The 109,209-nt window shown below is 40.1% G+C and overlaps 3 protein-coding genes across 5 annotated transcripts in view; 2 read left to right on the top strand and 1 right to left on the bottom strand.

The window, feature by feature from the left end:
- The first annotated feature begins 6,629 nt into the window (after positions 1–6,629).
- On the top strand, positions 6,630–23,405 carry ctcf (CCCTC-binding factor (zinc finger protein)). 3 transcript variants are annotated; one of them, XM_040132455.1, is made up of 18 exons: positions 6,630–6,865; positions 9,906–9,937; positions 10,080–10,235; positions 11,444–11,624; positions 11,769–11,914; positions 12,144–12,263; positions 13,510–13,689; positions 15,445–15,660; positions 16,472–16,634; positions 17,553–17,723; positions 17,854–17,987; positions 18,333–18,453; positions 18,901–19,050; positions 19,140–19,300; positions 19,793–19,975; positions 20,093–20,225; positions 20,325–20,579; positions 21,429–23,405. In XM_040132455.1, the coding sequence occupies exons 3-18, from the start codon at positions 10,173–10,175 to the stop codon at positions 21,674–21,676; spliced, it is 2,625 nt and encodes an 874-aa protein (XP_039988389.1). In that variant the 5' UTR covers positions 6,630–6,865; positions 9,906–9,937; positions 10,080–10,172; the 3' UTR covers positions 21,677–23,405. The 3 variants fall into 3 exon arrangements, with proteins under 3 accessions (XP_039988389.1, XP_039988390.1, XP_039988391.1); XM_040132456.1 differs by lacking the exon at positions 10,080–10,235; XM_040132457.1 differs by lacking the exons at positions 9,906–9,937; positions 10,080–10,235.
- Positions 23,406–26,652: 3,247 nt separating this feature from the next.
- Positions 26,653–89,947, top strand: carmil2 (capping protein regulator and myosin 1 linker 2). Its single transcript, XM_040132137.1, has 42 exons — positions 26,653–26,851; positions 29,618–29,721; positions 30,561–30,611; positions 31,917–31,976; positions 32,066–32,187; positions 33,175–33,272; positions 33,765–33,835; positions 34,042–34,115; positions 34,216–34,291; positions 36,321–36,409; positions 36,999–37,093; positions 39,226–39,312; positions 39,595–39,704; positions 40,179–40,256; positions 41,206–41,282; positions 42,254–42,358; positions 42,827–42,896; positions 43,120–43,201; positions 43,909–44,005; positions 44,927–44,981; positions 45,163–45,335; positions 45,914–45,982; positions 47,045–47,138; positions 47,921–48,007; positions 48,767–48,895; positions 49,463–49,579; positions 51,575–51,750; positions 54,321–54,408; positions 55,490–55,579; positions 55,685–55,751; positions 56,193–56,202; positions 57,992–58,178; positions 68,695–68,798; positions 75,003–75,900; positions 78,040–78,144; positions 79,273–79,309; positions 80,200–80,268; positions 81,674–81,936; positions 83,107–83,242; positions 83,844–83,933; positions 85,854–85,970; positions 86,095–89,947. The coding sequence occupies exons 1-42, from the start codon at positions 26,824–26,826 to the stop codon at positions 86,673–86,675; spliced, it is 5,316 nt and encodes a 1,771-aa protein (XP_039988071.1). The 5' UTR covers positions 26,653–26,823; the 3' UTR covers positions 86,676–89,947.
- An 8,392-nt stretch (positions 89,948–98,339) lies between these two features.
- Positions 98,340–109,209, bottom strand: part of ric8a (RIC8 guanine nucleotide exchange factor A) — a 21,350-nt gene continuing 10,480 nt past the window's right edge. The window contains exons 8-14 of the mRNA XM_040131897.1: positions 108,700–108,794; positions 108,429–108,579; positions 106,839–106,934; positions 106,609–106,753; positions 105,802–105,946; positions 103,606–103,725; positions 98,340–101,231 (exon numbers count right to left, since the gene is read on the bottom strand). Coding sequence (XP_039987831.1) covers positions 101,090–101,231; positions 103,606–103,725; positions 105,802–105,946; positions 106,609–106,753; positions 106,839–106,934; positions 108,429–108,579; positions 108,700–108,794 — 894 coding nt within the window. The 3' untranslated portion in view covers positions 98,340–101,089. The remainder of the gene's footprint in view (positions 101,232–103,605; positions 103,726–105,801; positions 105,947–106,608; positions 106,754–106,838; positions 106,935–108,428; positions 108,580–108,699; positions 108,795–109,209) is intronic.

Raw genomic sequence — 109,209 nt, 5'->3', positions numbered from 1 at the left:
ACAATGGTGAAAAAAAAGGAGGTAACAAAGGAAGACAGACTGGTTGGTCAGGGGTTCATCCTAAAGCAAGATAATGACCCAGAACATTAGAAGAGAAGAACTAAACGGTGGCTTCACATGATGGAAGACCAGCACAGTCTCCAGACCTAAACCCCATGGAGCTGGTTTGGGATGAACTGGACAGAGGGTGAAAGCAAAAGCAACCTCCAGGTGCAACACATTAGTGGGAACTTCAGCAACAGTGTAGGGAAGAACCCTCTGAGCAATATTTCATTTCCCTCATAGAAGGAACGCCATGATTGTGTTCAGCTGCTGGATGAGTCAAGAATTTTGATTAAATTTAGTTCAAGAAGAAAATTCCATGATTCCTTGTTTTTAAACCTCCAATTGTTAATTTGTTCTATGCTTTAATTTCAGAAACACTGAGACACTGAATTATGTAAATTTTAATAACAACAGGGGAAAAAAGGAGGTGTTCTCAAACGTTTGACCGGTAGTATATATGCATAAACCCAGATGTCAAAAGTGAGCATGCTTGGCTGTTACATGGGAAAGACACACCATGGGAAATAAGCACCTGTTACTGACATTGCAGAGCAGTTAAGGTTAAAAAAGCGTACTGTCTCAAAGGAGAAGTGAAAACAGAACTACAGTCTGCTATGAGGCAAGAACAGCCAAACGCACAAGTACAAGTCAAAACCCCCACAAGATTGAGAGATAACTGAAAGCACGTTTCAAGACCAGGCTAAAGATTGAGACCAGACTCAGCTCTATAGCCCTGACTTGCAACACTGTGCAATGCACTTCAGAATGGATAAGTTGAAACTGTAGAGGAATTCATCATGCCCACAGTTGATCAGTGCATAGAAACAGTGATTGGCTGACTGAAATGGGGAAAAAGTACAAGCTTGTTCTGAAAATTATTGATCTTATTCCAATGAATTCCTTTTTCACTGCAGGAACAACTAGCTGATTGTTGAGACTGTGAACTCATTAAGATCCGTAGGGACAGAAACATCACTCTGAAGTATTGGATTAAAGGAGAGGTTCAGATTCTTTCAAATCTCTGTTATTAGACTTAAGATTCATTGGTTCCTGTAACTGTTGTTCCTATCTGTTATGGCTGTGACCTTCATAGCATTACTGCACTCAAACGTCAAACACACTAATTTGTACAACGTGTCGTTTGACTACGTCTAAAGGCATAAGTGTTACTACTTGCTCTGAATGGCCTCACTCGAAGAAGGAGTAAAAAGCCTGCTGTCATAGCCTCCTCCTACCTCCTGAATTGCCCCAAGAACTCTGCATGTTTTGTGTATCTCTGTAGTCTCGACACAATGAATTGTACAAAAAGGGATAATGGTGCTCACTTTCAGACAGTCATTCCTTGAAGACATTCATGACTTTATACCTGTTTGTTAATACAGAAAGTGAAAGAGGAAGTTCTGTGACGAATGAAAAAGGAGGACACTGGTCAGAAAAGTTCAAACCCTATCTAAGTTCACATCTCCCAATACTTGGCCAGTCACTGCATGAGGTGGGTGTGGCGGGTGGTCAGTTTCAGAAACTTTCAGAAATTTTCGGGTGCAGAGGGGGTTTCAGATGCTGTAAGAGCAACAAGCACTTCGTTTGAAGCATACTGAGGCCTCAAGCGGCACAAAATCCACAGTCCTCGTGCAAAAATGCATGTTTGAGTGGGTATGAGGCACAGCAAAGACTCCTTTTGTTCCTGCATCGCAAAAGAAATTAAAAAAAAAATGCAACACAAATATGGAATACATCTTGAAGATCTTTATTTTTAGTGCAAACCGGTACTTGTTTACACTGAGCTGAACTTCATGCATGTTGCATCAAAGGCATGAGCATAAAATTTTGGATTTAGAGGTTGACTTTTGAGTGTCCTGTAGGTCATAGGACTGTGTTTGAGGAGAGCCACACCCAGGGAAGCAAAGAAATGAATGAGATTCTTATCAAATTGTATTGGTTGATATTGTGAGAAAGGATAGGTTGTATGTTCTTCTACATTCTTCCTGGATCTGTTAGTGGAGCTGGAGTCCTTTTGCCTATTGTATTATAAAGCTGCTTGAAATAGTTGAGCAGATAGGGCTTCACTGTGTTGCTCAGGATGACACACTGTGGCCGATGCAGGGAACCCTGGACAGAGTACATACAGCAGCTCGAGCAGCTGTGGTCAACAGCCAGCAGCATGTTTCAACTGACAGATTTGCACAAAGAACTGAAAGCAAAAACATTTGCTTTCCATCCGATGTCTGGCAACAATGCTACCGCTGGCTCATAAACTATGAATTGTCTTCCAATTCAAAAAAATGAAAGCTTTTCATTCTCTGTCTGGCAGGCCTTTGTGTTTAATGTTGTCAACAAACTGGCATCAGATTAAAAAGAAAGAAAAGAATAACTCGCTCTGTAGTTCTGTATAAAGGTTTGAGACTTTAGAAAACTTGTTAAGTTGCTTCTGCACAGAGAATGGTTCAAGAAATTCAGTGCCATTACTCTTTACAATTTTATTCTTAATGGAAATGCATACTGTATAATATGACTATATGCCACAGGAATTGACTATTCTGTGATTGTAAATTGTTTTTATTTAGCAGAGTCTTCATTTGTAAATGTATACTTTGTTTTATGAGATGCATTTTTACTGTTAAAATTATTTTCAGTCATTCAACCAATCCGTTTGATGAATTGAACCATTGAATGACACTACTTTCTGTGGCACTTTACTGTACCACTGACATATCTGCTGTAAATGGGGTGACATTCTGTTTGGAGTCGCTACAGACTGCTGTGGGCCACTTTGTCTTTTGTGAAGGCAGGGACAGGTCTGGGATCAGTTAATTTTAAATTCAGATCAGTAACAGTCGAACATCAAACAGTGAATCATTGAAGGTTTCTGGCTTTTAGAAAGAATAGGAATTTCAATTTGTCTATGTTGTTTAACTACTGGTATCCTTAAACATTTGAATAGGAATAAGTAGAATAAAACTGGATTGAAGTTCAGGTAAACTGGTCCCAGACATGGGATCCTAAATTATTAAAGGGCCATACCAGTGTTTTTGCATGTTTATGCCATTTACTACAAACAACATACTAAAATCTTTCCAATGTTGTTGACATTTTTCCAAAGTAAGCACACTGCAGAAAAAACACTGAAGACCTTATTTTGTAATTATTGACTCAATAGTTACCAGATGTGTAATTTATTATTATCACTCAGTGCTTCATAATTACATGATGTGTATCTTATCATTATGACTTAATAACTCATAATTAAAAAATCTTTAATTATGGGATGACAGTTTCGTAATTACAAGATAGTTTCCTCATAATTATAAAATATGAGCTCATTGTTTTGTGGTATTTTCTCAAATGTTGCGATACAGATCTCATAATTATGATTTGGTAAGTAATGTTTTGGGATAATGTCTCTTTTTTAAATGAGTGTGGTGGCTGCAGTTCATTGCCATTCCAAAGCATACTGTAGCTTATTTTTTTAGATTTCTGAATTGTCTTTATTGCCACTAGTTTCCTTTATTTAAGCACAGTATCATCACAATACACATCATGTCTACGACAATAACATAACAAAATTTAAACACAGAGCTGATGTTATCTGTGCAGTGAGGGATTACCAAACTCAAGCAAGCTTCAGCTATTTGTAACTCGATGCTGATACTGTACACGTTCAAAAATGTACAACAGTACAAGCTTGGGAAAATTGAGTCAAGAATGAAGACAGGAATGTTGTTTTTAGAAAATGGGTTAACCAAAAAAAAGAACAAAAACACTGGTATCATTTCTGAAGAGATGACTAGAATCACCCAAAGTATTGAAGCATCATACACTGTTTTCCTCATAGTCCAGCAAGTTCCCCACAGAGTTTGACCAATGCCAGTGAAAATGCCAAAGTGTCCAGCCCCAGTGACTTCAGTTGTTCCTGTTTGTTGTAATCTCATTTCATTGGTTCCACAGTGACATTGCTGACTGTGATGCTGCCACTCTGCCTTTTTAATTTCCTGAGCACCGTTACTGGGAGGTCATCTCAGTCCAATGACTGATGATAGTATCATCATTAGTAAATTGATAGTATATAGATGTGTCCTGGTTGCGTACTCTATACTAGTTCTACTGATGTAAAGACGATGTATTAATGATGACTGTGCACTGCTCTGGCATTAAAAAAAGGAAAAAGAAAAATTTGTGCCAACAGGAAACGATATGTAATTCCAAGCAATGTTAGCACCAGGGTTTAGTGCTGGTATTGCGACTCAATCCACCATTTTGATCCAGATTAAATGAGATCAAGAAATAAATTGATGTATCCATCAAATTTGGTGCAAACATTCATGTCCCCATCAGGATGAATTGTAGTAACTAAGGTGACTCTGAAATGTTGGCATGCTACCACGCAACATTATACTAACTAAACGTCAACATGTGCGCATGCTGATGTTAGCCGGTAGCTCAAAGCCCTGCTGTGCCTAAGTACAGCCTCAACGAGCCACTAGCATGGCTGTAGACTCCCTGTTTTTTCTGTCGTCTGAGTTTTCATACCATTGCCCACAATTGTTTTTTGTGTAACAACAATGTCCATCAACATCACACAAAAATGTTGCAATTTCAGTATCACTGCTAACAAGTTTTAAATGTACCTCACTTCCTGATTTTTATCCAGCGTTTGAACATGCTACACACTGAAAACAGTAGTTAGAATTAGTGTAGAGTATGCAAAGGTGACACAGCTTTTGTCTTCAAGTAGAAGGGTTCAGATTGCTAATGTACAATGTGCCAACCCTGTTTTCTTCCCTTAGATTGAGTTAGATGTTCTCAGCAACACTAAAGTGTATAGAGAATCTACTTCATTAAGACTGACATGACAAACAAATCAGCAGTAGCTGTGCTTATAAGGATGAAATAATCTTGATTGGGGATTAGGGCCATGGTTTAAAAATACATATGAGTCGTGACTTCTAAGATTAAAGTCAGGATCCTCATATTAATGTTAGAAATAGGATTTAAATCATCAGAAATCTGCCATTTAAGAATTCAACCTTTTCTTTCGCAATGAACTCTGAGCTTAATCTCAGAACAGAAATCTTTTTTCACATAGCCCTAATCCTCTTTTATGCATCATAGATGCATATTTATTGAAAGCAATAATGAATTGTTGATGTACTGTTGTGTCCCTGAAAAGAACTGACATTGAGATATTATTTTCAGCTGTTAAAGGGAGGAGTGGTCAAACAACTGGCTGGTTGTATTTTGTGTTCAGTTTGGATGTTTACTTCTTTAATACAGCATATTATAAGCGACAGGCTGCAGTGTCACTGGAATCAAAATATAGGAATGATGTCGTGGGGGGACTCGCTGTTTGTTAATGTGATGGCTACCACTGTATGCAATATATTTACCACTATTAGTTTCTATAGGACAGCAGCAATCTGCAGCTATACCTCTGCATCCATAAAGCATCTCACAGTGTTTAAGTGCCTCAAGGTTTGATAGTAACAGAGATGCAACAAGACATAGATGAGATACTTTATTTAAGAATGAAGAGTGTGAAGCAGTGGAAAACCACTGTAGCACATTTTGGGTTTTTTTTTTTGTTTTTCCATAAGCTTGAGAAATTGTGCAGTATTGGACACAAAATGTCTATTTTTTGTTTTTCTTTTCTAAAATATATTTCCAGGTATTCTGGTGTCAAATATATACAAACTATTAAAAATGTGTTTAAAAATTGTCTCGTGTACCATTGTGTTTTGTCAATTATATTGTAACCTGCTCACACACATACAGATAACAGACAAACATTCTGTCTGAGACCTGTTCTGTTCTTGAGATAGTCAGACAGTTTGGTGAGGTTGTGAGACGGCTTCAGCAGACTTTACGTCTCCTTAAACACTGATGCTACAACAGAAGCTTACCATCCTCACTGTTGGGTTAATATCACAATAGGTCATATTTTTCTGTGACATTCACTTCACGATCATTTGTACCAGTGTACCATAGGACTTTGTCCAGACACCACAGGATATAATTCATGCTGCATTCATTGCATTTATGAAAGTTTGGATGCTCTGTAGAAAGCAGAAAACCTCTTAGCTTAAATCGGATATGCAGGTAAATCACAACGATGATGACGGAAATCATGTCATTCATTCACTGATTCATAATGGTCGGACATACGTGATTGTACATTCAAATCGATTCAAACTTTCAAAGGGTACTAAGTAAAGATTTCTGTGAACTTTAGTTTATCCTTGTCACCTTTTTGCACTCTCACTATGAACACACATGCACTATGACTGACAGATGTGACGTTATAGTATACAGCAAATAAAATACTAGAGTAACAGCTACAAACCAGTTATACTAATTTGCCATGGCATTAAACAGATGCATTCACGTCATTTGAAATAAATAATTGTATTTGTTTGTTTTGAAATAAACATAATTTCTTGCAAAGTTTTTACTCGTTATCCTTACTTTCAATGTACACTTTGACCCCTCGAAATTATTTTCTGATAGTGTAAGTAAAATCTCCGATGGTCGTGAAAGCAGCCCTGTTCTTAACGTTGTGATAAATGGCCTTCGATGTATTCCAACGGGGCGCCCCTCCTGGCCAATCAGGGTCTCTGCAGTAGCTTCGACACCACCCCCCAGCGGTCGCACAGGCGCACTGAGCTCCCAACTGCCATTTTGTGGCAGAGGCTACTCTGCTAAAGCGGGAGAGGGATTAAAACTAACTGCGAAGAAGGCTGCATTTCTTACCAGCCCATCAAACTTTGTAGCAGACACTCTGTGCTTTCGTTCGAGTTAAACGGGAGGAGAAACACACTAAAAAGAGGTAAAGTATCACTACTTTTCTGATAAGGGGGGAGTTTGCAGGATCTTTAATCGGCCTCTAGGTGTCACGATGGGGCTCTGGGTCCGGGCAGCTCGTCGAAGAGTGTTTGTCTCCCTCTATCGTTATTGAAAAACCCGTCAAAATACGTTTAAATAACCGAAGTACTAATAAATGTATACACAGCCCACTGTATTTCAGACGTATCTGTGAAAATTTCGTCGAGGATAAGTTACAAATACTTCGTCGATTTGGTTGGAGAGTTTAGGCCAAGGCGTCCATTTTCTCCCTTCTTTGTTTCCCGTCTTTACAGCCTTGACGACATGGAAACTGGCGGGTTTAAGTTATCGCCCATAGCTAATGTTAGCTTGTTTGCATCAACATACGCAAATTACACAAGCAGTCGTTCCTGCGTGCACTATAATACGGCTACATGATTTCAAACGAATAACATATTAGCATTTTAGCAAGCAGATGTTATTTTGAGTCTGTTCGTGTTACATAACGTTAAGCGAGACCTTTATTTGAAGAAATCTATGTAGCAACTGACGTTAGCTAACAGTTAACTAGGTTAGCTCAGCTTTAAGGCCTTTCCCCACCCAATGCCCTTAGTAACGTAATGTTTAAAAGTGTCGAAAGCGCCCGAACCCCCCAAAGTAAACAGAGCAGACGTTCGTTTTATTGTTTCATGTAGCAGAATCGGTAGTTATCGCATCAACTACTGTTGACATTAAATTCAGTTAAGGTGGCTTTCCTGGTAGCGAAGTATACACACGGAAATTGTAACGTCAAGGCCAGCGCGGAAAAGAGAATGACGAGGCATTCACAGCAAAACGCTCCTCGGTGATCACAGCGGTGACTGATTCACAAGGACCACACGCACGAATTATTTTCTCCCAAACTCTGCCATCTTCCATAATATAATATTGCATCTCTTCTTTTTTTCTGTCATTGCGGCCGTGGTCGGAATTGGCAGTTGTTGTTGCACCCGTCGCCCGCTTCTCTCTGATTCTAAGCCCACCTAGAGCCTCATAGCCACAGATATATATTACAGCAGAGAGCTCCCTCTACGACTCGGCTTGGAGAGCTACAAAAATACCGCTATATAAATGCTGTGCAAGGAGGTGACAGTTGCCCGGCTGGGCGCTAATGATCTTTGCCATGTTGTGGTAAATTTGTTCAACCATAAGTCAAAGGATCTATGAAGGCCTGTACCAGAGCCTCTCAGCTTCACCTATTTAGCAATATAAATAAGTTGCTACTAATGTTGCTGTACATGGAAACCTGCAGACAAGCAGATGTTAGGCAGTGTCACAAACATGTCTGTACAGCTGTTACTCTCCTTGTCAGTAATGTTATATACAGTTTACATTTGCCAAGTTGTTTGTATTGAATCTGTTATGGTCAGAATGCAACTCTGAGGTTTGTAAATGATTTGAGCAGAAACAGTCACCACTTGACATCATGTCAAGTACACACACTAAGAGTCCATCTTGTTAGTTACTTTGGTTGTTAATATAAATAGCCATCTCCTCAATAACATGAGCCATGCTGCTGTACCTGGTATATACAGGTAAATGACATGGGCATGATCAAAGGGTTCAATCACGGTATAGGAAAGGAATTTTTATTTATTTATTTATTTATTTACCCAATCACCTGCACAGCCTTGAAATCTAGACATAGATCGGTTCTTGGACCAGAGTACATGTGTTGCAATTCAACATGGACCAAAATCATCAATGAATTGCTCTGTGGACTCAAAAAAGGGTCACAAAGATTTTGATATTTTGAAGTGTTGAAAAATCATTTCATGGCCTGTGGTATTCTATATCAGCCTTTGTAATCCAATGGGAAATAAACTCTGCATTAGAAATTCAAGTTTATAACTATTGAGAATGTCTGAATAAAATCTGAGGACAAATAGTATTGGCAGTGAGGTTATACATATACATACAAAATGGGGCTTTGCTCGATATAAAGCAGTTATACCATGTAAGGATGGCACTGTCTGAAGGCAGAGTTTTTTGAAAGATTGGGAAGAATTCCTTAAACTGCCTGTTTAATCAAAGTTGGACAGACACCCAAAGCCAACACTGAATGCTCCAATGTGTGTGTGTGAGAGCATTGGTATGTTGAGTGACCCCATTCACCACTTCACGTCACTTGCTATCTCTTGGTCATGAAAGTATACTCAAGAAAACTGAGACATTCTCAGCTCCTGAGCTGGAAAAATAAAACAAGACTAGGCCAAAACCTAGTATCTGGCTGGAATGCCCTTTACCTGTTTGCTTCTCTCCTACTGTCTGTGCTCACATGTACAGTAATATAATACAGCCAAATTCCCAATAAAGCTGTTCTCATTTGCATGCTTGAAAAAGTAACTGACACGCGGCCCATTAAGACTACATGTTAACCAGCAGTCACTTCCAAGCCATTTATAAGCTGCTGCTCTGCACTGCTAAAATCCTGATTTTATAACTGTGACGGCCGTATCTGACAAAATCACCACACATACAAGATAAAGACAATGGCTGTGCTGTGATTTTGGCTATATTACTTGTAAAATGATCACTCAGAGAGAAAATGAGAAGCTCATTCACATCTGTGTCAGCTGCTGTGCGGTTAATTGAATGAGACGCATAGAGAGGTGTACCTGTGGAGGGAAAGCCCGACCTCACATTCGTGGGGCAATATTGATGACTCTTCTACGGAATGTAGCTAAGGTTTGTCCAACAAGTCACTAGATTTGTCGCTGAGTGCTTTTGTGAAGAAAAGTCTGTAAATCTAGTGACAAAGCCGCTAAGTTGGCAACACTGCCTGTAAAGAACACTTGATAAGGCGATGGAAACTGTTTGCACCAATTCATTTTGAAAGAGCAACAGCTAATGGGAAACTCCAACACTTGGCCAGCTGACCAATGTGCACTCAGTCAGTCAGCTGTTGTGGTCCAGTCAAAAAGATGAGAGGATCTGTCATGGAAGCACTTAAAAGTAGAGTGAATGTATCTGTGTGATGAAATATTCCCCCTACCTTCTTGCAGGTTTACAGGCAGGCAACAGCCTGAAGCCTAAGGTGAGTGCAAGTATCTTGAACAGAACAGTTGACATTGCCATACACAGGTGTATAGGGTGTTAAAATCAATGTTTCAATCTGTGAAAGAAATATCGCAATCTGTAAGTGCAGCTGTGTAACGTGTCCCTCTTCCTTTCCTCAGGTTTGCAGGGACAGTCAGGTAACAGGCAGTTGTTTCAGCAAAGCTCAGGGCTGTCAGCAGCAAAGCGAAAGGGAGATTGCCAGTACAACAACCATGCAGACTGCAGCCCAGTGTACAGAAATCGTGAAAACAGTTGATTTATCCTGGCTATTCCAGGTAACACTAGCAGTGTTAAGAGCCAACAATTTTACAACAGTGGGTTGTTTGAAAAGTATGCCCCACTTGCCACAGACATTCCCTCAAATACACCTTTTCAACAAACTCGTGGGTCAGACACCTGTAGTGAATGGTTACTTTAGGTGCAGCAAGCCATGTAAACAACCAATCAGAGACTGAGATTCAGAGCAGTGGAACATTAAGTTGAATTAATTTTGCTCAACAAGATAGGGGCAAACTTGGAATCAGACACCGTCTGGGTCAGTGGTCAGCTCCATCGGAGTTAAAGGGGACCTACTATGCTAATTTCCAGCTGTGTAAATTTTATCCTGCACCTCCGCTATAGTAGCTTTGCATGGTTTACAGTTTAAAAGAAGTCTTTATTTATTTCAAACTGCCTGTTGCGCCGCACCTCAGTTGAGCCTCAGAATGAAGCAGCCGATATTGGCCTAACCCTCTTTTCCTTCTGATTGGCCGAGCATTTGGGCAGTGCAACCAGCGCTCGTGATCACCGATTAATCCTCTTACCACTGTGGAAGTTCTCAAAGCAAACTGTAAAACTAAGTAACTAAAACTAAATAACAAAACATAATGGATTGGAAATGGCAGCTTCTCAAACCCATCCGTACATGTTTGAACCTAAATTCGATCCGGATCCGATGGTGCAGGTTGGAGTACATGAAATGCCTATAATACTACTCAAGTAGACTGTTTTGGGAGTACAAGCTGTGCTTGGAGTGGATGGCCATATAAAGAAATCCATTGCCAGCTAACGTCACCTCGTCACGGAAGTAGAAAGAACCATTGGAAACCTAGCATTCCGAGCGGCTGATTACTTTTATATACTTTTACGTCATTATTTGAAACTTTGACCATGTTTAACATGGACATCCGACATTGTAACATAATCTATAAATGACAGAAAATAAGGAAAAGCATAATAGGTCTCCTTTAAGAGTTTAACATGTTGGTGTATGCTCATGTGTGATGAAAGTCTGCAGGTTTATATTGCAAAAGTAACCACTGTTTGAAGGTTTTAACCAGTTAGCTGTTTTGTGTTTAGTTTCAGTGGAAATCTGCGTATTCTCCCAAGGTGTAAAAATGAACACCACTGTCATAAAGCAAACATGGATCCAATGTAATGCTTAAAAAGCCTGGGGGTAATGTAACACACTGCTAAATAATGTTTCCACAATTTCATATTTCAGTTACTACCCAGCATGGACGGCGGGCAAACAGAGCGTGTAGGGGTAGTGGAGGTCCCCGCCAAAGACTTCCCCTCCATCCAGGCCGTTCACAGCCAGGATGCCATGGTTGCTGACCTCCTCCAGCAAGCTGCAGAGGCCGGGGGTGTAGTAGAGGGACAAGCTGGAGTCGTCCTCGAACAAGGTTCCTACTAATTGGAAATGATATTATCCTACAGTCTAATAGTGAAAAGAAGTATATTATAATATTGTAGATTTCTGTTGCCTTTAGACACATTTTTATGGTAAATGCGGTCAAATGTTTTATCCCCCAGCAATGTTGTTTCAGGTCATGGGGAAGGAATGGTAACAGCCACCCAGGCCCAGCAGCAGCTACTGGAAGCTGGGGTCGGGGTTGGTGTAGAAGGCGGAGCAGGGGTTGAAATGATGGTTATGGACTCACTCGATCCCACCCTGTTGCAGATGAAGACTGAGGTAAGGTCACTGTTAAGAACCTTGCACTTAATGTGACATAATAGTTGCACAGTCTTGGCTCAAGCAAGATGCAGGCTTGGTCTCAGAAGAATGTTTCATTTGTGCTGATGTCGTTCTAGTTTTAGAAATTAAATCAGCTGGAACAGAGGACACCAAACACACCTGACAGTGTGTGTTGCTTTGCCCAAAACTTAATGTAACAGCCCATTAACATGAAGTTTATTTGCAGGTGATAGATGCTGCAGTAGGGGGATCATCAGCAGCAGTGGGTGTTGTTGGAGGGGTAGCTGGAGCCGCTCACCAAGCAACTGTAACAACAGTGGACCAGACTCAAATAATTACACTACAGGTATGTGCTCTTTTGAAGCCACTTCACATCATACCATCCTCTAGTTATTTCACCTTTTTATCTCTTTTGTAGTGTCAGGATAAAGCTGAATTCAAATGCTCTCTGTAGGCATTAGGGATGGGAATCGAGAACCGGTTCCAAATTGGGCAAACCATCGTGATAATATTCCCTAGAGCTAATCAGTTCCTTTTATCAATGCCGGTATGTTTATCTGACAGTTGCGCATTGCAAAACAATAACATAAAAACGAGATCGAGTTAGAAACTTGTCACAAGATGGAATCCTGGCAGAGGAAGAAATGTCCAAACGTGGCTGCATTTCATGAAGAAAGATGATGACGGTGCTAGTTGTAATGTAGCGTTTCCCATCAATAGGCTCTACTTGGGTGGCACCCCCAGGTAGATAAAAGCACCCAGTTTCAACCTAACGCCTCATTAACTAATTTTTGGCCACATACCTGTCTGATTTGTGTGCGCTGCAGTAACTGAGTGGGCACCAGAGGCCTCTCTGTGCGCAGCCACCAAGATAGCATCTACCGCTGCATTTGAGTTATTTAGGGGACATTGTAAGTCTTAGCTGCAAAAAATAACCTGGGGTACACTCTCCCCCTCTAAACTGCATGAGTGCATGCACATTGGTCACATGCCGTGCCACTCACCGCCACAAGTAAATTCTCAACCTGTGGGAAAACTGTAATGTCTGTTAAATGGTCATTTCAAGTAAGGGTGGAAAAACCAGCAATATGTTGAAATGTATTTCTACTTAACGTGGCTTAAATTCCAGGAAAGCCATGTATTTGACACTCTACGCACGAGTGCCACTGCTTCCCAACTGACCACCACGTTTGTTACTGAGGGTAAATGCGAGTATACTATGGTATGATAACATTAGCGCCACACAGGCAGGCTTTGCAAATTCTTTCCAGTTTAGATCATGACAGACAGACTGTTGCTACCGCTAGCTCTCAGGCTACAGCCTGTGTTCAAACTCAAAGATAAGAAAACAATTGCAATAACGCTGAAAAAACCTGTGTAGGCCTAATTTTTTCCGCACAGAAAACTGATCAGAAATTTTTAAGGAAATCAATAAACAATCTGACCAATAAGCAGAATCAATAATGGCATTGGTATCAAAAAAATCAATTACTATTCCTAGTAGGCATTCAAGAAGTTAAATTATCAGATGTTTCATATTCACTCTCAAGTCTTGAATTTGTCTTAAATTAATAGATTCTTTCTGTCCTCAGGTGGTGAACATGGAGGAGCAGGCAGCCTTGGGCTTGGGGGAGCTCCAGCTGGTTCAGGTGCCTGTTTCTGCCACAACTGTGGAGGCCTTGCAGCAAGGCACCTTTGTAGACACCACTGCAATGCCAAAGGACGGAGACCCGGTCATCTGCCACACCCTGCCACTTCCCGAGGGCTTTCAAGTACACAAACAGATATACTCATTGGTCAAGCTTTAATTAGCACTTTAACACTAATGCATGACTGCATTTAAAAATTAGCATCTGAATCACTTGTAAATTTTGGGCCCCTGGCAAAATTTTCTCTTTTTAGATCAAACCTAGAAACATTTCTATTAGACTTCCAACACAGTTCACAGATTCTGCTCATACCAAATCAATCTGTAAAATGATTTTAAACCTGCAGGGCAAAAGAGGTGGAGAAAACCCCCTCATACAGCCACAATAATTGTAACACCGACAGTGTCCATTAATATGTTAAACTCCACTTTAGAAGGTAATTGGCTTACTCTGACTTGTCAAATCAGGAAAATAAAATACACCAAAAACACTTATCTTGCTCAGCCGCTGTGTTTTCTAAAATACTAATGCTAGCCCCAAAATATTGTTAGAATTAATATAATGTAATTTAAGGTTTAGAAGATGTAGCTGTATTGATTAAATATGTATAATATCTCCAATATATTTTTGGAGTATCACCACTGCGCATGTGAAAATCTTATCCTGGATTCAGAAACGTGGATATGGTCTTATCCTGGTTTTGAGAAACCTGGGTAAGTACTCAAATAAAAACCAGAAGACTGGGGTGTATAAACACCTTACCGGGGTTTCTGAGCTTTCTCTGTTGGTACAGACCACAGTGGCTGAGATGGTGAGAAACCAAGACACAACTGCACACATAATCAGAAACCTGGATACAGTCTGAATCATGTCAGCAGGGGTATGAATAACCAGGTTTCCCATGTTCCGTGTAAATTTCATATCCTGAATAAGATCAAAACTGGGATATTAGAGCACAAGCCTGCTGACTTTGGTATGCCTTATTTTTCATTAACTACTTGATCCACATACTGAAGTCCTATTTGAAAAATATTAAGTTGATCAGCGCAAATTATTGATAGGATGTGAATTCGATGAGAGGCGGTCTCCTAGAGAGAAGTCATATCACTCCGTTGGTGTTGTTGGGCCTACAGAAACACCTAATCCAAACCTGACAGCAGCCAAGTTTAACTTTGGCCTGTCACACAGTTACACACAAACTTAAAATTAATTAGTGACAGGTGATATGACTTTCTGCCAGCAATGTTTGTCATTTTAATCGGTGAAATTGAAAGTCGGTACTGGCTAAAAATTGAGAGACTGCTGTCTGTATGTTCAGTACACTGTACTGTTTTAATGAGAAAGAGAGTGTTAGAGTCAGAGCTTAGTGACTGTGTATTTTGCAAACCTGGACATCAAAATTCAGAGTCACTAACACCGGTACACCCAGTTCACATTCACACACTTTAATTTTTACTTGCATGTAAGAGTGAAATGCAACATAAGATGTCATAAAGGAGGGGCAGCGCTGCAACACTAGCAGGCTCAGGTGGACAAACACAGTAAAGTACATTTTTAAAAAAGTTTAATTTTTTAATTTAGCTGATAACAATCCATTAAAATACAGCCCTAATACCAAACCTTAGGCTCAACTAAGGATATCTCATATGCAGTGGCCTCAGAAAGTAATCAGACTAGGGCTGTCAGTTTTTCCAAAAATCAAATTTGAACAAATTGAAATTAAATGCAATTTGGCAATGGGACGCATATTCTTGAATATAAAGCTTGCTGTCTTATCATTGATGGTAATTTCTCTTTTAAACTTCAGCGACTACAGAAGAAACAAACAATTGTCAGTAGTGATTAAATGACAAAACAAGAACTGCATTTGATGTGTAGGTAGTTAAGGTTGGTGCTAATGGGGAGGTGGAGACAGTGGAGCAGGAGGAGGAGGGAGGAGAAGCCCACCCTGAAGAGGAGGAAGATGATGAAGTGGGGAACCAGCTGCTGGAAGAAGGGGAGGATGAGCCCATTCAGCCTCCAAATGACGACCCAAACTGGGCTAAAGACCCAGACTATCAGCCGCCATCTGGAGCAGTCAAAAAGACCAAAAAGGTAAGATAGCTGTGTGGCAGGGCTGTTCAACTTCTGTAGCAAGTGGGTCAAATAGGAAAATCACTGGGGTCTCGTGGGCCACACAGACTACTTTGGCAATTAATGGTTACGATTAACTCTTACAGTATAATGTCAATAGACATATTACCACATGGAATAAAGTAGTCATGCACATCTCCTTTCTTTCACTTTAATTATACCATTATAATCAAAGTAAGAAAGCTATGGTTACAAGGCTTGATACAAAAGTGCAAAAAGTTACATCTAAAAAACCTAGGAGATATGAGGTGTTTTTCTGAAAGGTTCATATGCACAAATGTAGAAAACAAGGTGAATATAGTAAAACAGTATCTATTAGACTAACAGTAAGTATGCCTGTTTGAATCGTCATACAACAGATCTGTAGTCTTTGCATTTTCACTAAGATAGCATTACATTATTAAATCAGATGAGTTGTTGTTATAGAAATAAGATAGAGAGAAATGAGAAATTACACTGCCTTGCTATTAATTTTGCTATTTCAACATAGTTTGTCTATAAGAGCAAGGGCAATCCTGAGACACTCACACAACGTCTCATTGGTCATGGAACGGTGTGCCCTTGTTTTGCTGGCATTCATATGAAAAAGGCTAGACTTACAAGTATAAGTGATCTAAAAATTGTCGGTATTGGCAAGGCCACTTTCCTTTAATGTGCGTTACTGATACTGGCTAAGATTGTTAGACCAAATGTCCACTGCATCCTCTGCAAGTGCTGTAAAGCAAAGGCAGACTGCACATAAACCAGGTCTAATGACTAGCTGTTTTTCCAGGGTAAAAAGAGTCGCCTGCGTTATGCGGAAGGAGATAAGGACATGGATGTCAGTGTGTATGACTTTGAAGAAGAACAACAGGAGGGCCTTCTGTCTGAGGTCAACGCTGAGAAAGTGGTGGGCAACATGAAACCACCCAAACCCACAAAGATCAAGAAAAAAGGTGAGACGCTGCTGTCTCCTGGACTGAAGTTATGATGGCAGTGACACTACCCTATTACTATAAATATATCCACAGTATATGTGATACAGCATTGTTCCACACCATACCATACTATAATGTATTGCAACATTGCATCATAATCTTACTACGTTATTATCAATAATGGAATTATTATAATCGTAACAATAATACAGTCAGCATTATCACTTCTACATTATGGTCCTTACCTTATTATTGCTGTAGTCAGTGCTATCATAATAACAAAGGCTATTAAGCAAACATTTGTTTACCTTGATCTAAAGTCTCTCCTCTGAAAATGCTTGTTTTTTGTTGTTGTTTTTTTTAATATTTAAAAATAGATACAACATTTCCTTGAGTTTTCTGTCTAGGGAGTAAATTCCATTCCTACATTGCAGAGTATATGAGAGTTAGATATATGTGGTCAGGGTCTAAATAGAAGAGGACAGATTGTTCTGACTAGGTTCTGTCCAAAGCCCACTGTGCTTATTAGCTGTTGGCTGCTGCACACAAAAAGGCAATGTATGTGAATGTACTTTTTTGCACTGCACTGAGCTGAGTTGGCAGAAAGTAATGATTACAGAAAAACTTCAGGTTTATATTTGGCAATGCAACGTGATAATTCAATGTTATTGCTTCTTAACTTTAAGTGGAATTGTGTTGCGATTAAAGATTATATCATTTTATTGTTTTTACGCAGTTCTGTTTTCAAAATTAATGATTCAACACACACTGAAACTGAAGACCAGCATAATCAGTTACCGAAGTTTTTGTTTTACATCCGTGAAGAGTTTAGTTTTCAGTCATGCTTCAGATGAAATGTTTAGCATGTCATTATTTTCCACGGGCAGTGGCTATGGGATTTTGATTCCAACACTGTTATTGAATGTTGTGTGCTAGGAGTGAAGAAGACATTTCAGTGTGAACTGTGTAGCTACACCTGCCCTCGACGCTCCAACCTGGACAGACACATGAAGAGCCACACCGACGAGAGACCTCACAAATGTCACTTGTGTGGAAGAGCCTTCAGGACGGTCACCTTGCTAAGAAACCATCTCAACACACACACCGGTAAACACTAAAACACATCTTCATAAAAACATTACCAAAAAGGTTTTTAAGAGGAGACAGTAGAATTGTTTTTTGACACCATACAAGGATAGCTTAAACATGTCGGAATTTATTTTGTTTAATTATGCAGGAACTCGTCCCCACAAGTGCACAGACTGTGATATGGCTTTTGTGACTAGCGGAGAGCTGGTTCGTCATCGTCGTTACAAACACACACATGAGAAACCCTTCAAATGTTCCATGTGCGACTATGCCAGTGTGGAGGTAAGACGAGCTCCGGTCTGCTTTATGTTCTTGGTTTACTAAGTTTAAAGTTTAGTTTAATGTATAGCAGTTGCTACACTTATCTCTATTCACATCTATTTATCGAGGAGTGAAGACGAGTAAAAGATAAATTTACAGTTTTGTAGCCAACAGCACTGGAGGGAGGAAGTTGCAATGTGTTTCTCGACAAGTTAATCCATACAGTTTCAGACAGTAGATATACAACTGCTCTGCTCCAAGAGACCAAAACAGTTACTAACTGCAGGGCCTGTATAATGGCAGATGCATTGTTTTGTTTTAATGTTCTGCTAGGTGACTGAGTTTGTATGTAAATGTTGTGTGTAGGTGAGCAAACTAAAGCGTCACATTCGTTCCCACACCGGCGAGCGTCCATTCCAGTGCAGTCTCTGTAGCTACGCCAGCAGAGACACATACAAGCTGAAGAGACACATGAGGACACACTCAGGTAAAACTGACACTTTAACTGCTTTTCTACATGCATAAAGCAGTGAAGGAGGACAAGGTGTCATATGTCAGTTTTCAGAGATAAAAGACCAGTATTGTTTTTACTTCATGTCAGTTGCCCATTTTTCAAATGAAATAGGTTATTTCCAACTCCCTTATTTATTCAACTCAAAGGGTTAGGTCATTTGACCTTCTGCTAAACACCTCCTCCTTTAATTGCTAACTACAACACAAGAACAAAACTATAATTTTCACTTGTAATAAGTGTAATACGGCTATACTGGTGGATTGTTAAAATCTATATTTTAGGGGTGGTTCATACATTGTGTTTCGTATCTCCTATCTTATTGTTACATCTTAGGAGACTTTTGTATTTTTATATTCTCTTAGATTAGAAACATTAATTGAACAGTGATAAACCTATGTACATGTCAAATCCTCTTCTCAGGAGAGAAACCTTATGAGTGCTACATCTGCCACGCTCGATTTACCCAGAGTGGAACCATGAAGATGCACATTCTGCAGAAACACACAGAGAATGTTGCCAAATTCCACTGTCCACACTGTGACACTGTCATCGCACGCAAGAGTGACTTGGGTAAAATAAACACACACACACACACACACAGTTTACTGTACAATGTGTTCATTCCTATAATCTGTTTTGTTAACCTTTTGCATCTCCAGGGGTCCACCTTCGTAAACAGCACTCATTTATTGAGACTGGAAAGAAGTGTCGTTACTGCGACGCTGTTTTCCATGAGCGCTACGCTCTGATCCAGCATCAGAAATCCCATAAGAATGAGAAAAGGTTCAAATGCGACATGTGTGACTACTGCTGCCGCCAGGTCTGTACACTATTATCTTTGTGTTGTGATATGTAGGGCTACCTTACTTATAGAAAATTAGTAATTTCCTTTGAATATCAGGTGTGGGTGACCCACACAACCAGTTACTGAAAAATAATAAAAATTTTAAACTTTTTAAATTGGTTATTGGTTAACATTTACCATGTTAGCTGGTAGATGTTAAGTAATTTTTACTGTATGAGTAAAACATCTGACCTGCTCCTGCCACTAAAGGAAAAGCTGGGATCACCAAAGTCATAGTGTGTTAGGATTCATCCTCTTGGGATTGTGAGTGTTTGTACAAGGTTATATGACCATCCATCCAGTAGTTGTTGCGATATTTCAGTCAGGACCAAAGTACTGGACAGACAGGCCAACAGATCAACATTTCCATCCATAAGGCTTTGCTGCTACCATAATAAAATGTATAATTTGAATGGATGTATAGTACTGGCTGGTTAACTGTGGTGTATCCCATGCTGCTTGGGTCAGGAGCGCCACATGGTGATGCATCGTCGAACCCACACCGGAGAGAAACCATATGCCTGCAGCCAGTGTGAGAAGACCTTCAGACAGAAGCAGCTGCTGGACATGCACTTCAAACGTTACCACGACCCCACCTTTATCCCCACTGTTTTCATCTGCCCCAAGTGTAGCAAGACCTTCACTCGCAGGGTAAGGATACTTCTCTTTTAGCTGTCATACATCCGAATTGAATTCTTAGGGCTTTCAATACAGACTAAGACCAATGTTATCAAAGTCAACAGACTTTCTAAAAGTGTGCTCTTTTAGAACACCATGGCACGCCATGCTGACAACTGTAGCGGTGAGGTGGAGGATGCCGAGAATGGAGCTCCAACCCCAAAGAAAGGGAGAAGAGGAAGAAAGAGGAAAATGAGGAGCAGAAGAGATGAGGATGACAGTGGTGAGATTTTGACATTGTATGCATGGACAAACATACTGTGTTCGGTCAGCTCTGATTAGTTTGTCTGATGTCTCTTTGCTGTATCCCTCTGTCATTCAGAGGAGGATCACGCTGAACCTGAAGAGGAGGAGGAGGAGGAGGAGGAGGAGGGTGAGGGTGAGGAGGAATCATCACTGCTACAGGAAGAGGAGGAGCCAGAAACCATGGAACTGGACCAGGCCCCTGCCGCCATCCCTGTGCCGGCCCCCGACGAACCACCAGTCAAGAGGAAACGAGGCCGACCCCCGAAGAATGCCCCTAAGCCTCCTACATCCAGCAAGTCAGTCAGGGTGGCTTCCAAGACAACTGCTTCTGGTGAGAACACTGACAGGATTTGTTAGATACTAGTAGATGTTAGATGTATTTGGTCCTGAGATTCAGTGGTCACGTGTAATATTTAAGTACTGTAAAAGCACGTACTGTAGCTAACAGGTCAATTATAATTCTATATTTAGTGTGGTCACAGTCAGCCATAGTCAAACTGCAGAATGGAACTATTGGAGCTGATGATAGTCTCTGATTTATTCGAAGATACAAGATCCGACTGGATGTTATTTTACTGAATCTTTCATATCATACTATAACTTCAATGAAACACTGAATAATTGAATAAACATCCAGAAAGGTCGTCTAAAGTGACTTAGGCAAAAACTTTCAGAACGGTTAGTATATACCAGAGTTGTTATTACATGTGTCAGAGAACTGTAAAACTAGAAATCCTGGGTGGCTTCTTGGGCCTTTCCATCTATCCAATAACAGACTGCATTTTGAATAAATGTAATCAAAATGCAGTATATATTGTGTATTGTGTATTGTAAAAAGTATGCACATTGTCTGTATAATGTATTGATTGAGAGTCACCAACTGCCAGAGGTCCTTGTATGTGCTAACATACTTGGCCAATAAATCTGAATCTGATTCTGATTCTGGTATGTAGTGCACTACATTAAAGTTTTGCCCTGTGCTTTGGCAGAAGTCAGGGCATGAACCTTTTTTATTTTTTTTTATTTTTAGCAGGTATTGTCACTGTCAGAAGAGAGCCTAAGTCATGTGTCAGTCTTAGTGGAGACATTTGAGGACTCATCAAATCACAAAACAAAATTAACGGGACAAAACTCACAACTGAGTTGTAAACAAACTTGTCTTCGTTGTTGTGTTTTGTAGCTGCTGCCATCATTCAGGTGGAGGATGAGAGCACCGGAGCAGTGGAGAACATCATAGTGAAGAAGGAGGAGGGCGACGCCTCTGCTGCGACGCCTCTGGAGCAGGGAGTGGCCCTGACCGTGGAGGGCGTGGGGCTAGATGGGGAAGGGGTGGAGACTGTTGAGCTGGCTGTGAATGAGGAAACAGCAGCTGCTGCTGCCAACGGAGATCTGACACCAGAGATGATCCTCAGCATGATGGACCGGTGAAAACAACACTCAGCCACACACATGTAGCTGGACTATGTCTAAAATTGGCAAATACAAATTAACATTTCCACATCTTTGGCCTTCACCTTGTGTTCTATCTGTGTGTGCTTTTAATGGCAGCCATTTTGAATCCATTGGAGTGTCTGCAAAAAATGGCGACAGCAAAAACAATCATGCACAAAGAAAGGAAGCTACATGTAAATACTTAAGCAGTAACTTCACATCCATGTATGTCAACCTGCATTCTGATGTTTAGGGGTCTCGTACACAAACACACACACACAAATACCAGATTTCCCTACAGACACCTGTGTCAATACAAATATCGTCCAAGCTAATAACTGACTGCTATATGCTCTTAAATGCTTTTTTCGGTTTGAATGTCTTCTGAATGAATCACTGTGTATTTTTGCTACTTGCCTCTACCCAAAGCCACATCCTGTGTCAGTTCCTACCCACATATTCTGCAGTTAATGTTAAGGCGGAAACTAACCCCTCTCCATGTTGCTCTACCACAAGGAGTCATTATTTGATCTACCCTCCCTTTACACTTTGTTTTTCTGCTGTCCTGCTTGAGGTTCTTGCAACCATGCTGATTTTGCAAAATTCCAAGCCTTTGTTTGTGTAAATAATAGGTATAAATGTAGTTTTTCCTAATGAAGACGTAGTATATGGTACTTTTGTTTGCCTCTGAGATATCACTTGCTCTCAGTCATATTATCTGTATTTTTTTTTCCCTCCCAAAGTATGATTTTCCTCCGCGGCCTGTGTAAGCATATGGTCCATGTTGTGGTGTTATTAGTTGGCTGTTTGTACATTAAGGCAAGGATGTTGATGGAAGAATTCTTCTTTATAAATGAGCAAATGGGCAGAGGCAGGTACATTGAAATGAACAGAGGTCTATCTAGTTCATCCGTTTGACCTTCACACTGCCAGCACCCAACCTTGTTCGAATGGAAACTTGCCCTCAGTCAGCTCATGTACATTAAATACTCGAAACAGCTGCTAAGTTAGTTTCCCAGAGCCAACATTGTTAGAGATGAAGTTATTTTTCAACTGTTTATCTATTTTCTCCTACCTATTACTGATGGAAGATATTTATCATTCATAGTTAATATTCCTCCTCCTCCTGTTGAAAGAGAATGTTGATAGTTTGCCATCACATAAAATGAATCATCCCTGCTGGTTGGAGAAAATACAGATCATCCTAATTGGCAAAATATTTTACTATAGTAGTGATTTTGAACATTCCAAATATTTCACTTAATATGGAATTACGCATTTAAATCATCTCACTTGAAGTAATCAGCAGTAACAACTCAAACATTGTTTTGCAAGGTAATATCAGCTGCTCTTTGTTCTTCCTTAAAATGTATTCACATCCCAGTTCATATTGTGTTTGCAACACCCGCCCAACAACCACCCCCTCCTACAATAATCACTAACTGTGGCAGGTGATTTGCATGTAAATATATATTTTAAACCCTTTTTCTTTTTGATTTCTTGTGATCCCTTTTTAATGTTTTTAAATAGCTGATTTGGAGATATGTTGGTTTAAAAGGACATCAAGGTTTTCAATTATGTGGTAAACACATTAGTACAATACCTGGTACTTTATGCCCTGAAAACTCTCCATCATGCTTTCCTTCCACAGATGAACCCATCTTAACCAACCCAACTGAATTGAATGAATCTGAATCACTATCATTTTTCTTTCTCTCTCTCTCTTTTTTTTTTTTTTTTTATATATATATATATATATATATATATATATATATATATATATATATATATAAAAAAAATCTCACACACACACATAGCCATTTTGTATCTGCTTTGATCCAGTTTTACAGTTTTCATTTCTGGCCATCTTGTAGTGGTCACTGGGTTTTTCTACATGTTGTTTGGTTCAGTTCCACAGTTTGACAGAAGCTTTGTATTCTGTTCTCCTTTAACCTCTGGCCCAAAGGTATGAGGCTTTTGTCTATGAAAGAACAAGAGGTTGTTTATCTGCTGAAAGACAAAAGTGTTTGTTTCCAAAAAGTATACTGAATTAAGTTCAGTGCATAAATTGTATATAATAACAACAAAATGGCCTTCTTGTTATCTTTTTTGACAGGTTTTAATACTGTTTTTGGTAGGATGGCAGTTTTTTGAAGGCTATTTTACACTATTGTCAGCCTTGGATTAAGGCCCTGATAAGGACCTCAGGTCTTGCATCTAATGCTAAGGTATATCTTAACCTTAGCCCAGTCCAAGTCAGTTCTAAATAAAAACACAGGGTAAGGTCACTTGTGTGAAATAAGGTTAGAAGGAAAAGGAATCTTCATGGTTCGAATCTCAACAAATCCTATGCTTCGAGTCTGCTGAATATGTTCATCCTTAGACTAGCCCTGGAAGCTCTGAGGTGGCTTGATTTACCAGTGACAGTTTGACCACAGGTTAGGAACGATGTTATGCGGCCTTCCTTTTATTTCAGCTAGACCTGTTTTTGTTAGATGGAACCATCTCCTCTGTAACATAACATTGGTTAGATGCCCAGTATTGTAAAAATGAGGGTGTAAAGAACCGTGGACGTAGAAATGGTTACAGAAAGAAGTTAGTACCAAGATACTGATAGGAGATATCTGAGGGAATCAATGTTCACACATCCTGACAGTTACTTTTGTAAGAATCACTCAGAAACATCAGTTCTGTGACTGTACTGCTGTGGTCAGAGATCTCAACAAAATGTTCTGCTGTCAATCTATCATGTTATTGTTCTGCAGGCGGACAGATGGAAGATGGATGTTTGACTGTTCCCATAGAAACAGCATTGTTTTTCTTTGCTCATTGTTGTTTATTTTTAGCAGAATTGCAAGAACAGTTTTAAGATTTAAACACGTCCCTGTTTTAAGAACCAGAAGACAGAAAAAAACCTTTGTCATGTCATTTTGTAGCTGAGACACTGTACAGCTATTGAAAAATAAAATCATCCTAATGGGCCTACGACTGCTGCATGCTTCTGTTCTTTCATTTATTTAGTACAGTTGGGGTGGGGCCGTTCAAGATCCACAGGATATATGTCAATTTAAGAGCATGGCAATGATTCACAGTTTGAAAGATCCCCTTCAAACATGTCGTAAAACAAAAATAATCTGCTTGAAGTACATTGTGTCCGATAAAGGTAATGCAAAAGTTGGACTACCTAGTTAAAATCAAATCTCCTCCTTCTCCCTCATTGGGGAAAAAACATGAAAATGCATGTATGTATTCGTCATGTCAGAAGTCTGCTGACAGCTGCTAGACACCAGCTGTCTACTATTTCACTGAAAAGTTCCCTCTCAGTAAAGTGTCAAGTTTCCACATCACATTTGAGTAAATTGCCTGCTGGACCATGATTGGCTTACGAGTTGCGATGTCACTAAATCCTACTGGTACATGTTAAACAGAGATTCAAGGTGAACACAAACTTTTGCCCTTGCAGATAAATGTGAGAAGCCTTCTAGTGACAAACTGCGCACACAGTATTCTGCTCAGTGAAGCTCAAACATCCAAGTCGAGGAACAATAGGAAAAACACATTTTTGAGAAGAGGAAGACTTTAAAATAAACTGAAATCTCAAAATACAGTTTGCAAAACACCTAAAATCAATTAGATATGTTCTTTTTAAAAAGAACAGATTTCAAAAGCAAGATAACAAAATACTAACAGTGGTTCAACAAACACAAATCTGAATGATCTGGAAAAAATGTCTACAAAACCAGTGTTGAAAAATAATTTAAGTACACTTACTCAAGTACTGTACCTAATTACAATAAATGCAACTGATCGTTTCCTCATGAATCAGCTTTTCTATAATTTAACTTACTTCATCTCAGGGGAAAATATTGCACGTTTCACGACCACACTTTTGTAATCGGTTAAACCACCCAACAGTTAGAGCCACCTCAACCAGCAACGTTAAAATGCCTCCAACTCAGACTATCTGTAGTAATAATCCATTATGTGTTATATATGTATAATACAACAGTCTGTTACATGGCCACTTGGATAGTGAATATTTTTTCTTTTCACACTTCAGTACATCTTAATGCTAATGCTTTTGTACTTTTATTGAAGTATAGTTTTGAATGCCGGACTTTGACTTGTAATGGAGGATTTTTAGATTGTGGTACCAGTACCTGTACTTGATCGGAACTTTTGGTCCATGAGTGGTGCCAACAAAATGTATGGAATGTCTGCACGAATCATTTTTTTGTGCAGGTTTTGGTGCCCCCTGCTGGTGAGAGGTCAACTAAGCAGCCTTGCACTGGCTGTGCAGGTACGACAGTGTTGATGTATGCAAAGTAAACGCCAGCTGTTAGTACAAAAGATCAGACTTTCTGATATGAAGTTCGGCACCCACTTTCAGCTAGCCAGCATTTTTCTTCTCCAGTGTAATCCCATTAAGCACTCAATGTTTTAGCACGTCTCTTATGTTCTAAACAGTTCGAACCTCGACTTTGTGAAACTTCAGATTTCCTGCCTGTGGTGAGTTTCTCAGTGTGGGAGGTTAGACGAGGTTCCTGCCGGTTCAGTCTTCTCTACGTTCACTACAATAGTGACTCACACCGTGGAACAGGATGTGTGTGTTGAAGTTCAAGAGACAAAATGTGTGCGCAATAAGCAACAGAAGGTGAAGTGTGTGCACGCATGCACAAGTGGAAAAGAGAAAGTTGGTTATATGCAGACGTGCATCTATAAGAAAGAAATTGGGTGGTAGTTTGTGTGTGTGTGTGTGTGTGTGTGTGTCACCTTTTAGTATCAACACCCGGCATTCTGATTTATGCTGCCATGTACCAACATCTTCCTCCACCTGGTCTCTAATCTTCAGCCAGCACTGGATGATTTGGGCTGATTTGTCTTACTCCAATAGTATTTCTCTTTTTTTTTTTTTTTTTTTTTTTTTTTTTTTTGTTGTTAATGACATACTAAGTCCATGTGTCTTTCCATTATTATCCATTATTTCTTCCTTTTGTATTGACAGCGCGGTGTAAAACACTCAGCCTGAACAGTTTTCGGTCGGTATAGTTCACGTTTGTTAGGCGGTGGGAAGCCGGAGGAGCAGTAGATGGTCACCGCTTGACTCTTTCCATCAATACCAACGTTTTGCTGAAGTCTACAGAATGGGTTCCGTCTCTCAGAACCTGCAAGGTAAGATGAGCCGACTTCAACGTCAATGCTCTGTTATCTTAGTGACAGTTTGGCGAAACGAGAATGGAGCAATAACAAAAAGCTCATCTTCAGTGCTAAAAACTAATAGCTTTTAAAGGACCGTAGCAGTGAGTGTTTTACCCCATGTACCACAAATCCCAAATATTTACACAAATGGATGCAGTCGGATACAACAGTCCTGCGATATATATCCTCCTTCATGACAGTTATAATCTTCACTTTGTGCCTAAACCGTCAGCGAGGTGTTGTTTCAAACTGCTCATTTTGGGGGCTGCTTGTCTGTCGAGTAGTTTTGCCAACAGGTGTTTCTAATATATCAGCCACCCTATTTATATCAGTGAGGGTAGGCTAAATATGAGAAGAATATTTGCTTTGTAGTTTTTGGTCTAAAACGTGCAAAAATGCTAGTATGATCTTAAATTTAACAACTTCAATGGGAAACCAAAAAAAATGGAAGCATGTGACATTTTCATGTAACTGTGTAAAAGTTTTTGAAACAACAGCTTTTTAAAGCATGTGGAGGGATTTCTGTTAACCAGTTGTGGAATAAAAATTCATGCTGCGTCATATGTGTGGTATCAGAGAGAGACCACACTTCCCTACAGAGGTGTGTGACTTCACAAACGTCAGTTGGACTGGTCTACAGAGTTAAGTCAAGCTTATGTTTGATGTTACAAAGGTCAAATCTGACTGAATCAGTTACACCAAAGTAATTTTAGGCCTTAAGCAAGGGCAGAGTGGCTGCCGTTAACAGCTGTGTTTCCACTGTAGCAGTCAGTGACATTAACTGACAAGAAGAAGAAAACATGACTCAATCTGTGGTTTGTTAATAGTGTTATGAAAGAGAGGGTAAAGAGCTCAGACACCACAGGATTCTCTGAAACGAAGTTATTGTTGTTATTGCTTCAATCAGGACGGACACTTCTTGCTAAAATGTCCAGAGGAAGAAAAGTGTTAAAGAAATTGGACCTTTCTGCCAAAATACAGCCAAGGGACGGGACAGGCTGCAGATGTAATGTTTCCACGAGACCAGCTCTCTCTGAGCACAACTATCACTCGCTTTCTGGCCTTAGAATGTATCTTGGGATTTTGCTCTTACGCTTTGGCCATCACCATTTCTACACCAGGGACCTTTTTCAGAGCCAAAATTTCACAGTAAGACTTCACTTTGAGTTCAGCATGTATAAGCAGTATACACACATTTAATAAATGGTTTATGACACACTGTAGCGTCGTTACAAGCAGATAGACACAAAGTGCTTATTAATGTACAGCATTTGTCAGTAATTATAACTTTTCCCATGAAGATATATTTTATCTTATCACAACTGTGTTCAACTACAACGTCGTTTATTACCTTTTTATACGGCAGCCTCCACTCATGGGTGTCCACAGGAGGAGTAATAGTTCTTAGCAAATACTTTAAAAAACACTTGCTACATAATAGCCTAGTTATCAAATGTTTATATACTGCTTATAAATGCTAAATAGGGAGACGTATTAAGTAAATTGTTGCCCAATTTCTCATTTCAAGTTATAGATTTAATTCAATTTGAAGCATTAAAGGGAAAACACAACTGAATGAATTTAAATTCAGTGCAGAAATTCCGAAATAAACAGCACATGAAGAAACAGCCTCATTGGACTGAAAATGTAAAAATAAAACAAAAGAGATAAACTTAAGCATCAGACTGAAAGTGTTCGATCTATGTGGCCAAGTCAAGACTCTGTGTTTTCTAAACTACTCGTTTTATTTTTAAAAAAGGTGAAATTTGGCGGAATGCATAACTGACAGTCTTGGCTGTGTTTACTTTCACTTTTCACTTACAGTAAATGTGGCTACATTGGCTTCCTTGTTACCCGATGGCCAGAGCTACAGAAACCAGATCCAGGATTGAAATTCATGTTCACCAGCTCTGTGCTCCACATAAATTTTATTTGCCTTCATTAGTCTTCACTGATTGAGGTGATGCCATTTAAATCCATTGATTTTGGCCCCAAATTATTTTCAGAAATTTTGGTTTGTCTGGGCCTTTGATAGGACCGAGTGACTCGCCTCGCTATAAATACCAAACTGCTTGTGCCTGGTGTGGTTCCCACTCAGCAATCAAAACACACTTTTTTTCCTTCTATAATTGATCCCTACAGAGCTTCTCTTACATACACAAAGTACACATCTTAATCAATCAAAAATTTCATAATAAAACCTCCAAAAATAGAACTTCAGTTCAAAGTATTAAGTATTAAAGTATTAAAAGAATAAAATGGTTAAATCGACAGAAAGACTTGAATTAGTCCAATTTTCTGCTAGAGGCATCAAACCCAGGCAACCGCTGACCCTCCTGCAGCGGCTTCTGACCACTGCTAAGATTTAAAAAAAATCTAGTTTTGTCACTGCATGTGTACCTATGGGGCAACTCGTAGAATGAACATTCTACAATACACCAAGAAATGTCTTGCAAAGTTTGAGCATGTGGAATACTCCATTACACCTAACACTTAACCCTCCCTGACCCAGCTTGCCTGCCAAAGACCTAAATCTCATGAAAATACGGCAACGTTAAACCTAAAATGAACTCAGAAAACTGAATGAGGTACTGTGTCTCGTATGGATGCAACAAGGTCAATGGCACGATGATGATGATGATGATGAAGGTTCGAGCAGCAGTCATTTTGACAGATACTTGAGTTGAGTCAGCCTCTAGTTGACAGTGCTCCTGTTTGTGTCTGTGATCCTGGAAGCAGATCAGATCTCAGAGCTGCTGAAGCCTCACAGAATCTGCCTGGTGATACCTGTTGTTCTGAACCACTCCGGTCAGCCATATGGGAGATCGGCCAACAGGTTTGTGGTGAGTGACGGACAGAGTCCCTTGTGGAACAATAAAGACTTTTTAACTAATATTACGTTTGTTATACCTAATGTATAGAGAAACCAGGTATAATCATTACAGGTTCAGAGTTTTTTTGGAAAAATGGATAGAAACTCTTTGTCTCAAATGAGCTTAAATCACTAAAGGTTACAGTGACTCTCTCATTATGTGAAACGGCTAAAATATTCTTATTCTTCTTGTCATGGCAAAAGACACTCCGGCTTAATTGCAGTATTGTCCCTGTCTGCTTTTTACAGTTAAGGGAGTTCTACTCTTATGTTAACCATGTGGTGTGTTTCTTTTTGATATCAGATAAATACATTACTAAAGGTAGTTGTGCATGTGAAGCACCAGTGGGAACAGTTCTGTATTATGATCCTGTCCTGTTTAATCAGTGTTGTACCTCCTTGTGTATATGTTTTAACTGGGACCTGCTGAGGCCAGGCCGGTTTACCAAAACAAAGTGGGCGGTCCCCAAAAGCCACAAGTTTACTGTGTGTCACTTGGTCTGTGGTATTTTGTTTAACTTTGTCCAGGAACCTGCAGATATAAAGCACAATATAAGCTGCAATGATAAAGGCCTTCAGGTGGCGCCTGTACGATTACCTAACCCAAATTGGTGACTAGCACTGTGTCAAATCTAAATTTAAAACCTCAAATTACCACAAACTGAAAAAGACATAATAACTCTGGTAAAATACTGTGCAACAATTGCTACATGCAATGACCATGTTGTTCCTGTTGGGGGAGCTATGGGTCTTTCAGTCCCATAACTATTGTCTTGTCTCTCTCATTCTAATCATGTCTCTCTGTCATAGGTACTGAGTCTGTGGAGAGGTTACCTGGTTATAAACAAGCAACCTGTCAGGGTAAATCACAACTCAAATGTTAAAAAATCTGTTATAAACTAGACTAACTTGACACCGATTAGTACATTTTAAAGCTTGAAAGGTATTTTCCTCCCTGGTTTTGACCTATTGAACTGCTCATTCTGACCTTTACAAGATAAATCCGAGGGATTGCCAGACTGGGATTGTGGGGGTGTTGCAAAGGGGTTGAAAAGTTAACCTACACAAATTTCTTTTCGTTTTCTGGACTTAACTCATAGATACAGTGAATGCAGAAAGTATACAGACCATTTCTCTTTTTTTCACATTTTATGTTGCGTTGCAGCTTTATGCTAGAATCATTTCAATTCATTTTTTCCCTCATCTATCTACACTCAATACCCCATCCTAGCTGTGAGACCTTTACATACACAGGTGTGTGCCTTTCCAAATCATGTCAAATCAATTTAATTCGCCACAGGTGGACTCCAGTCAAGGTGTAGAATCACCTCAGAGATTATCAAGAGAGATGGGAGATGATTTATGATGATGATGATTTATGAGATGATTTAGAATGTCATAGTAAATGGTTCGAATAACTTTGTCAATGTGGTATTTCAGTTTTTCCTTTTTAATAAATTTGCAAAAACTTCTAAAATTCTGTTTTCACTTTATCATGGTGGGGTACTGAGTGTAGATTGATGAGGGAAAAAAATGAGTTGAAATGATTTTATCATAAGGCTGCAACACAGCAAAATGTGGAAAAAGAGAAATGGTCTGAATACTTTCTGAATGCACTCTGCTCTACTTTAAATGCTACTCAGCCAGACAGATAGTTATGGTTTTCTGTGCTGAGTTTTTGAGATATCTGCCTCTTGTAATTTTACCTCCGCCAACAAGGTTATGTTTTCAACTGCGTCTGTTTGTTGGTTTGTTTGTTGTTTATTTGTCACCAGGGTTACACAAAATGTACTAAAGCTATTTACTCCAAACTTGGCGGAAGGATGGGGCATCTGCCAGGGAAGAACCCATTAAATGTTTGTGTGGACCCCGTTAACGGGGTGTATCCAGGGATCACTTTCCTTAACATTGCGAGATAGGGCATTTTTCCGACATTTGCCACAATATTATGCCTCGGCTGAGGTATGTGCTCTATTGAGTGCCATCCTAGTTCCATCCTATCCTAGTGAGGACTCTATGACAAGAGTTGGGTTTTAGGGATTTAGTTGTGATGGTAAAGTTAGGGTTAGGGGAATACGTTATATCAATGAGAGTCCCCACGAGTATAGGAAGAGAGAGAAGTGCGTTTGTCTGTTTTCTCATACATGTCTATGTCAATGTGTACAGGTGGAGAGCACATTCAGCTACCTGGAGATTTGCTCCATCAATATTCACAGCCTCACAGAGGTACAGGTAAAACTCAAAATAAGCTATGGCTTATGTGTTTTTGCAGAGAGCTGGCATCTTGCATGTATGATGTAATGTGTGTGTTGCAGATTGTGTTGGAGACAGACAGGCAGACTTTGTCTTTCAGTGTATTGCACGTTGAGGATCTTGAAGCCATGGTCAGTCACATGACCAGCTCATTGAAGAGGATCTTCCCTGATTCTTCTCCAGGGTGGGTCTCATTCCACAGCCTCCTAGATGTTTAAATGCACACCACTTCATATTTGCACAGTGCACAGTGTGAATTGCAGTCTTAAAATACAGTATCCCCGTTTTGGGATCATATGCAGACGCTGAAAAATACCTAACTGACTATCAGCTCAAAATGTTAACTTTACACACAGAAAAGATGAGCGACAAATAAAAGTAAAACCCAACATGCAGGGTGTGAGTAAAGAGTTCTTCCTCCACAAGCCTCCAGAACAGCTTCAAGACTCCTTGTCATAGATTCTCCACGTGTGAAACTCCACTGGAGGGATGGACACCGTTCTTCCAAAAGATGTTCCCTCATTTGGTGTTTTAATGATGGTGGTGGAGAGCGCTGTATAACACGTCGGCCCAAAATCTTCTATAGGTGTTTAGTTGGGTTGAGATGTGGTGACTGTGAAGGCCACAGCATAGGATTCACATTATTTTCATCAAAATAAAACAGTGAGCCCTGTGACGTGTATGGAAGCATTTGCATTCACTATAAACTCCTTTCTTCAGGTTTTTCCTTTGAGCTGTCCGTATCTCAAAACAGGAAGACCGCCATGAAATTTATTCAGTACATTCAGGCTCACATGGACAAAACCAATTGTGTATAATGACCCCATGACATTTTTCTTTAGCTCCACTCTCAGGGTAAATCTCAGCTACTTGGGAATTTCCATGACATTTGGTAAACACATTCATGTTTTCTACTCTATACTCTGGTTCTAACCAAATTCCTACAAAACTAATGACTGTGTTTTAGTGTCAAGAGCTAATAAGCAAATGCTAACGTGCTAAACTAAGACGGTTAACATTGGAAACATTATACGTGCTAAACATCAGCACGTTAGCATTATCATGTACGCTAACATGGTGCGCCTAGGTGCAGCCACACAGAATTGCCGGCATGGTTTTAGACTCATGGTCTCGGTCCTATACAATGTATGTCTTGCCCTTCAATCCTCAGAAAGCTGTTAAAGACAATCCCTCCAGATCTCCAGCAGAGACTCCTCACACTGACTGGTGTGATAGAAGAGCAGATGAAGAGTCACCCTGGCCCCTGTGGTATGTGTATTTCATTTTACAGTATAGGTGACTGGATATCTGATCAGTGTCTGTGTTGACATGTACAGAACCATTGGTTAGCTTGTCCCACTCTGATAAAGCTGGAGATGACCCTTCGCCTTGTGAATGAAGGTTAGCTGTGTATCTTGTAGGGCTGTCATTTTTTTTTTTTTTTCAAAAAGTCAAGCCTGAGCTAATTTGAACGCAATCCATAAACCGTATATCCAATCCACACATCAAGCGGGTAGTGAATTTTAAGAATGCCTTCTACTGGACCACAAGGCAAACTACTTCAGTCTGATGCGCTTAGAGACTGTCAATTTTTGAATTTAAACAGGTCATTACAGTTGAAATATTTATTTTTTCCCACTTTAGAACAATTTTTTAAATTTCGACTAAAAAAGTACCCAGATGATCACTGATACATTTGCCTCTCAAGGAAGCTCATGTATTTGCAGATAGATTGAGTGTGTTTGAATGTGTCTTCCCCAGGAGGATTCTCTGATACGTATGCTGCTCTTTGTGATTTCAATGAGATGCCATTTAGAGAGGAGATTCAGTGGGTAAGTCACCACTGTAGTAGTAGTAATAATAAATAATAATAATAATAATAATGCAACATGAACCACTTTAATATACCCCGTGTTCCAAACTTTACAAGGACCTTTTTTGCCATAAAATATTTAAGTGACACTTTATGGCCACTTAACAATAACCAAATGTTAGCGTTGGTGTAACCAAATAAAAACATGTCTAACTACTTTGACAGGATGTTGACAACATCTATTACATCCACAACTGGAGACATTTCAACCTGCTGGACTTCAGCCACTTAGACAGCAGGTAAGCTACAGTGCAGAGTTGTTCCATCCAATCTTACCTCTCATCAGTCACATACTCTGTTTAAATTCCTCTCCTGGTTTCTCTTCTCCTCTGCTCTCAGAGACTTGGCATTAGCAGTAGCAGCTCTGTCCTTCAACCAGTGGTTTACCAAGATCTACTGCAAAGAACTCAAACTGGTAAACTGTCTTGCGTTGTTAAAGAATTGTGAAAATGTTTGTGTTCTTGAATCCAGGCTTTTCAAAAGTTTGTGTCAGGGGCTTGTCGACAAAGTCTACAATCCTATTTCATTAAAAAAAAAAAAATTCTGCACACTGACAAAAAAAGTAGAAGAGGCACCTCAGAGGCAAAAAGAATCTATATATTCCATGTGTAAAAGACACAATGTGAAAGAATGTGACAAATAGTGAATGTTTGGGTCAAAGGACGTTCATCAGCACAGCCTGAAGATCATGCAGTTCAAGAGATAGACATAAGTTATCAGACTAACAGCAATGACCAATCAGGAGGAGGAGGGAAGAGGCAAAAGGTGTTTGACATGAACTCATCAGCTATCTGGGTGTGGCCACATGACATACAAGGAAACCAGAATAAATACACAGAGTGCTTTCTGTTCTGCTAATTAATGCTGCCTCCCGTCCTCACTCTTCCGTCCTCTGGCCTTGACCCGGAACCAATCTCCCTCCCCAGAGAAGAGGAACAAAACAAAAGCCTTTTGGCTGAACAATAAACAAAGCTTGCAATAGTGTTTTCATTAATTCATGACTCAGATTCTACACACATCATTTTTTATTTTATGAATAAACATGAATAATAGAGCCACTGTTAGTGGTGTCATTTCTGTTTCCACAGGCAGTTTTCATAATCTATAGTATCAAAAATCATGCTATACTATTAATATTATTGTTAAGCTTGTTTTTGTTTCGACAACAACATAACCGCTCTCTTTACACACCCATCAGATCAGTTGGCCAATCATAAACAGAATGAGACCAAACGGGCGTTGCTGTCTGGTTAAAATCTTCCACATAGGATACACCTTGGCTTCCTGGCTCTTAGCTCCTCCAGGACTCTCCTCTCTGTTCACTCTTCATCTGCTCTAAAGTGCATTTAATGGACTCGAACATCCCCCATGATGGTGGACCTCAATCAGTTTGCAGGTCACGAGCCAGAGCATGGAGGAGCGAGGAGGGTGGGAGGCATAAATTAGCAGAATGGAAAGCACCCAGTGATGCTACATGTGTGTTGTGACCAAAAACCACTGGAGCCTACATTTCCCATAATGCAACTTGATAGTGTCTTTCTGTAGACCCTCCCTGCTTGATAAATACCTTGGTCTCTGCCTGTCTTCCTGTTTGTTTTGGCTCCTCATCTGTTTACTGTGGTTTGGATAAATGCAGTCAACCACCACAGTGAAATGACTCGTTCTCATAATACTCAGCAGCATAATTCGCCATTGCAATTAGCTTAGAGTAGCTAGCTTACGGTATAATAGCAGTGAAAGTCGGCCTCACACATGTAAACAAACTGGCGTGTGCAGATGAATATGCAGGGTGATTAGGTCAGCCCACACGTTGCCCCAGATGTAGATCCCTATAAGTCAGCAATAATGGCTGTTCCTAGCAGCTACATTCTGGGTTTACTTTGGGTCTGACTCAGACTCACACGATTGAATCGTTTATTTGGAAAAGCTGTAAGACGCTCGCTCTGGTTGCCCCAGTGTACACTGTTTTGTGCAGGTGCTTGTTTGCACGAATCTCAACATTGGAGTGAGTGCAAAGTTAGTGTGACCCATGGATCCCTAATAGCCACATTTATGGGAAATACATCAAGTTGCGTTAAACCGGAATTATCCTTTAAATTAGGACATGCCCATATACTGTATGTGTAAGACTGCATGGAGTTTGGGAGCACAGCATCAGTGCAAATTAGTGCCATTAAGCTTTGCTCTGCTGACCTTTGAAGTATTTTAAATTGAATGAGACTGAGCCATTCTCAGGAGGATGAGGAGCTCACTGCTTCCACCACCAGGAGCCTGCAAAATATCTCCTAGGTCCTGGATTCCTGGAGAAGTTATTGTGAATCTTTGGGAGATGCATCGCCACATTTCTCTGCACCCACATTTGAATCATAAAATAAAGAAATTGGCAATATCAGACTGGACATTTGTTTGTGACTTTGTCTGTCTCTCTGTCTTTGTCCTTTCAGTCAGTAGATGTCCAGCAGCAGCTGACTTTCCTGCTGTCCAGATCTCCCAGTCTGGAGGAGCTCTCACTGGAGGCCAGTGGACTCAAACTGTGAGTTTGTGTGTGATTGTGCGATACATAGGTAGGCAATGTAAACAAACACTTCCGTCAACAAGACTTACACAAAGGTGCATTTGAGCAAACAGTAGACTTTCCACTTCTTTAGTGATGCTGCTCAGTGACCCAAAGTTTAAGTTTAAGGCTGCTTGTACAGGATGTTTGAATCTGTGTATCAATTTTAAGAAGATTTTCCTTGAATAGAGATTTAAAATTGTGTAGATGATCCTTAAGTTCTGTAAATGTTAAAGGGGGCTTTGCATAGGCTGACCCAGGCCTCAGGAAATGGGCTCTCTATTGGCCAGATTTTTAAAAGCAAATCTATGCCATCAGTCTACCATCTGTAACTTCCTTGATGTAAGACAATGTTCAGTTGTGATAAAGGTTGAAGACTAACAATACAAGGTGTGTCACCATTGATCCTGGGACAGTCAGGAATGTGCACATTGACAGACAGATCAAGAGATATTTTATATATTATATTTTTTCACATGTAAATCTAAACAGGCAGTCTCTAAGTCTAATTTAATGTCTACTTTATAGGTATTGATTGAGACTGAAAAATAACCTTATTCTGCTGCAGGGACTTTGCAATCAAAATGGCAGCTGCCCTGCGGGAGCACACCTCTTCTACCCTGCATTCCATCAACCTCTCAGGCAATCCAATCGAAGACAAAGGTGGGCTTTTTATATATCACATCTGAGTGGTATAAGCATGGTATTAGAAAATAACAGTAGTTCTGAGCCATCTTCCATCTTGACCCTAGTTGCCAGTTTTACTGTTTATGTCTTCCTCTGTGAAGTTTTGTCAGTTAGTTAAATGGGCTCATGTAGTGCTTAGCTGGAATCAAATTTGCCATACAGTCCATTCGGGAAGTTTTCAGATCCCTTCACGTTTTTTCACATTTTGTTATGTTGCAGCCTTATGATATAATTGGTTAAATCCATTTCTTCCCTGATCATTCTACGCTCATAATGACATAGTGAAAACAGAATTTTAGACATTTTTGCAAATTTATTAAAACGGAAAAACTGAAATATCACATTGACAGAACTATTCAGACCCTTTGCTATGATTCTTAAAATTTAGCTCAGGTGCCTCCAATTTCTCTTGATCATCTTTGAAATGTTTCTACACCTTGACTGGAGTCCACTTGTGGTAAATTCAATTGATTGGACATGATTTGGAAAGGCACACACCTGTCTATATAAAGGTCTCGCAGCTGACAATGCATATGAGAGCAAAAACCAAGCCATGAGGTTGAAGGAACTGCCTGCAGAGCTCAGATATAGGATTGTGTTAATGCATAGATCTGGGGAAGGCTACAAAAAAATTTCTGCTGCATTGAAGGTTCCCAAGAGCACAGTCGCCTCCATAATTCTTCAGCGGAAGAAGTTTGGAACAACCAGGACTTTGGAACAACCAGAAGCTGGCCGTCTGGCCAAGCTGAGCAATTGGGAGTGAAAGACCTTGGTCATAGAGGGGACCAAGACCCCCGATGGTCACTCCGGCTGAACTCCATACATCCTGTGTAGAGATGGGAGAAACTTTCAGAAGGATAACATCACTGCAGCACTCTACCGATCTCTGCTTTATGGCAGAGTGGCCAGATGGAAGCCTCTCCTCAGTGAAAGACACATAAAAGCCTCTTGGAGTTTGCAAAAAAAGCACCTAAAGGGCTCTCAGACTGTGAAAAAAGATTCTCTGATCTGATGAAACCAAGATCGAACTGTTTGGCCTCAACTCTAAGCGTCATGTCTGGAGGAAACCAGGCAGTGCTCCTCACCTGCCCAATACCATTCTAACGGTGAAGCATGGTGGTGGCGGCAGCAAACAACTCTGGAGAGACCTGAAAATTGCAGTCCACCAATGGTCCCCATCCAACCTGACAGAGGATCTGCAAAGAAGAACTGCAGCAAATCCCCAAATCCAGGTTTGCAAAGCTTGTTGCATTATACCCAAGAAGACTTTAGGCTGTAATCGCTGCCAAAGGTGCTTCAACTGAGTACTGAATAAAGGGTCTGAATATTTTGTCAATGTGATATTTCAGTTTTTCCTTTAATAAATTTGCGAAAATTTCTAATTTTGTTTTTGCTTTGTCATTATGGGGTATTGAGTGTAGATTGGGGGGGGGGGGGTCAATTTAAATGATATTTAGCATAAGGCTGCAACATAAGATGGGGGGGTGAAGGTCTGAATACTTTCTGGATGCACTGTTTTCTTGAGCAGCTTGGGGTCAGTTCACCAAAATGACCAAAAAAGAGGAAAAAACTACCCCTAATAGGATCTAGCCATGCAGATAGTTAGACGTTTGATCTATCCCTTTTAATATACCGGAATAAGCAGTAGAAAGGATGTAGCATCTGCAGCTAAAGATAGAGGGCAGATAGACTGATAATACAAAAAGTACAGACAGGCAAGATAAACATGACTGCCAGATAATGTGAGGCACAGCTGTAGTGATAGGACACTTTTTTTTTTTTTTTTTCCCCAAGCATGGTCCACACATGAAACTGTTTGTTTTTCTTCAATAATACTAATAAAATCAACATAGTTAGTTTTACAACAGAATCAACAACATTGACTCACTTAAATGGAATGCAACCATCATTGATATCATTGATTTCACATGTGCTTTCCTGCTGTGAAAAGGGTCTATAGGCACATGTGATATAACGAGAGATGGCGACTGTATTCATATCAGCTATTCATTTTAAATGAACATCAGTGATGTAATATTTCAATGTTTGTTTAAATCAGTACACACACTGGATTTAAGACATATTGTGTGTGTTGTTTTCACTCCTAGGTATAATAGCTCTCAGTCAGGAGTTGGGATATCTAGCTCAAGGACTCAAGCACCTTTCTCTGTCCCGGGTATCAATGACTGCTAGAGGTAGACACACACACACACTCATATGATGTCATATGAGTATATGACATCATACTCCTCCATGTAACTCCTCCTCCGCTGACTTTTCAGTCCTGCAGCTCTCAGTCCTCTTCCTCCTTCTCAGAATGAATAAGAGAGGCAGTGATGTTTGGAATCTGTAGCCTGCAACAATTAATGTCATTTCAAACTAAATGCACTCTTTTCACATAATTGCCTTTACATCCAGTTGTCCTCCTCCAGCAACTTGATCACTATCTGTGCATGGTCTCATGCATCTGTTTCCAGGTCTTGGCTGTCTGAGTCAGCTTCTATCCTCCAGTCCGCTCTTTTCAGCTTCTCTGACCCACCTCGATCTGTCTGGTAACCCCAGCAGCCTGGTTACTGAAGAGGCCACGGTACAATGCAGTCTGTGTGTGTGCTTGCGTGTGTGTGTGTGTGTGTGTGTGTGTGTGTGTGTGTGTGTTTGTTTCATGTCAGATGATGTGGATTGAAGTCACATGATTCATACAGTACCTACACATACAATACACATGCTATACATACGTGTCCAGAAGTGGAGCTGTAACTGGGAGGTCTGGGAGAAATCCCAAGGGGGCCAGTACAGTTCCGACTCAGTGACAGGGTTAACTCAGCTGCAGCTATACCGACAGAGCCGAGTGTTTGCAGGAGTAATCAACACACTGTGTTAAAGATGGAGAGAAAGAAATGAAGGAAAAATAGGAGTGCAGATAAGATACTGATTAAAAACAAAAAACTCACCTTAGCAGGTTTAAGCTACATGCACTGGAATACTGGATATATTCTGCACATGTGATCAGTGTAAACTATTCAGTGTTGTCTCTCTGTGTGTGTGTGTGTGTGTCTTGCAGTTTCTCTTCAAGTTCTTGTCCAGTACTAACTCTCTGTCTCATCTGGACCTCAGTGATACCAACTGCCCTCTGGACACGGTCAGTGAGAGACACTTTCTATAAACCTATCCACTCCACTCCTCTAAGGCTGGTTGGTTGATTTCACCTAAAGGAATAGTCAAACATTTGGTACAATCGGCTTGCTGTCAAGGCGACATGATGTTCATCCTTGTGTGTCCAGTACAGAGACACATCCAGGACATGGCTAGCCTAGCTTAGCAGAAAGACTGAATGTGGGGGTAAACTGCTAGCCCATCATATAATAAAAAAAACAGACTGTTTCTTCTATCTAAAACAATATTAGAGCCTCTTAGGCAAAAATCCTTTGAACACTCGCTAGCAGCGTGGTTTAAGTCAGTCAGCAAGAGAGTGAAAGCAGGTTCAAATCCTGTGTTTCCATTTTTAATACTGGGGCTACTTTTTTGTATGCATTTGGACTGTGCCTTTACCTTTATAAAGTTCTATTATGCTTCTTCTACACTGCAATATTGGCTAGAACTTGTTGCAAATAAAACACCTTCATTTTGGAAACAAAACCTAATTCCAGTGAAGTCCTATTTGCATTCCCTCTATTATGTAATGCAGAAGTAAAGTAGTCCTTTTCTCACTGTAGGGGCCAGACTAAGTAGGCTTTTTACCCAGGGTATAACAAGGACATAAATACTATGCTGAAAATAATGTTTTATAATGTAAAACCTTCTCATGAAAGCTTCACACAGTAATAACAGTATGTTGAGAAAAGTTTGTGCAGACTTTCTTAAACACATTATAATCATCATTACCTTAATAATCTCTACAGATGCATGTATTTACTTGTTGATTCAGTTATTTGTAAAAGCGTGGCAGTGGACATATTAAAAGGAGAACGGGGCCCACTGAGGCTGTCTATGCAGGGGGCTCAGATTCTTGTGCTACTGGTACTGTCTTTTGAACCTCTGTGCTAGTCAGTCTGTACATAACACTCACTCATTCATACTTTCTCTTGCAGTTATTTGTGTCCCTGTCTGCTGGATGTTGTTACAAACTGATGCACCTGAACCTGGCCAGGAACCCCTTCAGCCACAGGTCAGCTCCACAGTTCCAGTTCTCTAGTGTCAGTGGCCGTCAGTTTGTTAGTTTTTGAGATTTAAGACCTATGAACTTGACATCCTCCGTGCATGACCCATGGAAGTCATTATTAGTGCACTAATAGACTCAGTACAGTATATTTGCACATCTATCATGGATCCTTCATCATTGCAATACTTAGGCCACCCTAAGTATTGTACTACAGTACATGTATATGTACATACTGTATATGTACTCCTTGCGTGTGATTGCGCGATAAATTTACACCATTGGTCAGCTGGCCGAGTAACTGGAGTTCCCCATTGGTCATTGCTCTTTCAAATTGAATGGACGTTAACAGTTTCTATTGCGTCATAAGGGGGTTGTTTGCAGGCAGTGTTGACATTTAGCACATTTGTTGCTAGATTTATAGACCTTTCAGGCCCTTTTAGTGACTTTACTTTACAAAAGCACCAGATCTCGCAACTGTCTGGACATGCACAGGTGGAACTAATAGCTGTAACGATGTCTCCATGAGCCCATGAGTCTGCATGCATCAATACCAGAGCCCAGAGACTGTCACATGTAAATTAAATTAAGCCTATAATAAATCTTATTGTTGACAGCAGTTCTTTTCTTGCTGTGATAGGTCAAAAGGTATGCAGTGAAAGAGGCAGGCACAACAGCAACAGGCTGGAATGTTAGGGCAACATAGACCATCTGGTAAAGAGTGGCTGATGTGCTGCGACTAATGGTGGTAATGCAGGGCAGGTGTGCAGACAGGTGATGAGTCAAGTGACATATTGAACATACTGAGGACGACTAGTGGGAAGACTTGAAATAGTACTCTCAGATGACTAGAAATTTGAATGAATCGGTTGGTGGAATCAGGTTATATAGTCAACTCCAGCACAGTTTCATGGAGTGGGTAAAAACATTGTGTTAAAATAAATGTAACTATTTGTGTGTGTGTGTGTGTTTGTGTGTAGAAAGGTGCGGGGGGTAACCAGGAGCATTCGAGAGTTCTTCAGTCAGAGCTGTGAGCTAAAATATGTGGGCCTATCGGCAACCAAACTACCTCCACAAGCCCTCAGGTGTGTTTGTGCCCATTAAATGCAACAATTTAATATTCACTTTTATCCATTTATTCATTTTTCTAACGTTTCTAACGTGAAAGTTCAAGCACCTTTTATGTGTGCTATCTTAGCTGCCAAAGCAGCAAGCAGCCTGTGCTACTGGTAGCTAACGTTAGCCTGCACTGTGGTTTATACAAGCAGCTTCCATAGTCTGACACTTGTCAGTCATACAAACATACAGTGACTAGCTTACTAAACGTACCTCCCTTTAAGCCAGCAAGTGACTATTGTAATTATTTCACGCATTCACAATACTATTCTCTCTCCACATACACAACACACATTGTATAAACATTTCAACAAAACGTGCTCAACTGGGGGTCTGTGGTTTATGAGTCTGTTTAAGTGGTGAAAGGTTCCAAGACAGCTTTGTTATAAGATGTGTAGACTTGTATATTTCATAAATATGTCTTGTTTTGCAACTAGGTTATTACTACAGGGTCTGGCGACCAACACTCGTCTCTTTGGGCTGGAATTGGACCTCAGTAGCTGTGAGGTACATAACATACTCACACACATACATGCAAAAACATCGTTTTCATTTGTAATGATGAGTAGCAGAAGCCACAGTAAGAGTGTGTGTGTGTGTGTGTGTGTGTGTGTGTGTGTGTGTGTGTGTGTGTGTGTGTGTGTGTGTGTGTGTGTGTGTGTGTGTGTGTGTGTGTGTGTGTGTGTGTGTGTGTGTGTGTGTGTGTGTGTGTGTGTGTGTGTGTGTGTAGCTACGTTCAGCAGGGGCCCAGGTGATACAGGAACACATCTCTGAAGCTAGAGCTATCAAAAGTCTGGATATCTCTGACAACGGTATGCAAAACCACACACACATCCCATCATACCAAATGACAAAATAAACCTCCAATCCCACCACCTGTCTCAGGACATTATCCTGCAATTCAGAACTCTGAACTCTTCAGAACCCCTGTTAAATCCTACACCTCTTTGTTGGGCAAACCTGGTATAGGTGTTAATGAGTGATATTTTGCTGTGCAAGACTAATGTATCACCACTTGTTGTATCTAATTACCATATACAGTTAAAAAAGCTTAAGTTACATTAAGAAATAGACATAGCCAGAAATAGCCATCATCATTTATTAGTATTGAAAGGCCTTTAACACACAAACTGAAGCAGGCAGTACATTTACATTTCACATGAATTCTTGCTGTAGTATTGAACATCCTGCCTCGCTCATTACACATAACACTAAGATGTTTTCTTAGCAGATTTGATTGAACACATGTCACTGAAATACTTGTCACTACACTTGTCATTTACACCACAAAGTGGAGGGAATTTATGAAATATTTAATGAATGATCGTTAATGACTAGTCCAAACACTTGTGATATGATTTTCATGGCACGGGACTTTTATTATGGAATAACAATCTGCTGTGCAGCTGCCCAGCTCTCTTACTTCCTCCCTCCATTTTTGTCTTGATGTTTACATAGTAATTTCAGTCCTCTGTGTTGCTCCCTCTCTCCCCCTTTTCCGCCCCCTGTCGGGCTATAGGTTTTGAGAATGACATGGTGACTCTGGTTCTGTCTGTCGGTCGATGTCACTCTCTTCGACGCCTCGCACTGGGGAGAAACTTTGCCATGAAGTCCAGGTCTGGGGAACATAATACAAAGTCATGCTGTACATGCTCCATTGTACATGATCCTTTCACTCCACTTTGTCTTCCCATTACATCAGCTCACTACTTAGATGTATATGAACAAACCTTTGGACACAGACAGCCGGAGACACCTGAATTCATCATGGCCATGTAGCCACAATCGAAAACTTAAAACTTATAAGTGATAAAAGTGCCCCAGTGATACAAAGCTTCTGTAAACTAAAAACCTAATTAAGTAATGGTTCTTTTTGTCTGTGGGAGAGAAAAATCGACGGTATTTCAAAAATAGTCAGTATCTGCAAACCAGACTGAGGTCCCCATATAAAATACCTTCAGGTAAAATACTTGGGTGTTTCAACTGGGGATTTGGGGGACATACCTCCCTCACTTTTCAAAATCTTATCTTTGTCCCACGTCTTTTACAGTTTTGACTGAAAACGGACTAAAATCGCTCTAAAGAGTGTCCCCTTACTGCCCAGCTGCCAGCTCTAATGTGGTAAAAATGTTGATACTGTCATCTAGGTCTCAGTATGCTTCAGGCAAATTGCTTCTTAGACTGTTTGAAAGCGTGCACTATTGTCCCCATTTGTATGATCCGTCACATCAAGACGCTGCAAAGACACACAAAAGGCGCAGATTGCTTGTAGAGAGATCAGGGACACAGTGGGATGCAGCCAGGACGAGGCTATGACAGCAGGCTTTTCACCCTGCCTTTGGGTGTGGCCATTTGTCGGCATGCCTAACTGGCCTGCTGAGTCTAACATTGTAGGTTTACCTAAATGTTTCAAAACCTAATATGAGACAAAATGTTGCTAAAATGTTTCTCCCTTTCTTCCGTCCTTCTATCTTTCATTCCATGAGTTCGTGCTTTCTTGCCCATGTCATGTTTCTTGTTCTCTCTCTGTCTACCAGAGCTCTCACTGACGTTCTTCATCGTATAGCTCAGCTCATTCAGGATGAAGAGTGTGTGAGTGACACCTCCTCTCACTTCATTCAGTATTACTCTCAGTAATATTAGCCCCTTATTTCAGGTGCAATACATCAGTGGATTGTGGAAAATGTCTATACTTAGTTATGTTTTTCCCAGCATTGGACAGAAAAAACCCTCCATTTCTTAGATACTTGTGTGTATGTGTGTGTGCGTGCAGCCCTTGCAGTCTCTGTCAGTGTGTGACTCCAAACTGAAGACAGGGATGCACATTCTGCTGAGCGCTCTGGGCGGCCACACTTCTTTGGCTGAACTGGACATCAGTGGAAACAACATCGGAGACACTGGAGCCAAAATGCTGGCTAAAGCCCTGATGAATAACATCAGACTGAGGTACACATACACTAGCCAAAGTGTTGGACACAGAACAATTAGAGGCACAGAAACCAATTTTCCTTCAGATTTTCTAATATTTTATGAATTACAGAACAATGCCAGCCTTGTCCTTAAATAAACAGAGACAGTATCATGGTTGCATATGTTTCTGTAACACATCATCACGCAAAATGTTCTACTTCATGTTGGAACAGCATTACTCTAGAAAATCTTTTGTCCCACAACCCAACCATTATTTATCACCTCTTACTGAATTTTTACTGTAAGCTCTTGGTCTACTGTTTGCCACTAGATGTCATCCTTTCATCATTTGAAACTAACATTCAGGCTGCAAGAGTGTTTCGTATCTGGTGTGTCCACACTGTCATTTGATGTTGCATGGTGCACCTGTCAGTCAAGCACTACACCTTCACCTTGACTATAGTGATCAATGTAGGTCATCTCCAACCAGACTTTGGTGGAGTTGTACCAGGTACAGGATACGTAGCTGTATTTTGTTGACCTGAGCTCTCTCTCTCTCTCTCTCTCTCTCTCTCTCTCTCTCTCTCTCTCTCTCTCTCTCTCTCTCTTTCAAGGACTCTAACATGGGACAGAAACAATGTAACTGCCAGGGGTTTCCAGGATTTGGCTGATGCCTTGGAAAGGTCACTGAAACACACACACTCAAGCACACACAAAAGTCTGTCCTCACTTTACAAAGTCTGTAACTGGTCCTCACAACAGTAAAATGTTACTTGATCCTGAAAAAAACTAGCTTGGTACAAATTGCAGGTGTTGACTAACTTGCTGTTTACATTAGTGTCATGCCATGACCGGCTTTACTGGTTGCAGTTACCACCTAATATCACATTTGGATAGTTAGCTTTCATTGGTGATTTGAACTGTGTTAACATCGTGCTAACACATAATTTTCAAGGACTGCAGTGCTAATTGCATCCTGCACAATGGATCAGACCCACAACATAGTAACCACTAGGCAATCAGTAAACTACAGAACCCCCCCAGTCCTGAAAGGTTTTTTGTTTTTTTTTTAAATCTTGTGCACTCAACATAAAAAATAATTTTTCAGGACTTCAGGGGCTTCGTTGTAAACGGCTTACTGTAAATTACAATCTAAAGTTGAACAATACCAAGAATCTACAGCTGTGCTAGCAGCTCTCTGAGGCTCAACTGCGTGCAATGGTGCTTTGAGCTAAATACTAACGTCAGCATGCTAACATGCCCACAGTGTCAATACTGAGAAGCTGGCTTTTAGCAGGGCTAATATTTACTGTGTTAACCATCTTAGTTTAGTGTGTTAGCATACTAACATATGCTAAACAGCACTAAACACAAAGTACAGCTGATGTTGCTCATAAATCAACTGGAAAATCTGAAATTTTGACCTGATGATGGCGCTAGATGAAAAGTCAGAGGACCAGCACAGGGATTACAGTTTATCCTGAGCGGGACATGAATGTGTGTAAATCCAGTAGTGTTGAGACATTTCACTAAAAACCACAAACTTCAAACTCATGGTGGCACTTTTGGGAAAGTTAGGGGATCACCAAAGACAGTAGGATCTATCCTGTGGGGACCATGAATGCATGTACAAAATTTCAAAGCAATCTATCCAGTAGTTGTTGAGGTATTTCTGTCTGGACCAGAACGATGGACCGTCTAGTGTATGTATCTGAATTTTGATAGTAGGGTTCTGTGTTGTGCAGGAACTTTACTCTGCAGCAGGTGTCCCTCCCCCTGGCTGATATCACACAGAGTTACCGTAGCAACCCTGACAGAACAAAAGAGGCCCTGCACAAGGTCAGTGTGTTTAATATGGAAAATATTTAAAAAGGTGAATGTACAAACAATACATTTGTCATTTCTCACATCTTGTTTTCGTTCACATGCCGTCTTTCTGTGTGAATGTGAACTTAAAATATAAGCAGTTTTTGCATGGTGAGGGTGATGTTTTTGCAAAATCATATGGGACATTACAGTTGGTGTTTGTGTGGTGCCTCTGGGTTTCTTTCTTTCCTTCTACTATCAGTGTGGTCTGGTTAGTCACCGTGCTATGCTTTGAAATGGGTTTTTTGTTACTATTTGTGTATTGTTGTCGCTGATAGCAACAGGGTATGTTTAGGAGGTCAGGGAGAACTGGGGGCAGAGCGGAGAGAGAGAGAGAGAACAGATGTGATGGTGTATTTAGCCACTGTGGTGGTGAGGGATGTGGGTTAAAATGTTATGGTATTAGCTTACGTGTGTAACAAAACAATCAACCAGTATACACTCTGTGTCTGTCTGTCTGTCTGTCTGTCATAGGCTACTTTTGGGAACAAATTTCAGACTAAAGACAAGTTAACTGGGGACAGTTTGTCTAATTGGGGACAAAAGCCGTGTCCCCAAATGGGAAAAGCTGATTTTTGGTTCAGTGGTTAAGGAAATGAAAGCAAGTCTATTGCATGTCCCCAAAAGTGACTTTGATCTGTGTGTGTGTGTGTGTGTGTGTGTGTGTGTGTGTGTGTGTGTGTGTGTGCGTGTGTGCGTGTGTGCGTGTGTGCGTGTGTGCGTGTGTGCGTGCACGTGCGTGTGTGCGTGAGCAGATTCAGCAGTGTTTAGACAGAAACAACCAGAGACAGTCTGACGGAGTGGAACTTCAGAAAGTCTTAAGAACTCAACAATCTGTAAAGGTAAGAAGTACAATAGATATATAACATATGTAATTACAGGTCAATTAACAATAATACAAATACTGCTGATTAACTCTAACATAATATAATAAATGATTAGGGTGTACATTTTTTTCAGATGTTGAATATTAAAGCAAGTAGACTTGACATAAATTTCAGTCAAAATTTGAGTTTGCGCAAACTTTCCAAAATTGTATTCAGTGTTTCCACAGAATTGTATTTTTGCCAGAGTAAAAGAAAACTTTAGGTAAGGTAACCACTGAAACTGAGAATACTAATAACAGCTTATACGTTGTTGAAAATATGTTAGTTGGAAATCAAATGAATTTGAAAATGACTTTTGCAGTACAGTTCGGCTTGGCAGTAGCCTACATCCTAACAGTCTGGAGTATAGTGGGACACTATGGATACCATGCAGGGAACACTGCACACAAGCCCCCACTGGGAATGATTAAAAGCTGCACACAAACATAGCAGAACCAACTCTGAGTTCAACTCTGACTCTGCACAAGCGGCAACAATAACGATGACTGACACTACTCTGGTGAATCATGTAATGTTCATGTTATTCATTCAACAAATAATATGGGATGAATTAAAGTGAATTCTATCACGTGAGGTTCACTGACTGAAGTTAGTTTTAATTAGTTAGTTTAATTAAAAAATTAACTAATTGAAAAACTATGTTGGCTCCACATACCAGTTTCTGTCCCGGTCTGTATGCTAAGCTCTGCATGTCTCTGTTGTACTCAATTTTAGCTGGTCCAAGGTATGTGTCGGCAGTTGGAGGACAGCCTTAAACGTTTAAACCACTGCAGCATTCAGGAGGTCCAGGCTGACATCCTGACAGCACACGAGGTGCTGCACAACGCCAGGGAGTCCTTCAAGGTACAGGCTGCTCAGATGGGTTAAGAAAACCTCTATAAATTATAGAATTGTGGGCTTAAATAATTACAGCCAAACTCTGTCGGATTCTTGTGGGACTGAATTGCATGTCAACTATCTGTTAAATAAGAGTCCATTTGTAAAATGAAATGTATACGCTCAGTGGCCCCTTTATTAGGTACACATTTAGAATCTAATGCAATTCAGTACAACAGCTGAGCTGTAAACTCTCCCTTTACAAAGATAATAATGGTCAGTCTTGATTGACACTGTCTGATAATTATTTAGGTTGTGGTTTGCAGAGATGTTGAACTGGACTGCATTATACTGAGAGGTATTTTGCCCACTGCTTTTACAAACATGAGGGGGAAGAATATTGGAAACACATTTCAATATAATTCAGTCCAGCAACAACACAAGTTTAAAGAAAAAAAAAAACTAAGCTTCATAAAGAAAGTATGTGGCAGAGCCGTTTTACTGGCTTGCATTAGATTGTATAGGCTTGCCTAATAAAGGGACCAGGGAGTGTAAATGATGCCACTAATGTTTTTTTTGGCTTTCCCTGTGCAGCTGCTCCCCTCTCTGTATGAGGCAGGCAGGAAGTGTGGCTCTTACGGGGACTTGGTGAACTGCATCCTCACTGACACTGCTGCCGCACTGACTACTGAGTTCACTCGAAGCATACAGGTACACATGTAAATACGCCCACTGTGCAGCTTATCACACAGGCCAGATCACAGAGTGGAAATTGTACCGGGTTGGATTACAAAACGGGGTTGAGGCCATGGCTGTAGTTCTCATCTCCCTAGACAACCTCCAATCATTTATCTTAAGGACAACAGGAGCTAACAGGAAGTTAACGCAACAGTAACGTTTTGATATCTCTACCGCTGTTTTGGGATACAAGCTACTCAGTCTTTTTCAGAGAACCATCTATGGTTAAGCATCCTCCTTTTGGTCAAGCCAATTTACACAAGAAGTGTGGATAGATATTAATACTTTAGTAACATTTAACATGAATACTCTCTTTGCTTTAAAATATAATAATCTGTTATGATCCCACTTTGTCTGAATAAAAAAATCAACAGAAACTCAAGCACACACACACACACACAGTTGTACTAGAATACAGAGGTTACAAACTCTTTGTGTTGTACCTCTGCTTAAAATCCTTTTTAGTTTCCTTTATAGATACCTGATACTTTCTGATAAATAATGTATCTTTACTACAAAAACCACTGCACTTTACTCTCTTTAGTATCTTTTTGACTGATGTTCAGTTCTAGTGCCTTCTTAAAAATATACATTAAATTATTTCCTCACCTGAAAAACGTAGTTGTCAGTAATGGGGGGAATCGTGTGTGTACCCTGAGAGACAAAACCCAGGGCAAAAAAGTAAACACTCTCCCTGAAGCACTTGCGGCACCACTGGCTGCTGCTGCTCATTGAAGCTCATGCTTTTGGCGCATGGTAATAACTGGAGGCGACTCAGATTAGTGTAACACCATTTTTATTAAGTCAGATCTTCTCTCATCTGGACTACGGACAGTAAGAGTGCAATGTTCAGACAGACCCGAGTAAGAGAATCAACCTGAAACAATATAAGTAAGGGGAAATGAGTCAAGTGGAAATTATGCCCTCATGCAGTAATTATTTAAAAATGTCTATTCTCATTCCCTGGCCAGTTAAAAGACATACTGTAGGTTGCAACAAATTAAGTCTGCATGTGCAGCATGTGTATCAGGCCCACCCGGGGCCTCATTTATCAAAGCATACACAGAAAACATTTTAAATGAATGTGTAAGGCTGTCTGAGCACTCAATAAAGTGTGTATTAATCAAACAAGCATACACACTTCTGTACACAATGAGCAATATCAGTCTTACGTTTTTTTTACATCAATCTGCTCATGCATGAATAGGCTCATTTACATTTACAATACCCCCATATCTCCATATTTGACCAATAACATCCCTTTAGACAAATATTGCAGACAGTAGGTTGAAGAATTGCTAAATGAGGCGTGACTAAAGCAAAATGATTTATTTGGCACAAGTAATGGAAAAAAGAGAACAAAAATGGTTTTAACCAATGAGAACCAATGTAGAAACAGGGTCCAGTGCCATGTAAGTGTCCTCCAGGGATGCTGAATAGTGGAAGGTTGTTGGAAAGGAGTTCCTAATAGACAAGATCCCTGACAGTGGCATTGAAGAAGTGACTCCTTCAACTGCAAAGAGGATGTATAAGCACTAGGTAGTGAGCAACCTGCTTTTTAATTTTAATACAGTATACCTGAAAATATACCTGGCTACTGAAATGTATCAGCACATCAATAATGAAGAATGATTATAATTGAACATCATTAACATATCCCCGGTTCCCAGAGGAAAGTCGGTGGTTTGAAATAAATTCATTAAAAAAACACTGAATTATCCCATGCTTATGTTCCACTGCAGCAACATTGGGTTGTGATCTCATGTTTCAGTTGCATCTTAATATCCAATGAATAGTCCTGAGTGAATCTCTAAAATGACAGAATAAGACAATGTTAATGGATCCTGGTTAGATCCCAGCTCGATCTTGGTCTTGGGAGAGGACTCCTTCTTGTCTTGACTCAGTCTCGACTCAGACTTAATAATGTCCGGTCTTGGCCATACTCACGTGTCACTCTGTGTGTTCCAGGAGATGGCTCAAAGCCTGATGAGGTGTGCAGAGGCAGTGTGTCCACGGGTGGTCCAGCGGTCAAGTGTGTGCGAGTGTCTGTCGGAGTGTGTGTCTAAAAGAAGCAGACAGACACACGCATTCCTGAGAAGCACTCTTGTGGAGAGCACGGGGCAGATCATCATCAATAGACTGCGGTAATAACACTTATGTAAGACAGTAATTTCAGTCTGTTTAATGAACCTCATTTACATTGTATAATCGCCTTAGATACTGTAGGAAATGACTGACTGTTGTGACTGGTAAAAAGATTGTAAATGATAAGGACAGTTTGCAGGACATCTTGGGTAGAAAGCTGTGCATTTTATGCAAACGTTTCTATGCTAGAACCGGGAACGATGAAATAATGATCAGCATATTATATCAGTAGATTCACTTAAAAGTAAAATTATTTTTATTTACTGCACATTTAATCAGGATGAGAGATGTTGTCTATAGCAGGACCTTAACTGTTCAATTAAATGAACTGATTATTGACCGCGATTGAGCTTCATTGCTCATTATAAACCTAAAACACGTAAAACTGAAAAAGCTTCAAAATAACTTTGTCTGCTTTTCCCTGTCCCAACTCAAAGGCAGTGTTACTAGAAATGTGTTGCTAATATTTAGTCCACCTCATTTACATAGAAGGAGCAAGAAATATCATAAACAGCAACCAACATAATGCAGTCGAATACAACAACCGATAAATCGTCAAGAACTGGAACTCATTTTTACAAAGGAAGTATTAATAACAGGACTCTTGAATTTCATTAAAGTGAACAAGGATAATTGTTCTTAGTTTCTTTGTTCAATAACCAGGTATAAACAATAGAAATGTAAAAACAAGATATTTTCGCTGGAAGAAATTCCTGATCAAATTTAAGGGAAAACAGTTTAGATATGAGCTTTGTTTTACTTGAAACAAGCTAATTTGGCTGCAAGTGTGGTAAGCCATTTGGTCTTCATAAGATTTCTTAAAATAAGTCGGAATGTCCAGGTACCAGAAGCCTCAAAGCAAGATCAAATTATTCAAAATTATATTAATGCTATTTTTGTTTCTAGATAACAAAACTTTGCACAAGGCTCAATGCAGAGCCTTGGCTTTAACGTACAAACTTAAAACTGAAGCATGCTAACCATTGGGCCACCACCCCAACTGGCTACCAGTAATGTAGCTATTGCCATCACAGTGGCCTTCAGTGGGTCCACCATTTTGAGCCAGACTGAAATATCTCAACAACTATTGGTTTGCCATGAAATTTTGTAGAGACAGTCATGTTCCCCAGAGGATGTCTCTGAATGGCTTTGGTGATCCTTTGACCTTTCCTCTAGCACCACCAGCAGGTCAAAGTTCTCACTTATCTTGAGAATACCTGACATTTAATGGATGGACCAGGAAAACATTTGGTAGAGACATTCATTATCCCCAATGAATTTGATGATTCTCTGGCTTCTCATGTACTGCAGCACCATTATCGGGTCAGAATTTCAAAATGTCCAATTCTTTGGTTTATGGCAAAATATCTGCAGAATAAATGACATTCCCATCAACATTCACTGTACTTAGTGCTAATTCACAAATGTTAGCTTGTTAAGCATGTTAAAATGCTGACACCAGCATTTAGCTCAAAGCACTGTATCCACAGCCTCACAGGTCCGCTAGCATGCCTGCAGACTCTTGATATTGTTAATTAATATTGGACAATGTGAAACTGACACTTTTGACCAACAAGTTACTGCAAAGTTAGTCGAAGTTAGTAATCATTGCTGTAGATGTATGATATGTGCTGTCCTGATTGTGTTATTTTCATCATCAGAGAGGAATGTTAGGTCTCATGATTATTCTGAGACTATAGATTTGTATTGCATTTAATGGGACATAAAACATCTGAAGCGCTATTGTTGTCAGTGGAATGAAATGTAACGGGTTAAAAAAACAAACTCACGTGAACAAAAGTCTAATTCTTGAAATGAGATATTTTGTCCCAAGGTAAATTTGAGAATATAACTTCTTGCAGCCAAAAGATCAAAACAAGAAATAAGATGTTTTTTGTCCTTAAACTTTAGAGCATAAAATGTGTCAAAGCAAACTGCAAGTCCTGTAACGTACACATCCCTTGTTTCTAGCAAAACATATAAGATAAGATAAAATTGTGAATTAAGACAAGGCAAGGGAAATAAGTCTTACATAGTCACTACTACAATCCAATCCATGTTCAAAACAAGTCAGACTAGATTTTAAATCTAGATATAAGATTACCTCACTTACGTAGATAGAGTTTTTGCAGTGTTGGTTTAACAGCATTTAGCCTTTGAGCTATTTCTTAGCCAACAAGGCCTGGAACAGTCATTGCATCTCTAAAGCCTGTCCCCATACACTGAGTTGATTCTTGGAAATTTCATTGACTAGTTTGCTATCTAACCAAATGCAATTAGGCTGAGCAAGGCTAAACACATCATGGATGTGATAGACAGACGGATAAATGTGGGTCTTACATACTGGACTGCTTTAATTTATGTTTGCACTACAATAAATGTGTTCAAATCCAGATAAATACTGTACATGCCGTACTGAAACATAACTATTTGGTTATTGATTATCCAATATTATCGTTTTATTACTGTAAATAACCGATTGATTCATTCTAACTTTTGTCTTTAATCTTTTAACTACTGCAATCAAACTTAATTTCCTCTTTTTCCCTCTTTTCATCCATCCATCCAGTGACCTAAGACAAACATTGAGTGTCTCTTTGGCTGAAAGCATCATAGAACAAGTACTACAGGATCTGACAATGGCACAGGGCAAAATGGTAAACGTGTGTATTGTGTGTGTGTATGTGTTGTAAAATGTTCTGATTACTGAACTCCATACAGTGTTAAATGACACATGAATTTATCTATAACTTCTAATGACCTCATTTGCAACAGTTCCAGTGGGCAACGCCGTCTCCTAGAAATTACGTTTCTATATAACTAAAGTGCAACAGCAAATATGCTTTGTAGGAAACATAATTGTGGCCAGATTTCTTTTTCTGATTACATAATGAGGATGTGTCGTTAATTTTACAGAACTGGCAAGTTGCAAATACGTTGATAGTTAATGTATCAGTAAAAATGTTCACAGGCAACATGTTTGTCTTCCACCAGAATATCTGATCTCGCAGGACAACATCCACACCTGGTGGCTCCAGACTCAGACTCTCACAGCACTTGGTTCAGGTTCGGGAAAGATCCTGGTCTGGTTTAATACACAAAAAAAATGTGAACTCTGGTGTGACAGTCATGGGGATTTGTACACCTGCCGACTCCCAAGGCGTTTTTAAATGTAGCACTTCAATCATTCAAAAAGTGTGTTGCCTGTGTTGAACATAATCCACCCAGTGATTACATATCCTACAAAATGCATTTGCTGTTGCAGTTTGGTCGTATCAAAATATAATTTCTATGAGACAGGATTGCAGCGGGACGGAACACTTCAACATTTTGGGAAATGTCTTTGTTTGTTCTTTTATGCACATGCAGATGGAAAAATCAAGTTAATCAGTTTCATCTCTGGGTGTCTAGTCCAGAGATGAGTCCGGGACGTGTTTAGCCTAGCTTAGCACAAACACCGGAAACGGGGGGCAACTACTAGCTCCATCAGTAGCACAACTTCCAATAAATCCAACTCTTCTTCTTAGTGTCACTCTGTATAGGATGGTGCACAAGCATATTCCCACTGTTAAACTTCCCTTAAAAATACCACTACAGTTCCACAACATTATTATTGATATTATCTTGTATATTATTAGAAAACATTATTAGATATTATTTTTGTTCATACACTGTGTGTAAATATGTTAATTATGCTCTACTCATAACTAGTGATGTTTTTCTCTGTTTATTGTTTAGGATTGCCTTATAAAAGAAAATTCATGCAGTGCTCTGAAAACCAGCATCCCAGACCTCCGTCTGGTTGACAGTGACTTCCCAACTGATGATGTAAGGGACACAGCCCCCTTTATTCCTCTATTCATTCTGCATTCCTTTATGTGTTGGATTGTCCATTACTGTTCAACCTCTGTCTTTTACTCTGTCATTCACCAGTACAGTCCAGCATTTTGGAGAAATAGTTTCCACTCCAAGAGCCTGAGGCCCGCCCCTTCAATTAAGAGTAAGACACAGTCACTATTACTGTGTGATCCAATAATATCTCTCTGCGTCTCTCCCTCTCTCTGAATCTGAATTCAGTTCAAGTCGTTTTATGTGCGTGTGTGGGTGGTTGCTCAACTTGCAATATACATTAAATGGTAAACTTTAATAACAATGACGACATAATAAAAATATACACGGTGATTGAACAGGACTAAAAATGATTTGGTTCATAAATTTAATTTCGATTACTGTACACGTCACCAGACAAAAGAATGGGTACCATAAATGTGTGTTGATATGGCAAATGTTAGCAAAGACTTGCTTATTTACACATCCAGCAGACACAGAGCGACGTTAGCGTTCATTTGGAGTCATGTTTGCATCCACCTAATGAATGAACGTCCAATATTCACTCTCCTTTTAGTGTGTGACTGTCTGTCTGCTGTTTGCTGTTGAGCAGGTAATGGAAAGTGGGTTTATCAGAGCTTTCCCTGAAAACAGCTGGAAAGAGGCTGATGAGAGAGATGAGAATAACAGGAAAGCTGCGTGTCGTAAGAGCAAAAGAATGAACTGAAATACATTAAAATGCTCTGTAGAGCTGGAGGGAACCACAAAGTTTGGTGATAATTCTCTGTGGGGTTTATCACTACGATTAACACTTTTCACATTAATTCAATAGCATAAATTAAGAAATTCAAGGGGAAAATGAGTCATTTCAGAGAATGAATTAGGTCTGTTTGTTTTTTCTCCATGACACCTCCATACAGCGACATACTGACAAAATTGCTTCTCATTTTGCTTTACTAGTAAAGGGGCTCAAAATGTTAAGCGTCTTCAGATTGTGGCTCTAAAAGAAAAGTCAGTGGAGTCATAAAATCAAAATGTGTTCTACCACCTAGGAGTAGGAACTCATTGAGACTGAACAAAATTGCCCCCTTTCACTTAAAATCTTTTCCATCGGTTTCTATTTAAAACACCCAACACATTTGATAAATAATGAAATAATTTAATAAGTGGTATGTTATCGTGTGAAAGATCATCAGTTAGAATCCACTACCTATGGAATAATAATCAGTATTTACTTCATTAATGTGATTGTATTTCATAGTGAACAACGTACTGTATTCAATTCTGTTCTGCTACTTCAGAAATCCAGTATGGCATTAGAATGAGTATGAGCAGAGGCAAAAATTTCAACTGACCATCATGCTATTTCGTCTTTTCCCATTGTAGTCTTCATGGGTGCTGTGCCATGCTGAACCAATCTGTGGCAGACACAGAGCGCTGTTTGGCTAATTGGAGCATGGCCTGTTTATTTTCACACCAGTGACTTTGACCATGGGAGAGATGAGATGGGGAGAAGATGGAGGAAGCAATTATTAGGGAATAGGAGGAAACCCTCGCTCCTTTTGTTTGATAGGGCAATAGCATTAAAAGATTTAATAATAAAACAAAATGATACATAAAAAAATAATTTGTTCATCATAATTTTGTAATTCCTGTAATTGTGTTTGACAGATTAGGTCAATATTTTATTAAGTATCTTTACAAAATATCTAAAATTGAGTATTTTATTTCTAAAAATGTATTAATTAATTTGCATTTCAAAGGCCTCTGAAATATTTTGAACAGGAAGAGATTGTGAAACTGAAATATTAATAACAATAATGGTTTAACCTCACCATATTCTACCTTGTGTTGTGTGTATGACCGGGTTAGCTCTGTGTTATAGGTTGATAACTGTGTCCCTGTGTACAGTACAGTGTCACTGCAACATCCGTCTGCTGCTCTGCATCCTCCCTGTTTCCTTTCTGCATATCTATGCTTAATTGATCATTTCTCTCTTGTATACTCTGCTCTGCCCCCCTTTGTTCCCCCTCTTTCCTTGCTTAGTCTCTCCTCCCCCACAATCTTACCTTCTTGACACCCCCATCTTCTCCTTTTGAGTAGTTTCTTGTCTCTCCACTCTCCCCATGTCTTCCCTATACAGCTCTGCATGCCCTATACACCACAGCCAGCCATCAGCCACAATGTTAAAAAGACTTCACAGTTTTAATGTTGTGGCTGAATAATGTGTGTATGTGTGCACGCGCGTGTGGTTGTGTGTATACACACACACACACACACACACACACACACACACACACACACACACACACACACACACATACACATTATCATTATTATATCATTCTTTGTATATACAGTACATTCCAGCAAAAACCATGCATACATACTGCCTGCATTCCCCCATAACAGAGCCCACTCCAGACAAGAGGCTCCCTTCCCCGGCTGCGGCCCCAGCCCAGGCGCCCTCCCCAGCTCTGGATCCCCCTCTTCCCCCATGGAGTCTCTACCAACCAAGGGACAGACTTTAAGGCACTACACCGCCTCCCGACCAAGGCCGCGACGCACACATACACAGCCCCCCTCCTTCAGGCCTCAGGTAAGAACACACACACATATTCATAAATATTTACCAAAGACCAAACACATACACACAATTTGAGAGAGCATGCAGAAATTACAGTGCAATTGTATCCACATACATGTATATACATATATAGTCATGCAGAAGTTACACAGCATTTGCATTTAAACATACACATCATGTATGTATGTACATATAAAATGTGCTTTATACAGGTATATATGCTGAGTAAAATATACCTACAGTAAAAGGTAGGAGGCAAAATGCAGGGAGGGAAAGATGAGAGATAGGAGGAAAGGAGAGACGAATGAAGTATAGAGGGAAGGGTAGAAAAAGTGGGAAGGTAATTGCAGGACTACAGAGGGATCCCCAAGGAGAAAATGATGGAAATGGAGAAAATGAAAACACAATAGGAAAAAAGGGAAAGTAAAGAGAGGAGTAGAGGGGAGGAATGAAAGGAATAGAGGGTACACTGCGCATATGACTGGGATTTTTACGTTAATGCACAAAATACCCACATCACATCTATCTATCTATCTATCTATCTATCTATCTATCTATCTATCTATCCATTGCTCTCTTGCTTATCATTTCTGTGATGCTGTAGTAATAATGGTAGCCATCTTTTTATTTGCATTCGCTTGCTCCATGATGTAGTCGTGCTCAGTGTGTGTGTTTGTGTGTGTGAGAGAATAGGCACATGCATTTTGGGAGTGGTGTTCCCTGGGTTGTTCCCAGTGCTGCTTTCTCTCTCTCTCTCTCATCCTCCTGGGAATGTTTTCGCTAACTCAATTATTCATGTTTTCACATTAATGGGGGTCTCTTTCTCTATGCTGTCACCGTGCACATGGAAAAAGGTTTCTCCTCATCTATGGTGACTTTGTGTGTGTAAAATATGTCTTTCTTGTGATTTCTCCTTTTGAAAGATTCACATTTGCTGTTCTCTAGGTGTTAGTGTAAGGTGATGTTATTTTTCACAAACAATCAAATACCCGTTTTTTTTTTTTTATATGAGGCATTACTACGCTGGATGATGTACACTCTGGGTTCTGATCAGTGACGAACAAATGTGGGTCCTTTGTGGCTAGATTTTATTCATGCATTAAGCAATTTATTACCCAACAACCAGCGGCGTTTTAATACACAGACTTACCTGGGCTCAAACCCCAAGGCCCAATGACGTAAAGGGCCCACAAGGCTCTGGGGAAAAAAATAAAAGAAGAAAAAAAAAATCATGCTTGACTTCATGTGGTACGTACTCCTGCGAAAAATAAGCCACTGTGGCTTCAGCCACATTGGGAGGCTAAATGTCACTCAATGTCAATCACACATAAGATGTGCATGTCTTTTTTTTCCAATTCATGAGTTGCTGTTTTTCAATTCCTGGCTTGAGTGGAGATTTACTTCACATTTGAAGAAATTCCTGGAAAGAAATGTGAAAGTGGAGTTCCAAAACGCAAACATCAAAGAGAGAGAGTGTAGTGGGAGTCACAGCTATTAAGAAAATTCCCCGAGCTGAAAAGATATTTCAAAGCTGCAAGCACAGAGGTTCAGACAACCAAAAACCCTCCAGCAGCAGTAGTAGAGCCGGCAAGTAAAACAATGACGTCAATGAGGATACCTGCTTCCAGAGGTTTACAGGCTAGGTCTTAGGTAGTTAGCTAACTAGCTTGACAACATTAGTGAATTCAGTGAACAAATAATGACAGCCCAAACCAATTAACATTATCATGCGCAATTCTAAATAGTTATGAATTTGAGCTTTAGCATTAGATGATGTGGTAACACTTTATAATGGTGGTACAAATCATATACTTAAGTAATGCTATGACTCATGATGATTTAACTCAATGCATGAATTACTGGGGGATCTGTTTTGAATTCCTGTTGCTCACATTAACAAATGATCAAGTCACTATAACTTTATGCGATTAGTTCACACAAATTTTCTCAGCCTCTCTGAAAAATCCCCCCCGCATATTTCTATGAGAGTATACCCAATGGTATTTTTTATTCACTGACAAAATGGTGGGTGGAACATGATTTGATGAAAGCATCAGAGTATAGCACGGTAGAGAAAGATAATCTGTAACCAAAATCATCTAGCATGAAGTGACAGAAGTGACTTAATGATGAATCAGGATTTACAATGTGATGAATCTAAAATAGTAAATACTTAATACTGAATGTTTGTTAATTAACCATTTACAAAGGGGGGACATAAGTCAGGTAAGTAATGGTGACCTCAAGTGCAAAGCAATGACTAAGTAACAATGAACACTTCATGTGTCTTTTACACTCCAGTTTATTGAGTAGGCGTATTGCACTTCTGTTCAACTTAAACATGTCTGATCATTCTCCACTAATTTGTCAGTTGGTAGCTGCTAGATGATTTTAGTGTTAGTGCATCAGACAGAAATGTTACCCCAGTCCTTCAAATGAGACTTGATTTTCCTCATTATGCTTTATTTATACATTGCAGGACGAATATATTTATAGCCCTGTCAATTTTAAATATAATTATAGGTAGGCTATATTCGCCTACTCTCTAATAGTGATATAAATAAAAGTTTATGAAGTAATAATTGACATTGCAGATCCATTTTCCTCTTGTGTTGACAATCATTGCATCATCAGAAAACAATGACGACATTTAGTTGTTCTCTAATGTGGGCTCTTTTCAATTCAGAAGTGGTAAGTGTGTGTGTGTGTGCGTGTGTGTGTGTGTGTGTGTGTGTGTGTGTGTGTTTAAGCGTGCATATGCATGCATTATGCGTGAGAGATGTTTATTGGTCCAGAGCGAGCCAGCCTGCACCCTTGCACTTTATGTAATGTCTGTGTCGTATCTATATGGCTCACTATGGTCTAATGATTATATGACTTGTGCTTTGTTCCAGCAACAAGCATAAATTAAATTGCAGTCATAAGTGATTGTTGATGCATTATTGTATGCAAATTTAGTATGGCCAGCTAGCATATATATATATATATATATATATATATATATATATATATATATAGAAGGCAGTAGTGATAGACGTAGCGATCCCAAGCGACAGCAACATCAAGAAGAAGGAACACGAGAAGATTGAAAAAAATACCAAGGGCTGAAAGAGGAGCTAAAAAAGGTGTGGGGAGTAAAGGCAACAGTGGTGCCAGTGGTAACTGGAGCACTGGGGGCTGTAACCGACAAACTGGGAGAATGGCTCCAGCAGATTCCGGGTACAACATCTGAGGTCTCTGTCCAGAAGATCGCACTCCTAGGAACAGCTAAGATAATGCGCAGAACCCTCAAACTCGAGGCCTGGGAGTCTCACCCCCCTCCCGATGGAGATTTAAAAAAAAAAAAAAAAAAAATATATATATATATATATATATATATATATATACACATTTACATACACACCATTCAGCCACAACATTAAAACCAGCAACTGGTTTTAATATCGTGGCTGATCGGTGTACCTTGGTGCTAAATAGGTGTAACTATGGTGCTAATTAAGTGTCTGACAAAAATAGGGACTGTATTTTCAGCACAGTTGAGCACAGGTAGCAGGCACAAAGGAAACAAACAGGAACACAGGCAGACAATCTGACAAGGAACTAAGAACTGGTAGATGTAGAGCTAAGCTGATTAGGGAATGAGGTGCAGGTGGGAATGAGAAGTGGGAACAGGTGTGTGTGGATGGGTGGGACAGTCAGGTTACGAGAGAAGGAGGGAAAGTCCAAGGACATCTGATGGACAGCTGGAGAGAGGCAGGTCTGGGGAGATGAAGGGAAGAACATGGCCTGGGAGAAGTGAGCAGGGGCTGGAGACAGGGGCAGGAATGGGGAAGTAGACTGTGACATCTAGAAATGGGATCATTGTTATCTATTAACTCTATGAACTCCAGTGACTCTAATAAGAGCCAGAGAAGGAGCTGCATCCAAAGAAAGCTGATCAATGGGCACTATTACCAAATTCAAGGGGAATGCAAAAATGCGCTTTCCATCATCATAATTTTCGGTAGACTTGAAGGGGATGAAATGTCCTGTCCCCTGATGAGCAGGACACATACAATTTACACACCAAAAACACAGGTCCTACACCCAAAGACTAAGGCTACAAATGTGTATATGCTAGGGTAGTGGTTTTGACATACTGTACACATAGAACAGAAAGAAAATATTGTAAATAAGGCAACCCAGCCTCATGAACTGATGCTGTTAGCAAAAAGGAATTTCTGTAGATTTCTTAAGACTTGTACCATAGTAGAACCTTTTGTGCTGCTGAAAGCAACCGTTTTACAAAGGTTCTCTATAGAATCATGCTTAAATGGTTCTACATAAAACATTTATAGTGCCATTAAGAACACTGATCCAGAATGACACAATTTCAAGACCTTTTTAAGAACAACAGTGAAGTCATACGTTTTTTTTAGTTTTACAAAAAACAGGCTGAATCGAGTCATTGCTGTTTTTTTTAATGTAGTAGCCAATCTTAAAGAATAATCCAAGTGCATCCAATATTGTCAGCACTATTTCTGACTGCAATTAATATCCCTAGATTTTTCCTTTCTACCCATGTTCTTCTGGGTTTCCTGTCATGGTTAGTTGAATTGGAAACAAATAAAAAATGAACGTATATAATGAATGTATAAATTAACTAAATAAAAAAACTGTCTCCAGTATCACTGTGATGGACTTGAAATCAGCCACGGTTGTCTCCCTGCATTCTATCCATGAATGCTTGGAGGGACTCCAGTCGTCTGTCACCCTAAAAAAATGAATTTAGGAATTTTATCCAATTTTAATACTTTATGACAATAGAATGATATTCGTTCAAGCAAGATATGGAAATCATTAACTAACCTAATCAGTAATCGCTATGCACATCAGTTACAAAACTAGGGGGTCAAGTGATTGTAATGACAATAACAACGTTTTTTTTTCATTAGTATTTCAGAAGAATGGGCGGGCAGGCTAACAGTATTCAGAACAAGGAAAGAGGTGGGTAAAGTAACAGATGGCTAGACCACATGGCATCATTGGAAGGTCTGGCAAATGCACGAGGAAACCTTCCCACAGCACTGTCTACTAAGGAACTATAAGCAAATGAGCAGCAGCCATGAGGGAGGTCCTTGATCACAAGGGCAGTCAGGTGATTCACAGAGGCGGGAAACTCTGTGAGGGCATTTAGCAGAAAGGTGTGGTAAAAGCAGGTGTCCAAAAATTACGTAAACAACACAAAAGAGAACAGAGGAACAGAGAGGGTCTGAGGATGAAGAGTGGGTGACAGGAAATGCTGCTGATGTTGCCATCATTAAACTCAATATCACTGCATCTGGACTTACAGTATTTGGAGCAAGTAGATCATGAAAAATAAGATGCAGGGGTCAGTAGGTTGCAATCAATCAATTTTGTTAACAAAATAATCTATTGTAATGACCTCCTCTTACACAGTTTCCTGCTTCACCAACTTCTCCAGCCCATCTGCTTCCTGGTAAAACGTTACTTCCACCTGCTCTAGTTTGCCCAGTAAGGCCAGTGGTGTGTGCGTTGTGCTGCTGCTCTGGCTCATCTGTCTGTGAAGCCATGGGAAGAGTTAGTGTTTGCTCCCCTGCTGTTCATTCTGGATGCTTGCTGGGTAAGCAGAGAGCAGTGTAATGCAGAGCCATAGAAGCCAACATAACTGCATCAATATGTGTTGCTGTCAGCACTAAAAACTGTAAAATCATCTGACAGAATGTCAAAGTTTGATGGACACAGATTAAATTGAAAAGACCAAGTTCTGAGTTACTATATACTTGGGCTACTGTGTAGATGTTGCTTCATTTATCAGCCTATTTTTGTATGACTATCCACATCCACAACATGGATGTGAGGTTGTGCAGATTGGTGTTTGGAGACAGCTTTGTTGCCCCTTGGTAACAAGTTTATGTTAGTGCATGTGTTTGTGTGTGTGTGTGTGTGTGTGTGTGTGTGTGTGTGTGTGTGTGTGTTTGAGAGAGAGAGAGAGAGAGAGAGAGAGTCTCTATGCCAACAATTGTGTGACAAAGTGCCATGTTGGCATATAGCACGTAGAGACAGGTGGCTGTAAAGGAGGTGGCAGAGAATGAAAGAGGGACACGTTATTTTCATTGGATGATAGTAAGAGATGAAAGAGCTGAAAGATGTAGACAAATACTGTATTCCTGAATAGGAAACTGTCCCGTTGTAATAACTTTGGAGCTTTCATATGTTATTCCAAGCATTAATTTTGGCATCTGATTTTGATCTAGTTTTAGTCTTTTAATGAAAATATAAATTTGTTTTTGTTAGATTTTAGTAGTAGTTATTGTTACAAAACTAGACATACTGTATGAGTCTATTTTTCATCTGTTAGATATTAGTCTCTTTGTGCATTTTCCATTGTTATGTTGGAAGAATTCCTGGCACCCCATTGATGTGTGCAGATACCATGGTTACAAGTGTTGTTCTTGTCTGGGGTGAGGACAGCGCAAAAGGCACCGTTAACCTGTTTCTACTATAAAGGTTGACACAGGTTGACTCATTCTGCTCTGTGGTGACACATTCCACTTGTGTTACTGCAAATATGTAATATCAAAGCAAAGCAGCAAGATCATTCAGGAACGGGTTCACTCACCTGTCGACCAGAATACTGCTTAACTTGAGATGAGCGGCTAAAACATTAGCAGCTAACATCTCTACCAACAGCCTATAAACACAAAAGTAGCGTTAACGTTACATCCACTGCCATAGGTTTGTCTAAGTAGTTTTGTTGCTGTTTCTTGTCTAATTTTCAGTGGGATTATGGACTGATTTCCTTCCAAGACCCAGTAACATTACCATTATCTAACTTACTGGCAGAGACATAACTTTACTGTGAACCAAGATGCAAGAACAGGTCAAGCAGCTAAATCATCTTCTGAAAAAGAGATATTATTATTTTTTGGCAGAGAAGCAGAAACAAGCAAATATTTGGCATTTTTCCCAAACTAAAATGATTATTTGATTATAAAAAGAGTTGCTTGTGCCAAGGTACCCACTTTATCTCAGTCAGAACATTTAAATAAAAACCTACTGAGTGTTTTTCATTGCTGCGAAGTGGAAGAATGCCTTCGTGATATTAAAGCGACCCTTTACAGCGTGCTGCTACATGTAGAAACAGACTGCAGACTAAAAAATGACAGTTTTTACATATAAAGGGTTAGCAGAAGGCTTGTATCCCCACAACTGCAGTTCAAGTAAGCAAATAAAAATGAGTTCTGCAGACTGGGCTTGACCCAGTTAGAATAATGCTTACACATCACAACTGTCCTGAACTGGGGCTACGTATTGCTTAGTCCACAGCAGCTTGAACAGGTCCATTTCAAAACTTAATGCTTTTAATCCACATTTCCACTGAAGCTGAAATGTATGGGGTGATGAGTTCCGTTAGAATAAATTCTAAATATAGTGTTAAAGGTTTCATTTTTGTCAAATCAAAACATTGCACTAAATTAAATACCCCTAATGTTAGTAAATGGGGGTGTGCGCACGGGCACACACTCACACACACACACACACACACACACACACACACACACACACACACACACACACACACACACACAAATTAGCTTTTTCCCCAATTGGGACCCTGCTTTTGTCCACATTTGGTCTTTAGTCTGAAATTTTTCCCTAAAAGTAGCCTATGACAGAGACACATACACACACACAGGATTGCCTAAATTTCACGGTATTCTTTCAATGGGAATGAGCAGGTAGAGAAAATCGGTGCATAGACTGTCAAATGGATGGATGGAAGAACAAGAAAGGTTTTGGAGCATGAGGAGCATTACTGTAGCCTGATCACATTGTTCATGGCATTCCAGCATCTGGCTGCACTTATAATAAAGATCCAATCACTTCTGAAGGACAAGAGTGTGTGCCTCATCTGCAGTACCAGCCGTTCAGGTGGTAAAAGATGCAACGTTACACGGCAACTTTGCAAGGTACTTTACTGCAGGGAGTAGACTATGAACGGACACTAAAAAGACAGCAACCTATTTTCACTAAATCGACAAAGAAGGTCAACGCTGCAACAGAGGCATAGTTTACAGTGGCGCACATCCTAACAAAGGACAAGAAGCCATTCACTGATGGCGGGATGGGGAAAGAAATGTGAAACGTTGTTCAGTGACCATAAAAGTAAGAAACTACTGTATTGTTACTATTGCTGATGTACAGCTTGGTGCTAACAGAATTGCAAAGAGAGTCTCTGCATTTTTTGCAAATGCAATGGGGCAATCGTGACAATGTGCAAATGGTTTTCAATCCAAAGTGATGAGTTGGTGGACTCAAGTGATACTGCCCAGTTGGCTGTGTTCATTCGGAATATGTTTGACCTTTCCACAAAAGAGTTCTTGCATTGCTTCATCTGAAAACCACAACCAGAGGAGTTGATATCTACTAGGTTTTGCAGAACTACTTTGTGGGAAAAAAATGTGTCCATTGAAAAGCTGGTGTCTATAACAACAGACGGAACCCCAGCTGTGTCAAGACGCCACACAGGATTTATTGCAAATTGCAAGGCAGACCCAGACTTCCCTAAATGTCTGTACTATCACTTCATCATTCATCAGCAGGCTATTTGCGCAAAGGTTATGAGATTTGGTCATGTTGTGACACCTGTTGTTAAGATTATCAACTCAATTCGTTCAAAGGCCAAACATCAAAGAAGCTATCAACTGTTTCTTCAGGAATTGTCTGCTGAGTACGATGATCTCCTCCTCCACACAGAACTCATTTGGCCGAGCAGGGGCAAGAAACTACAGCGCTTTATTTCCTTGCGGAAGGAAATCAAGGGAGAAAAACACTACCCTATTCTCTGACGCTGGGCCGCTGCTTGATCTCGCGTTCCTGACAGATGTGACAGAGAAACTGAATCACCTGGATGTTGGATGTTGGAAAGCCATGCAGGGGCCGCTGATGTTTTGGATGTACATAAGTATTGTGACCTCCTTTCCAAGCTTGGGCAGGAGTTTGACGACAGGTTCAATGATTAAGATAAACTTGACCCCTGTGTGGCATTCATTGCCAACTCCTTCATGGAGGTAGACATAGGTGAGATTTCAGAGCAGATGGCTGAACTTTTCAGTGTCAGTACTGTGGAGCTGGAGCTGGAGATTTATAATCTCCAAATTCATGTCCAGCTAAAGTCTCAGCAACGTTCACAAGATATCTGGAGCCTGCTGCACCCAGAAAACTGTAAGAACAATCAATCAGCCCTAAAGGTATCCGCTTTATTTGGCTTTACATACCTTTGTGAAGCAGCTTTTTCTGATTTGAATTGAACAAAATCTAAATTTAGATCAAGACTGACAAATGAACATTTAAATTACTCTTTAAGAGTGAACCTAAGTGGATAAACTCTAGCATACACCTCTCTTGTGGACTCCATGCAGTGCCAGTCATCTCACTAACTAGGAAAGAGTGAATCCACTTATTACACACATGTGGACCACAAAATGATGATCAGCTTTTGATATGTGAATGGAGGCGATGTGTGATACATTGATATGTGGAGACAGAAAATAAGTTTAAGAAAAAAAAGTAACAAGTAAAAAATTGGAATGCTTTCTATGACTTTGATTTTAAACTTTTAAAATCTTTCGATATGTTACGTGAGCTTAACACATTGAAATTTGAAACATGGATACAGAACATACATTTGATTTCCTACTGATCTGAATTTAAGATGGTTTTTTTTTATCCAAAATGTGAGGTTTGGATATCGACATTCGATACATGTATATATAAAAAGTAGCTTGATTGAGCTGGTTAATGTGAGTGTTTTGATACGTTATGTGAATAAATGTATGTAATATAAGACAGGAGTAGCTCACAGGCACTTTCATTTTTTCAAAGTAGCTCTCAGATGGAAAAAGGTTGGAGACCCCTGGTATAGAGGATAAGCCCCAGGAGATGCTGCATTTCTTTTTTAAGTGGGTCCTGCCGTATCATTGAATTTAAACAAACTACTCTGCAGGTGGTGCATGCAAAAAACATGTACAAGACCACTGAGAAAAGGAAGGGAAAAAACAAGATAGTCATTATTTGACACTAATTCATAATTATCAAAATAGACGTAAAGCAAGAGCTACATCATTTCAAATGCAGAGAAGGCTAGTTTAAATAATACCAAAGTTGTTATGAATTTAATGTATGACAGTAAGTGGTGCCGATCAAAGGGAGCCTTAAAACTGAATAGCAGCATCTACTGCACGTGGACGTTGAAAGAGAGCTTGGGCTCAATAAGAATACCAAGGTGTTTTATATCATCAGCTATAAATGAGAGGATAATTACATGCCACTATATGTGTTGATTCATTGTGTAGTTCCAGGAAACATACTACGTACATACATACAAAGATGCAGACAAAAGAGACATTTTTGTGTGTATTTTTTGTCCTTGAGAAGGTACACACACCTACACACACAATGCCAAGTGGACAAGCTGTATGTTATATTGTGTTTTTTTTTTTTGTTGTGTTTTTTTTTGTTTCAGGAGCCAGTATCAAAAGTAGAGAATGAGGCCAGTGAGGGGATGGGCAGAGTGGATGAAGGAGTAGAGGAGTTCTTCACCAAGAAAATCCTCCCTGACTATGCACTGTGAGTTGATTTAACACACACACACATGCAGACTTGTTCTCTTATTCCCAAGTATCCACTGAAGGCAGCATTATACTGGAAATTAAATCTTTAATATCTACTGAGATCAGGCCTTGAAATCAAATCAACATATTTACATCAGTTTGAATTTTCATCTGACTGAAAGCCAGTACTAACAGTACTGACCAACCCCCATCCTCTACTCACCCGTGTCAAATATGATTGACAGTGGCAACCAATCAGTGAGCAGACCTGATACTGTTGCTAATTTTTCAGAGTGGATCATGCCAGCTTGAACATAAAGAAGGAGTTTATGTTCCTTCTCATTTAAAGAAGGAACATAAACTATTTTCCTTCTTTAAATGAGCAATGGGACCTACAGTTGCTGAATCTTTTATTAGAATTTTTAATACTTTGGATTTAATTATTGGTCTGCTCTAACGGAATATTGATTTGGTCTACGCCATTGATAGAGGAGTAGAGGTCAAACCAAGGCAGGCGGGCACTAGCAGCCAACCTGGGGCCGGATGTATAACTGACGAAGACTGTGCAGTGAGAATAGGTACCTGACACGGGCTTCAGGCCAGCTGTACATGCAACTTTCTAGAGAAAGCTGTGAATGGTATGATAAAGAGGAGGTTAAATATAAAGGCGGCAGTCTAGACAGCAGTAGACAAACTTGATTTTTAAATAATTATTTGTGAGTGATAAATTTTGAATCTTTTTCTTTACACTTAAGCCATTATTTTTCCTATTAATGATCTCTTCATTTCATACCCTATTGTACCCATATTGTGAATTGTGAAATTTTGTGAAGTGGTGTTTCAATATGAGCCTTATAAATTACCAATGATCATCCCTCTGGCATTTAACGCTGGCTGTGATATCACTGCCGATGATTTACAGGTACCTGTGATGAATTTGTGGTACGGGCACTCAAAATAGCCACAGCTGTGCATAATGATGGCTGCTCTTTTGCAAGTGAGCAAGTGATTTATGTCTACGTTCATTCATGGCTAACTGTGGGAGTAGAAATGTGGCTCTTTTACACAGTTCCACAACGGTTGAGATTTATAAAGTAGAACCATGTTTATGTGCAGCTGATGACAATAAGGCATGTGCATATTTCTGTCTTTGTGTGTAGACACAATTGAAATTTTGAATTTTATGCATATGGCCCCTGGAGTCATGTGTAAATGTGTAAACAAAACCCGGGTCTCTCAGGGAGAGCCCTGCTTTACAGGTCTTGATCAGTAGAGGTGGATGGATTGATTATTGTATTGTATTGTATTCAGTATCGATTTTTGTATGGTTGTTGCCTGGTACTGTATAAACAAAACAGTCTCCAATTACCTGCGTAACCTGGTTTCTCTGAGTAACCTGGTTACTTAAGCTCAGGTGCTTTGTTGATGTTTTTGTTGCGTTTTTTCACATAATGAACAACAGTATAAGTAGAATCATCCACACAGCATCACGGTTTCAGTCAGATGACAGTGAAAAGCCGAGTCGCATAACAGATCTAGAAGACCATACTGGAGGTCAACTACACATAAAAGAAACATAATGTGATATTATTTTGATGATGTATGTTTGATGGAATTTTTAGGGAACGAATGTATTTCTCAAAATCATGGGTAAACTCATATGATGTATATTATATATGCTGACCAGTCTCATCGAGAAGAATAGATTTTGAATATTACTTGATAACCACCTGCAGAGGTTCTGCCATAACTTTGTAACGTTTAGACATGACTAATAACATTAGGCTCAAACAAACATGTCATAAACCCTAAACATCTCCAAGTGAGCTCCTAAAACAGGCTTGTAGGTGCACTACCCCCACAAGTGGATTCCAAATAACTGTGGGATACACTTACAGTAGCTCTGAATACCACTAGCAGTGGTAGTGTGCATTACAATACTCACCCGCTAACTGTTTGCATGTGAATGGGCATTTAAGTACTAAAGACCAAAAGTGTGGGTGTTGGGACAAATGTAGCACACACACCCAAACAAACACGTACACATGCACAGACTCCCACACACAAACACACAGCTGCTAGAACAGAGAAAGGAGGAGATAAAATCCCCTGTGAGAACCAAACAAATCTCACTGACTAATACATTTCAGAAAGGCCGGGAGTATCCAGGTAGGATACACATTCTGTGTGAGGAGGAACTTTAAAAGTGCCCATCAGTTGCATTTGTGACAGTAGTTGTAGTTGTAACAGAAAATAAATAATGATCAATCATCATTAACACTTACTAGTTTATGCTCATGTATGTAACTTTTTGATATCTCACTATACAGTAGCTGACACAAAAATGTTGATAAATTAAGAGTTTTAGTTTTCATTATTTTTTAACCCTTGAAAAATATTGCAAATGAAGTGCTCAGTAATGTATTGTAAATAGCAAACTCTGAGGTTTTACTGTTTTGTCATCCTACCTATATTTAGGCTACTCTCCAAAGCAGAGTCCAACAAGAGGGCAGGTGGTTCCATTACCTTCATCTCCGGTCGCAGGTCCTGAAGGGTGATGGAACCACTTGCCCTCTCATTGGACTCTGCTTTGTGATTGGGCTGTCATTTTCCAATCAGATTCTGGTGTAAACACACGATAAAAATTTGTACTTGTAACTTCAGCATCACACACAGTGTGGGATCTGTCTTTGTGTAACCTCACCATTGATATCATCTGTTCAAAGATTTTATTCACACAGTCTCTGTGTTTTTTTCTTTTGTTTTTTTAACAAATACAAATCTTTTTCATACATGTACAGACTTGACTTTCACATGCAGATTTATTTTACAGGTTTACAAAGGTTGATTTACAACTACAAACTTTGAAATTGTTTGGGAACATCACTTTACAAGCTCAAAATCTTATTGACCTTAATTTGAGCCCATATCATTTGAGCCCATAAGGGGGGTCTAATGAAAGAAGTTAAGGGGTTGCATTATGGGAAAGTTTAAGCCACACTAGGAACTTAAAGTCAGGATATCTCGGCATTTGCTGCATCAGTGCCCCGATAAAGTAATTCCCGGGAAACAGGGGTGGTCACAAAGGTTTTTATATACACATTCTGCCTCCATAATAACAGTTCAAACTAGTTTTTACTTTTTGTTATGGAGGCTTCATATATATTAAGTGTGGCATATACTGTAACCAAAGTTTCTTCTTGTCACGGACCCCCAAGTTTTGCCAATCCTGGTCTACTTTTCAGTTAGAAAAGCTTTGAGAACATGTGGACTAGTCTGGACGCTGAGCCTTTGCACACTGTGAAGATCAAAGCCAAAGTGACATGTTGATTTGTATGCAAACTGGCCAGTCTTCCTGTGTGAACGGACCAGCTTTGATTTCATTTCTATTATACAGCTATATTTATAGTTACATTCATTACATGTATTAACACAAACACTGACACTTCCAAGAGTTATGTGACAGGCGGCTCTCCCTGGGACCATTTTCATCCCTGTATATGAACATTTCAATGATAAGTTGCTTTTTGTCTTGTTCTTGATACTTTAAACTAAAGATTATTAACTGTAGCTGGTGAGTGAACAGAGAGCTTCTCCTGTTAATCGTGTATTTTTTTGCATTTTCAAGAAAGCAAATTCTAAACTTCTCCTAATAACTGCTGATAACTGCTTATATAAGAGTGTGCTGTTATGTACTAAACATGTTTGTGATTTCAGCCTTTTAGCTGTATGTGTAGACTGCATGGTGAATGTTTTAGTAGTGTTTAACAAACCCTGTGTCCCTTCAGTGTAACACCACATCAACACACATTCCCTGTCTGAATTCTTTTGGTGACCTGCCTCAATTTGCTGTTTCAGTTAAATGAACACAAAATGACTGAGATGGTCATATTTGCTTAGCCAGATATTTAGACTGAATTGCCATTTAGTAGTTTCACAGACATTGGCTTTGCTTTAACTGGTTTCCTTCTTAGGGGAGTGCATTATTTTGCCCTTATCACTGTGACCGATATATCAATCCACATGATGTCATTTTCAGTCAGTACCAAACCTGCATTAGCAATGGTTATGAGCAATTAGCTTGATATGTGACAAAATAACCTTAATTCCAATGGTCCATCATTGCTTTTTCCGGACCTTTCAACCACATCTCAGGTTCTTCATCAGTGAACGTAACTGGTTAAAGCATAATCAAATAACTGAGGTGTGACAGTGATCACATGTGTAGAAGCTGTTGTCTATTGGGAGAGATGTTAACCCCGGTCTCTCTTCAAAGATAGTCTGAGTCAGATGTGAATGTCGTCCTTGGCTGTTCCTCCGCTGACCACTGACCCCTTGTTGATGACCTTTGACCTCGTCCCAGTAAATGCTCTGGGAGATTTTGGTCTGGTGCTCAAAGACAGCTTATCTGTCCTTGCTGTTTCATTAAAGTATTTTCCCCCACAGCTGTCACATGTGATGTCATGATGATGATGGCATACACCAGTCCAATCTTCCTCGTAGGGGGAGTCCTGTCTTTAGGGTGTGCCAGCAAAGATCTTGTTGAGCTTTTTGTATTAAGTGCTAATACAGACTGATTCTGGACAAGAGATTCCGAATCTCTACAATGGCAGTGAAGAGTGAAAGGTGGCACGACCCATAGAGCCACGATAGCACCATTTATGAGAAATACACCAGGTTGAATTATCCTTTATGTTCCTCTCACAAACGTCCTGATTGGCTCAGTTGTTACCCCAATCCATGAAACAGCCAATCACAAGAACAATGCCAGGCCTTTGAATCCCTCGACTTTTGAGATTCCTACCATGGGAATTCAGTTAGAGAACTGACCCAGTCAGGTGGTGTTCCATCCCTCCCTCACTTCCATAATGGTTCTTTTAAGCTTGGACTAAGGCGGCAGCAGACAAATACTAGGCATCAGTTAGTAACAGAAAACAACCCATGCATGATGCAAGGCATGCTTCGCCATCACTGATATATTTCCCATGCTGCCACTTTAAGGAATATGTATACAGTATACAGAACAGAATCCAGGCATGGGAACACAGACCCCCCCTCCCCTTTTTGGTTTTCTGGCTTCGAAGCAAACAGACCTCCTCTCTGTAGCACACAGAGGTCACATCTCTCATGGTCACTAATGCAGGTTGACCTGACCTGGTTCCAAACCTAGTTTATACATAGTGTACAGTGTAGTATGACACCTTAGGCTCAAATTAAACTTTCCATGTCTGTGTAGCCATGTCAGACACTGAATATAGTATGAAGATGACCGTATCTGCTTACCGGGCTGCCGTTGGCGTCCATTTTACATTTTCATTTTCACCCCTTGTCTACACCAGCCACGATGGAAAAGCAGAGTTCACAGCCCAATACATATTCCTGTAGCTCCACCTGTAAGTGGAGGAAAAAAAAGATCTGAAGCCTAAAAACCTCCAACCAGTGTAGACAGCAGCAGTGGCTAAAATGGAAGCATACTGTATCTGCTCTGTTCATGGAAAGATCAGATGAACTGTATACCTTTTGGTCATAACACCAAAATTGCCTCACAGCCCAGTACCATTTCAGGTGCCTTGGTTCTGTCAGACGGAGAACATGGCTGATGTGCCTGCTGTAAAAAAGGGTGTTAAAAAGAACTGTGCCGGTCACTGCATATATGAATCACTGAAATCCAAAGAGTTGATCTTTTGAAAGCCCAAATGAGCTCTGCAAATATCATGGCCATCTGCTTTTAGATTTAGAGAGGCTGTGTATGCAGAGTTTATATTTTTGCTTTGTAGTGGAGCTGCAGACAAGATTGTGGGTGAACCAAGATATTAAGTCTGATTCAAAGAAATTTTGTGGAGGTCCAGCCATTACTTTTTAAGGTACTTCTTGTTGCAGACTTTTTGAACTGAAATTGTTGCTGCACCAAAAGGTCAGGGGGTTTTCAAAATAATTAGGGGACAATGAACATCCAGACCAGTAATCATCTAGATATCTTGCTCTGGACCAAAGTGTTGAGCATATTGACAGACAGACCCACTGGCCGACATGACTAGGCCAGGCCTTTAGTGTAGCAAAAAGTAGTAATCACTGAGAGATGTCTTTTCTCTGTGTGCTGTTTGCATGACCTTTCTCATTCTGAACTGAACTGAGCATGTGTCTTGACTCCTGTAGCAGTAGTTGTAGTACTGAGTGTCTCTTCTTGTCTGTTGCTCTTTGTGCTGTCTCCCTGCTGCAGAAAAGGCCAGTGGGAGGATTCAAACCCTGCCCAAGCCACTCCCTCAGAGTCAAGCTCCACCCCCTCTGCCTCAACCCCCTTTTCCTCCTCATCTGAGAATATCACTTCCTCTACCACCACCACTGTCACCTCTCCTTCTGTCCCATCTACTGACAAATCCTTTACATCCACTGATGTTCCTCCCCTCTCAACATCCTCCACTCCCCCGACCCCCTCTTCTGTCACCACCACCACCACACTTCCCACCAAAAACATCAAGAAAAAGTTTGGCGACTTCTTCGCCTTCAAGAGGGCTCGAGCTGGCCGAGCCACCAAGGCAGGAGGGGGAGAGGGAGGAGGAGGAGAGGGGGTTAAGGTCAAAAGGACCTCCATTGCAGACCTTATTCGACCCCTCCGTGAGGCCAAAGAAAGGGAGAGAGAGAGGGAGAGGGACAAGGAGAGAGAGGAGAGAGGGGCAAGGTCAGTGGAGGATGCTAACGTTTTTAATGATGCCACCACCACAGAAGGAACCGCTTCCACCAGCCACCACCTTGCAGGCAATGCGAGGGAAGTGATGGGGCCTGCCAGTACATTAACCACTACAACACCTCCCAGTGAGACCACTCCCTCTTACAGCACCATCACCACAAGTCCTGACTTCATTACTGCTATGCTTTCCAACCTGGAAGAAGAGGCAGTTCCAGTGTTGCCACGGCACACCCCCGGTCCGGTGGTAACATCCCCCCTAACTGAGCAGGAGAGAAGTGGCGTGCTGACGAAGGAGATTAAGTTGGGAGGGATTCCATATGGAGAAAGGAGACTAAAGGTGACCAAAAGGTCACTGAGAGAGGGCAAGAGCCAGAGTCTCATACTGCTGACCGGATTGGAGCCTGAAGACAAGGATAACACACACAGTAAGGTCAGTCTGACACTACGCTGAACACACACTGTCAGATCATCTAATAGGAGAAGGGACGGATGAACGTAACAACAACAAACACCAAACTGCTACCGTGAATTCTTTAAATACTATCAAGCTTTATAAACAGGCTTGGGTTAGAGACAGGCCTTTATTTCTATTTTCCCCTTTTTCATAAATATTTTTTACAATATGTAATTGTAATGGTAAGGTTCAATCCCTGGTTCCTCCTGTTTGTGTGCTGAAGTGTCCTTGGGCAAGACACTGAACCCTAAGTCACCTCACTTGTAAGGTGCTTTTGATGAAAGAGTCTGCCACAATGAGTAAATGTAACGTAAAATGCTGCATAATTAACAAATTTGTGGACTTCTGTTGTTAGCATGCTAGCCAACGTCAACCTGAGCAGAGGTCTAATAAGCCAAAATAACTATAAGCACATTTGGGGGTGTGCGGGGCCTTTAACTCAGAGCAGCAGAGTGGTGAGATTGACACAACTCTTTTGTTTTACTGACGGCTTTGGTGCTGTGCATTATGCAGATTATTTACAGTGACAGACATTATAGTACAGGTGCTGTAAATTTTCAAATAACCAGTATTCAAGTACTGTCAACAAAAGCAAATAGTGGAATTACATGAACTATAATGGCTCAAACAGTAATTGTATCAAAAATACATTTCAGCAGCACTAATTCAATCAGTAGCTACAACAACATTTATGTCATACTCAGCGCTCTGCTGATGTAAATGTTAGTTTCAATAGAAGTGCTCTTTTTATCCACAAATTGTTTACAATCACTTCAACTTGGTTGTTTTTTCATTTGGAATCAAGCTTCACTCACTGAAACTTGACATTCCTGCCAAAGTGTTTACAAAAGCTATCAAGCAGCTCAAAGGGTATAATCCCTCAATTTTGTAGAAGTCCTTTAATGTGAAACATGTGCAGGAAGTGTTACAACAATCAAAAAACAGCAAGGTGTGAACCACACACCCCTTTACGTTAATGTGATTCCAGTTTAACATGTTGTTTAACATGTTGGTCATAAATAAGTCCCTCTGAATCAAATGCTGCTTTGCATAGCCAGGGAGCGCATTTACAAAATAATTCTGAAACAAGACAACATCCACACTATGTGGTCTAATGGTGTGTGTCCATGCTAGCGTTTCCAGGTCTTATGAAAAGATCTATGTCTACACTTAGACCACTTAAAGAAGACACAGTATAAGGTTCTACCAGACTCTGTCCTCACACACTGTCACTCTCACCTTTACCTTTACCTTTGTATAAACAGACTGAGTGATGCTGTAAATAAACTTGATTGGGTTTGTCAAACCAGAGATCGTGCAGAGGGGCTTGGTGGGCTGGGCTGGTACCAAACAACTCTAGCCATTATGGTTTGGCCAATACAGTATTTCTAAAATCAGGAGACTTTTCCCACCTGTCACGCTCACCAAACCACTATCTATCATTTGATCAAATATGCAAAGTTTATTGTTGTGGATTTAAATGAGTCCCTGGTGTGTTTTGATACGTGATTGCAATGGACAACATATTTATGGATTACAAAAAAGATTTACTTATTTCCTTTCTTCTTAGTTTTATCAGTAGTTATGAATTAATCATTGTTATCCCTGTAGTGACATGAGTGGACTGAAGGCTGGAAACACATTCAGAAATCTTTGTTTTTGAATAGTTCATAATAATGTAAATGGTAATTAACATGACATAATACACGTAAAAGGGCTACAACATGAAAACCACAGGTACTGTCCTTGGAGTCTAGACTGAGGATTGAACAGGCTCCTGCACACATTCTTGCACAAATGGACAGAGTAGGAAGATAAGAGATGTCACAAGAACCGAGAAGTTATTTTTAAATGAATTTGACTGCATCTCTCAGCAGCAGCTGAAACCTTGGCTACATGCCTTGCAGTCCTGAAACAGGACTGCACAGCATCTGTCAGCTCCAACGTTTTTTCTGCTGGGTTTATATGGTGTTAATATTTCCATCCATTTGGATATTTATGTATAAATTCACAATATATTTAACACAGCTGCATCAGGAACATAGTGTGGTCCTTGTGTGTGTGTGTGTGTGTGTTCACATTTACAGTTCTAAATGTTCTGGTTCTGTCTTCCAGAAACATGCGTCAGAGAGCACGTCTAGCTTTGAACAGAGGCTTCAGGTGATGCTACACAGAATGGGCGTGGCCAAAACTCCACCTGCTGACACAAAGACAAGTCAGGTAGGCAGGGTGTGGGTGTTTGTGAGTTAACACATACACACATCCCACTGGACTATGTTGGTTTGCCATGAGATTAGTTTTTGGGGGTTTTTTTTGTTTTTTCTGTATCATAGGGATGTTACGTATCTTGGGTATTCGATGTCACGATCAGTGATCTTTTCGGCTGAATGACAGCTTGATTTAGATCATATTTAGGTTTGGATTGGTCAAGTGCCCAAGGGGCTTCTTCACACCTTAAAGGATAATTCTGCTTCATTACAAGTTAGGTCTTACTTTCACAGTTTTGCTCATCATTAATATCAGTAATAACACTGTACTCACCAAGCTTATAGCTGGGAACACAGTGACATTGCCAAGAATAAGGCAGAAACAGGAGCAGTCCGATGATCAGACAGATGGGAAAACAAACCAACAGGTTACACAAATTTACTTGGACAAGGAAACAAAGGTAAAATTATTAGCCAAACTGTCTGTGGTAAACATCCATCACAGTTTAGATTAACTTCCTGTTTCAACTTTGACCCACTGTATTTACTGTAGTTGTGTGACCATAGTTTTCTGTGTAATAAGGGATTATCACCGACATCTGAAGTGCGCTCACTTCCAGTTTAGATCATCTGATGATCTGAACTGTTGTTTAGTCTCCATCCTGTCTGATCATCTGTCCGGTAGTGATTTCACCGTGTTCCCAGATCTCAGCAGTTAGTTTGGTTAGTACAGTGGTATCATAAATGACAGGAAGGATGGACAAAACAACGAAGATAAGATCTTAATTGTAACAAACCAGGATTATCCTGTAATCTGCCCTTTGTCCTGTTGTAAATAGTTGTGTATCATTACTTTAAGATCAGTGTGCACAGTATAAATGTACAATTCGTTATCCTTCTCATATAGTGGTAGTCGTCAAGGGATGTAATGTCATATTATCTTCAGATTTTATGTATTTGTGGCAACTTCTTTTAGCAAGAATGATAAGATGAGTCATTACATACATGTAAGTGCAACAGCAAGCACAGCAACACATTACACATGTTCTGCTTGTGAATGCTTGATCAGGTAGTAAATCGCTTTTTTTGCCATTAATCAAATGTTGTGGTAGTTTAATATTGTCCAATGTGTTTGTCGTAGAATAAAGACGAGGAGCTAAGAAAGGCCAACTCTGAAGGTAAGTGTGCCTGTTTTTGTATAATGTATCTCAATCATAACCACATCAATCTTTTTATGTCTTAAGTAGATCATTTCATAACCCTCTCCACATCTGAACTTTCGGTACTTTTTGCTAACACTTTGGATTTGAATATTTTCATGAAACACATTTTGTTTTTCAGTCTTCGGTAATTCACAGTCCAAAATCAAGTTAAAAAGTAAAATAATAAGAAAAATAATAAGCAAAATAAGCAATTCACAAATGTGTGTTTGTGCTCATAAAATCAAGGTAGCTTGAGAAGAATAAAGAAAAGACTCATATGTTGTGACTGGACAGAGTAATGTTGGCATCTTTGAATGCCTTTTGAATAAATTCTCTAATGGTTCACTTATTGCAAAAATAAAATTTCAGAAACAAATCAAGGTTATTCCAGGTGTGCAATGCAAAAACATATTTGAGCACTATTTTGTGTAATATCTATGTACGATTATTAAAGCTTTATGAAACAAAACTATTCATGTAAATGACAAAACTGAGCTGGTTTTAATGTTTTATGATGAATTTGAATAAGTCCTGCTCACTACATTATGTCCAGTCTTCATTTGGTCAGTGTATATGTTTCGTACTGTATCTGCCTGAGATTCGTACTGGACTTTCACACAGCCCTGTGGTCTGTGATCAAACTAAAGATTGCTACAATGGTGGAAGACCCAAAAAAAAGTCATTTTCTCCTTCTTTTTAGCCTGTCTGTCATATCATCACCAAAATTTGTTCAGAGGTCAACCCCTTACAGCTGTGTGACTTAATTAGAGTTGCTTCAGCTGACGCCAGTATTCATATTGTTTTCATTACACGTACAGCTTGGATTAAAACTGTCTCTCAACTGTACTACTGTCTCTGTCCCTCAGGTGCTATCCTGGACAAACCTGAACCACCTCCCACATACATGAAGCCCAGAACCATGTCCACTTCATCAGGTATGGATGTTATCTACCCCCATTTCTACATGAAAATAATAACAGTAGTCCCATGTGCAGAGCCAAACCAGCAGTGAATGTAACGCACAGGTATTGTTTGTGTGTGTGTGTGCATCCAAAGCCTGGTATATTTTGTTCCTCTGTGCCATAGAGCTCCATTTAAAACACATCAGTGAACTACACTGTTGCACTGGGTGACATGTTCCTTCATCACCGCAAACACACACATACTGTAGTTTATTTTGACTCAGTCCCAAACACACCGATTACTAACTGTGTATTAATTCACTGCTGAAAATATTCCCCAACAAATGCACTTTTTCCTCCTATTTGTTAAACACTACAGTGACCAGCTGTTTTAGTAAATTACTGAGCCTTTAAAAATGAGACCATTAATTTGAAAGGTGTTTTTAAAGTAGGAGCCAATGGGCTTGGAGCTGAGAGCCGCAGACAGACTAGAGAAGTCAGACAGTATTGAGAAATGGACTAACGTTGTTGGTTTGGGTCTTTTCATGGGATTTGTTAACAAGTTTAGGGGAAAATCCAGTGATATTCTATTCTATTCAGTCATTGTGGTTCCGATAAGAGCTGTGTGACAGTAGAGCATAAAGGACACACATAAAAAAGAAATACTTTATAACATGTTAATGTGTTTGAAAATGTTTCACAAACAGCATAAACCACAAAAGTTCATAATTCTAAGTTTTCGTGTTTTTTTTTTTAGTCAATGTAACTTACAATACACTGTTGTCCTAGAATTACTAAAAGCAACACAAGTGTGACAAAGGAAGAGAGAATGTCATCATCAGCGAGGCCCCTGGTCTGTGTGTAGCACAGCCTTCCTGGGCCCTGAGACCGGAAACTTCAGGGTTTGCTGTCCCAGAGCAGCTGCTCAGAGTTAGTTCAGTCAACTCTGATTAAGTTGAATCTGAGTTAAGTGCATGTATGGCGAGTAAAAAAAAAAAAAGCCACCATCATCACCATGGCAACAAGTAGATAAAGAGCAGAGCTTCCATTTTAATCCAGTGGAGCCAGAAAGATTAATGTGTGGCAATGCAGCGGCGAAAGAGGTTGAGTTGGACAAAAAAAGTCAGTAAATTGACACTTTTACATGCTAGATTCAGAGAGTAAGTTACCATGGTAACTGACTCAGAGATAAAGTCATCTCAGTTTCTGGAACAGAAAAGCCAGAGTTTCCTTCATCTCGTGCTTAACAAACTCAGAGTTTACACTAAACCCACTTTTCTGAAATAGGCCCCGATCTGTCTGGCCCTTTGACTACAGGAGGGTCTCTGCTGTGACGCCATGGTTTCTTAGTCTACATCTGCCTTAACATCAGTCCAATCTGGATCACTGACAGAGTGTCCACTAATCATTTACTGTCTCTCTCACCCTCTGTTTCCAGCAGACCCCAGGCATCCTATTAGAGCGCTGGACCCCATCCGTCCGGACCCTCCCCTTCACCCAAAGCCCATCCTCTCCGAGCGCCCCATTGGCCCTCTGCCACCCAAACCTGCCATCGCAGCCAAGCCTCCCCTCCCATCCCCGCCTGCTCCTGCAGGGGGAGGAGCCCGTCAGTCCTCTGCTCCTCCGTCCAGCAGCTCAGCAGAAGGAGTCCAGCTCAGAGCACACGCTCATGATGGCAGGCCAGGGGAGAGTACAGCAGAGGTAATACAGTTCTGTCAGAAAACTAGCTATCAATTTTCTTTTCTAATATTTACCTCAAATGTTAGTTTTTAAAGAATAACACCACGGAAAAAAATGTTTCAAAGATCATGAATATGTGAGAATGTAATGTGAAAAAAAACCTTCAACTTTATTTCCAGGCAAAATTAGATTAGATTACATTGAGTTGGACTGTCATTGCACAGAGGGAGTACCAATAAAATAAAATACAGTTTGACATCTAACCGCATAGAACAGAGATGGAGTGTGTGATGATAAATTGGTAATTTTGTTGCATGTACTTTACAACATCTTTCATATATCATGGATACATAAGATACCTTTAGATGTATGAAGGAAAGGGGACTTTTGACGTTGGATAACCCTTAGTCGAACACTTCAAGGGCACTCGTCTGTGGCTCTGGAGGAGCTTTTCATAAGGATGTCATTAGGGTTATATCAGCTTGGGCTTGGAGACCATAAAATGAAATGATTTAATAAATATATCTATGGACATACCAAAAGACACAATCAAGGCACAATCAACAGTCCGCCTCACTTACAGACTTTTCATGCTCTACCTTCATCACTGAGCGTGTGTGTTAATATAGAAGCAACACATAGAGTCTGGAAATGCAACATTAAAACACTGGACCATCGTTCACTTAATAACAACACAGATTAATGACTGTAATCAATTTTGGGGGAAAAAATGACCAGCTCCTTATGATATTTGATAGGATATTTAAAACAATAAATACTTGTGTTTCCTCAAACTTTTTGTCATGAAATGATCAAGTATAATCAAATATACTCAGTTGCCAGTTTATTAGGTGCACCTGTGTTGATTCTAATATTTTTCCACCCCATTTATATCAATGAGGGTAGACTAAATATTGGAAAAACCTCTAACAGACGACACAATGCAGTTCAAAAGAAGCAAAAACTACAGCTGAAGGTAGGATATGTTGCAGGACTGTTGGATTAAACTGCATTCATTTTAGCTACTTGGAGATAACAAATAAATACGTCATTCAATATCACCACAAACTGCGACCTATTTCCACATTGGTACAGTTGTTCTCTGCCTCCATATGCTCATATCAGTCATGACAAATCAGACAAATTGTTTGTGTCACAGCCCACTGAGCACCTTCTGATCTTTATCCCTAGAATGGAGGCCAGGAGGATCCCCAGGGTGCAGCTTCGGGTTCGCCCCCCCGGAAAGAACTGCTTCCTCCAGCCCCATCTCCATGGAGGGGTCCCCGCGCACAGGATCGCTCTGAGAAAGCACAATCAGTGACAGACGGTACGTCTGACTGATCTCAATAAAATCAAATAAATCATCCAAATTAGGTTTGGCTGATACATTATTCAAATGTTACGAGTTTTTATGAGAAATCAGGTGTGGTCCAGTCAGTGTGGTGTGTTCATAGGGGGAAGGTCTGAGAGACACATCTCAGGAGGCAGCTGTTGACTCATTTACCCCCCCCAATGCTAACAGCCCCACTCAGTTAACATCTCGGGGGATTTATCACCTAGATGTAACATGACTGTCATCAAAGTTAAATGTGAGTCACATAGTGAGAGTTTTCAGAGTCACATGAATCGAGGTGTGAAATACTGTGAAACCACTTAGGAGGAGTCAACAATGTAAAAACATATACCATTTAAATGCCAATTTATATGTGATTATTTACAATTATGTTATGATATGATCTGAAAAAATATATAGTATATCATTTCAGGGTTCCTTCTGTCTGTCTGTCTCTCCTTTACTCTCTTCAGTATGTACAGTAGATAGGTTAATTAATAGTGAAAGTGACTTATTGATTTATGATATCAGTACCTACAATATCTGTGTCTGGGTTGTGTGTGGTTTGTGTATGTTTGGACTTGCATACTTTCAGAGAGTCTTCCTAAGCCACGCCAACACATGAAGCCCCTTCCACAACGCAGAGCTGTGTCCGTCCATGAGGATGCTCTGGCCATGACACAAGGTGAGGCTTTGCCTAGTGTTTGATGAAGACATAAAATAACACAGTTCTGCTAAAGCTGAATACCGAAAGCAGTAAGGAAGATAAAAACAATGTAGGAGCAGATTAAAGTAAACCACAATTCTGTGAAAGGATAATGAGGTCATCATACATTACTCTTAATTTCCTACAACATCCATTGTGTGGGCTGATAATGGGCCAACGCTCAGCACCCAACTGGCACAGTGGCAGTGTATATGATGAGGTGGTTTCCACTCTATTTTAATTCAGCACTCAAAACAGCACATGCTGCTAATAACAGCATCGTAAACAATATACACTAAAACAGTGGTTCCCAGCCTTTTTTGCTTGTGACCTTTTAAAAGGAAAAAAGATCTACTTGTGACCCGTCATCACTGGTTTCATATGTCTGAGTTACTAGGTGAACCAAAGAGTGACCTTTTCCCTTATTTTTGGCTGGATCGCAACAGCAGGGCCAGTCCTATAAACGCAAATGTCTGTGATTGAACGAGTGAGTGAGTGAGTGAGTGAGTGAGTGAGTGAGTGAGTGAGTGAGTGAGTGAGTGAGTGAGTGAGTGAGTGAGTGAGTGAGGTTGCACCATTGGTCAGCCAAATGCCACATTACTAAGTGCTGAAGTTTCCCCATTGGTTGTTGCTCTTTCAAAATTTAATTGGTGCAAACAGTTGCTAATACGTCACTGGGGGGGGGGGGGGGGGTATACAGGCAGTTTTTCCCAACTTAGCACCTTTGTCAAAACATTTAGTGACTTTTCAGACCCCTTTAGTGAGTTTTCTTCAAAAAAGCACCTAGCGACAAATCTAGCAACTTGTTGAACAAACCTTAGCTACATTCTGTAGAAGAGAGTCATCAGTATTGTCCCGCGAATGTGAGGTCAGGCTTTCCCTCCACAGGTACACCTCTCTATGCGTCTCATTCAATTGACCACAAAGCAGCTGACACAGATGTGAATGAGCTTCTAATTTTTTCTCTGAGTGATCATTTTACAAGTAATATAGCCAAAATCACAGCACAGCCATTGTCTTTATCTTTTATGTGTGGTGATTTTGTCAGATACTGCCGCCGCAGTTATAAAATCAGGATTTTAGCAGAGCAGAGAAGCAGCTTGGAAATGGCTTGGAAGTGACTGCTGGTTAACATGTAGTCTTAACGGGCCGCGTGTCAGTTACTTTTTCAAGCATGTAAATGAGAACAGCTTTATTGGGAATTTGGCTGTATTATATTACTGTACATGTGAGCACAGACAGTAGGAGAGAAGCAAACAGGTAAAGGGCATTCCAGCCAGATACTAGGTTTTGACCTAGTTTTGTTACTTGACTTACAGATACAGTTATTCAGTAATTCACCAGAGAAAAATGTAAATATCAGAGGAACTTCTTAAAAATATCAATTTGTGGGTTTTTTTTTTTCTGCTTTCCTATCCTGTAAAAGAACAGCTCCTCACATTTATCTTGCAGCCCCTTGGACCCTAATTTTGAGAACCAGTGGCCCAAAATACACATATTTCACATGGCTAGTAATAGCTGAATCCAAATAGAAAAGGCTCTGTGCTGTCTCTGCCCACACTTAAAAGTTGTTAAAAGATCAAATTAAAGTTTACCACAGCATCTTCACCACCTGCTGATGTTTGCTTATTATTATTATTATTATTATTATTATTATTATTAAGAGCTAATTCAACGTGGGGTGCAGGAGAACTCTAAAACAAACTGTTTTCACTTTAATTTTGCTAATAAATATTGATTAATTCAGCTTTAAATCTGAGTGTGTGTCAGGTTTGGTTTTGTAATGTAAGGTTGGCATTTAGAGTTCATTCTCACACAAACCCTGAATGCTAATTTAAGATTGACTCTTGGTCTCCAGTAAGTCTGAACCCCTTCTATCTCTGTCTCCATGTCTCTCAGAGCTGAAAGCAGTGTTGCAGAAGTCGCCCATCCGTTTCCGGGGCAACAGAGGCGACCTGCCCACCTGCACTGAAGATCCATCAAATGGGGTGGAAGCACAGAGGGCTCATGAGAGAGGTGTTTGGCAGTCAAGCTCATAACTTACTTTGTATTTTTCTTACTCTTTGTTTCTTTGTTTTTCTTTTCTTCTGGCAATTTAAAGATACTCTTCCATCTGTCTGTATGTCCTTCATCCACCCAGCCGGTAACGCAGGTAAAGAGACAGCTGCAGAAAAGAAGGAAGCTTTCCAGAGGGAGGAGCTAAAGGCAGAGAAAGGAAGGATGTGCTGTGGAGGAAAAGTAGCTGAAGCCAAGCACCCCCCTCCAGGAGAGGAAGAAGCCTCAGGCTCAGCATGTCCCTCCTCTACAGCTCAGGCTCAACAAGCAGCATCAGCACCCCAACACTTCAGTCCAGCTGCAGCCCTCGATAAAGCTCTGTCCACCCTGGAGAGGTATCCAGCACTAACCCAAAAGCCTCCTGTAACCCCCACATTCCAGAAAAAGAGCCCCTCCACAGCCCCAGCATTGGCCCAAACTCTAGAAAAACTGGTGGTGTCCCCACCACTCCAAGACAAGACCCCCAGCACAATCCCAGCTGCATCTGAATCCCTGGAAAACCCCCGAGTGAGTGCTCTGTCCCACAAGATGAAGAGCCCTGGCACAGTGCCAGCCAGAGTGGATCTAAGAAACAGCACACAGGAGAGAGGAGAGGCGGTCTCTAAACAGCACACAATGAAGGCAGAGCCAGCAGACCAAAGAACTGAGCCCCCTCTGTCCGAATAACACACACAGACTGACTTACCCGAAGAGAAGAGACACACCTGGGAGAGAGAGGAGGCAGGGGGTCTGTGACATCACTGAGATCAGGAACTGGAAGGATACACAAGGTCTGAGAGTAGCCTTAATGTTGTACCCTCCTGTGGAAAACAGCTGCTGTGTCCAATGTCAGGGGTGTTCTCTTTGAAAGTCTGATAAATAAATATTATTCAGTACACACGGTTGGTGCCTATTTTTACTGCTAGTTTACAGCTAACATCTTTACAGCTGACAGACTGCACAAACGGTCCAGTGGTCCGATAACGTGCCCAGAACAACAGAAGTTTTGAATGTTCCAACACAACTGAATCTCAATCTTCAACTTCTGAGCATCATTTGTTTGAGGGCAACTTTCTGAAAATAAACAACTACATTTTTTTTTTTTGCCTACATGAGTTGATTAGGAGTACGCAAGCATGGCACGTGGTTTGGTTTGTGTGAGGCTTCCAGATGCCTACAACTTTGACAGCTGGGTTGTTTTTGCAGTCCCAGCTACTTACCCCAAACAGCAAATACACAGATGTTAGCTGTAGCCAGTTAGCAACATACAAACCAACCTTGCATCTTCAGAGTGTGTCTGTGTGTGTTGACAACTCATCCTCTGACAGATGTCAATAAGACACTTCATTCTGTCATTTTGCTCCAGACTCAGTATTTTCTCATCTCCATACAAAGGATGAAGTGGCGTCATAAAGCTGCAGGATAAGCAGGGATTTTTCACTTGTGTTGGAACATTTAACTTGTCTAACTCTCAGCCTCAATTCGCACCAGCTAGGGCGAATCTGCATCCACTTGCATCTTTGCATTGAGTAATATGCAACCTTGCCACCTCTAAAACTCACTCTGCGATCAGTCTGAACACACCTTTAAGACACAGTGTGAGCTGAGTCCTTCCAGGGAGGCTGAGTCTTGAATGGGACACAGCCAGCATCAGCTAAATGAGTGAATTGATAAGCATCAGCTGGGGGGATGTGAAATCTTTGCTGTATGGTCTCCACAAAAGGACGGCACATTTAAGAACACGTTTATGTGTGTAGTTCATCAACATGTTGGGTTTCAACGCACCATGTCAAATACACATTTATATCTCCTGCTTACATAAATGTGATCATTACAATTTCATAGGGGGTTTTCAAGGTCCATGATGTAGTTTATGTAGTTTCTCTTTGCCTACTTTTTTTTTTTCAAAACCAGAAGACAACCAGGTTTCGGGGAAAAAAGGCTTCTTCAACTACATTGACATAATTTATGTGGCTCACATTTATGGATTAATCTACATTAAGACACATTAAGATCATTGCTCCAGTTCATTTTTAATTGGGGAATTTTGGTAAATGTTTAAATGGTAATGAGTCAAAAATTGATTTCATTATGTTTTAATTATCATTTTTAATTCCCTCTTGGTGCTCTGCTTATTTTCTGTCATTAGCCTGATCTTCAGATTGAATTGGCATTTTCTTACCCAGTCAAACACTTTGTTAGCTGTTTGGAAGGAAGGATTTTCTGGCCCAAACCAATCAATGTGACAACCATCCACTCAGAGACAGAGGCTGAGCTAGCGTCAGTAGATATTTGTTAGGTTGTATAATGTCAATCAAGGTAATCTGTTTTGCTAAATGAACAAGTCAATCACGTTCATTTCACCAATTACTATTTCTACTGAGGTCCTGCAGCTTACGTCACAGTCTCTAACAGCAGCCATACTAGCAGGCAGAAAATAAGCTTTCTGTCCGGCTAGCATAAAGATGCATTACTGACTGCTGAGGTATCTAGTTTCAAATGAGATCAAATAAATTCCACTATGCCAGATTGCACTATTACACACACTGTGTAAACTGCATGAATGGAAGTACAGTACCAAACCCACAGTTAATTTTTTTTTCATTTCCTTTAAATAAACATCGGAGAGATTTATCTGCCAGTAAAAGTGCCGTGCTCAGGGAGATAACGTAAAGTTACTACATAAGAAGGTCCATCATTGGTTTAAAGTTGAAAGCCCACAGAGTTCACAAGGCTTTGTCATGACAATTTCTATACAGTGAGATTGTAGTTAAGCTTTATCATACTTAAACTAGTCTTACAAGTAAATATAATATATATATATAATCCATTTAGAACAGTAGCTTTCATTGCCAACATTGGTCGCCATATTTGTTTGGATTTTGTCTCTGGAACAGCTACATTTTCCCAGCTGAAGTTGTGCTCACAAAGGCTTTGACTGGCTCAGTTGATTTTCCAGCTGGGATAAATTTAATCAGAAGCACAACACCACATCTTTGAAATTAAAAGTAACATTTCCAAAGTGGGTGCCCACGAGGCGAAGATTAAGATTAAGATTATACATAAGACATATGGTTTTGTTTTAATTAGATGTTTATAGATGTTTTTGTTAATAATACCTCCCAATTTTTCTCACAAATGCCGCTCTTACTACAGGGTGGCTCCCAGCATCTTGTAAAAAACATTTACAATTCAAGAAATTAGCTCAATTATCTGGTTCTTTTCTGGTTCTTTTTATTTTTATACACTGAAAATTATTTCAACCGCATTTCTTTTTTACACTATTTATTACAGGTCCCATTATGCCATCCACATGGAAAAATGTTCCAATTTTCAGTCTAAGAGTGTTGCTTTTGCCTTGTTAAGATGTTTTCACATTAAGCCTTTTAGAATCTTCAGAGTAACACATGGGACACTAAAGCTCTGCATGTTTCTGCATATTTCTATGAAATCACATCAGAATATGACATTTAGTCAATGTCACATATTTAATTCAGGTTCAGTCATTCCATTAGACAACCGATCAACCACAACATTAAAACCGGTAACTGGTTTTAACGTTGTGGCTGCTGTGTGTATATAATCATTATGTCCATCATATCACATGAGGACAAGATAAAATCCTAATGAAAGACCAATATACAGTATACACAGATATTGTGTGAGATAACAGTATGATCAGATATTGTGTGAGGTAACAAGAGTGTATTCAGTCTATCAAACTCTCAGGGTGGTTGTGAAGAGTGGTTTGTGTTTTGTGAGAGCAGACCTCAGTCCAGCTCCCTGTGTTGTCAGTGACCCGAGCCTCCGTCTCATCCAGGGTTAGAGTTTATTTTCTACCGTCATATTTATCTTTGCCTTGCACGCACAGAATATGTAAAAAACTACATAAAGTAAACAAAAACAAAGTTATGAACAGAGTCTAAATCCATACCTATACTTGTTAATAATTATTAAAAAGTTGATTGAGTTGTGTCATAAATGTGTACTCTCGTTTTTATGTTGGCTCTGTGGTTTAATGTCTTCTGTCTCTATTGAGGAGCTTTGTAAAGTCTCAGAAAATAATCGTTATATAAAGCTTGGAGACTCCAAATGGATGAGGAAAAAAAAAAACTGGGAATGTGAAGTTTGATATCATTTAATGTAAGATCCAGTATTTTTGGGGCTTGACCCATACTAGAGACTAGAACTTAGGATATCTCTTCTGTCACTTCGATTATAACAATTTTTTTATGTGCCAAATTTATGGAGGAGCAATACTAACCTGCTGGCATGCCACTTTAAAGACATTTTTATTATATCTTTAAAGGGGCAATATTTAAGTATTTTGGTTTAAAACATTTAAAAAAAGAAATAAGATTATCAACAGAATGTGAAGAAATACCAGTCTTAACGTCATGTCAAAGATGTCTATGTATTGTGCTGCAGAGATATCCCCTGAAGTTAGCATGCTAACCAGCTAGCCCCAGCCCATCCTGTCTCATAATACCACTTTGTACCTCAAGAGGCAACAGTGAGTCACTGTAGCGGCGAGTCTGCCATGAATCCAACATGAAAGGATAAAGAAGTAGTAACTGCAAGTAGGCTTCAAAGCTGTATTGCAGCTATCATCTCAGTGACATTCCTCCCCTCTTTCTTCAAGCTCAGCTCTTGATGCTGTTGCTCCAGCTGCTCCACCTCTCCCCCACCCTCGCGTTCCTCCCCCTCTACTCTTGCCAACACTACATCTTCTCTGTCTCACTGACTGGGCAGACTGGGAGCGACATTGCAAGGTAAACCTGTGTGGAAAACATTATTCCCCAGTCCACGCAGGTCAACATGTCAACAACTGCCCTATGCTGAGGTTAGATCTATTCAAGCTAACGTTAGGTCAATGTGAGGGTTGAAACTTGGTTGTGATTGGCCAGTGAGCCCAGTCCCAGAACACTCACGTGTCACATGTATGCCCGATGGCCAGTCCGACTATGGCACAGGGGAATGGGGGGACCAAAGAGGGCATTTAATTGTTTCTTACAATAGGGGTGGACACCCAAACTTTCTAATAATATGCTGCCCCCTATTGTTTGGACTATGAATTCCACAGTTGGCCATTTCTTACATATTGGCCCTTAAAATTTTCATCATATGGATCCAACGCTTTTTATATGCACAAAGCAGTCTATTCACTTGACTAGTTTTACCTGAAAGCCTTGGGTGATTTAGGGATTCACTTTCCACTTCCAGTTTTTCTACAGCATATTTGCACAAGCTACAGTAAGCAAAGGTTGTGGTTCCCTTACATTTTCTGAAAAATTCTCAAGCATTACTACCAGCTTCTGTAATGTACCACTGAAATGTAATTTGCTTGCCATGCTGATAAGTGACATAAGCCTTCTGAATCTGAAACTTCACAGCACCCATATGTCTGTTCATTATCTCCTGTTAGTGGAAAATAGACAGAAGTTAGCGGTGATCCTTAATTACTAATGATTACCTTATTATTACCTACCCATTTTGTGCCCACCCAAGTAAAGTAATCATTCATCCTACAAAGCTAACAAGTAGTTACTGAGTTTTTGTCGGGTATTCACAATTAGTCCCTTGCTATCAAACCAGAGACAGCAGGATTCTCCAAAAATATTTTAATCATCATATTCAGAGCACGGGTTATTCATCCATATGTCATTTACAATTACACTAGATGCTAACTTGTAGCCAATTGATGCTACTGTATTACATATGTATTTTATGATCCCTCGAGAACATTAAAATGCGTACCATGGAGAGCTGCTATGAGTGATATGAACATTACTATACATCATTAACAATCTTTGTTTACAATTATCAGGTCATTCGAAATTTGTTCCTCAATTGTTCTTTGGTATCTAATCAGTATTTTATGTATGTTATTATTCATGATGAATAACAATACAGAGAAAGTAAAACTTACCAAATGTTTACAATGACTATGCTGGGTGGAAACAAGTCCTCAACAATCTAGTTTCTCAAACAAGACTGCATAATTTTACAGTAAAAAAGGAAGAATTTGAAAGCTGCTGATGCAGTGCATATATGTGTGCGTATATGATGTGTATATATTACATATGTACTGTATAAAATGTCAGCAGAACGCATGAAATGAGGTTGTGGAAACCTAATATTTTAGAGCAGAAAACTGATTTAGGCTGAAAATCCTCTGTGTTAAGGCTGTAAGTATAGAACAGATTAAAGAAGTCTGCAGTAATCTTAATTGAATTACAGTATCTCTTTGTTTTTGGAGCTCTGCCTCAGGCCATGACAGTTAGGGAGAGGTTATAATAATACTTATCATAATGTGTTATAATAAGTAGGTCTTGGATAAGACGTATTCTGTTTAGAAATGTGCGAAGGAGTGAGATTTTTACTGTTCCACAACACAAAATTACCACGTTGAAATGGTGTTTGGGGGGTTCCTGGGTTTGTTGATTAATATCACTGACTCAACCCAGGGAAGGTGCTGAGGTTAGTGGCTTTATGCTTTATTCTGAATCCCTATGAAATCATGTTTGCTCTGCTTGGACTGGTGTCTAGGAATGGCATTGTCACTCACTCAGTCAGTTTGTCAACAGCAATTGTAACTCGGTGATTTTCTGGAGCTTCCAGCTGCATGTGGCAATCTTCGTCAGTGGATGGAGTTTGCTAAGTTGTCATGGAAATAGTTCAGTTGTCATTACAAGTCCTAGGTATGGGACTTCATTACCATGGTAACAGTTAGTCACATAGTGGTTCCATAAAGAAGTGGGTTACATGAGGACAATTGAACTGACTCCATGACAGCAGAGCAAAGTCTATCTGCTGATGAAGACACTAAGATGTGAGTGAAAGCTCAGCGGCTCTGGCTCAGGGGGTACAGGGGTCGTCCACTAACCAGAAGGTCGGAGGTCACATACCCAGCTCCTCCAGTATGCATTTCAAAGTGTCCTTGGGCAAGATACTGGACCCCATATAGCCCCCGATTTATCATTGGTGTGTTTGTAGAAAGCGCAGTATGCATAGAAAAGAGTGCCGTGTGAATGACTGTGTGAATGGGTGAATGTGGGAGTAGTGTAAAGCGATTGCAGTGGTTGATAAGACTAGAAAAGCGCTATATAAGTGCAGTCCATTTACCATGAATTCATGCTGCTCAGAAGATGTACCCCTTTCATTTTGAAGACTCCATGAAGTTTCCTCTAGTGCTACCCTTGGGCAAATATGGTCAACTTTGAAAAAAAAAAAAAATCAATCTAAAGCAGAGTTTTCACAAAATTTGTATTCACATTTGCTGACCACAGCCATGTCCCCCAGCAGATAAACCACTGTGATTTTAATGACCCTGTTATCTTTCCTCAACAAACTACATATTCATCCCCACTATTAATGAGTTCCTGAGTACAGCGAAACTGTTACTATGTTATTTATTTATTTAGGTCCAATAGTTTCATATCATGAACACGTCTGGATTACCGGCTGCCAAAGGGCCCAACAATTTAAGAGCTGCATCAGTTTTCATTAATTTCATCAGTTTCAGTTTTAAGTTTTCATTTCATCAGTAGGAGTCCAGATGAGGGGCACGGATGAGGGAGCTTTAGTGAAAGGGCAGAGGCAATCTGATGGTATGCAGACTGAGACTGTGCGGAGAGGGGGAGTTAGTGTAGGAAGTCAGGATGGGCCAGATGCTGCAAGGTGAAGAGGAGCCGTGTGGGAAAATCCAAGGGAGGCACAGAAAATGCTCATGGGTGCTGCACTGAGGTTAGCAGTTGTAAATTCTCATATCTGTCTTCACATTCTTTCTTTGTATGTTTTGCCAGCATCCCAGTACAAGCCTGTAGTTGTTTTTCATTTTTCCTGTTTTGAAAAAGCTTGTTTTCATTAGTGTTGGTCACAGAATATTCCACAACTGCTCAGTTCCCCCACATAATGATTTCCTATGTTTTATTCTTAATTATGCTCCATTTCTTCCATCATATTTCCCACTGGGATCATTAAAGTTCCATTTCTTCGTTTGCTGTCAAAGAGCAGTCAGGCAACTCCCAGCTGGTGGATCCGAACTGGGCTGATGTGCTGTGGAGGGGAACTGTTAAATACAGTAGGATGATAATGAAAGACAAAACCGCTGCAGTTGTGGGATACACAGTCTCGCCTGTATATATGGTTTGGGTCAAGTTTTATTCATTTTGACATTTGAGAGCAGTAAAAACACCCTAAATTATATTATTTTAGCCTCGAAATTTCATTACTTTCCTAAAGTTATAGGGAATAAAAACATTTTTTATTTTATTCTATTTTATTGTTTTTCATGTAGCTGTTACACATTTTTGTACATGGAGGGATCCATATTTATTCATAGGGATTAAGGGTATAAATAAAGGTAAATGGTGGTGTTTGGGAATCTTGAAACATTTTGAAACTATAGATTGGCATTTCCGAGTATTATTGTCATTGGGACAGGGCAGACAGAGTTCACGGTGGACCTTGACACTGTCACGAGAACTGCCTGTCCCCCCACCATATTGCTACATTTGCCCACCTGGGCGAGCTCCTGTAGCCCTTTAAGGTGTTGTGACAGAATTTTGAAACAGTGGAAGAGTACAACGGTGCATAGGCATCATTATATATGGTATATATTAGTACATAAGGTCACGAGGTGCCTCAACACTTTTGCAGCATCTAGGCCTGCGAAAACATACAAAGTAACAAAATAAACCCGTCAATTTCCAGGCCCCCAAGAGGGGGTTTTGTCTGTGTGTGCCCGTGTGTGTGTGTGCGTGCGTGCTTGTTTGTGTTTGGGGGGGCGTCTATAAAGAGTATCTAAGGTCCTATTTCCTTGATTTGGTGGACACATGGCAACAAGACTCAGCGTACAGGAGGCCAGTGATCTGTTATTCCAAGATGAGCTCGGAGACAGTGAGAAGAGGAAGTATCAGAGGAGTACAACGTTGGGGATTACAACTCCTCTGACGAAAATGAAGATGAAGAGGACTCTGAGGAAGAGCATCAGTCAGCCAGTACCTAAAAGACTGGCTACTTCCCATGCATCGGACATTTCGAAGCACTGTCCTATCAGTTTTGCAGCATTTGGCTGAATCTGAGCAGACAGCATAGCCCTATATATTTCAGAATTCAGCAGTCACGTCGTCACTAAACACCAGTGACCCAGTTCCACTGGCAGCCACACATGGCCACACCATAACACTGCCTCCACCATGTTTGACAGATGATGTGGTGGCTTTGGATAATGAGCTGTTCTTTCTTCTCCATACTCTTCTCTTCCCATCATTATGGGACAAGTAAATCTAGGTTTCATCTGTCCAAAGAACCTTGTTCCAGAACTTTGCAGGCTTTTTTTTAGATGTCTTCTGGCAAAGTCTAATCTGGCCTTTCTGTTCTTGAGTCTTACCAGTGGTTTGCACCTTGTGGTGAACCCTCTGTATTTATATTCATGACTGATTGTAGACTTTGCCAATGATACACCTACCTCCTCCAGTGTGTTCTTGAAAGGGCTAGATGTTGTGAAGGGGTTTTTCTTCACCAAGGAAAGAATTCTGTAATGATTCACTTTAGTTGTCTTCCATGGTCTTCCAGGACTTTTTTGTGTTGCTGAGCTCACCAGTGCATTCCATCTTTTTAAGAATGTACCACATTGTTGATTTGGCCACTCCTAAAGTTTCTGCCATCTGTCTGATAGTTGTGTTTTTTTTTTTCAACCTAATGATGGCCTCCTGGGGGCCAGAACAGAGAAGCGCCTTGAAAGAGAAAGATCCAGAGGCAGAGGAGCATAGTGGTCGGACTGGAGTGTAGGGTTTGACCATGGGCAGTAGGAAGGAGCAGTTCCCTTCACTGGCCTGTAGACCAACAACACAGAGTCTTGAACTGGATGTGAGCTGCAGTAGAAAGCTAGTTTGGTGAAAGGAGAAGCGGGGCAGTGTGGGAAAACTTGGAGAGGTTGAACTCCACATCAGTTACTGAGCTCACTGGCCCACTGCGCTCACACAGGCCAGGCAGGAGGGGGTGACAGTAACGAAAGACTAAGTTATAGTAGTAATGCCACAGATGCATCGAAAGAATTAGATACATGCTCCAAGTTCCAAGATTGCAGCCTATTCATTCCGGTGAAAGTTGCTCACCAGATGCACACGTTTTTGGACCCATAAAGAATACTCATTCTCTATTAATTGAACAGCATAACTGATCCAGCTCTTTGAGACTTATTTCATTTTTAGTGGACCTAATCCAACAAGTTCTGACAATACATAGAGTTATTTCTGATTGCTCTGATTGCACTGTTTTTTTAGAGCTGTTTCTTTTGCAACTGTGTGTGGGAAAAAGTCTTTCTGGGCCTGTTGTGTGTCACAACAGGCCATTACACCAAAGTCACCTCACAGCCGACCTCTATTCCTGGTGACATGAGTAATAACACCAGTCCGGGTTCTGCACTTGCATCTGGACAAGTCTGAACTGTATCGGCTAATCAGCAGAGCAGGTTTAGTCATCCTAGCAGGGTAGGTTCACTGTTAAAATCCTTAAAAAGCAAAAGCAGCATTTGTGTACATTCAGCATGCCTTTAGTGGTAGCATAGCATAGAAGTGCTAGTTAACGATAAATGTACTGCAACGCCACAGGTTTCCACATCCATCTGATCTGACTTACTTTGATCCGTATCACTGTTACATGTGCCCCAGGCACAACGCTTAACCACGACTAGCTCAAATTCTACAAAAACACCCAAAAAATGAGGAAAATCCGAAACCACCGCATGAGAATCTATGGAGCACAGCTGTATCGTTGTCGGACCATGGTTGGTGCTGGCTAATGGTATGCTATGATTGGCCAGTCCGCATTTGAGGGGCGGGACTTAACTTAAGGGTCAGTTGTTCGGCAACATCCCACAGCACTTCTTATGGTGTAAAAAGAGCACTGCAAACCAACATGAAAACATGATCTCAGCAATGAATTATAGTGGAGGGAGCTTCGCTGCCTCTGGGCCTGGACAGCTCATCATCAGAGGAGGAGAAAATAATTTCCAAGTTTATCCAAGTATCTTACAAGATGATGTTAGGTCAGCTGGTCTGCCAGCTGAAGATCAGTAGAAGCTAGGTTATGTAGCAGGACAATGACCCTAAACACTGAAGTAAATCCACTACAGAATGACTTCAAACTAAGAATATCCACCTTTTGGAGTGGTCCAGTAAGAGCTCAGACCTTAACCAAATAGAGATGCTGTGGAATGACCTAAAGGGAGCCGCTCCCGCAAGACATCCTAAGAATACAGCTGAGCTGAAGCACCGCAGCAACCAAGAGGTCAATATTCTTTATCTGCTCCTTCCTTCTCTTTCTCCTGCTCCAAACAAAATATTTTCTAAATCAATACAGTGTCCAGCAATGGTACGGCTATTGCTGGTTTAGAAATATTTTTTTCCAAGTCATCTTCTTCCTGCACTGCTATCGTGATTAGCTCCTCTTTTTTGAGCCATCTAAGCTGCGTGTGGGCCTTATCCTCAGTTCCCACAGAGGACTCTTTGGAATCAACCACACCTTTTACTGTTCTGCAAAAATAATTAATGTAATTGAACTGCAATCACCAAAAGCACAATGCACAAACCTGCCTATAGCAGTCTGTGTTGTACGCTGGTTAACGACAATATAACATATGTACACTCGTCTTTCATTTTGCCATTTACTGGTTCACTGTTCCTGCAAACATGAAGGGCTGAGCTGACTGGGTGCTCACACTGGGCTTTGCCTACTTGCAAGAAAAGCGATAAGAAAGCCATGCTGTCTTCACCACTAGTTTTCAAGAGTCAATGTTCAGTGCAAATGGCATTTTAATATAACATATCAATATACCTACAAATGTCATGCAACCTGGAGGAAGAAAAGTGGGACTACAGGGACCAGGTTGCCACAGGGAGTTTTGTTATCCTTATGAATTAATTTTCAGCAGTTTTAGAGGTTAGAAAAAGAACTGCAAACAAACTGTTATTTCTCCACTGTTTTTACAGCCTTGTGTAACTGGAACCGCAATGCTGGAGGGGATGAGGCTATTATTTTTTTGTTCTGGCCAAGTGCAATCAGGTGTAGAGTGCTCGTTTTTATCCCAAGTGAGCCCTTTATGGAAGGTCACACCTTCACCTCTGCTTTTTTTGCCTGCTGTCGATGGTGCAACACTTGCTCTCCACATTTGCTGAAAAAAAATTCATCCATAAGTTTGAAACTTTTTAGTTGATGTTTTTTTAAAGCTGTTGCATTTACTGAAATTTTGTTTTTATGGCTTTGTGTGTTGCTTGTAATGTGGTTTTTGTTTTTTGTTTTTTGTTTTTTGATGGGTTGCTTTATTTCTGTTTTGTTGATAAATTGCTGTTGTGTTGTATTTATTGTTTCTTATTGTGTTTCGTCCAATGCTTTGCACCTCAGGGCCAGGGCTATCAAGCAGTCCACAGTTAAAACTGTATTATCCACTAACTTGGACATGTAACCCATATGAAAGCAAAAGTTATTACACAAACTGTCACACAAGATATTTGTGGGCAATACGTTGGTAACGTGGCTACAGAATATCTCCAGAAAATCAATGTAGACAAATAGAAAAGATAAAAAGTTTCAAGGACACAATTGTTTGCAGAATCAAAATGGCACAAATCCTCAAAATGCGATGTGGTTTGTGGCATATTTGTAAAGTGTGGACAGCTGAATGGCCTCCTTACTGCAACACACAACACAATTCTGTCATTTAAACACATTTAACGTATGTTACAGTCCATGATAGTTGGCAGCTATACAATACCAATATAAAGGAGAATACATTTCATATATAATGTGTTTCAGATTATAGAACATAAGAACACTTAATTTTACGTCTAAAATCTTATCTGACAGCAGTTTCACATTTCACTTCTAAAAATAAAACATCTGAAGGGCTTTATGAAAAACAACAGGCCTTTAAAATTCATTAGTTTTTTTTTTCAAAAATACAACTGATTCCATATGTCAAACTGAACGACATCTCTTTGGCTAGCTTTCATACATTTTCTCCTGCTCTCATTTAAAGTAGAAATGACGCATCTTCATCTGATCAGGAAAAGCTCCAGCACTGTTTAAAAATGTTCCTACAGAGTTCAACTTCAAACAGAGACACAGACTAGTTTCCACTGTGGACACAGAGCTGTTCTCTGCTGTGGATTATCCTGAGTAAAGGTAACTGGGATTTTGTTTGTGGAAAGACATGGTATTGTTGAGTTTTTCAAATGTCATTTTCAAAACTTGACTGATTATAAACCAAATTACATTTACCTCTTTGAGGTGGTGGCTGAAGGCTCAAAAGGTAAGACCTCACAACCTCAACAAATCAAAACCAAACTATGGAGACAGCATGTTGTTAGTGGTTTGGTTGTCGATGGGAGGTGTCTGGTGAGCCCAGCTAGTTGTTGTGTTTTACAGACGGCATGGTATCATTTCACATTTCAAGGTTTGATCATTACCATGCCCGATGAAGTAAATAACCCTGAACCATACAAACACACACCACATTTGTGAAGTGTTTGCGGTTCAGGTTTTGTGTCAGAGAGGTGCGGATTTATTTTGGAGCCAGGAATGGTCAATGACCAAAGCAAGTGTGGAGTTGACTGAGAAATACCAATGACCAGTCAAAGTTTACTTGTGCATCCACAGAGAGCTCAGGATCACAAAAACTTGAACAAAAACATTAAGTGTCACTAATAATTGATCCCATTAAGGTTAGAACAGCAAGTGATGAGCAAGAAATGAGCAAGGACTTACTTGTTTGTCAGAAACAAAGCCAACACTGCTGTGTTTTATCTGTGTGTATGCTCTAATTGTGTCTATATCTCTAGACAGGAACATTATTTAAAGGACCATACTATTGCTTTCCTCACATTTTGCCATCTACAGATCAAATCACACGATTGTTGACCTTTTCTAAAGCATATCATCAATTTTCAGTCTGATTCTCCACCTTCCAGACAGCCATTAGTTTCGAGTTCATTATAATATGAAAATCCACCTCCATAGAAATGAAACTTGCACCAGATACTGTAGCTTATTCATTCTGTCAAAAGTAACGTTTCAGTCATGTAGTGATGGAGCTGTAAGCAGGGTCTGTTTTGAAAAGTCCCCCTGTTGGTGTGTTCAAGGATGCTCCGACATCTGAGATTAGGGAGTCACTAGCTCAACGGGAACCTTTTTCATGCATGCAACAACAAAATTTATGTCATTTGATATATTCAAATGATCTTTTGTGTGTATTTGTTGAGCTGTAAAACAGTGAGCTGGAAGCACATTTTGGAATTTGAGGGATCAGCCAATCCCAGTGAGTCTATATTTTGAAGAAATCCTCAGTGAAGAAATCTGTACTTTGGAAGTTAATTTATTTTGGCTTTAATAAGTTTTAAAGACCCAATCATGTAAAGTCTAGGTGACCAGATGCTGGCTTTTGATTAACGAAGAATTTCCTCCACCAATTTTCCTGTTGATGTATGCTGCCCACTGAGTGCATGAAAGCCTACATTAGCTGAGAATCAAAAGAAAAACCCTCTTGGAGACTGTTGATTATTTGAGCTGACTGAGGAACAATATCAATTCTCAACCATCTAAATCTACATGAAACCATCCTTGACTGAACAATTCTTTAGCCAAGCTCACTGGAAATGTTCCTCATGCTTCTCCTTTTTCTAAGTGTAAATTTCCATTTTAGTGGTTCCCTTTTAACTCTCTGGTGTTGTTATAGTGCTCCATACTCGTAGTGTAAATGGACTGAAACGAATGTCTGGGAGGAAGAAAAATAATCAACAAACTAGTGGTAGTCTTTGGAAAAAGGTCAGCATTAAAACACTATTAATTTGTAGTCGATAGGATAGCACATATACTGTAAAGCCAGTGATATGGTCCTTCAAGCTGTTTCCCATGTACACCATGCTGTGTTTTCACTCTTACTGAACTAATCCCAACTTTCCACACTTCACGTCCCATCAGAATAAACAAACAGGAACAGTTTGGACCCTGTGGCATGTGAATATTTAAAACTATGAGACAGCTCTGCCAGGATTGTCACAAGGGTTATATCTGTTTCTGCCTTTATTTTTCTGTGTTTACTAAGCCTCATCTTCACTGTCTGGGTTAGCTGGCTCTTCTGGCTGGAATAAAGGATTGTGGGCCACTTTATGCAGATCCTCTGAAGTCATCTCTCTCATTTTCCCATCCATACTGAGCTGCATGGGCTGGATCAAATTGGTCCTGCAGACAGAAATAGTTAAAATGCAATAATGAGTGCATGTGTACAGATGGAACTGAGTCTGCAGTACAGAAAGTAGTACAGAAAACTGTGGTATTATTAACTACTGAAAAAATTGGCAGTAAATGCTACTACATGTCTCTGATTCTTAGTCTTATCTACTTGACAAATGTACAAAATACAACTTTACAGTAAATCAAATCTTCGGTTATACAGTATGCAACTAAACCGATCACACCCCTGGTCAATATCACGAAAATGTAAAGTAATTACAAGTCCTGTTCATTTACTACAGTTTTATTTGTCTTTAGTCAAAGCCCCAAGAAGAATGAATCCATTTATTTAGAAATGTTTGACTAATTAAACTATAATGAAAGCTCCATATTGAAGAACCAACTTCAACAAAAGTCAGTTCCCCCTTCATTAGTTATATTCCATTCTTTTATTTTTTTAATATTTTGTATGTCCACCATTATTTTTGCTGAGAGATTTGAACCTTCTGGGCATGGATGATGTCAGTCTTACACAAATCTGTGCAGAGATGTTCTGCTGTTCCTCACAGATGATTCTTTTCAGCCACTCTTTGCTGGGGGGGTTTTGTTGCTCTACTTTCTGGTTTAATATACTCGAAAAGGTTCTATTGGATTCAATCCAGGGGACATACCTGGCCAGCTCATAGTTTATGTAGCTAATTTCTTGCCAAAACTTAATAAACAACAAAAACATGTTTTACAAATGCCCTACAATTCACAAACACACTATGGTTTGCAAATACAAAACACCATTAACAAACTAATGCACTTTGTTTTGCAAATACAAAATGTACAACAAACAAATACACAACATATTTCTGATACATCATGTTTCAGAAACAAATACAGCATGTATTATAAGTACAAAAAAATATATCCTACAAAGAAAAAAATATCACATGACTTTTGTCACAATCTTTCCACCATAATTGAGCTGAGGAATTTTCTCATAAAATGTCCTGAGTAGATTGCCCTCCAAAACAGCAAGTGGCGCTATGAATTTAAACATGCTGGGAGGTTGAGCAGAGCAGAGCAGAGTGGCCAACAGAACATAAACCTTACCTGTTGGCTGCTCATTTTGTTTGATTTAGTTTAGTCTCAGATAGTTTGATAGGATTCCATCATCCTCTTGTACACAGCGGCTGTTCAATCTGCTCTGCTGTGATTTTTTCAGTGCGTTTGGGATCATTGTCATGTTGGACGACTTGAGGGTCATCTTTTCATTCAGTATTTGGGTCTACAAACTTGCATTCTGTGTGCCATCTATAAATGCCATCTCCCCTACACCTTTTGTACTCATGGAGCCCCATATCAGCACACTCCCATCTCCATGTTTCAGGGTCGGCACTGTGAAGTCACTGTGGTAGTCCTTGCCAGGTCCACAGCAAACATGCTGGACTCCATCTGATCCAAAAATGTATTTTGGTGTCATCTGACGAAAGAACACGCTGCCAACATTCATGTAGGCTCTTTTCATGTTCTTTGGCAAAGTTTAATCCTTCATTTTTGTGTCATTTTGTGAACAATCGTTTTCTTCTTGGACGCCATCCGTAGAGGTTGTCCTTCTCACTGTCTGATCAGTCACTGAAACACCAATTTCACAGATAATCCTTGTGCCAAGTCAGAAGCACTTATTTGTCTGTTTCTCAATGAAAGGTTGCGTAAATAGTGAATTGTGCATGGTGTCATTTTTCGAGAACGGCCACTGCACCTTGTGTTATTGGTAGTATGGCTCTTCCTGTACCTCTTAACCACTACTGCAATTGTTTTTCATCTTATGTTCATTAGCTTACTGATGCTCTTGTACCCTATCCCATCTTAATGAAGTCTCACAATGTGGTTTCTTATTTTTCATTGATTTTCTCACAATGTGGAACCATGTTGCATTAGACACAATCAAGGCCAAAACTGAGGAAGCTGTGGTCTTCACAGGTTCTTTTACAACGTTGTTCATGCAGTTGGCCTTAATTGGAAATCACGGGTGTACTCCAATTTGTTACACTGATCACAGGTATATTCACTTTTGTTGCATTGGGGATTGTACTTTTTCAATGTAGTCTATCTAACCTGTTTGTTTTTAACCATGCATAAGATCAAATATCCTAAATTTCAACTTAAAAATAATACAATTATTTTAAAATGATACAGTTTTGAATCATTTAACATTTTAGTGATATTGCATAGGGGTACTCAGTTTTGTTGTATACTGTATATTTCAATTTAACCATTATAATGCTTTCTATTGTTAACAACAACAATTATGAGATTAACTACAAATGACAGCAGAATGTACTGTGGATGTGCATGTGTCACATGTGTGTGTGTGTGCTTTGCTTTTATTGACCTTGACAGTTTGTCAAACATGTTGACCAGCTTCATAGCTTCATATTCTTTCTGCTCCTCTGTCATTCCCTCCATGGGATTAGGCTGCTCCTCTTCTACAACTCCTGTTATTGGGTTTATGCTGACAAAAGAGAAGGAGAGAGAATATTAATAGAACATAAACAGCAACATTTTTCAAAATTAAAGATCTAAATCTTAAGTTTCAAAGTTCATTTGAAACAATCTCACCTAAGTGTCCATCAAGCAGCTGTTTTGAGAAACTTTTAAACCAGAGTGAAAGATAAATCCTTATAATGCTATAATGGAAAACATTGGAATTTGGACATATAACAACTGCGCAACTCTGCTGATGAAGATCATGTGGTATGATCGAAAGCTCCAGAACAGCTACTGAATGACGTTGAGGTAAAATGGTTTTGCCAACAATCTAAATCACCTGTTTTATTTCGAGTCATTTAGCGTTGTCCCTGCTCTCAACAAAGTTGTGTTGTCACTGTAAACGGCGCAGCTCAACATGTGACTAAAGAGTAAGAGGGCTATGTTCATCCTTAAGTAGGATAAGTAGTAGGATGAGGTGGCCGGCAAAGTTGTGAACCTTTGTGTGCTGGCTCTAGAGACATTACCTCTACAGTGAAGAAAATCTCAGAGCTAGTGCAGGAGGCAGAGCGGTCCAAGATATAGTTGGGCAGCACTGGCTGTAGAACCAAAGTCCTGTATAGAGACTGGACCTTTGTTTTCCAGTGTTGGCTAGGGAGAGAAGCTATGGGCAGTTCTGGGATACACACAATCACTTGGCTCGATATACCTGTGTTGGAACAAAAGGATTTCCTTTATGTAACTGCCACTGAGAGGAAGGCGATGACTGTTGATGGTGCCTGTGCACCAAACAACAGTTCAGAATCTCTGGTTGCAGTCGCAGAAGATGCCAACTGGGGACTCATTTGTTCTGTTGGGGACGTCAAAATTCATGTAGGCAACAATAGAGTAACCCTGAATTGGGGTGACTGGAAGGAATGGTTGCCTGATCCGAGCCAGCATGGTGTTTTAATTGGAATTTAGTGGAAGTCATGGATTATCCATAATAAACATAATTTTCAAGCATAAACTAGCTCATAAGTTCACCTGGTCCCAGAATTCTTTGGCTGATAATCAACTTTGCTGTCGTATCATCAGATCTAGAGTACATCAAATCTGATAGGGCCATTCACTCCATACATTCCAACAGGCAATCTTTTCTTGTGGATACAAACTGAGGAGGTAGTAGTCTTTTCAGGCTTGGTTAGCCCAGGTGACTCCTAAAGCTGGACACAGGTATTAGGAAGCCAGAAGGACTGCGGCTTCTGTGATTACAGTTGTGATCCAATTATCAGGGAGATAAACTGCTCAGCTTCCCTGGGAGAGCTATAAACCAGGTTACTGGAAAGAAGACTGTCAAACATTGCATTCGGGAGGAACAATGCAGATTTCGTCCAGGTTATGGAATATTTGAAAAGCTATTGATTCTTTCAAGGACATGGAAGGGGTCATGAGAAATTGTCCTTTCAATCTAAATCTGCTTGGAAAAGACTCGTGACCATGTCTCTCCAGGTATCTTATGGGAGGGTACTAGGAAGTAAGAAATTCTGGAGCAGTTACTACAATTATTCACAAAATCGTGAAGCAGAGGGAGTGGAACCTGAAGAGAAAGCTTCATGAGCTTTGGTCAGTGAGAAAAAAAATAAGATATCAGATACAAGTTTCGGGGTAGTTGGGCTCACCCTTAGAGCTAAGGTAAGGAGCTAAGAGTAGAACTGCTGATACTTTGTGTTAAAAGGAGTCAGTTGAGCTGGCTCAGACCTCTAATCAGGATGCCTCCCTGACGCCTCACTGTGGTGAAATTCCAGGCATGTTCAACTGGTAAGACGTCCTGGGGGAGACCCAGGGAACGCTGCTGGGGTAATTTACCCCAACTGGTTTGTGAATAACTTGGGATAAGAGCCTGAGGACGTCTGAGCTATCGCATAGCTCAGGAAACTGGATCCAAATGACCAGCAAAAATGGAGGGATCATTGATTAAACATAAAGACTCAAGAACTACACTCTCTATCTGTCAAATTCATCAGTTAAAGCTACCAAACATCGTTTCTGGAAAAGGTGCAATTAAACACAAAACATCAGACATTTAGTTAAGGTGACAAAGTGTTGAGGTGGTACTGACTGAGCCTTGGCCTCTCTGTACTCCTCTGTCTCAGAGTCTTCATCTTCAGAGTAGATCCCAGAGTCTCTGCCCCCCCTAAGCAGTCCTCTAGCAGCCAGCAGACCTGCAGCATTACCGTATCCAGTATACTTAATGAACCTTGAAACTGGATAGAAAAACATATTACTGTTAATATGGAAGTATTTTAACACCTTAAAAGACACCTATACATTAATATAATGTAAAGATTTATAGTCATGACAGATGTTCTTATCTATGATATGAACAGCTGTGCTCATAGATAAAGGCACTGTCCATATCAAAATCAAATCTTAATAGCTATTTTCTATGTAGATGCTCTTACATTTTCATCCATAAAGCCCCTGGATTGGACTATATTTATTTATCTATGGAAGGCGGGGTGATTTTAACATTAAATCCACTGGTCAGGGTGGCATGGTGGTGCAGTAGTTAGCACTGTTGCCTCATAGCAAGAAGGTTCGGCCGGGGCCTCTCTTTTGGGAGTTTACATTTCCACAGTCCAGATACATGCAGGTTATGTCAATTGGCGACTCTTAATTGCCCGTAGGTGTGAATGTGAATGTGACTGTGACTTTTTGTTTGTCTCTATTTGTTGGTCCTGTGATAGATTGGCGACCTGTCCAGGGTTGACTACAGTCATATTACATATTTGTTCAACCAGAGCTGACTGCGCAATTGATCAGTCGAGATGGTCAATGTCACAGTGAGTCATGGGCTTAAAGTAAGTCATACAGAAATCAACATGAATTACTGAAACAAACCAACAAAAAAAGATATTTTCCTCACCACTTTCTTTGCAGAGAACAAAGAGGAATTCGGCAGCACAGTCCTTGACATCAGTGTCAATGTGTGTCATAAGACGGACTAGTTTGTTTCTCAGAGCACTGCCCACCTCTGGCCTGTTCTTCACATCACGCAGTGGGGGCAACACCTAAACACACACAGACACACACACTCACCAACAGTGCTCATAATTAATCTCTTCGTCATGAATTTTATTTCAGACCAGTACTGACCTTTGACCTGAGGAACTTCCTGGTCTCTCGGTGGATGCGGCCACTCTCAGTCAGCAAGTTCAGTGATGGCAGAAGAGTCTCCTTCAGCTTATGTCCCTTAGGAAATAACAAACAAACTTTTATAATTTCATAATAAATACAACCAATCAGATGGACTACAATAGCAAATAACGTTGATGATCCATCCCCTAGAGGTCTGGGGCCCTAGGGCAGTTAAACACTTTGCCCCGATGATAATCAAGACTTGCTCTTTATACAAGACAACTGTGTGCACACAGCTATGGTAAGGTCAAAACTGAAGCAGAAATTGGCCTGTAAACTGTGATGGATGAAGTGGTGTTTTTCTGTCTGGCCTAATTTGAAGGTGTCAGTAACTAACTAATTAACTAGAATGGCACTCAGTAGAGCGCATCGACTGGTTTAGTACTTTTTGCCTAATCCTGCTAATAAATAAACAGACATGGGTGAAAACACAACCTCCTTGGCGGAGGTAACTAACTAACTAACTAACTAACTAACTAACTAACTAACTAACTAACTAACTAACTAAAAGCTAAAGTATGTAACTTTTTTCAAATATTTTTAGTTGAAATATGCTCCAAAACATATCTTATTGTGGATAGTGCTGTCAAAGGCTTCAGTGACCCTGACTCATTGAGCAGCTGCAGCCCTACAGAGATATTCCCTTCTAAGTTTCTGAGCGAGCGTCGCCATTCTAACCAATCACAGAAGGTCACAGTCAGGGGTGGGAGCTCACAGCTGTCAATCAGTAAGTGAAGTCACTTCTGGTCTGCTGCTCCTCTCACACTAAGGGTTCGAGCTAGTATTTGCTGCTGGAAGACATCACTATGGCTGACTCACAGGCTATCGAGCTCCTGATTCCTGAATTAGCTGAAACAGCGAACACAACGAGGATGTAGGTGAAGGGCAGAGCGTAACACAGCAGGAAGAGGGAGGAGTGGGTGGAACAGAGTGGTTTGCTTTCCAGTCTCATGCTATCACTAGCTTAATAATAGTAGTAGTATTACTTAATAATAGTAATAGTTAATAAGTAATAAAACTGTCCACTGTCGCAGCTAGTATACGTTTTCACCTTCATCATGGCAAAATGTGGTCCTGGAGAAACCTCCTGTAGTGTGATCTACCACAGAGGCAATTTTGAGTTCTTTGGTGGGTGTTTATATGCCTGTCTGTTTGTCTGTCTGTGGACAGATTTTGTCACCGCGAGATGCAGTCACAAAATCAAAATGAAGGCCGACTTCGAAAAGGGGTGTGGTCTGACCCATAAGCACTGAGTACTTATGTAATAATGTAGTAATAACTACTGAGTACCAATGGGTCAGAACATCAACATGTTGACAAGCGTCACAGCTGGTGTGATCCCATCGAAAGATGGTATCTAGTTTCCGTTTACCTCCATGAAAATAAACAATGCATATATTCTAACCAAACGGGTACAATATCTATAATATTATTCTAGCGTATGTTAAAACCATTTTTTTCATGTAACTAAGGTTATAATTCATGATTTGTCACTCGTTATTGTAGTAATGGAAGTAATTAACCCACATAGACAGTGTCTTGTCTCACCCGGTCAAGTCTTTTCTCCATGAATTCCAGCAGCATTTTGACAGCATCCATGTTGACCCCCATGTACTCGATGGAGCCTTGTTGCACCTTAGGCATCAACAGTACATCCAAACACGGCAGAGGGAGGTTACCAAGCAAGTTAACAGTATGGCTGAGAAAAAGAGGGGGAGAGAGTTAGGGGGGTCACATCATGGAAGAGCAATGACTCGATGATTCAAGTAATCCATGAACAGAAAAAAAGACAATACAAGTAAAGTGTGTGTTGTCCTACCTGTGGAACTCCTCAGTCCGCTCCTCTCCATCTGCATGGCTCATTAGACAGTGTCTCAGTATGGCTCCCAAATGTCTGTACTCTGCTGCCTCTTCCTTCACACACAGACGTTACAATTACACACATATTGTTAACATGTTCCAAAGAGAATCCTTATGACACCAAATGTGTGTGTGTGTCAGACAGTGTGTGTCTTTACGGTATATCTTACATTTGCTTGTGTGCAACAGTCAGAGGAAAATGACTTGCATTGAAGAACATTACCTTACTTCTGCTAAAGAACAGCAACATTTCTGGCATGTTCAGCACAAAAACAACAAGATCATTACAGGTCTTGGTTTTCATGTATCCCATGAAATATCTCAAAATCTACTTGATGGATTGGCTCAAAACTTGGTAGACCTTGGTGTCCCCCTCACTATAAATTGTAATAACTTTGGTGATCCTCTGACATTTACTCTAGCGCAATCATCAGCTCAAAGTTACATTCTGTCTAATATTTTGGTCCAT

This window comes from Xiphias gladius, chromosome 8, assembly GCF_016859285.1.
Source record: "Xiphias gladius isolate SHS-SW01 ecotype Sanya breed wild chromosome 8, ASM1685928v1, whole genome shotgun sequence".
Taxonomy (NCBI): Eukaryota; Metazoa; Chordata; class Actinopteri; order Istiophoriformes; family Xiphiidae; genus Xiphias; species Xiphias gladius.
This window is presented reverse-complemented; position numbering and strand designations above follow the sequence as displayed.

What these genes read in the sequence shown, in the direction of transcription:
- ctcf (XM_040132455.1), top strand. Translation starts at nt 10,173, where the DNA reads ATGCAGACTGCAGCCCAGTGTACAGAAATCGTGAAAACAGTTGATTTA. An exon ending in ACACATGAGGACACACTCAG is followed by an intron (nt 18,454 to 18,900) that starts GTAAAACTGACA and finishes TCCTCTTCTCAG; the next exon opens with GAGAGAAACCTTATGAGTGC. An exon ending in TTCCAAGACAACTGCTTCTG is followed by an intron (nt 20,580 to 21,428) that starts GTGAGAACACTG and finishes TGTGTTTTGTAG; the next exon opens with CTGCTGCCATCATTCAGGTG.
- carmil2 (XM_040132137.1), top strand. Translation starts at nt 26,824, where the DNA reads ATGGGTTCCGTCTCTCAGAACCTGCAAG. An exon ending in GGTATCAATGACTGCTAGAG is followed by an intron (nt 39,313 to 39,594) that starts GTAGACACACAC and finishes ATCTGTTTCCAG; the next exon opens with GTCTTGGCTGTCTGAGTCAG. An exon ending in ACAGAGGGCTCATGAGAGAG is followed by an intron (nt 85,971 to 86,094) that starts GTGTTTGGCAGT and finishes TCATCCACCCAG; the next exon opens with CCGGTAACGCAGGTAAAGAG.